The sequence below is a fragment of the Chionomys nivalis genome, chromosome 8, assembly GCF_950005125.1.
Source record: "Chionomys nivalis chromosome 8, mChiNiv1.1, whole genome shotgun sequence".
NCBI lineage: Eukaryota > Metazoa > Chordata > Mammalia > Rodentia > Cricetidae > Chionomys > Chionomys nivalis.
Genome location: NC_080093.1, coordinates 64,024,227 through 64,128,773, shown reverse-complemented (window position 1 = coordinate 64,128,773; position 104,547 = coordinate 64,024,227). Strand labels below are relative to the sequence as shown.

The 104,547-nt window shown below is 41.9% G+C and overlaps 2 protein-coding genes across 3 annotated transcripts; one reads left to right on the top strand and one right to left on the bottom strand.

Moving 5' to 3' along the window:
• Positions 1–6,148: 6,148 nt before the first annotated feature.
• Eef1akmt2 (EEF1A lysine methyltransferase 2) lies at positions 6,149–39,732 on the bottom strand. 2 transcript variants are annotated; one of them, XM_057777017.1, is made up of 6 exons: positions 39,603–39,732; positions 38,312–38,377; positions 37,464–37,578; positions 20,438–20,545; positions 16,049–16,265; positions 6,149–10,731 (listed from the first exon to the last, which is right to left on the bottom strand). In XM_057777017.1, exons 1-6 carry the CDS (start codon positions 39,710–39,712, stop codon positions 10,613–10,615), a joined length of 735 nt encoding a protein of 244 aa, XP_057633000.1. In that variant the 5' UTR covers positions 39,713–39,732; the 3' UTR covers positions 6,149–10,612. The 2 variants fall into 2 exon arrangements, with proteins under 2 accessions (XP_057633000.1, XP_057633001.1); XM_057777018.1 differs by lacking the exons at positions 6,149–10,731; positions 16,049–16,265; positions 20,438–20,545 and adding an exon at positions 27,394–27,526 and having other exon boundaries at positions 37,460–37,578.
• A 6,618-nt stretch (positions 39,733–46,350) lies between these two features.
• On the top strand, positions 46,351–83,994 carry Abraxas2 (abraxas 2, BRISC complex subunit). The gene is made up of 9 exons (XM_057780070.1): positions 46,351–46,449; positions 52,327–52,417; positions 58,062–58,098; positions 60,583–60,649; positions 72,159–72,349; positions 73,917–74,036; positions 75,881–75,965; positions 79,417–79,531; positions 81,881–83,994. The coding sequence occupies exons 1-9, from the start codon at positions 46,351–46,353 to the stop codon at positions 82,348–82,350; spliced, it is 1,275 nt and encodes a 424-aa protein (XP_057636053.1). The 3' UTR covers positions 82,351–83,994.
• The last annotated feature ends 20,553 nt before the right edge of the window (positions 83,995–104,547 follow it).

The window sequence follows — 104,547 nt, the reverse complement described above, 5'->3', positions numbered from 1 at the left end:
GCAAAGCAGCCTTGACTAAGTATTACATGTCAGGTAATTTGTTAGCGCCTTTAGCAAAGTTCAGTTTCAGGGCTGAAATAGGGATTAGTAGTAGAATGCTTGCCTCACATGCAAAGCCCTAGAGTTTATGCCACGGCCCCACCAAAACAAAAAGAAAAAAGAAATTCTTTTTCATTAGCAGGATAAGCAGTTACAGGACAAAATGACAGGCTGCCAAGGCAGTGGGTACAAAAGGACAGACCCACAGATTAGACTCCAGAGTCTATGTGATGCAGAAGAGAAGCATCTCAAAGTCCAAGTGGGTCATCTGGGAGCATTCAGGTGCATATATTTGGGGCACAGAAGAATCAGGGGAAGATTCGTTAGAGTATCATGATTGTTCCTTGGACCTCAACTTAATCCTACCTTTCTACATGTACGATGGAAGCAGACTAAACAATAAGACGTAAATTTCTGAATTTATTGGTCAAGTCATCCCGATGATCAAATAAATATAAACTAAATAATCAAACACACATCAGAAAGAGTAACCAAGCGCAACTTTTTTTCAGATTAAAAAATATTCATTTGTTTCAAATATTTTATTACACATGCATACACATTTTTTTAAAATAGTCAGATACCTTGGTTTACGAGCCATCAAGTTACCCAACAACCGACACTTACTAAATGGAATGTGTTATGTCCTCACACATCCTAGAAATCTATTTTGTAGGCCTTGTTCATTTGCTCTCAATTTTCAGGGATCTTTGTTGGTTCCTTCCCCAAAATCATACATCAGTGCCCTAAGTACCAATGCAATAGTATTTGTAGGTGAAGTCATCATGAAATAACCAGGGTTAGGAGAGGTCACGAGATCAGTGCCCTCAGAAAGAGACCCTGAGAGGTTATTTGTTTGTTCTCTTTTACACACAGAGGTCATAGGAACACGCAGATAGCAGCCACCTAAGAGCCAAGAAATGAGACTTCAAAATAAAACAAACCTGGACACAGGAATGGCGATGCACAGTGGGTAAAGGTACCTGATACCAAGTCCAGCAATCTGAATGCAATCCCACTTGATGGAAGGAAAAAACTAAATCACACAAGTTGTCCTCTGAACTCCACATGTGTATGGCATTCACACACATACAAAATAAATAAATGCAAAAACTAATGGTGATGGTACCTTATCAGCACTTTGGTCTTGGATTTCCAGCTTCCAGAACTCTAAGAAATGTCTGCAGTTTATCGCACCCAGTTTATAGTATAATGGTATCTGAGCTGCATGAGTAGGAAGGAACTTAAAAGTTAAAATATTCACTACTAGCAAGACGCTTCAGTGGGAAAAGGTACCGGTAACCAACCCTGATGACCTGAATTTGATCTTGAGGCCCACATAGTAGAAAGACAGAACTGACTCCTGAAAGATGCCTGACCTCCACACACCTGCCACAGCCCACCCAAACCAACATGTACATAGACATATATGTACGTGCATGAACCAAATAAACAAACCATTTTTTTCTTAAAGCCTATCTTTCCTCCTCCCCCCTACCTTCGTGACAGGGTTTCTCTGTGTATCCCTGGCTGTCCTGGAACTAACTGTAGACCATGGTGGCCTTGAACTCACCACGTGCCTCTGCCTCCACAGTACTGGGATTAAAGGCTTGTGTCACAACCACCCAGCAAGTTTACTTATAGAATGCCCATGATTTACAGAGAGGAACATGGTTTCTCTAGCTCCCATCCTTTTGATTTGTACTCTACTCTACAAAAGATTCACAGATCGACTGAATCACTGAGTTTGTGCTGCTTGAGACAAAACCCAGGACCTTAAACATGCCAGGGAAGGACTCTTGCCAATAAGCTGTTCTCCTAGACCACTTAAACAGATTTTAAACACAAACTATTTGTAATTATTCAATGAAAGGAACCAGGACAAATCAACTAAATTTCAAATTCAAAAATAACCTATTGCATGTGCAAGTCCTTAGTCAAATAAAATTAACAAAATGTACTCTTCTGCTTATGTAGCATCTTTAGCATCGAAGCATCCCATAGGAAAGCTGCCTTTCCTTCTATGCCTGCTATGGTTTGCGGGGGTTATACACATCAAAACTGTGTCTTACTTAGAACTACTCAAAAATAGCAAACATCACTCTCATTCAAAACAACAGCATAAAAATACGTCCCTGAAACACCTCCAATGTTCCCCTTATAAAGGAAAGAGGTGTAAGTTATCCCTCACATCTCTAGGCTTTCCTCCCAAAGCTTTCATTTGGCTCTTTAACTCAGACAATGTGATAATCTATTAAACACCATACCTTAATTTTCCCCATACTCCAATGAGGTTCCTACAGAATGGTAATTGCTTCAGTGCATCTAAATTTATTTCCTCAGCAAATCAGCAGATTAAGGGCTAGATGCTGTCACAGAAAGGCAGGCGGATATGGATATAAACTGCTCTTTCCTCCACTCTTCCTCCTTGTGTCCTCGCTGCTCCAAGTTCCATGGTTAGAAATCATCCTAATTTTTTTTTAGCCAGGATGTACTAAAATTAGACAGGAACAAAGGCCTGACATTTTCATATTAGCAAGGGGTTAGGAAGCAAATCTGAACTTGAAGCACACACACTCATCTACATTTGGTCTCTTCTTCATCTTTCCTTTCTAAAGCAGCAAGAGAGGCAACAGCAGGAACTATGCGCATTCGGTTTCTACCCAGTTACCATCCCTAACAACAAACTACATCATCAAGGCATCAGTGAAGACCCCTAGTAAACCGGAGTAGTTCATACTTCTTTCTAAAGTACTCTGGTATTCTCCAAGATATATAATTGCTGGATCGTGTGTCAATGCTTATAGCTTTGGGGAAATGGAGAGATTATACTCACTTTTTTAAGAGTAGCTTCAAGACACCATACACAATAAGAAACCAAACACTGAAATGTTTATAGTTTTCTGTTACAGTAATAACCATGTAAAATTTTAACACAGGGGCTAGAAAAGTGGCTCAGCAGTTAAGAGCACTTACTGCTCTTCTGGAGATTTGGTTCCAAGCACCTACATAGGCAGCTCTCAACTGCCTGTCAAGGTTTCAGGAGATAAAAACACCCTCTTTTAATCTACATGGGCACTCCCCAAAATGGCGGGTTTTTTTTGGTTTTTTTTTTTTTTTTTTTTGGTTTTTTCGAGACAGGGTTTCTCTGTGGCTTTGGAGCCTGTCCTGGAACTAGCTCTGTAGACCAGGCTGGTCTCGAACTCACAGAGATCCACCTGCCTCTGCCTCCCAAGTGCTGGGATTAAAGGCGTGCGCCACCATCGCCCGGCAAAATGGCGTATTTTTACAGAGATAAATAAGTAAATTTAAAAATTGTTTTTAAAAATGTGCCATTTCTTCAGGAAAACAAGAAAATAGTTTCTTCTAAAGAAAAAAAAAAAGGAAAACTAGATCTGAGGGTTCTACGGCTTGCTCCAGGAAAGCCAGGCAATAATTGATAACACTTTTAAGATACAATGGATTGCTAGGTCTTCAGTCTTTCTCACAACAGTATCAGCATGACGAAAGTAAATTCTATCAGCTCATACTTGCCCATTTTTTGAGTTCTACTCCACAAAAGCAGAATACTGATACATTCGCGTTTTAAGAATTTTTCTTATCTTTTTAATTTGGCTTCTCTGGGCCTAAACTACAAGTCCACATCAATAGCTTAGAATGCCGCTAGAGAAGCCCTTTTAATGATTCTTCTAACTCACTGTGCTATAAGATTTTTAAACTCAGTAAGTACCCACTCAAGCTCTTTTTCTTTTTTTTTTCCTGGCTACTAGAGCCCATTTTGACATCTAAGCTGGAAATGAATGATCTTTCAACAACACCCCAGGGATTTTGGTAAGGTCATATTCAATCATTCATTAGTCTTGGTACCCGGTGCTTTTTAGAGTTCCATTGTAGAGCTGGTTTTATTCAGCATTTATGCAGCCTGTGGGCTAGGGTATTTGTCTGCTTAATGTTGAGCTTCATTTCTATGCCCCTAACATAAGAATCCATCAACTGACCAAAGAATTTCAAACTATTCCTCCACTTTCTAACAAATTGCATGGTGTGTATGAAGAATAAATTAGCATTAATTTTCTTCTATTAACTGTTAATAAGACATGTTCCTGCATTCTCCCTTCATCTAAGGACATCTCTGTTTCCTGCCTAACTAAAAGAAATGATAAGGATTTTCTCATTTTTTCCCCCCAAAATGTCTTTAAATCTACTGTGCTCCTTGTTTTCCACAGCCAAGCTCTAGGTTATGGCAGCCTTCTTTCAGCAGAATATACTGGACAGGTCCTTTCAGAGGCTATGCACACCCGCTGTAATTAGCTGGAGTGGTTACGACCGTGCAACACAAGACACTTGGTCTCCTACCCTGAAAACTGAGCGCTGCTTCTGCAGAAGATAGATCCTAGTTCACAGAAGCAAGCACAGGAAGTCAAAATTCACTCTCTCCCATGGAGACAAACTAATTGATTGTATTTGTTCTTATTTTCAATGTAGAACACCAGACAGTAAAACATCAGACAAATTCATACTATGTATATACAGATACAAATCTATAAACTGGGGAAATTGCATAGGTTTGGGCAGGGTGTGGTGACAAACTCCTATAATGCCAACACAGGAGACAGAGACAGAAAGATCAAGGATCAGAGCTCAGGGCTATCCATAGCTGCAAAGAAAGGTCAAAGCATTCTTAGATTATTTGGAAGACCTTGTCTCGAAAAAAAAAAAAGAAAAAAAAAAACTAGAGGAAAGAAAGAAAACAAACATAAAATCAAACAATTATATATGTGCCTCAAAACTGAGGTTTTTACTGTCATCTGGATGAGAATGAACCCTGTCAGCATGCAGTGGTACACTGCAGAGGTACAGAAATTCTAAAAATTTATAAAAGATATTACGGTCTTTTACATATGTTTGGCTCCCTTCTTTTCTCAAACAGAAGATTCCATGCACATCGGAGAGGAACAAGAAGAAAAACAAGCTTATTACTACAAGGTGGGGGGGGGGGAGAAGAGCAACTAAATTTGTACTTATTTTAAAATGGCTCAATGGCTCTAGTCAAGCTGCCAAGACATGGTATCAGGTTTGAATCACAGACCGAAGTGTCAGTCCCCAAAAGAAACTTGTATACCTGGTTAAAACAACATGTCCTCAATACTTTCTATTTTCTCATGGAGCCTGACCACCTGCCTGCAGCACTCACGCCTGATTCCCCATGGACCAGCAGGTTCTCTGGGGACCTGTGTTTCCCCACAACATGGCCTGTTGTGCTGCAGTAGCCCCAGTTCTTGCTTGCATTTCAAACAAGTTTCCTCAAAACGTCTTTTGATTAAATAAAACTACAATTCCAGTTTCTCTTTTTGTTTCTGTGTTTTGTTTGTTTGTTTTGAGGCAGGGTTTCTCTGTGGTACAGCTCTGTCTACCTGGAAACTTACTTTTTTTTTTTTTTTGGTTTTTCGAGACAGGGTTTCTCTGTAGCTTTGGTGCCTGTCCCGGAACTAGCTCTTGAAGACCAGGCTGGCCTCGAACTCCCAGAGATCCTCCTGCCTCTGCCTCCCGAGTGCTGGGATTAAAGGCGTGCGTGCGTCACCACCGCCCGGCCAGGAACTTACTTTGTAGACCAGGCTGGCCTTGAATTCACAGAGATCCACCTGCCTCTGCCTCCCAAGTGCTGGGATCAAAGGCATGCGCCACCACTGCCCGGCCAATTCCAATTTCTTATCCACAGAACACAGGCATCATTCCATCCCGTGCTACCCTTCTCTGTACATGCATCACTTCATTCACGTACCCACATACTTAAGAGGTAACAATATTAAACTTTAAAATAAAGTGTTTATAGTTTATTTCATAAACTTTAGAGATATTTAATGACTAGGTTTCTAACAGTTTGGTACTATCTGAAAATACTAATTTCTTGTTAGCATTTTCAAACCTTCTATGTGTTATGATTTCAACCATTAAATGTCTGGCTTCTAGTAAGATTAAAGTGCTAAGAAGAAATAGCAAGTCCTTTCTTTTTTCCTTTAAACCTTATCAACAGCTTCACAGTGAAAAAAGAAAAAACCTTGGGCTGGAGAGATGGCTCAGTGGTTAAGAGCATTGCCTGCTCTTTTTTTTTTTTTTTTTTGGTTTTTTGAGACAGGGTTTCTCTGTGGTTTTGGAGTCTGTCCTGGAACTAGCTCTTGTAGACCAGGCTGGTCTCGAACTCACAGAGATCCGCCTGTCTCTGCCTCCCGAGTGCTGGGATTAAAGGCGTGCGCCACCACCGCCCGGCCATTGCCTGCTCTTTCAAAGGTCCTGAGTTGAATTCCCAGCAACCACATGGAGGCTCACAACCATCTGTAATGAGGTCTGGTGCCCTCTTCTGGCCGTCAGGCATACACGCAGAAAGAATATTGTATACATAATAAATAAATAAATAAATATTTAAAAAAAAGAAAAAAAAGAAAAAACCTCTACCTTTGCAAACAGAACAAACATGCCCCACAAAGGGACTCAATCAACAACAACAGACACATCCCACGCTAACTGTGAGCCAAGGTGCTCAAACAGAAAGTGATCTACTGGACTGATACTTAGTATATGCTTCAGATTTACCCTCTTAAAATTCTAAGAGTACTTACTTCTATGTATTTAATTATTTATTTTAGACAAGTTCTCACTAAATAGTCCCAGCTCGATTGGAACTTACCATGTAGAGTAATGTTATTTTTTAAACCAAAGGCAATTTTGGAATACCTTTTATTTATAAAAAAATAAAACCCATCTCAATAAATTATAAAACAATACAACTCTACAGTTTAAAGACCTCTGCCTAGGGAAGGCATGCTGTGCAAGCGTGAACTTGAATCCCCAACACCTATGGAAAAGTTAGCCATGGGTGTATGCTCCAGAGCTGGCAGACGCAAACAAGCATGTCCTTGGAGGTTGCTGGCCAGCTACCTAGTTCAAACACTGAGCTTCAGGTTCAGTAGGAGACCCTGCCCCAAGGAAATAAGGAAGACAATATAAAGCAGCAATATAAGAAGATACTTGGGCTGGGTGTGGTGGCGCTCGCCTTTAATCCCAGCACCTGATCAGGAGGCAGGGGCAAGTGGATCTGAGCTCAAAGCCTGGTCTACAAAGTGAGTTCTAAGACAGCCAGGACTAAGTAGAGAGATCTTGTCCCAAAAAAATAACAACAAAAAGATACTCAAAGTCTTCCTTTGGCTTCCACATGTGTAGCCTATGTACTTGCATGTGTGTGTTAGTGCACACTAAAAAGATCCCATATCTCATAAAAAAAAATTTCTAAAAGCTTAAATTGTACATATTTTAAAGTAATTTCTCACATTTTGCATTCTAAAATAAAAGCTATTCCAAAATCAATATTTTTTATTCAAAGTCTATATAATTGTCTCCAAATATTGAAAAGAGAACTCATAGCCTTAATGGTCAAGCTGACAGAAGTTACAGGCTTGTCCTCCTCCTCTACCCCTCAGAACAAAAACCATATAATGCTGAACTAGGTAGGCTAAATACTAAAAGAATATTTACCATTTAAAAAAATGTTTTGAAATCCAATATTCCCAAAAAGCTGAAAATCATCAAAAGTTATATAACTTTTAAAAATTTATTTTACATATGCATATTTTGTCTACATGAATGCTTGCACACTACATGCCTGTCTGGTGTGCAAGGAGGCCAGAAGAGAAGATATTGGACCCCTACAAACTGGAGTAACAGATGGTGTGAACCACGTGAGTTTTGGGTAAAAACCCAGGTACTCAACCGGGCGTTGGTGGCGCATGCCTTTAATCCCAGCACTCGGGAGGCAAAGGCAGGCGGATCTCTGTGAGTTCGAGACCAGCCTGGTCTAGAAGAGCTAGTTCCAGGACAGGAACCAAAAGAGCTACAGAGAAACCCTGTCTCGAAAATCCAAAAAAAAAAAAAAAACCCAGGTACTCTGCAGGAGCAACAAGTGCTCTTAACTGCTTTCCAGTACTCCCAAAATTACATAATTAAAAAAAAAAATACTAAGACTCAATACTAAAATATTATCCCAAATACCGTTTCCTTAAATACTAGATATATAGACGATACATACACTTTATCTTTTTCAATATATAAATGCCCTCCAGATAAACCAGCTCTTAGAAAGAGTACCTCGTCTCTATCTCCCTCTTAGTTCACACAACTGACAATCCCCTTGCACAGAAAGATAAATGACAAAACTCAGTTTTCATTTTTCTTTTGTGTGTGGATGCTTGCACGTGTGCACTGCACACGGGTATGTATGTTGTGGAATATCAGTTATAAAGGTGTGTTATATTTGCTTCTGCCTTTGTAAACGATGCACAGATATGTCACATTTGTTTGATTAAATAAAATTAACCTGGTTAACTAAGTGTAGTGAGGGTTCTTTGGTGGGGGCTGAGCAGAAGGATGGCCCTTTATCAGGAGACCTGAAGAAGGAGAGGAGTTTAGCTACTTGCTACTCAGTCTCTCTGAGCTAGCAGGACTTCTCCACAAACTGAATCCTGAGTTCTTTAGAACAGAGATTTAGATCAAGAGTTTAGATCAAGCCATAAGAGAGCCGGTGCCTGAGGAATGGATATCCCAGCTGGCTGTGAGGCATCAGAACTGCTGCTGGTAGGTGCGGAGTTGCAATGCCAGTCGGGACAGCAGTTGCTTTAGGTGCCGGCACTACCCTGAATGCGAAACAAGGAATCTTTCTCAGTTGTCCTCAACTTTATTTTTTGTGAACTTATTTTATTAATTTATGATTTATGACTTATTTTATGAATTTATTTTATTGTCAGTGAACCTGGAGCCAACGGATTCACTTAGGCTGCCTGGCCATCACGCCTCAGGGTCTCTGGTCTCTGCTCAGCAGCACTGAGATCATAAGCAATACTGCGCACACAGCACTTTACACAGGTGCAAGGGGTCTGAACTCAGGGCTTCATGTTGACATGGCAATTTTTTTTTTTTTGAGAAGGGGTTTCACTGTGTAGTCCAGCCTTTTAACTCCAGTTTCTCCTCCTACCTTAGCCTCTTGAGTGCTAAGACTACAGGTGTGTCATGCCTTGCATAAAATTCAGTTCCTGGGAAAGGACAGTCCCTCAAAAACAAATAGAGATAGTAAAGAGTAATAATGGATGTCATGAGACTCAGGTGACTAACTCACTATTCTCAAAGTCCACAGTCCAGTACTAGTCAGTCAGTTGTTAGTGATCAACACTAACAAAGGGCTACACAGCTCCTAAAAGAGTCCACCTGAATTTTGTATGTAGCACTGACTTAGATACTATAAAGACAAAGATTTAGCACCTGGGAGTAGACTATGTTAGAAAAAGAATTCTAAAGTCAGCCAAACCCAACTATGAATCTTGGCTTCACCAGGTACTATCTGGCCTCGCAAAAGTGTCTTCACTTAGGGGCTGGAGAGATGGCTCAACAGTTAAGAACACTGGCCCTCATCCAGAGGACTTGGGTTCAATTCCCAGCACCCACATGGAAACTCACAACTGTCTATAACTCCAAGACCTGATACCCTCATACATATATGCAGGCAAAACCACCAATGCACATTAAATAATTCTTTTTAAATTAAGAATATGGGGGGTGGCTGAAAAGATGGTTCAGAGGTAAAGAACACTAGCTGCTCTTCCAGAGGATCCTAGTTCAATTCCAAGCATTCACATGGTAGCTCACAACTGTCTGCAACTCCAGTTCCTGGGGATCTGACACTCTCACACAGACATACATGCAAGCAAAACACCAATGGATGTAAAAAAAATAAAAAGGAATCATTAAAAGTGTCTTCACTCTTGGCTGCAGCTCTCCTATGCATAAACAAGTAAAACCTTGGGAAAATACCTGGAGGACTCAATGATTTAATAAAACATCATTAGTTAACATGGAACTATTCTATCTCCTTAAACTACCCATCTCTCCTCCACAGGGTAAAGTTACCAGTGTGGTGACTCACACCTTTAATCTCAGCACTGGGGAGGGAGAGGCTGGTGGATCTCTGAGTTCTAGGACAACCAGAGCTACACCGCGAGACACTGTCTCAAAAATAAATAAGTAAATAAAAATATTTCATCAATTTCTCTGATTTTGCTTAATAACATGACAATCAGGGAGCTCTCCAAGTTATCATCACAAAATGGCATTGCTTAACATACTTCATAGTCTATTACACATAAGAAAATTCTTAACTATTCTGGTCTTGAAAGAGCTTGGTCGAATCTTCATAAAAGTCATTTTCAATTCTACTTTTATAAACACACAAAAAAACAAGAATATATGCTTCCTGTAAATTCATACTGCCTTGAGGCTTTCAACTGTTTAATAGTTACAGAAAACTGCTATAAAATACAAGAAAAATATTTATATGTCAAATACAAAATACAATTTTAAGTTATTCTTAGTTGATATCTGAATAGTGATTCCCATGCTTGTGGTTTCCCACCACCCCATTACCTGTACTCAATCTGCGCAGCCCTGGTGCTTCCTAAGTACTTACTAAGCACTACTCGTACTTGCCCCTTCTCTATCGGGTTCACTGTGCTGTACAGTTTCTTCTAGAAAGCTAACTGACTTTGTCCAAGGAAGTCTCACTTTTTTGAAAAACCAAAGCTGCTACAGTGTTTCCAGATCTACCTCCAAAGCTGAACTTGGGTGTTGGTAGCTCTTCAAAAAGCTCAAATCCTGTAAGACAAAATTAAAATATCTGTGTTAGAAATATCTGTACCAACAACATTCTTTCAAATCATTTCTAAAAGTGATTTCAAACTGGTAACTGAGCCTAATTTTGCAATTGTTTTTCCAGTTCATCCCCCATTTTTTCTTTTTTAAATGATCAGGGACAAAAAGGACCAAAACCAATCAGCACGGAAGTCTTACCCCCGTTTTCTCTGGTCCTGCTTACACTACCTCCCCGCCACCTCCTTTAGTCTATCTCTCTCTCCTTGGTAGGAAGCAGCTGTGATGCACTGAATTCTTGCCGTGTGCCAGCACTGCTTCTTATGTGGCTTTTTATGTAGGAACTCAACCACATCACCAATACAAAGGTATGTAATACAGAAAGGTTAAAAAACTTAAAAGAAAAAATGAATTTGTAAATGATGAGAAAGTTTTGAGAACAGACCTCTCGTGGTTACATAACATGGATGAAGTTACCGAACTGCACACTTAATTCATTACCTATGATCTATGGATTTAGTTGTATTTGGTTTTTCTGAGACAGGGCCTCATATAGCAGTGGTTGGTCCTATAGTTTCTATATACCCACAGATGACCTTCAAACTCCTGATCCTCCCGCCTCCACCTAACAAATACTAGGATTAAAGGTATACACTGCCATACTCAGTCTGAATCATTCACTTAAAAACAGTTAAAATAGTAAAAATCTTATGGGTGTTTTATCACAAATTTTAGAAGAAGATTATATGAAAATACCCAAACCAAATTACTACTGTCTTGGAAGAAATTATAACTTTCAGAGCACAGAATGCTTTTAAAAGAAACACTTATTTAAAACCCAATGTCCTAGGTTCAAGTCTGTTTTCCCACCTCTAACTAAGAGATATATTTGCTCAAGGAATCTTTGCCATGAGCCTGAATTTTATTCATAGATGGTACACAGCAAAACCTCCATGTGACTTTGTAAAGATTCAAATAAAATAACTAGTGTTTCCCTAAACTATAAAATGAGCTGTAAATGTATATTTTATGGGAGTTGTTTGAGTTTTTTGCTTTGTTTTGTTTTTTGAAACAGGTTCTCACTATGTAGCTCTGGTTGTTCTGGAACTTGCTTTATACACCAGGCTGGCCTCAAACTCAGAGACCCACCTGCTTCTGCCTCCCGAGTGCTGGGATTAAAGACGTGCACCACTACTGCCTAAGGCCAGTTTAGTCATCATAGTGAGTACTAGCCAGGGCTACAGAGAGAAACTCTGTCTCAAAATAAACAAACAAAAAACCACCAGGGTATTTCAGTGGTAGAATACTGGCCTCTTATGTGTAAGGCTTGGGTCTGGAATTGAAGCCTATAAAAATAATAGTAAAACAAAGCAGAAAGGTCACTAAACAACTAAACAAATACATTGGGCTGCAGAGATGGCATAGCAGGTAACAGCACTTGCCACCAAACCTGGGGACCTGAGTTCAATCCCCAGGATCCACATAATGAAAGAAGAGAACTGATTCCCAGGGGTTATCTTCTGACACATACCCTACCAGCAGCTAAATAAACTGTAATAAAAATGTTGAGAAAAACATTTACACTGTACGAACAGTAATACTGAGGAAAACTGCACAATTCATTTCAAATATGGAAAAAAAAAAAAGAACCTTTAAGGACTGGTGAGGCACATGAGCTGACAGAGGCAGCTCACACAGGCCTCAAAAGGTTCAGGCCAGAGGGGGTCTCAGCACTGAGAGGGAAGTAGACACAGGCTCCCACTCAAGAATCTACCTGTAGTTGATATATATCCACTAGCAAAGAAAAATTCAGTTTTCTCCAATGGACTCTCATTGTATCAGCCATACTTCAGGACAAGTCCCATGTACAGGCGTAGTGGGCCAACACAAAGCACACTGAATGGTGGGCTGGTTTTTCTGTTCTGTTTTGTTTTTCGAGACAGGGTTTCTCTGTAGCTTTGGAGCCTGTACTGGAACTCGCTCTGTAGACCAGGCTGGCCTCAATTTCACAGAGATCTGCTTGTCTCTGCCTCCCGAGTGCTGGGATTAAAGGTGTGTGCTACCACCGCCAGGCTCAATAGTGTTTTGTAGATTGTCTCATTACATTGGGCTTTACTGCTTATTTATTTTTATTTCCATTTTTATGAGATTTTTGGAGTTTTTGTTTGTTTGTTTGGGGGGGATTTGTGTGTGTTTCTTGATCTTTTTTACTTTTAGGTTTTATTTGCTTTTAAAGAGAAAATGAACATAAAGTTAGGTAGAGAGGTAGGAAGGGTCTGGGAGGAATTGGGAGAGGGATGGAACATGATCAAAGTACATTGTATGAGAAAAAAAGACTGGTGAAGAAAGCTTCATTCTAAGCCAATGGATTGTGGCAGCCAATCTAGACAGCTCACAGGGAGGCCTTCAGCAGTGACATGGGGCAGAGTACTCTGGTGCTGTCTTGCTTCTAAGTTCAAGCATCATTTTCTAAGCAATACAATCATAAAAGTCTCTAATGCTATGTAATTGTTTTTAACACATCCTATTAGAACATTTTCCTTGTTTTAATTCTCCATTTAGTTCTAAAACTGAAATTAAAGAGTTTACTCAACAGTTCTCAGACACACTAACATTTTAAAGCACAGTATTTCAGGCTAAAGTCTGTTCCTCATTACCAGAGACAGCCAAAGTGTTTATGTCTGTTGGTTCCAGGGTAAAAGAGAACACCTGTATCTAAGAACCAGGGGAAAACGTGCTCCACACAGCAGAACTGAGCATTTATTAAAACTGTTGAGCTTTGGAAAGACAGGCTATCGATAGAACACAACTGTTCTTTGGGGGTTTTGTTTGCTTGTTTGTTTTTTGGGGTTTGGTTGTTTGTTTGTTTTTTTTCTTTTTCTTTTATTTTTTTTTTTTTTTTTGGAGACAGGATTTCTCTATGTAGCCCCTTGCTATCCTGGAACTCATTCTGTAGACCAGGCTATCCTCGAACTCAGAGATCCACCTGCTTCCATCTCCCAAATGCTGGGACCAAAGGGGTGTACCACAACTGCAGGGCTAGAACCCAACAGTTCTAAGAGAAATAAATGTAACATGGAAGATACTAAAATTGATGACATAAAATACAGTAAATCACATCTTAGTTGCTGGAAGTAACAGTTATGAAGCCCAAAGCTCACATTTTCAGTAATAAATGCTTCAGGTTTTTCATTATAAAACCTGCCAAAGCCATTGAATGTACAAGAGAAGACACAGGGCATGTTCTCTCTGCCTAACCCTTTAATACTAAAAAGAAAACAAAATCTAAGATAGGTGCACGTAATATGATGCAACACAGTTACAGAAAACTGGGCAGTAAGCTCTCTTAAGGGAGATAATTTCTCATTAACTTGTGAGAGGGGGTCAAAATGTAACCAAATATTTAGTCTAGAATCATTTACTTAATACTTCATCCTGAAAATTCCTTCCATTCCTCTATAAAATAATTAGTACTAACCCTGAAAAAGACTCCAAGGAAAAGGTAAACAAATACCAAAAAGTTTTCAAAGTACTTTCCCAGGAATGTCTCTATGCTGCATAGATAAACTGGATGTGGGATGCCCTTCCATATGCTGTGAATGTCTTATTACAATTCGTTAATAAAGAAGCTAATTTGGCCAATAACCAGGCAGAACAGAGCCAAGTAAAAAATCCAAACAGATACAGAGAGAAAAAGAGTCGAGTCAGGGAGATAATAGCAGTGGCAGAGAAACAAGATATAAGTTAACAAACCACAAGCCTTGTGGTAAAATATAAACCAACAGAAATGGGTTAATTTAGGTTGTGAGAGCTAGTTAATTATGAGCCTGAGCTAATAGACCAAATAGTATGTAAGCCTCAGAGTGGTTACTTGGGAACTGGCGGGCAGGACAGATATTTCCAGTTAAACTAGAAGGTAAAATACTTCTTGAAGTGTTTAAGAAAGAGTCTGAGAAAATTCCAAATGTTCTATGTATAGAGATAGTTGATTCTTAAGGCTCACAAAACTCCCTTTCAGTAGACAGTACGAGTATTACCTTTGGCTAATGGGGCAGGAAAAAAATCCTGCCTGGCATAAAAAAAGGCAGAAGGAGTCAGGCAGTGATGACATACACCTTTAATCCCAGAATTTAGGAAGCAGAGGCAGGTGGATCTCTGTGAGTTAGAGGCCAGCCTGGTCTACAGATCAAGTTCCAGGACAGTCAGGGCTACAGAGAGAAGCCCAAAAACACACACACACACACACACACACACACAAAAGGCAGAAAGGAACTTCCTCAAGAATCAGTATGCAGAACGATTAATGATTCCCCATTTCATTCTTCTGCAATGTTAAAAATAATTGCTCTATATATATTAGAAATAGACAAATGCAGAGGCAGGTGGATCTCTGTGAGTTCGAGGCCAGCCTGGTTTACAAAAGCTAGTTCCAGGACAGGCTCCAAAGCCACAGAGAAACCCTGTCTTGAAAAACCAAAAAAAAAAAAAAAAAAAAAGAAACAGAAAAATCTTAATACTTAAATGACCCCTAACACAAACCATAAAAACTACATATAATTAAAACATTCACCGGGCTGGGCGGTGGTGGTGCACACCTTTAATCCCAGCACTTGGGAGGCAGAGGCAGGCAGATCTCTGTGAGTTCGAGACCAGCCTGGTCTACAAGAGCTAGTTCCAGGACAGGCTCCAAAACCACAGAGAAACCCTGTCTCGAAAAACCAAAAAAAAAAAAAAAACCATTCACCGGGCAGTGGTGGTGCACACCTTTAATCCCAGCATTCAGAAGGCAGAGGCAGGTAAATTTCTGTGAGTCTGAAGCCAGCCTGGTCTACAGAGAGTTCCAAGATGGCCAGGGCTACACAGAGAAACCCTGTCTCAGAAAACCAAAAAAAAAAAAAAGGAAAAGAAAACTAAAACATTCCTCATGTACTTCCATTTACATGAGTGTAGATTCACAAATTAGTTCACTGAAGTCAAAAGCACAGCACATGTGCTCTGAATCTCAGGATCTCAGGATAGATCATACAGCTTAAATAAAAGATTGCATTGCTTAAATAAAGAGCTTGGTCTTTACAAGCTCATAAATTTTAGTACTTAACTGCCAGGATTTCTGGGAAAAAGGTTAAAAAGGCCTTTGGATCCCAACCAATTTACTTCTCTGTGCTTTGTATACACAGTTCAAAGTTATTACCAAGGTCATTAACACAGAAGAAAAGCAGGCAATTCCCACAACCAGAAATGTAAAATACTGAACCCAACAGGGGAGCCAAGCAGAGGTATAAAGCCCAAGAAAGTAAACATTCAAACCCATGCAGCCAGTTACCTTCACTGAACACATCTAGCAACTCTGCCTTGGTCCAATTACAGGAGGTTATTAGAAAAAAGCCTTTTACTTCCAACACCCTGGAGAGAGACATCACATATTGCTTCCTCTTCTCAACTGCATTGTCAGGATTAAGACTTATGGCATCGAAAGTCCCTTTGTCAACACAAACATGAAATCCAGACAGCTTTGTGGAAAGATTCAAAAAGTCTTCTACCTATATTAGAAATGAATGTTCATATGAGAACAACTAACACAATCTTTATAGAACTTAAGTGACAACATGTAAAGGTTAGAGATAAAAGAGTCCATTATGATGGCATTTTACATATAATAAACATATTTTCAACTTTATAGCTAACTTTTATGTGCTTTATTTCCGAGATCATTAAAGTCAAAATTAGAAGAGAGTTTGATAGTGTTTCCTGGACATTTCAAATCTCTACAAATTTGGAAACAAATCAAAGCCAGGAATACTGGTTCAAAACCCCAGTATACAAAAAGTTGATTCTTATGAAAATATTTAACATATTTATCAAAATGATAAAATTTATTTGGAACCCAGGCCACTGCAAATAAAACTTATGACTTACACTCCCATCGAGTGGCCTAAAGTAAATAAAGAATTACCAAATTTTCCTTTGTTTTGATTCAGCAGCTCACAAAGCTTCTAATGGATATTACAACAGGCATGAAGCTTAAGAAATTAAGGGACTATTTAAACTATGATTACTCTACTTGCTAAATATCCTGTACTTTAGCTTTTAATAATTCATCAGCATCCTGCTTTTAACCACCTAATAGGATTTCAGTATTTGAAATAGTGATGTGCCCTAATTTTGTAATACAAAAATTTACTAATGAATTTAATTCTAAAATTTGGGGGAGGGGGTTCAAGACATGGTTTCTCTGTGTACCAGCTCTGGCTATCCTAGAACTCACTTTGCAGAACAGGCTGGCCTTGAACTCACAGAAATCTCATCATTAATACAATTTTAGTAATGAAAGTAAATATCTAAATCAACCCTTAAAATGTATACTATGTATTGGCATGTGTGCTTTTGTGTGTGTGGGGGGGTCTCACACACACATACACAGAGATAGAAAGAGAGAGAAAAGAGAGAGAGGGAGAGAGGGTCTCACACATGTAGCCCAGGCTCTCCCAGATCTGCTACAGTGCTGAATGAAATTGCAGATATACACCAGCACAGTACACTCAGCATGTCCTTCTATTTGAGGATGGGAACCTTTCCTGCTCTCATAGCCAACGCACAGAACTCATTACATCTAAATCAAAATAAAGACTACAAGAAGAGCTCACTCTGGGGACATCCTCAAGCTAAACACCTGTACAAAACATTCTTGGATTCCAAAGGTATTTCATGACATTCCTACTCATTAGATACAGGATATAACAGTAAGTAGAAGAGTAAAGAAACCTGTGTTAGAATATAGTAGCTTTGTGTTTTATAAAGGGAGAGATAAACAATAAATAAGCTGCCATTGTTTAAGAGCATCTTCCAGAATACACACATTGGAAATCTAAACACAATCATATATTAACAGTATTTGGAAGAGGCCCCTGGAAGGTGATTACATCATAAGGGCTCTTTCCTCATGAACAGACTAATGAATTAATGAGGGATTAGCATTGTTATAAAGCAAGCTTTCTCTGGCTCACTGGTCTGCTATGATGCAGAAGGCCCCTCACCACATCATCTAAGAATCATCCTGAACTCTCGTGCACTCACAATCACATACTCACAGAGACCTATAATTTTTTAAAACTTTATAGTATTTTAAGGTTCAGACTCAATGGGTAAAGTCTGTCACCAAACTAGACAATCTGAGTGGATCTTCAGGACTGGCAAGACAGCGAGAACCAACTCCCACAAGTGTCTATTGACCTACACAAGTATGCTGTAGTGCATTTACACACCACACAAAATAAATAAAAAAATAAATGTAATAAGATAGATAATGATACTATTTCAGATAGTGCCAGCAAGATGGTTCAGCAGGTAAAGCCTTGCCACCAAACCTAAGCTTGAGCCCGAGGATTCACATGATGAAAGGCAAAAACCAACTCCAGCAAGTTGTGCTCTATCTCAATTCATGAACACATGAATGTCCACACAAGTACATATACAAAAATAAATAAATGCAATTTAAATTTTAAAAAACAAATTACAAATGCTTAATAATATTATACCATAAAATATCTCTTAAAACACGTTCTAAATAAAGTACTATTAGGAAAACAAAAACTGGGACTGGAGAGATGGCTCACCAATTAAGAGCACTGGCTGCTTCTCAGTGACTCTAGGTTCGGTTATCAGCACCCACATGGCAGCCTATGGTCACCTTTAACTCAAGATGTAGAGTGTCTGCAGCTCTCTTTTGGCCTTCTCAGGCAAAACACCAATACACATAAAAATAAGTGAATCTTAAACAAAATAAAAATAGGGCCTGAGCTCAGTAGATAAAGGCACTTGCCACCAAATCCAACAAACTAAAAGGTTCAATCCCTGGAGGACACATGGTGGAAGGAGACCCACCACTATCACAATGGAACATGTATCTGCCCACCACACACACAATAAATACATGAGTATAATTTTAAAGAGAAAAAGCTCAGCATGGTAAACTAGGAAGACAAATCTTTTGTATAAAAAAAAAAAAAAAAAAAAGGGTAGCCTGAGTTGGCCTTGATTGCATATGCCTTTAATCCTGGCACTCAGGATTTCTGAACTTGAGGCCAGCCTGGGTCCACAAAGAGAGTTCCAGGACAGCCAGAGCTACACAGAGAAACCATGTCGAGAAAAAAAAAGGGGGGGGGAGGGCTGAAGATGGAGTTCAGTGGCAGAGTTCTTATCTAACACGTTAAAAGGAATACATTGGACTCCAGCACAAGGAAGAGGCTTTCTAAAGCCAGCTGTGCCATCTAGGTTCCGTGCTGAATACAAAGGGGAGCCAATGGAGGTCTGTAAGCAAAACAGTAATGAAAGCCAGGTGGTGGTGGCACACACTTTTGATCCCAGCACTCAGTAGGCAGAGGCCAATCTGGTGTACAGAGTGAGTTCCAGGACAGCTAGGGCTACACAGAGAAATCCTGTCTCAAAAAACAAAAACAAACAAATAACCAGAGATGTAAGCCAATCTTCATTTAATTCACTCTATTTTGTAGCATGGGAGTGGTGAGGCGAAGAAACAAGGTTGACTCCTGGATTTTAAGTGTTCTAATTTCCTTCTGTTGCTGTGAGAAAACACTCAGACGAAAAGCAACTCTAGAGAGGAAAGGACTTATTTTATCTTCTAGTTCCAGGTCATATGCCAGGAAGGAAGTCAGGACAGGAACTCAAGGCAGGAACCTGAAGCTTTCTGACTTTCTCACAGGCTGAAGCTTGGCTAGTAGCTTCCTTATATAGTCCAGCTATGCTAGGAATGGTGCCACTCATAGTGGGCCGGGCCTTCCTATATCAATTAATAATCAAGACAATCCTCAAAGATATGCCCACAGGCCAATCTGATCAAGACAATTCTTCAATTGAGGTTTTCATCTCTGATGACTTTAAGTTGACAATTAAAGCCAAGTGGGACAAAGAATTAAATAAAAATGTCTGAATTTACATTAATAACATCCTATGCATTTACAAGTCTTTTTTAAAATATAAGTCATTTTCTTTGAGAAATAAAACAACCAAATCCTGCCATAGTCACAGCTGAAGTGGCTGTAGCCTCCAGTTCTAACAGAATCTGAGTCAGAGAACAGCACTGCAGAAAGGACGCCCAACACTTACAACTTTTGATATGATTAATCCAAAGTCAGGTACTGTATGTTTTTGCAAACATGGATGGTATTGTATGAACACACAAATATATATACATACACAATGAAGAAGATACTTTCCCACAAAGCACAGTGGTACATGCCTATAATCCAGCTAGATTGAGACTGGCCTGGGTTATACAGTAGGACTCTTGTCACACACACACAAAATAAAAAAGTAATTTCTGTAAACTAAATTAATTTTTTAAAAGATTTATTTATGTATTTTATGTATGAGTGTTCTATCTGCATGTTTACCTGTATTCCAGAAGAGGGCATTAATTAGAACTATAGATGGCTGTGAGCCACCATGTGGTTGCTAGGAATTGAACTCAGGACCTCTCGAAGAACAGCTGGTACTCTTAACCAATGAGCCATCTTTCTACCCCTAGATTAAATTTTTAATGATTACTTTTAAATGTTTCAGTTTAGATTATTTATGATTGATCTTAATTTACAAATTCAAAAAGGTCACAGATTAACATGCTTTAAAAATATTTAAACATTATAGCTTATTTTAAAATATTACTTAAAATAGTATAGTAATAAGTAATAGTTACCTTCAAGTTAATGTTAGATAGTCCTTCCTTCTCTAGAATGCTTGAAGAAAGCTTAATTGCAGAAGGAGAATAATCAATCCCAGTTACATTAGAGAAACCATGTTTCACCTAGAGACAGAGAAATAATTTTATAATTTACTTTAAAACTTTTAATATATCTTGGTTATGAATTATAATATTCTTTGAATCTAGAATTATTTTAACTTTGTCATAGAGCAAATGTCATAGAATATCCAATTATCCATATTTAAATTTTATTGTACTCTAAACAGAAACCAAAAGCTTAAATTCATGACATTTTTGTTTTTGTAATATCTGATTTCTCTTCAAAAAATTCATTTCTCAAAAATAGTGTATAAGCCCTTGGGCTGAAAATGTAGTATTAATTTCTGATGCTGCTATACTCAATTTCACACGTGAATTAGCTCACATTTTACTTAACCCAGTAAGTTATAAGAATAAATTAAATGCATGTCGTGACTTGGTTTTCCTTCAGCAAATTATAAATTATTTAATTCTCTACCAGTCACATAATTAAATCACCTTATATTTGTATAGTACTTTTCCACTTTTTCAACTATTTCACACATTCTATGAAAGGCCTGTGAGGTAGTCTGGGCAGGAACTGCAGAGGGATCACTGAGCTTGAGGGTTTACTACCTGCTGGGCATGGACCCTACTCACATGTATGTACCTGTGGCAGAAGCATAGTAACTGCCATTCCCCCCACCCCCTGATTATGCTGCTCATTATACTACAGGAATTTCAAAGAAAAACAACAAAGGCTGTAAACTGTGGTGTGGTCTGAAATTCTCGGTGGGCATCACTATTTACGAAATGGCTACGTCCTTCAAAACTTAACCTAGGGGGCTGGAGAGATGGCTCAGTGGTTAAGAGCATTGCCTGCTCTTCCAAAGGTCCTGAGTTCAATTCCCAGCAGTGGCTCACAACCATCTGAAATGAGATCTGATGCCCTCTTCTGGCCTGCAAGCAGACACACAGGCAGAATATTGTATACGTAATAAAGAAATAAATATTTTTAAAAAAATTAACCTAATGTCAATCATGTGGTGCACATCTTTAATCCCAGAACACAGGGGCAGAGGCAGGAAGATCTCTGTGAGTCTGAGGCCAGCCAGAAGCTCCAAGCAGTCAAAGATACATAGGGAGACTCTGAGGTCTCAAATAAAACAAACAGAAACACTAACAAAAAAAGGCAGCCTACATTTAGACTTTTAAAAATAACTATTTTGAAAACACTTTTCAACCCTAAGAGACTGAGTTATCCTCTAAACTCAGCAGCCACACAACACCAGCTATTTTCCACAAATCATTTGCATTCCCTGGTGTTTTGAGACAGCCTCTCTCATTGTAGTCTAGGCCAACTTTCAACTTTCTATATAGCCTAAGCTTACCTCCTACTTAGGAGGTTCCTTCCTGTACCTCTGGAGTACAGGGCCTACAGATGAGCACCACCACACCCACCTCTATTCTGTTTCTGACGGAAGGTCTACTATCCTATCCTCTCAGCTGCCTCTACCTTTACCATTGGAAACGTTCATTTTCTTCTCATTTCTCACAATTTCTTCCCTGAGAAGACTAAAAACCTAAGATGATTGATTCTATGGACTTTTGACAGTTCCTTCTCCCATGCCTGTGGACTATTCAGTACAACTTATAAAACTTATACTGATGTTTTTGGGTTCCATAACAATCACTCAGAGCCAGAAACTATCACCAATGCTTTTCACATTCAGTTCCTGCACGGAATATTTTCCCCAAGCTGAAAAATGAACGGACATTCTAAGAAACAATAAACAATCAGAAAAAACAAGGAGGAAATTGAAGATAGAAACAGGTCCCAACCAGATGGTGATGGTACATGACTTCAATTCAGGCACTCGGGACAAGGCAGGTGGATCTCTGGGTTTAAGGCAACTGAGTCTACAGAGTGAGTTCCAGGTCAGTCATGTCTACACAGAAAAACCCTGTCTCAAAAACAAAAAAGGAAGGAAGGAGGGAGGGAAGGAAGGAGGGGGGGAACAGGCCCCAAAGAAAAAAATAAAAGAAATACTAGAGGCAGATTTTAAAACAACCAAAACAAATGAAAATGACTAATCAAAGAATTTTGGCCAAGAACTGTGAATGTTAATTACAAACCAAACAATAAAAACAGAACTGAAACGTATAATAATTAAGACAAAAAACTCAAGTGTGGGTGCACCTATGTATGTACACACACACACACACACACACACACACACACAACTTTTTAAAGACAGGGCCTCACTATGTAGCTCTGACTGGCCTGGAACTCATTATGTAGAACAGGGTGGCACTGAACTCAAAGATTCATCTGCTGTGCCTCTGAAGTGCGAAAAGACATGTACCACCATGCCCAGCTTGTGCATTGCTGTGGGACAATGGTCTTATACTTTGTAAAGATTTGTCACTTGTATTAATTTAATAAAATGCTGATTGGCCAGTAGCCAGGCGGGAAGTATTAAGCAGGGTGACCAAGTAGGAAGTGTAGACGGAGCAACGAGAACAGGAGAATTCTGGGAAGAGGAAAGAGTCAGTCTGCAGTCAACACAGAGGAAGCAAGGTGAGAATGCCTCGCTGATAAAAGGTACCAAGCCACATGGCTAACAGAGACAATTATGGGTTAATGTAGGGTGTAAGAGTTAATAAGAAACCTGAGCTACTACAATCTGGCTCTTATGAGAAAGAACCCTAAAGAGCTGGGTGTGGTTGTACACATCTTAAACCCAAGCACTTGGGAGGCAGAGGCAGGTGGATCTCTTTGAGTCTGAGACAAGCCTAGTCTACAGAACTAGTTCTAGAACAGGCTTCAAAGCTACACAGAGAAATCCTGTCTCGAAAAACCAGAAAAGAAACATAATGATCTAACATGAAAACTAAAATATTTACAGATATAAGATATCAGAGGAGAAGAAGAAACCAGAATGGGCACGAATAAGAAATAGAAATGACTGAGATTTTTCCAATACTGAATAAAGGGCCCAAAGCACTGTAAACGCAAACTGAGATGATAACAAACAAAACCACACACATTACAGTTTTTCTGATGAAAACCAAAAAGAGAAAATCCTGAAAGTACCAGGGAATAAGAATAGAGGAACAAGAAGACAGATTACTCCCAAAGACCAACAAGGGTGCTATGCAGATGACAGTGAGTCACGAAGAATAGGAGAGAAAACAAGCAAATAAAAATACCAATCTAAGCAGGGCGGTGGTGGCGCACGCCTTTAATCCCAGCACTCGGGAGGCAGAGGCAGGCAGATCTCTGTGAGTTCGAGGCCAGCCTGGTCTACAAAGGGAGTTCCAGGACAGGCTCCAAAGCTACAAAGAAACCCTGTCTCGAAAAACCAAAAAAAAAAAAAAAAATACCAATCTAAAATTAGTAGCAGATAAACACAAGCAAAGATCAGCAATGGCTGTTAACAAAAAGATATCACATAACACATAGGAAAATACATACCAAGCCAGGCAGTGGTGGCTTTTAATCCCAACACTTGGAGACAAAGCAGGTGGATCTCTGATAAGTTCGAGGTTGGCCTGGTCTACAGAGTGAGTTCCAGGACAGCCAGGGCTACATGGATAAATATTGTGTTGAAAACCAAAAAAAAAGCCGGGCAGTGGTGGCGCACGCCTTTAATCCCAGCACTCGGGAGGCAGAGGCAGGCGGATCTCTGTGAGTTCGAGGCCAGCCTGGTCTACAAGAGCTAGTTCCAGGACAGGAACCAAAAGCTACAGAGAAACCCTGACTCGAAAATCAAAAAAAAAAAAAAATATGCTTCAGTAGGTAAAGTGCTTGCTACACAAGGGTTGAAGACCTGAGTTCAAACCTCAAAGCACCCATGAATCTCTTTTTTTTTTTTTTTTTTTTTGGTTATTCAAGACAGGGTTTCTCTGTGGTTTGGAGCCTGTCCTGGAACTAGCTCTGTAGACCAGGCTGGTCTCGAACTCACAGAGATTCACCTGCCTCTGCCTCCCGAGTGCTGGGATTAAAGGCGTGCACCACCACCGCCCGGCAGCACCCATGAATCTCAAATAGCCAGATGGGATAGGATGCATCTGTAATCCGTGTATTCCAAGAGCAATGGTTCTCAACCTGTGGGTTGTAACCCCTTTAGGGGGTCACATATCAGATATCCTGCATATCAGATATTTACATTACAATTCATAACAGTAGCAAAATTAGTTATAAAGCAGCAATGAAATAATGTTATGGTTGGGGTCACCACAATACAAGGAACTGTATTAAAGGGTCACAGTATTAGGAAGGGTGAGAACCACTACAGAGGAAGATGAAAAGTAAAAACAAGAGAATCCCCAGAGTATGCAGCGGAGAACAAGAGACCTTTTCTCAATCAAGGTGAAGAGTTGAGAATGAACTCTCAAAGCTGTTCCAACCTGGACACAAGTACCTTGACACACACATGCACACACACACACACACACAAGCAGGTTTAAAATATAAGACAAAAAACACTGGTGAGCCACATGTGCTGGTGCACATCTTTGATCCCAGCACTCAGCAGGCAGAGAAAGGCACAGCTCTATGATTTTTTTTACAAAAACAGCTGACAATTTTATTTTCATATTTCACAATGAAAACTGTACTTTTTTATCTCACTTTTCTACTTCAAAACTATTCTGTCAGGAAAGGGGAAGCCTCCCTCGTAACATAGCTAGAAGACACTCAGGCTCAGCACTGTGATCTCCTGGAGAAACAGAACAAGAAATACAAAACTGATGAAGAGACCTACTCTTATACATCTGGCCAAGTCATACCAAGCCAAGTGGGTACCATCATATGGAGAACATCCATATCATTGGAGGCCCAGAAATCATGGGCATGTGGCCTCCCATGGGTGGCCTCATTCCAGGAGCAGGTCCTTCAGGCATCATCCCAGGAGGAGAAGGGCCCACCATTGGCATCATGGGAATACCTATTGCTTCCAAGCAACCAGGAAATGATTCATACATTCAGGCTGACAAGGATGGGCAAAGAACAAAAACCAGTGCAATGATGGGCCAGATATCTATGATTTTGAGGTCAGCCAAGACTGCATAGTGAGAAAGTGTCTCATAATGCATAAATAAATAAAAATACTGGTGAGACTATGGAGAACTTTAAACTCATATTGACTGCTGGTAGAAATATAAGAAAGCAGCCAATGAAGAAAATACTCTAATGGTATTAATATAGTAATTTGACTCTGCAATTCCAGTCCTATGTAAATACTCAAAGGAATGAGAATGTATCTCCACACAAACTTACACACACATTTTTACAATAGTAAAGCAAAAAGAAAAAAACCTAAAATTCATCAATAAATGGATAAACAAGCAATGGTATAGCCGTACAATGGAATATTATTCAGTCACATAAATAAACAAAGTCATGACAAGCTATAATGTAGATGGGTCTTTTTGAAAATTATGCAAGTGAAAAAAGCCAGACACAAAGGCCACATATGAAATATCCAACTTGGGAGGCAGAGGCAGGCGGATCTCTGTGAGTTCGAGACCAGCCTGGTCTACAGAGCTAGTTCCAGGACAGGCTCCAAAACCACAGAGAAACCCTGTCTCGAAAAACCAAAAAAAAAAAAAAAAAAAAAAAAAAAAAAGAAATATCCAAAACAGACAAACCAGCTGACATGGTTGCACACATCTGCAATTTCAACCCTTAGGAGGCTAAGGCAGGAAGATCACAGCAAGTTCAAGAATGCTTGGGTTACATAGTAAGTGCACCAGGTCAGCAAGAATATATAAGACTCTATCTCTAAAAACAACAAAATAGAGTTGACTTCCTGTTTCCTGCAAGATATAGGACACTTGGGTATTTCTCCAGCACCATGCCTGCCTGCATGCCACCATGCTCCCAACCATGACAGACTGAACCTCTGAACCAAGCAATCCAGTGAGCTTCCTTAGGAGACAATTTTTCATGGAATGAACCAAGAAGAAACCTGCAAAACCATCCGGCACAGCTCTCCTACAAGTGCTCAAGTTCGAGACAATCTCAGCAGATCTAGGAGACAAGACTATGGCAATACCTGTGAAGGATTCTCTTGGTTAGGTTAGTTGATGTGTGAAGACCCACACTGAAAGTGTGATTTGATCAGTGACGTTCTCTCCTGGACTGAAGTCCTGAACTGCATGAAGAGGAGGAAGCTAGTGTGCAGTGGTGTTTCCTCTCTGCTCCCTGACAACATATTCAACAAAAGATGAGCAGCTGCCTTACACTCCTGTGACTAGGACCTCCCCATCATGATGGATGTACCTTGGAACTGAGAGCCAAAATGAGCCTTTTCTCTTTCTAAAAATAAAACCAACCAAACAAACAAAACATAACAACAAAACAGGAAAGACAGCCGGGCGTTGGTGGCGCACGCCTTTAATCCCAGCACTCGGGAGGCAGAGGCAGGCGGATCTCTGTGAGTTCGAGACCAGCCTGGTCTACAGAGCTAGTTCCAGGACAGGCTCTAAAACCACAGAGAAACCCTATCTCGAAAAACCAAAAAAAAAAAAAAAAAAAAAAAAAACAAAAACAGGAAAGACAAATTCTCAAAGCAGATTAGTGATTTCCAGAGATTAAAGAAAAAGGGGAGCATGCAGAAATCAACGCTGTTGGGCACAGGACTCCTTTCTGAAGTGACAATTTTTAAATTTAAAACACTGATGATGGCTACACAACTGAGACTACACAAAAGTGCACAGAACTACATACTTTATTTAAAGGTTGAGTTTTCTAGTACATGAGTTATATCCCAATTTAAATAAATCAGCTGAAATGAACTTATTATTAACACCAAAATAAAACTCAAAGCAAACTAAACTACAAAAACTAAAAAGGTACATTATGCCAGGCATGGTGGTGCAGACCTTTAGTCCCAGCGCTCAGGTGGCAGAGGCAGGCAGATCCTTGGGTTCAAAATCCAGTCTGGTCTATAGTGCTAGTTCCAGGACAGGCAGGGCTACACAGGAAAACCTTGTGTAGCATCTGATGGAGGCAGATGCAGAGATGCACAACCAAACATTAGGTGGAGTTTGGGAACCCTGCAGAGGAGAAAGGAGTGTAAGAGCCAGAGGGATCAAAAACACCGTGGGAAGGGTCACACAATCTACTAACCTGGGCTCATAGGGGCTCACAGAGACTGAACCAACAACCAAGGAGCCTGAGGAGACTGACCTAGGCACTGTGCGTATATGTTACAGGTGTGTAGCTTGGTCCTCATGTGGGACTCCTAACAGCAGGAACAGGGGCTGTCTCTGATCCTTTTACTGGGTTTGGGAACCCTACTTCTCATATTGGGTCACCTTGCCCAGCCTTAACATTCAGGAAGGTGTTAAGTCTTTCTGAAATTTGATATGCCATGTTTTATTGATACCCATAAGAGACCTGCCCTTTCCTGTATGAAGACAGAAGAGGAAGGGACTGGGGGGTGAGGAGTAGGGAATGGAGGACAGGAGCTAGGAAAGGAGGATGGGGGTAGGCTGCGGCCAGGATGTAAAATAAATAGATGAATTTGGAAAAAAAAAGGGGGGGGGAGCAAAACAAGATGGAGAATGATTTTAAAAAAGACACCCAATGTTAACTTTTGGCCTCCACATATATCCACATGTATTCACATCCACATGAACACATATGCACACAAGAGAGTAGAGAAGCAATAAAAATTTAAAAAGGGAAAACTAAAATTACCACATACCGCAAAGCACATAATTATAGCAGAGAAGGCCGGGCGGTGGTGGCGCACGCCTTTAATCCCAGCACTTGGGAGGCAGAGGCAGGTGGATCTCTGTGAGTTCGAGACCAGCCTGGTCTACAGAGCTAGTTCCAGGACAGGCTTCAAAACCACAGAGAAACCCTGTCTCGAAAAACCAAAAAAAAAAAAAAAAAAAAAAATTATAGCAGAGAAAACCTAAAAGAACCTATAATCTCAAGGCTAAACCATTAGCATCTACAAGTAAGCTATTACAATCTAAAAGGCTTGGACAATGATTCAGTGATAAGAGTGCCCAGCGTGCACAAGACCTTGGGTTTAATCCCTGAAACACAAAACTGAATAAGTAAAAACCCAAAAGAATCTACAGGTAAAATGAACAGGTGAATAACTGTGTGTGTGAGATGGCTATAAAAGCAGCCCTACATAGTCACACAGCAATCTCAGCATCAGCAGATCTCAAGAACAACGCACAGAGACCTGAGCTCTACTGGCATACTTAAGAACAGGCTAACCAATCTAGAAAGTGAAGACCCATTTGGCTAACCAGCAGAGGACAGTGGTTACTTTCAGAGAAGAGGAAACTTGACCACTGTGACCAGCATATGGTATTCACTTCATGATAATCCACTGAGATGCAGACATTCATCCCTTAACTTTAAAGAACATATGTTCTGTGTTGTTATTTCAAACTGTTTCAAGAAAGTTCACTCTGTCTCTCTCCTCACTACCCCTAAAAAGCAAAAACTGGCCAGGCTGTGGTGGCTTATGCCTTTAGGTCTAGCACTTGGGAGGCAGAGGCAGGCAGATCTCTGATTTTGAGGTCAGCCTCATCTACAGAGTGAGTTCCAGAACAGCCAGGGTTGTTGTTACACAGAGAAACTCTGGGGTAGGGGGAGGAGAAATGACAGTAAACCATCTAAGATGAAAACTCAATCTTTTATTTATTTATTTATTTATTTATTTTGAGACAGGTCTTCTCTGTGTAATAATCCTAGCTGTCCTAAAACTAGCTCTTGTAAACCAGGTTTTTCTCAAACTCACTAAGTCTGCCTCTGCCTCCAGAGCGCTGGGATTAAAGGTGTGCACCACCACCCCCCAGCTTTGAAGATTCCATCTTACACTTCCTACATAACAGCTACAAACACAGGACAAAAACTGATAAAGGAACTTGTATCAAAACATAGGTGCATGAACAATATATTTTTGTTAAATCATATGATTACCTAAGATAAGGAATACATGCTCTATTAGAATTGCAAATATCTTTCTAAACTATATTTAAAATTTCACATACATAGGTATTTTGCTTGTATTTATGTGCACTACAAATGTGCCTGGTGCCTGCGGAGGTCAGAAGACTTGAATGACGCCTTGGAACTGGAGTTGCAGGTGTTAGTGAGTGAGTCCCATGCTAGAACTAAACCTGGGTCCCCTGAAAGAACAGCAAGTATTCTTTTTTTTTTTAAATATTTATTTATTATTTATTATGTATACAATAGTATATCTGTGTGTATGCCGAAGGCCAGAAGAGGGCACCAGACCTCATTACAGATGGTTGTGAGCCACCATGCGGTTGCCGGGAATTGAACTCAGGACCTTTGGAAGAGCAGGCAATGCTCTCAACCACTGAGCCATCTCTCCAGCCCACAGCAAGTATTCTTAATCAATGAGTCACCTCTCCATCCCCATCTCTTTTTAATATACATATATTTCTAAAGTTTTGACCTAAAAAGAAGCTAATATAGATTACCCAGCCTACACCCTCAGGAGAAACTGAATCCCAGAAAAATTATGTGGGCTTGCTTCAGGTAAAGACTGTAACCAAAGGGAACTGGAAAAATGGCTCAATCATTAAAGAGTTCTGGTTCTTCTTCCAGGGGACCTGGGTTCAATTTCCAGCACCCACAAGGTGGTTCACAACTGTCTGTAACCCAATACCCTCACATAAACAAACAGGGAAAACACTAATGTAAAATTAAATAAATTATATACATACACACACACACACACACTTATGAGATTGTGATCAAAAGAACCAAGACTAGGACTCAGATCCCTGGGCCTTTACATCCTAATCCCTCAAAAACACAGTCTTAAACACCACACTCCCAAATGATGAAACCCCAAAAGACAAAAATACAAAATCTGCAAGATCAAGAGTCTCAAAGTCAGGCAGTGGTGGTGCACACCATTAATCCCAGCAGTCAGGAGGCAAAGGCAGGTAAACCTCTAAGTTTGTGGTCAGTCTGCCTACACAGAGAAACTCTGTCTTGAAAAAACAGACAAGAAAAACACCCCCCCCCCAAAAAAAGAATGAACAAACAAAAAAAGAAGAATTTCAGAATAACTCTGGGAGAAAATAATTTAAAAAAAAAAAACCTTAAGTTACAGTGCTGCATATCTGTAATCTCAGTTCTTAAGGAAGGAAGGACTATCACAAGTTCTGAACATCCTCAGCTGCACAATAACTTAGAGACAGTCTGAGCTACATGAGACCCTATTTCAAAAAAATAAATAAATAAATAAATAAATAAATAAATAAATAAATAAATAAAAATAAAATGTTTAAAAGACATTTACTTAAGGGCTGGATATATAACTTATGTTAGACAAACTATATCCATAGAAATACAGGTCATCTGGCATTGTGGCACACACATGGAATCCCAGCACTCAGGAAGCAAAAGCAGGATCTGAGTTAAACAGCAACCTGGATAGCACAGCAAGATTCTACTTCAAAAACAAAATAAAACAATACAGGTGCAAGGCATTATGGTACAGTCTTCTGATCCCAGAACTTGGGAGACAGAGGCAGGTGGTTCTCTGTGAGTTCAAGACCAGCCTCGTCTACAAATCAAGATTCATGCCAGCCAGGGCTCTCCAATGACTCTGTCTCAAAGGACAAAAAAATAAGTAAACACAGGCTCAGCAGAGGATGGAGGTCAAGTTCCCAGCACCCACATGATGGTTCCTAGCCATCTATAACTCCACATAAATTCATTGTAGATAAAACAATCATACACATAAAACAAATAAAAATTAAGAACTTTTTGTTTTGTTTTTCAAGACTCTGTGTTGCCCTGACTGTCCTAGAACTCACTCTGTGGCCCAGGTTAGCCTCTAACTCAGAGATCCACACCTGCCTCTACCTCCTGAGTGCTGGAACTAAAGGTACACACCACCACCACCCAACAAAACTAAAGTTAAAAAAAGATATTTTCTTTCTTTTTCTAAAAAAAAAATATTTATTTAATTTATTTATTATGTATACAGTGTTTTGTCTGCATGTAAGTCTGCAGGCCAGAAGAGGGCACCAGATCTTATTACAGATGGTTGTGAGCCACCATGTGGTTGCTGGGAATTGAACTCAGGACCTCTGGAAGAGCAGCCAGTGCTCTTAACCTCTGAGCCATCTCCAGCCCAAGATATTTTCTTAATAATTTGAAAACAAAGAAAAAGAAAGTTTCTGAAATTTTCACAGATGCCAAAAAACCCCACCTATTCATCATTTGCTAATCAGAATCTCTAGGTACAAGCCTATTTTACTGCTATATACCAATAACACTGTGATAATTCAAATTTGCAAAAAGGTATAGAAGCAACTATTATTCTGGTTTTGTTGTTGTTTTTGAGACAGGTTTTTACTATATATCCTTGGCTGGCCTGGAATTCTCTACATAGACCAGAATAGCCTTTGAACTCACAAAGATCCTCCTGACTCTAAATGTTGAGATTAAGGGTGTGTGCCATTCACACTTGGCCCAAATCACAATTCTTAAGTCTTTACACATTTTATATAAAATGATGTAAAAGATAAGATATATAGCAGTGCAAAAAAGGATAGATTTATGGGCAGTAGTGGCGCCACCTTTAATTCCAGCACTTGGGAGGCAGAGGCAGGAGGATCTCTATGAGTTCAAGGCCTGATCTACAGAGCGAGCTCCAGGACAAGCTCCAAAGTTACACAGAGAAACCCTGTCTTGAAAACAAAAAAACTAAATAAATAAAAAAGGATCGATTATGGGCAATACAGGAAAATAGTCTCACATCAAGAAGAGAATTGGCCTTGCTTGAGTTTATCTTCTTGGGTGCTATTCTTCTGAAATTCTATGACTCATATAAAGCAATGTGATCACTCCCTGTCTATCAAAAAGCTCTACCTTGGACTGAATTCTCGGCTAAGATGTTAAGAGTGCTTGCTGTTCTTCCAGAGGACCTGAATTTAGCTCCCAGCAACCATGTAAGGAGGCTCACAACTGCCTGCAACTCCAGTTCCAGGGGATCTAACAACTTCTTGTGGCCTCTGTGGGCATCCACACACACAAAGCAGCACTCACACAGACACACAACACAATAAAAAAAAAAATTTTTTTTTTTTTGAAACAGGGTTTATCTATCTAGCTCTGGCTGCCTTGGAACTTGCACTATAGACAAAGCTTGGCCTCAAACTTGAGACCCACCTGTTTCTGCCTTCTGAGTGTTGGGACTAAAATTGTGCACCACAACCACCTGGCTAAAAAATAAATCTTAAAAAATAATACTAAAATTATAAGTTCCACCATCAGAATCATGCCTGTGCTGTTTTGGGCATTTAGCAATTTCTTTCCCCGTGCATTCAGACATGGGCCACAAATTCAACACACTAAACTGATGAGTAAACAACACCATGACCAGGCCCTTAATTATCTTCAAACCACCCAGTAATATCACTGGCTTCATCATGCAAATATGCTTCAGTTCATCAAAAGCTCCTAGAACTACACTAGCTAGAAGTAATGCCAACAAAGACAAATGACACTTTTCGTGTGCACATATGTGGGTACAGGTACACATGTGTTCTTATGTGTACATTCATGAGTGTAAAGGCCAAAAGTCAACACTGGGAACACTAGGTATGTTCAAAAAAAAATTTTTTTTGTTTTGTTTTTTTTTTGTTTTTTTGTTCTTCAGGACAGGGCTTCTCTGTGTAGCCCTGACTGTCCTGGAACTGAGAGATCCACCTGCCTCTGCCTTCCAAGTACTGGGATTAAAGATGTGCACTACCACCACCTGACTAAAATAACACATTTTCAGTGGAAATTTTCTGTTGTCTATGGCTTTACCACTGGCAGCACTTGATCACAACTGAAGTAAGTCTCCAACGTACTGGCTGAAAACAGCACAACACTTCACTGATCACACTGTAAAATCCACCTGCTGGAGGGAAGGTGACCTAAAGCCTCACTCATCTGTTGTTACTGCTTTGGGATGCAATGTAAGCTCATTTTCTAAAACCTCTCTCCAATTTTCAAAGTCTTTTCAAAGTTTCACTTTCCCAGTTATTAATGTACAAAAAGTTTTAAAATGTTCAGGCCTAACAGAGGCATGAATTTTGTATCTTTTTAAAATGGAGATAGTTTCAAAATAGTTTGGGCCATGCATTAGCCCAACAGGTGTTCTGCTGCTAAGACTTTATAGTAAGTATGCCTGCCTGTCTTCTTCAGTAGTCAAACTGAGCTCTCTGTCTGTCACAGAGTGTTTACCATGTGCTACTGTGGGTCACGACACAATTACAACTTACAGCAATTGATAATTTAGATGTCAGCCCACCAGAGAAGAGTTCCCTGAAGAGCTACCTGTCAGCAAGGCTTGCAGACCACTGACTCTGAAAACTGTTGTTTTCATCTGCAATTTCACTTGTGTTATGATATCTCCCCACTACCATGCATTTTCATGTAATGTGTAATCTCGTGATTGCACCTCAGTCTCTCTCTCTCTCTCTCTCTTTTTGGTTTTTCAAGACAGGATTTCTCAATAGCTATGGAGCCAGTCCTGGAACTCGCTATGTAGACCAGGCTGCTCTCAAACTCACAAAGATCTGCCTGTCTCTGCCTCCTGGAGTGCTAGGATTAAAAGTATAAGCCACCATCGCCCAGCTACGCCTCAATCTTATGGACACATATATGTGTGGATGGTCAGGAAAATGACTTTTCATTTATTTATATAATTTTCATATAAACTATATAGTGGGACGTGCTTCATAACTAGATCTATTTGTCCATGAGAACTATAGACACTTAAAAGGCTGCTTTGTTCCTTTTTACTCAGGCTAACTGCACATAATTTGCTCGGTTTCACCTGAAAGCAAGTTCAAACTAGACTAAAGGCATTTTATAAATGGATCATAAGTTTAAAACTTTACAGCTATGCACAAGGTCAGAGGTGCAGATGTCTAACCAGGTTGCTACACAAAGCATGCAAAGAAAAGCTTGCCAATTCTTCACCTGCCAAGTCTGGGGACAATAGACCTGTCTCGGAGCTTATCTCACTGGATACTGTACCCCTGCCCTCTACTCACAGTCTCACTCCTGTAACCTTGGAACTTTATGTTGCCATGGCAATGGCTTAGCTCCCTATCACTGACCTAGGGATGTGCTTTTGACCAATGAGAAGTAACTCTTGTAATTGTTTTTTATCGTTTCAAGGCTCCTCCAAAGAGAGAAATTTTTAGACTAGAGGAGAAGAAAAGAAGCTAAAAAGAAATTAGAAGTAGGACAAGAGAATAAGAATAGGAGTAAAACAATAAAGAGACGGATTTGGAAAAGCATGTGTGAGAGTTCGTTCACCCTTACAAAAAGTCCTTTTTGCACCAAGGACTGGTGACTGCATGGGTTTCATCCCAGCATTCAGGAGGCAGAGGCAGGCAGATCTCTGTGAGTTCAAGGTCAGCCTGGTCTACAGAGCTAGTTCCAAGACAGCTAGGGCTATCACGCAGAGAAAGCCTGTCTCAAAAAAAAAAAAAAAAAAATCAAAACTGATGTGGGATTCCCCTCTGTATGCTATAAATACATTTTATTACCATTGGTTAACAAAGAAGCTGCTTTGGCCTATATTATAGCCAGGCAGGAAAACTAAACTGAATGCAGAAAAAAAAAGAGTGTGGAGTCAAGCAGATGCCGTGTAACTGCCCAAGAACAAAGATGTGAGGTAACAGGGCTGGAGAGATGGCTCAGTGGTTAAGAGCATTGCCTGCTCTTCCAAAGGTCCTGAGTTCAATTCCCAGCAACCACATGGTGGCTCACAACCATCTGTAAAGAGGTCTGGCGCCCTCTTCTGGCCTTCAGGCATACACATAGACAGAATATTGTATACATAATAAATAAATATTTAAAAAAAAAAAAAGATGTGAGGTAACAAACCATGAGCCTCATGGTAAATATAAGGTAATAAAATGGTTTAATTTAAAATATAAGAGCTAGCTAGGAATATACCTGAGCCATTGGCCAAATAGTATTATAATTAACATAGTCTTTGTGATTATTCAGGACTGGGTGTCAAGGAAACTAAAGCGCACTCTCCAATACACAAAACAGAACAAAAATCTGTTTTGCTTACTGTTGCATCCATTCTGAACTCTGAAAAGAGTCGTGGGCTGGACTCCAAAGGCTCTCGTTAGATGTTCATGTGCTTTTGTTCAGGTCACTAAACTTTTCAAGCTCCTTCTGACAGGCATTATTTGCAAGGAGCACAGTGCTGTGTAGAAGTGGCAGCAGCACACAACAGATTAATTCTGGATTAATTTGCATTTAAAGCCAACATTTTCACTGCAATATTGGTTACACTGCATTGTCATCTGAAGAGTATTTCAGCTGTCAAATTCTGGTAAGCATAAGTGTCCCTTTGAAGGTATGATTATTGTTTAATTGTTGCAAATAAGAAGTAATCACAGCACCAATAATTAGCTTTCTATTTTTAACTTGATCTCTGTGCATTAAAGGACCTCTTTCCAAGGTCCTGAGTTCAATTCCCAGCAACCACATGATGGCTCACAACCATTTATAAAGAGATCTGGCATCCTCTTCTGGCCTGTAGGCATATATGCAGACAGAACACTGTATATATAAGTAAATAAATCTTTAAAAACAACAAAAAAAAAAACCCTCAACTTAAAAGTTTTTATACTTATTTTGTTTGTTTGTGCATGGAGGGCAGAGGGTAAGTAGCATTGCTGAAGTAGTTCTCTCCTTCCACACATGAATTTCAAGAATCAAACTCAGGTGGGCAGGCTTGGGGCAAGCACCCTCACACACTGGGCTGTCTCGCTGACCCTAGCTTTAAAATGGTTATCTTTAACCATTAAGTAGCCCTGTACAATCAAATAACCAAAGCCTCTGTGACAATGAGATGGTGCAGCAGGTAAAGGTACTTGGCCACCAAGTCTAATACACATATATACAAATAAACAAATGTAAAAGTTAAAATACTGCAAAACCTTTTTGTGAGGGAACAATTTTGCAGATTTCTTTCATTATGTTCTAGGGAAAACAGTTAAGAAGGAATGATGCTGTTTCCCAATACCAAATCTGTATCAGTAAAAATATACACAGACAAAAACCATTTATGAGATACAGATATAGAGATACAGAAATAAGAAGGGTCTATTGGAGGAACTGGTTCACACAATTATTGTGATTGAGAAGTCTCATAGGCTGTCTGCAAGGGAATGCCAGTAGCATGACTCAGATAAAGCCCAAAGACCTAAGAACCAGTAAAGCTAATGAGATAACTCTCAGTCTGTGGCTCAAAGCCTAAGGATCCAGGAGCACTGGTGTAAGCCCTAAGATCCTAAGGCCAAGAGTTTGGAAGTGCACTACAGCAAGAGATAACTGTCCTAACTTTTAGAAAGACCAACTTAGCTTCTGTGTTTGTCTTTGACAGGCCTCAACCTACTGGATGATGTATACCCATACTGAGGCAGCTCTTCCCTTACTCTATCTACACTCAGACATTAATCTCCTCTGAAAACCTCACATAGACATCTTAAATAATAATCGACCCAGATTTTTGGTATTGCTATACCTAATATGTTACAACCACCAAGCACAGGACCACCAATGTTCTAATCCTCTCCTCATTATTATTCTCATAAACCCTTTGCTTTCTGCCATAAGAATACAAGGATTTAGGTTTTCAGAATTCTGGCTTCTCAGAATTTCACATTCAAGATTTTACTCTTTGAGGACTATGACTTTTGAGATTTTGCACTTCTAGGACTTCACCATTCAATAGCATCTGAGAGTCCAGCTTCCAGGACCATGCCTGAAACCATATCTTTACTACATTCCTAACATCCATGCAGTCTCCCTTTCCTCCCATGTGAACATGCAGAATTTCCCCAACTGTTTTGCTATTTCACATTTAGATGGCAATCTTTTAACTGTAACATTTTTTTAAAAAACTTTCATTTTAAAAATTGGCTCAAATACATGAATACTAAAAGTACCAACAAGTTCAACCAGGAAAACACCATTTCCAGTTCCAATATCAAGCACTGAGGCATCCAATGGGATCTTGTGTTTCTGCATCCACCTTATAAGTCGGTTCATACTCTCTTCCCCAAACCTGTCAGGAACAGAATACAAAGAGCAGAGATACAGCAAAAGTTACAACTATATTCCACTTCACCTGTTTATACCATATACTCAAGTCTTTTTTGAAAAATGAGACGTAATATTGACTATAACTAGTTTAAGCTTCATCTTTATTGGTATTTAGAAGAACACGCCTCTAAAAATGGAATACCCAGGGTATGTATTATACATAATATGTACATAAATAATAAGTATAGAGGTATGAGCATTTATAAACACACATGTACACATACACACATACTCTATCTACATTAACATTAATCCTTTAAAACATCCTAATACTTGCCTTCTTGGACATCAGCAAATATTGGTACTTAAAAGTTTCATTACTTAGCTGAAAAATTACAACTATGGAATGAAAATAACTTCCTAGTACTGTGATCAATTTAAATCTGGGTCACTAAAAAAAGAAAAGAGACATCTTAAAGCTGTCATTGAAGCAAAAGTCAGGCAGAGGCAGGTGGATCTCTGAGTTTGAGGCCATCCTGCCCTACAGAGCAAGTTCCAGGGTAATGCTGTCTGTAGGAAAAAACAAAAACAACAAAAAACAAAAGCGAAAGAAAGAAAGAAAGAAAGAAAGAAAGAAAGAAAGAAAGAAAGAAAGAAAAGAGATCCTTTAAAGCTACTGAAGCCAGGCGTCTAGACTGTCTTTGTTGTAAGCATACTCTCTCATACCCAGAAAAACCATCCTTGGCTTCACTCACCAGATTTCTCCTGTATCTCCATATTCTTGGAATGTTCTCAGTTCTCTCTCATAAACAGCATCCCAACTATGTAAACAATGAAATGTGAAGCAAGATTCCCAAATTAAACTGTATTTTGTGGATTAAACAAATAATTTCCAATGCATTACATGGCTACTCATAATCGCCTTAAAACATTATTAGTGTTATCAATAAGTGCATACAACCCATTTTTTAAAAAATATCCTTGGGCTAAAAGAATGAGAATGATGAGCAAGCAAAATAAACAAGTACTTGTATTCATGCGATGCATAATCCTATATACATTTTAGTTTAAAGAATAAAAACAGGCACCTGCACAAAAATCTCTTAAGTCCCAGACCCAAGTTCAAAACTGGACTGCACAAGCTGAGCCTGTGGCTCCAAATTTGCTCATCAATGTGCAGATACAGGATTTTCTAACCAGTAAGTTAGTGATTTGCTCACAATGAACACAGCGAAGATAAAAATTTAAATTAAGTGCTAAAACAGTCTTTGCCTCTCCCTGTATTCTAGCTTTCCCATTAAATCTCTTAATCCTTCTTTAATCCCAGCACTCGGGAGGCAGAGGCAGGCGGATCTCTGTGAGTTCGAGACCAGCCTGGTCTACAAGAGCTAGTTCCAGGACAGGCTCCAAAACCACAGAGAAACCCTGTCTCGAAAAACAAACAAAAAAACAAACAAACAAAAAAAAATCTCTTAATCCTTACAGCGGCAACTCCCCACCCCCCACCCCGCTCCTTACCATCTGTTTTCTCTTCCTATTTCATCTCTACAACCCCTGCTCCCTCCCCCAAATTTCTTCCCATCCTAATTCCTGTTCCCTACATTCATTCACGTATATTCCGATCCATTAATTTCTTAGCCTTAACTTTAGGTCAGGACACTTCCTCTCTGGTTCTCCCAGAACCCCTGCTATCTCACTAGCTCACAGTTCACAGCATCCTCCACTCCGACCTCCTCCAGCAGCCTGATCCCACAGCTCTCCCGGGACCTCCCCGGGACCTCGTCCGGTTCGTTGCCCAGCCCTCTACTCTTTTTTCCCCAAGCCAGATTCCAGACCCCTACACCGGCTCCCCAAGGACCTCGGGTGGTCTTGAATCCCTAGGAAGAGGGTTAACCGCTCCCCGGGGCGCGCTTGGGGTCTCGCCCCTTAAGTCCTCACAGGTGGCTTCCACCCTCCTCCCTCGGGCCCCCAAGTCGGGGTGGGGGTGAGGGGTCCCCATCTCCTTTTGGGCCTCAGGCTCCCGCTTACCCTCCCCGCCACACTCACTGCTCTCGCGTCCCCAGCACCGATGGGACGAAGTCACACGCCACGGGACTGCCCTCTCGAGACTGCGCAGGGAGCACAGCGCCGCCTTGACCGTCGGCATCCGCGTTCATGTCGCTCTGCGCCTTGTGGGCTGTCGCGGCCGCCATAGAGACGCGGTTCGAGCAGAGGGGACGCGCCAGCCTGGCCTCTCTAGGCAATGGAAGACCTTCTCTCTCTAATGCTCCAGAACAGGCCTTTGGAAGCCGACCCACAGTCAAGAGCCTAAGCTACCTGTAAGCCATCTTCCTCCAGCCAACTTTCCTTGCACCTCTTACTCTCTTGTTCTCAAAGTGACCATATCTGGGGACTGCTGTTTGTAAGACATGGTTCAAAGTACTGCACTTTGGGAAACACGTTGTCAGAAGCCACAAAAATGAAACACACACCACTCCGTCCTAATACATGTCCTCTTATCTCTCTAGTGAGGCAGATCTGGAAAGTAGGTAGGTAGGTCAGCCCATCGCATTACTGGCTTCCAGACCAAAAGACTAATTTTATGTGTGTCTAGAATTCTGGAAAGTGACTTGATATAACCTGATGACCCTTTAAGAACTTATGGTCCAGGAAATCAATGCCTTTGGGGCCACCCACAGTACGCCAGCCTTGGAGTTACGATAAAATGAGTAGGGGAATGAATGGTATGGAGCCTCGGTGGGTCTTCCTCTGCCCCAGCTAGGCATCTGAACCCATGCAAGTCTCTACCTCTGCATTTGTTTGTTCACTGGAGTTTGCTGAAAATAAAATGTGGCTTCTTCCTCAAGACTTCATGAGTCTGAGGTTTCTTCTGCCTTCTGCTGACTGCACCCAGCAGTTCTGTAATACAATGAAAGAGATCTATGTGTGGGCACCTAGGATATTTTCTGTAGTAGCCATGAAATTGTCAAAGCACTCGTGGTCGAATGTCCTCGGCAAGGATCTCAGAGTCCCCTAACAAGCCGCCTTCCAACAAGAACTTGTTTCCAAGGCTACATTTCTGTTGACTCCACAGACAGAAGCCCAATAACAAGTCCCTTGAGGTAAATGGCAGCAACGGTTGCCCTCCCGGTTTGCAGTTCATCTTCTTCTACAAATGGTGTTCCAAGATCTTCTGGCAATAAAGAATAAAGGAAAGGGCATATGGAAATCCATGTACATAGTGATTAAAGAACTCAAGAAAGAGAGTAAGTAACCTTATTACAGAGCAATAAAACCACCGGATACCACAGCCAATTACTGCTGCCCGGGGCAAGTAGCTGTTTTGATCTTTTCTAGACTGTAGATGCTACAGAAAGCAAGTCTAAATGTGAGGGACTGGTTCTTTAAAAGTTTTCAGTCTTAATTAAGAAGCAGCCATGAAAGATAAGCCTGCCTTCAGCCCAGTGTCTTGTCAACACTTGAAATGCTTCCGCTGTGTGTGCGATGAGAGCTGTAAACAGTTTTTGGTATGGAGCCCCGGGAAAAACCATGGTTTATACCAAATCCCTTCCCTGACTCCAGGAAGGATTATTCTGACTGCTTAGTCCCCAGGGCTGTGGGAGCACCACCTCTGATTACCCAGGGAAGGGGGAGTCATGGCAGTGGGGGGAGAAGTTCCATTGGGTAAACTGCCTAGCACAAGGTAAAAGCAAAACTATATAAGGAACACGGCCCCTCCCACTGAGTACCAGTTTCACGAGACCAAAGGCAGACCTGCAAAACCTGAGATTGCCAGCCTTGGTTTTGGTTTTTGGTTGTTTGGTTGGTTGGTTGGTTTTTGGTTTTGTTTTGTTTTTTGATCCCTGCTGACTGGCAAAGTGCCTACTCACAGTTCCTTAGGAACTATGCTTCCCAGAATCCTCAAGCACTTCCCATTTGACAAATGCAAGATGAAGGGCAGAGCTTTTCTTTCTTTGACCATGCAACAGCCAGTACCAGAGAACACACTTCCAGAAAAGCCTCCTTACCTCCCCCACTCCTTTTCCCCCTCTGCTTTGATGTGAGCTTCTTATGTTTGGTTTGGTTTGCTTTGCTTTGGTTAAATTGGTTGGTCGGTTGGTTTTTTGAGACAGGGTTTCTATAGCCTTGGAAGACCTGGAACTCACTCTGTACACCAGGCTGGCCTGGAATTCACAGAGATTCGTCTGCCTCTGCCCCCAAGTGCTATGATTAAAGGCGTGTGCCACCACTGCCCGGCTCAGCTACCTTCTTAAATAGCTCAGACCCACAAGCCCAAGGATGGCCCTGCTCACATTCAGTTGAATCCTTCTCACTCAGTTAGCAATCAGGAAAATGTGCCATAGACATGTTCAGAGGCTGATCTGATGGAGGCAATTCCTCCATTGTGATTCCCTTTTCCCCAGGTATGTCTAGATTTGTGTCAAGTTGACAAAAAGCAACCATCATGATCACTAATCCAAACATCTGGAATCCGAACAACTCCAAAATCTGAAATAACTCTGGTCTTAAGTATATCAGGTAAAGGACCTGCTAGCTCAGCGGCTCTCAACCTTCCCAACGCTGTGATTAACACAGTTCCTTGTGTTGTGGTGACCTCCAACTGTAAAATTATTTCATTGATTCTTCATAACTGTAATTTTGCTACTGTTATAAACCATAATGTAAATATCTGATATGCTAAAACCCAGTTCTTTCCTTCAACCTTGTGGGGCCCGGGGACTGGACTCTGTGCTGAGCTAGTGGTACCTGCCTCTGCCTCCCAAGTATTAAGATTAAAGGCAGGCACTGCCAGCCCAGGACATCTCCATTCCCCTACAACACCTGCTGTTAGAGTAGAAACCATCTTTCTTTGGACTTTTTTACGCAATATTTACTCAACAATTACTATAGTGTTGAGTAAATATTATATATTATTCATGTTTTAATAAATAAAGCTTGTCTGAAGATAAGAGGGCAAAGCAGCTGTACTAGTCAGCCATACAGGCAAGGGAGTGGTGGCCCACACTTTTAATTCCAGGACCCGGGAAACTGAGGCAGACAGATCTCTGTGAGATCAAGGCTACCCTGGGCTACACAAGATTGAATCTATATAATAGAGAAACAGAGCCCACACAAAGGTGACCCCAGCACATGGGATCACACGCCTTTAATCCCAGCACTAAGGAGGTGGAGACAGGAATGATATGACCGGACAGAGAGAGGAATATGTAGGGGAAGAGACAAGAACTCTGTGGAGTGTGGAGTCTGAGGTTGGTGGAGAGCATTGCAGGATCGCTCCTTTGCCTGAGCCTTGGCAGAGGTAAGGTCTCTTTAGAGGTTGACTGCTTTGCTTTTCTGCTCATCAGCTTGAACCCAAATATCTGTCTCTGGGTTTTGATGGGGAAGCTCAGTCAATCACATTTGGTTAGGGTGTGGCTGCCGGAGGCCAGGGAAGAAAACCTGGGAATCCAGGTGCTCTCGCTCTCTTAGCTCAGTATTCGCTGGACCCGTTTTGCACATCAGAACTTTTATCTCGGTTGGGTGAGTTTCCACGTTTTCAATTATTAAATTATAGCTGTTGTTTTGAGCTGGTCTGGTTAATTCTAGCGTACCGATTGAATACACCTTCACTGGGCACCCAACGTGGCGCCCAAACCCATGCCCCTGAGATTAGGAGTCTCATACTCTACCGACTGAGCTTCAGGGTTTGTATTATTTGTACTACAAGCAACGAGTTGGGCAGTAACTACATGCCTGGCATTACTCCATAGGATGTAAATACAACAGCAAACAAAGAAAACATGAAGCCTTGTCTTGACGAATTTCAGAATAGGCTAGCAGGGGGAAAAGACAATAATCCAGGAAAATGGAATAAACTTAGAGATAAAGCTAGATAGTGATGGGAGTTTGTCTTGGTTAGGTTTGTCAGCTCGACACACCCTAGAATCCTCTGAGAAGAGACCCTCAATTGAGAGATTGCCTAAGTCAGATTGGCTTGTTGGGCACAATTGTAGGGGATTGTCTTGAGAGTGTCAGAAGAAGTAGTGACGTTATAATAAGAGTACTGGAGACTCAGCAAAGAAAATGAAGCAGCCAGGCGGTCATGATGCACACTCGGGATGCAGAGGCAGGTGGATCTCTGTGAGTTCAAGGCCAGCCTGTTCTACAAGACCTAGTTCCAGGACAGACTCCAAAGCTACAGAGAAACCCTGTCTCAAAAAAAAAAAAAAAAAAGAAAGAAAGAAAAAGAAAAAAAAAAGAAAAAAAGAAAGAAAAGAAAGAAAGGAAAAGAAAAGAAAAAAGAAATAAGAAAGAAAGTGAAGCAGTTTATTTGGCAACCTTGGAAACTCTTATGTGAGCCTAGAAGCAGCTTTGTAGGGAAACCGGGAGCCACCTTAGAGCACTGAAGATTCAACAAGTTGCAAGCCTACAAACTGAGTGCATAACTCAGTTATACACCCTAACAAATGATCTTTCTTTCCTTTTTTGAATAATTAGAAGGGTACAATCCTAACAACAAAAACCATGTATGGGTCTATCTCCATGATTTACATTCTGCTTATTTTATTTTTGTTTTTCTAGACAAGGTTTCTCTCATAACCCTGGCTGTCCTGGAACTCTATTCATAGACCAGGCTGGCCTCGAACTCACAGAGTCTCACCCTACTTCTGCCTCCTGAGTGCTGGAATCAAAAGGATGTGTCACCATCACCCCACATCCTGCTTATTTTAAAGCTTATCAAACACATGACCTTGTAGGCAAACTTGAATGTTTGTGATTTCTACTCTAAATTTACATTTGGGGAGGGTAGCTTATTAAAGTTTAGGGGTAGGAGGACTAGACAGACTAGCAGGTTCACATCTAGCTGGATCTGAGCTGGCTGGAGGAAACTTTGAAAAGTGAACCATCAGATTTAATGTCTAGCAATTGTTCATGGATATAGGAAGGCCCAGCCCTTTGTGGGTGGCACTTAGGCATGCAGTCTTTTTTTTTTTTTTTTTTTGGTTTTTCGAGACAGGGTTTCTCTGTGGTTTTGGAGCCTGTCCTGGAACTAGCTCTTGTAGACCAGGCTGGTCTCGAACTCACAGAGATCCACCTGCCTCTGCCTCCTGAGTGCTGGGATTAAAGGCGTGCGCCACCACCGCCCAGCTAGGCATGCAGTCTTAAACCGAGAGAAGTAGCTGAGCTGAAGAGGACAGCTGCTGGAAAATGAGGCCATCTTTCTCAGGGAATAGTTTCAGGAGATGTATGTTGGGAGCTGTTAATGGAAAACTTCCCCAGTAGCCAGGCTAAGCCAATCACGCCAGCAAGCTGGAAGGCCTTTCAAGACACCTAGAGCAGGCATAAAACAGGGAGTCACGCAGTTAGTTGTCCAGGAGATCAGCATCCTAGGCAGAGGAAACAACAAAAGTCAAGGCACTGTTGCCTGAATGAAATTTCAGTGCTTCCAGAAAGCAAAAGGGCCACTACCATAGCTGAAGTCAAGCCAGCCAAGATAGCAGAAGCAGAAAATACAAGCATAAATTAGGGGCAGGGGGGCGGGTGGGCGGGTCTGTCAGTGTGAGGTTTGGAGGCAGGCCAAGTGTGATTGACACCTTATATTTAAACATTAACATGAGCACGTATTTGACAGGGTAACAGCATCACTTCATTACCTTGACATTCTGAAGAAGTTAATTCTGTTGTGAGGTCTTTGCTGAGTTTAGCTCCTTCCCCAGAGTTTGGCATTGGAAAATAAATGCTAACAATATCAAGTGCCCTTTAGGGGCAAAATTGCCACCAACTGGGACTCTGTTACTGTAATGAAGAGAGAGATGATGGTGTTTGGCTCAGGGTAGCAGGTGTGCTGGTAGTGAATTGTAAGACTGTGTATTTTGAAGATTGCTTTAGCTGATCTGATGTGGGCAACAAGAGCAAAGAATTGTCAAGGTTCACTGCGAGGGTTTTGCCTTGAGCAATTGTCAGAAACAGTTTAATTTGCTGAACTTGAAAGGAGAAGCAGCTTTATAGGGAAACCAGGAGCCACCTTAGAACGCTGGAGATTCAACAAGTTGCAAAAAAATTAGTTCCTTCCCTGAGCTTTTTCCTTCCTCCCTCCCTCCCTCCCTCCCTCCCTCCCTCCCTCCCTCCCTCCCTCCCTCCTTCCCTTCCTTCCTTCCTTCTTGTCTGTCTGTCTTTCTTCCTTTTGGGGGAGAAGGGTGAGTTTCTTTTTTCTAACTTTGATAGTTTAGTTTTCCCAGTTACTTGCTTTTATCTTCTATGACTTTTCCTAAATTTGTAGGTTTTGTTTGTTTGTTGAAACAAGTCTATGTAGCTTTGACTGGCCTCAAATTTGCAACCCTCTTGCCACTACACAGCTCATAGTTGAATTAGTTTTCAATACAGAATTCTATCGTTTTATCAGCTCCACTACTTCTGACCAAAGTCCTCCTGTTATTACAGCAGTCAGGATTACTGTAGACCTCCCTTCCTTTCCACATCTCCTAGACATTAGTCTCAACCAGGCAGGCAGAGTGGTCTGTTCAGAATAAAATTACATCATGCTTTTCCTGTGTCAAATCTCAAACTGTTCAATTGCTTGAATCATCTCCGGTCCTTTCATCCTTCAGTCTCATTTGCAGAATGGACAAACTGGGTTATAACAAGGCTGTACAGACAGGCAGCCGTCTGAGGGACACGTAAACAGAAAGTGCTGGGTCTCTGTGATCTGGCATTCTTAATTTCCCCAGTCCTCGCTTGGAGCAGCTTGGAAGACTCCATTTCCCAGAATACTCAGCACCGGGGCGTCCAGAATACTCTGCGCCCTCCGCGGGGCATGATGGGGGAGGTGGAGATTTCCATCATGGCGGCTTCCATTTCGGGCTACACCTTCAGCGCTGTGTGTTTCCACAGCGCCAACAGCAACGCCGACCACGTAGGTGCCGGGCCCCCTGCCGTGGCCACTGGGGGCCTTCGGCCTCCTCCTCGAGCCGGCGCCTGCGGCCTAGAGGGGACCGCTGGAGGCTTGGCCCTCGGTACCGGGGCCAAGCCGAGAAACTGGTGGCCCAGGCGGCTCCCGCCCCCCTCCAGCTCCTGCTCCCCGCGGGCGCTTCCCTTGGCGCTCTCGGCCTCGGGCGGGTCCGGGCACAGCTGTTGTCAGTCCGGCGGACCTCTAGTGCCCGGCCCCGCCGGTGTCAGGAGTGCCTACCGGTCGCTGAGAGTCGGGTCGGGAAGGAGTAAGAGATCAGGCTTGTAGTCTATAAGAAGAGGAACCAAGTCCTGCCTGCCGGCCTCCCGGGTTGTCTTAGCTGTCACCGTTCATCCTTATCAGTCGTGCGTGTGTTTTTTCACCCTAGTGGAAAATGGAGAATGTGAACTGGCGTCTGCAGAGTCTGTTTGCACTTCCTTGAAGTTGCTTGTTTAGTTCCTCAGCGAACATTCTAATCCACGGAACTAGTCTTCTAGGGAAGTGACAGGCCCACATATGAGAGATGAGAAACGACAGACCTTGGCGTCCATGGGAGCATAGCCTCTCTTTATTTTACACTGACCTCCGATCGGAAGTTCTTTGTGATATAGATGCTTTTGCAGGACATAATTAATTTGTCCACAATTGGGGGATTTTTTTTTAGTGATATTATTGGTGAACGATTCAAATTCATTAAATAAGAGAGTGGGCTTTTGTGGTTGTCATTACAAAACAACGATGGCTGGAGGAGGATTGGATTTGTTTTGATGTCAGCAATCTTCGCTTCCATTAATACGAACTAATTGTGAGAAATGATGCCATTAGCAAATTGAGTGGAATGAATTCCCTCGTCTTTTCAGCTCTGTAGTGTTGATGACAGAGATTACTGATAGGAATATATTCAGCATAGTTTCTTTCTTTTTTTCAGTAACAGCTCTGAACAGTGGTAGTCTTTGGTATTTCAGCCAGCCACTTAGTAACGTAAGTGGTTGTGATCTCCCTAGTATCCACGGACTATAGTTAGGAGTTCAGGGGTGCTACTTTACTCTGCTCTTTTATGGAGTGCCTAGGAATATCTTAGTCTATGTATAAGGCAAGATTATTGTAAGGATAAGAAGCTTCAACAGTATTTCTAGAAACTGCTGTAGTCCTGTTTGCAATTGTTCTTTTTTTTTTTCTGTTTTGAGGTAATGTCACATGGTCAAGGCTGGCCTTGAACTCCTGACCCTATCTCCAACCTCCTAGTGCTGGAATTTTAGGGGTATGCCATTATACCCAGCTTTAGATTACTTGTCATTTAATTGTGATCTTCTTAATATTTATTTCATACCAGGCATAAGGCTAGAAATTTTATATAAAGTACATAGTTAGCATTGTGTTTTATGCAATTATACTAGTTTCTATTAACCTTATCACAGTTATGAGTGTGGAATGCTTAAAAGTATGTCATTTTTAAAGTTGAAGAACCAAGAATTTGTTCTACACATTTGTTTGGTCTACAAAAATTAGTTGAAAACCAAAATTATTCTATAGTGCTAAGGTTAGCAAACAATTAAGAATTTTTTTCCTTTTTTGAGATTTTAATATAAGTACATCATTTCTTTCCTCCAAACCCTCCTATGGTCTTTTTTTTTAAAATTAATCGTTATTACATGCTTATTTTTTATATATGTATGCATATCTATTCCTAAATATAACCTGCTCAGTCTGTATAATGTTACTCATACATGTTTTTTCAAGCTGGCCATTTGTTTTGAATAGCCAATTGGTGTGTTTTTCCCTAGGGAACACTGTTTCACCCCCTCTTATCATTCCTTAGTGACCTGTAGTTCTTTGCGTAGGGCTGAGGCCTTCTGGGCTTCCACCCTCCCACTTGATCTGTCTATTGGTGTCATTTTTGTTCAGCTCATGTTTAGCCAGTCTTGTTTGTGAGTGTAGCTTCTAACTCTCACAGCAAACTCCATGATCCTCCTTTGCTTAGTCTTTTTGCCCGCTTTCCACAATGTTCTGAGCCTTGGGTGTGGGAATAGAGTGGAACTGGGCTCCAGGGTTGATGTAGTTTTCTCTAATGATGTGCGTCTGTTGCAAAGAGGTATTTCCTTCATGGGGTGAGGACTACTTCTCTGTGAGTTAGGGACAGACGTTTAGATTATTGTTAGGGATCATGCTGGTGTAGTTAAGTGGTTGTAGCTTCTCGAAGATCCATGGCTGCACTAGCACTGAGTAGTTGTATGGTACCAGGCATGACTTTCCATTTTTCGTAGATCTTAATTAAGTCCAACTAGAGAGCTGTTGGTTACTGCCAAGGTGTGTGTGTGTGTCACTAATGCACCCACAGGGCTGTTGGGACATTCTGGTCGTTGATGTGTTACAGCTGGGTAGGCCTGTTGGTTGCCTTCCTTTGGAAGCTTGCATGGTGCCTTCTGGTACCATGAAAGCTATTCCTCAGGGCATGGGGGTGGGATTGTTCAGGTCTGTCTCAGCTCAGGGCCTCTGGGCTCAATTTCTTAAGTGTAAAGTGTGTGTCTTCAGCAACAGGAACTTTTTCCACCTCTTGGGGGCGACCAAGGGCAATAGCAATAGACTGCATGTCTTGGAAGTCTGACCAACAACTCAAAAGAGTTTCTTACGCCTGATGTTGGGTTTTTGTTAAGTGGGTTTTTGACTCGTGGAGGAAAGTGGACATTTTCTGAAAAGGACCAGAAAATAAAAGATAATACTTTCTCTCTATTTAAAAAGTTTTGGAACCACATGGTCTGTTTAGCAACTCTTCAATTCTGCTGTTATAAGGGGAAACCAAGTGCAGACCGTGAACAAATGAGGTGACTATGTTCTAATAAGAGCTTATTTATAGCACTGAAACTTGAGTGGCTAATGATTCTAACAGTTTATGGAACATCTGTTTTAATTTTTTTTTTCTTTTTTTTTTTTTGGTTTTTTGAGACAGGGTTTCTCTGTGGTTTTGGAGCCTGTCCTGGAACTAGCTCTTGTAGACCAGGCTGGTCTCGAACTCACAGAGATCCGCCTGTCTCTGCCTCCCGAGTGCATCTGTTTTAATTTTTGCAACCATTTGAACATGTAGAAACCGTTCTTAGCTTGCAGGCCATCTATCAACAGAGTGGGGCCTGTGGTTTGCCTCTTCCTGCTATAATGTAATGCAGTGGTTCTCAACCTTCCTAATGTCACAACCCTTTAATACAGTTCCTCCTATTTGTGGTGACCCCCCAACCATAAAATTATTTTCATTGCTACTTTATAACTATGATTTTCTGCCATTATGAATCATAATGTAAATATCTAATATGCAGGATATCTGATATGAAACCCTTGTGAAAGGGTCATTTGACCTGAAGGGGTCATGACCCACAGGTTGAGAAATGTTGATGTAATAGTGACTTAGATAATCCAGACCAGTGATAAATAAACAGTCCTAGTTAACTTTAGAATGTTAATGTCATGTGAGTTTTTTGTTTGTTTTGGGGTCTCTCTATGTGGCCTTGGCTGTCCTAGAACTCCTTAAGTAGACCAGACTGACCTAGAACTCAGAGAGCCACCTACCTTTGCCTCACCAGTGCTGGAATTAAAAGTGTATGCAGCCATGCCCAGCTTCATATGAGTTTTAGCGTTGTTTCTCATGTTGAAGGACTATTATGGCTAATAGGGAAATACAGAACATAGTTAAATTTGGATTTCAGGTAAATAATTTTATGTAACATTTAAGATATATTAAAAGCTTGTTTACAGCCAGGCATAGTGGTATATACCTTGTAATGAAACTCAGAATTGATAAGACAGGTTTATTAGTGTTTCTCATAGTCCTCCTACATCAACCTCTTCAACATATCCTACTGGCTTGGACCACCATAACCAGTTAGTTGGTGTCTCTCAAGCTAATAGTCATAGACATCTGTTTGAGTATAAGGAGATTCTTCTGTCTTTTTCTCTGCAGTGTGGGTATTGAACCTTGGTATTCTACTACTGAGCCACATGCATCCCCAACCCAAGATTTGTTTTTGTAAATGAAACCTGTACATTAGTTAGAGTTAAATGTAGGTGGAGTTTTTCGTCAGGTCTGTGAACAGCTCTGTTCTGCCAGCACTTCCCAAATAACCACTCAGAGACTTATTATTAGTTATATATAAATGCTCAGCCAGTAACTCAGGCTTATTACTAACCAGCTCATACAACTTAAATTCACCCATTTCTATTAATCTATTTGCTGCCCCGGGGCTCATGACTTTTACCTCCTGCATGGTCTTTTTCCTTTCTGTCTGCCTGGTGTCTCCTCTGACTCTGTTCTCCTCCTTTGTAGCATTTTCTCTACCCCCAAAATTCTGCCTACCCATCAGCCAATCAGCTTTTTATTAACAATGAGAACAATACATATTTACAGTGTACAAAGATTGTTCCACAGTATTTAAAGAATGCCCTGAGTGTTGTATTTGGGAAATTGAGACACTTCTTCATCTCTTTTGGGGTTGCTGGCAGTGCTCTGGGTTGAACTCAGGGCCTCACATCTCCCAGCAAGTTTTCATAGCAGACACTTCCCCAAGTCAAATACAAAAGTGAGGCCCCAAAGCATCTGTCTTGCTCCTTTCACCCATATATGTGCATTTGCAACTGAAAATGATTTTAAATTGGGGAGCTTCTGTGGCTGGTATGGTGGATCAGCATAGAATGGAGGATTATGTAGAACAAGGTCTTGTTGCAGCAAAATTTATGCAATTGGTATTTGGTGAACTCTAAGGTTGGGCATGACATAAGTATAGTAGTCTAACAGTAAACAAGCACAGATGCCTGCTCCTTAGCTTACATTTTAACCAGAGTGGGCATTGCTTATGTCTGTAAATCTATAACATGTAGATAATGAGAAGACAATGAAGGTGGGGTTCAAGGGACAGAGTGCCTGGTAGATGTGATTTCCGATGTTATTCGGGCAAAGCTTCCTAGCTGAGGTGCCATTTGAACAAAGGGAAGGAGTAAGCCTTGGGTTATCCAGGAGAGAGATTACAAGACAATGTAATCTCTCTGCAATTCATCTTCTCTGCAGGAGGGTTATTTTGACTTTTAGGGTATATTCTTACCAGCCATGTTTATACTGAGCATAGCAGCAAGTGCTCAAACTGGTAATTTGCAAAGGAATTCCATGTTGACTGTGTTGATAGATGTTCTCCACAGGTGTAAATAAAGTTCTGCGTTTATTAGATGGGAGCGAGTGTGTTGTGTGAAATCCTGATTTCTCATTCCAACTCTATCCTGTCATTGTTTTTATTTTTTCATCATTAGTGGTATTTTTTAAACCAATTAAGTTATATAAAGTTTCAAGAAAGCAACTGTGGCATATTTTTGCTTCCTGAGAGTGTCTAGCATGCTATGGGACTTACTAGGATAAGTAATGAACTCATCTAAAAACAAGAAATGCTTGTTGGTTTACAATGATATGTCATTTGGGAACATTTTCTTCCATACAATCCAATTAACAGGCGTCCAAGCTTGCTGTGGTTGTGTCGCTGGTTTATAAAACAGCACTTCACATGCTACATGCCTTATTTGGATTATCGCTAAAATTGATATAAAATAGTAGTCCTCATTTCCTTTTAATTTTAGTAAAAATTGGCCGGGCGGTGGTGGTACATGCCTTTAATCCCAGCACTTGGGAGGCAGAGGCAGGCGGATCTCTGTGAGTTCGAGGCCAGCCTGGTCTACAAGAGCTAGTTCCAGGACAGGCTCCAAAACCACAGAGAAACCCTGTCTCAAAAAAACCAAAAAAAAAAAAAAAAAAAAAAAAAAAATTAGTAAAAATTATCTTTAAGTTTAACCAGTTATTTTCTCCTGTTGTTTTAGGAAGGGTTTTTGCTAGGCGAGGTAAGACAAGAGGAGACGTTCAGCATCAGTGACTCACAGATCAGCAATACAGAGTTTCTGCAAGTAATTGGTAAGCTTGTCATTGTCCTTAGAAATATCTTTTTTACATAATTTTTATTTTAATTGTTTGGGCATTTTGCCTGTACCCATGTTTGTGTATTATGTGTGTGGCTGGTGCCCTTGGAAACCTGAAGATGTAGAGGCCAGAGAAAGGCTTCTGTTACCTTGGAATTGGAGTTACAGACAGTTGTGAGCCAGTATGTGGGTCCTGGGAATCAAACCCAGGTCCTCTAGAATCAAGCCTAACTCTGCAGGTAGAGGCAGGAGGTTCAGGAGCCCTTGCTACCTAGCCAGTTGGAAACCAGCCTGGGTAATTTGAGCCCTTATCTCAAGGTTAAATAAGTAAATAAAACATTGAAAGGACACGCAGGGGGCTGGAGAGATGAGTCAACAGTTAAGAGCACTGGCTGCTCTTCCAGCGGACCTGGGTTCAGTTCCCAGCACCCACATGGCAGAGAATATGCACAGAAACTAAAATTAGATCCACTAGGGCTGAAGAGATGGCTCAGAGGTTAAGAGCACTGGCTGCTCTTCCAGAGGTCCTGAGTTCAATTCCCAGCAACCACATGGTGGCTCACAACCATCCGTAAGGAGATGTGGTGCCCTCTTCTGACCTGCAGTGATACATGCTGGCAGAACACTGTATACATAATAAATAAATAAATAAATAAATAAATAAAGAAAGAAAGAAAGAAAGAAAAAGCTTAAAAAACATTAGATCCACTAATTTTATGATTAATGATATAATGTCTTGTGAAACAATAGATAACCCAAGTTCAATCCACAGGACCCACATGGTAGAAGGAGAGAATTGATTTCCACAGATTGTCTTCTGATTTCCATATGCAAGCTGTAGGATACCTATCCCACCCACAAAAATAAACAAATTGAGTAGAGAACTTGTTACTCTTCTAGTGCCTATGTCAAGTGGCTTGCAACTGCCTGCAGCTGCAGCTCCATGGGATCTGATGTCCTCTTCTGGCCTCCACAGGCACCTGTACTCAAGTGTACTTATACACACAGATATACATAAAAACAATTAATTTTTTTGAGACAATTTCTCTGTATAGCTTTGACTATTCTGGAACTCGCTCTGTAGACTAGGCTGGCCTTGGGAGATCTGACTACTCCTGCTTCCTGAACACTGGAATTAAAGGCCTACACCACTATGCCTGACCTTAAGTAAATCTTTTAAATTTTGTTTTTATTTATTTATTTTAGTTTTTATGTGTATGGGTGGCTTTCCTGAAAGTATGTCTGTGAACCACATGTATGCCTAGTGTCCCCAAAGACCAGAAGAGAGTGTTGGATCCCCTAGAACTAAAGTTATAGATGGTTGCAACCTGCCATGTGGGTGCTGGGAATTGAACCCAGGCCCTGGAAAAACGACCATGCTCTTAACTGCCAAGCAAGCACTCCAGTTCCTAAAGTAAATCTTTTTTAAAAAATAGAAATAAGGCCGGGCGATGGTGGCGCACGCCTTTAATCCCAGCACTCGGGAGGCAGAGGCAGGCAGATCTCTGTGAGTTCGAGACCAACCTGGTCTATAGAGCTAGTTCTAGGACTTCTAGGTTCGGCCAGTAGCTTAGGGTTGTTTCTAATGAGCTCTTATAACTTAAGTTAACCCATTTCTATTCATCTACCTGTTGCCACGTGACTTGTGGCTTTTACCTTTTCTCCTGTATGTCTGTTCCCTCTGCATCTGCTGACAACTCTGTCTTTCTTCTTCCCAGCATCCTCTCTGCCCCCCAATCCTGCGTAGCTATTTCTATTAAGCCAATCAGAGTGACACATCTTTACATTGTACAAAGATTATTTTACAACAGTGTTTTATCACTTACAGTGCACAGCTGAAAACATGGGTCTTTTCTAAAGCTATTTCTTACTTAGCGACCAGTCTGACTTTTACTGAATTGGTATGTGACTACTTGATAGTCTGTCCAAGACCACAGTAAACCTAAAACTTGTGGATCAGTCTGTCCCCACTGCTTGTTTCACCCCTAGAGGGGTTTGGCAAAGATAGTTCCACATGCTCTTAAGACGCTTGCTAGACCTACACGGGAGTCCAAAGGATACACTCACCAGTCTCTCTGGGGAAGATTGCTGAGAAAGAGGAAGGAGGGTTTATGGATATAGCCCTTCCCTTTTAATCAGTTTCTTTTTGATAAATAGCATAGTCTTTTCAGGAATACCTTAGACACATCACCAAGTGGCAGTCTTGATAAACTAAATAGAGCAAGGGATGCTTCATTTATTTATATAGCAAATGTGTTAAAGGGCTCTCTCTCTTTTTCTCTTTTTAAATTATGTGTGTGTGTGTGTGTGCGTACAATTGCAGGTGCCTGCATCAACTTCCCCTGGAGCTAGAGGTACAGATAGTTGTGAGTTGTCTGATGTGGGTGCTGGGATCTGAACTAGGGTCCTCTATGAGAGCAGCTCATGCTCTTAACCATTGGGTCTTCTCTCTAGACCCTTTTAATAAAATTGTGTTTGCATGATGGAGGAGATATGCCAAGGCAGAGGTCAACTATATGGAGTCACTTCTCTGCCTCCTTTAGATGGGTTCCAGGGATCATACTTAGATTGTCAGGTTTACATGGTGAAGCACCTTTACCCACTGAACCATCTTGCTAACACTATTGAAGACTTGGTATGATGGAGGCCTAAGGTAGGTAGAGAAATCATGGGAAGGATATGACAAACAGAGAAATACCACACAGCACAAGGAAAAGCTATATAAAAAAAGAAACAAATCCCTGTAAGTGTCTGAGTCAAGGGACAAATTGGTAGAGGAAAACCAGACATCACAAAGGAAGAAACATAGGGTTAGAGGGGAGCACTGAATAAAGGCTGTCTAAAGCGTCAGAGAATCTGCCCTGTTTCTGTGTAACTGAAACACTGGATTCAAAGTGAAGCTGAGTGCAGGATGAGTTGTCACATTGGGACCAAACCATCAACTTAAAGTCTGTTCTAATGGCCTTCAGTACAGAGAGTAGGGGCAAGAGTGAGAGTCGAGGTGGAGTTAGACTTGAGGGAGAACAGGCGATTCATCTGCAAGAGTAAAGACTATAACAGCGTTTGCACAGCTCCTCCTGCAATGCAAAGGCATGTTTTATGTACAGTGCCTCTCATTTCGAAGTTTGGGTTTCATTTTGCTTAACTCTCTAAAATTCTAAAAAACGAGCTGTCGCCGGGCGATGGTGGCGCACGCCTTTAATCCCAGCACTCGGGAGGCAGAGGCAGGCGGATCTCTGTGAGTTCGAGACCAGCCTGGTCTACAGAGCTAGTTCCAGGACAGGCTCCAAAGCCACAGAGAAACCCTGTCTCGAAAAACAAAAAAACAAAAACAAAAACAAAAACAAGCTGTCAGGATGGCTCACTGAGTAAAAAGACTTGCTGTTAAGCCCAACATCTTGAGTTTGAGCCTTGGAATCCACGTGATAGAAGGAGAGAACCAGCTCCTGAAAGTTGTCCTTTGACCTCCACACCTATGTCATGGCACACACAGGTGCACACACAGACACAAATGTATATTAAAATTCTGAGTAGTAGAATTTTACTTCATAAGGTGTCTTTGTATGTAGTTATTTATTATTTGCACCTAGGTTCTCAAAATACATGTAGTAAATAAAGTTTAAATTGATAGATGCAAGGCCAGTGAAATAACTCAGTAGGAAAAGGCACTTCCTACCATAATATCTTGAGATTGAGCCATTGGACCCATGTAGTGATAGGAAATACTAAATTGTTCTCTGACCTCCACACGCATACCATGATGTTAAAACTATCTAAATTCCCAGATGCAGTTAAGTAAGTGCAAAAGTTGCACTTCCAGTATATATTCTAGCTATTTGTTTATTTAAGTATTGGGTATGAAATCCCAGGCCTCCACATATATTAGACAAGCTTTCTGCCATGAACTACATGCCTAGAGCATGTCTGTATGCCGCTGATCCAGTGGTTCTCAACCTGTGGGTGACAACTTGGAATTCAAACAGTCCTTTCATAGGGGTTGCATATCCAATATCCTGCATACCAGATAACTACAATGCGAGTCAGAACAGCAAAATTATGGTTATTAAGTAGCAATGAAAATAATTTTATGGTTGAGGGTCACCACAGATGAACTGTTTTTTTTTTTTTTTTTTCGAGACAGTTTCTCTGTAGCTTTGGAGCTTGTCCTGTCACTCGCTCTGTAGGCCATGCTGACCTTGAACTCACAGATATCTACCTGTCTCTGCTGAGTGCTGGGATTAAAGACGTGCACCACCACCGCCCAGCAAAGAGCTGTCTTTTTTTTTTTTTTTTGGTTTTTTGAGACAGGGTTTCTCTGTGGCTTTGGAGCCTGTCCTGGAACTAGCTCTTGTAGACCAGGCTGGTCTCGAACTCACAGAGATTCACCTGCCTCTGCCTCCCAAGTGCTGGGATTAAAGGCGTGCGCCACCACCGCCCGGCTCAAAGAGCTGTCTTAAAGGGTCATCGCATTAGGAAGGTTGAGAACCACTGCTGTAATCTGACTTGTAGATTAAAAAGGACACTGTTGGACAATTAGCTTGAGGACTCCTTGTTCAGATTTCAGAATTTCCTCCAGGACTTTCAGTAAACAAAATAGTGTTATCTTTAAAGTAAAAGATAAGTTTTCTTTTTCCTAAATCCTAAGTAGTATTTTTGCTAACCATGTTCCAGATCTCAGTGACTAACAGTGTCTAAAATAACTTAAGGTAGTGTAATGTATCATTTTAAGCATCAAAAGAAGGGAATTTTATAGATGAGGCTTTCTTGTTTGCATTGTGTATTGATGCCATAGTGAAGTGAATGAACTCTTCTTTTTGGTGACAGTTCTGCATTTTACATGTGTTGTGGGAGCCTTAACTAGTAAGAATGGCGTGACCTTGAAGGCTTTGGTTTTATTTTAATTGAGGTAAAATTATTGCCTAAAATCCCAAGGCTGTGTCTTTTTTAAACAGCAGGTGATGAGTCACTCTCTAGGAGAATGTGGTAAATAGAATTGAATAGTCAGTTAGTCTCATGCTCTCCTAAAAAACCAGCTTGTGGACCCCTGATGTGGCTGAAGAAATTGTTCATTCTGTTTAATCCCAGCATCTTTTTAGAAGCTGTTAGGATCTATCTTATAAATGACTGTTTCCCTTAATACCAACCAGCTTTGAAAGAGTTAATAGACATTCAGCATTCCAAACACCTGGCCCAAGTGTCAGGCATCATTAGAGGATTATTAATGGTAGGGAAATTGAGGCCCTTCTCTTCCAGAGCTGTCCCCACAGCTTTTATCCAGTTTGATTAAATGCTTCCAGTCAGTGGCTACTTTTTCCTGTGATGCTTTGTTTAAATAGGTAAGATTGAGTAAGTTGTACAATAGCTTCGTGTTCCTGAATAAAAGCTGTCAGATGTGCACTCATCACACAGAGAAGCGGAGGCGGAGCTCTCACTCTCTGGTCTGCTTTGTTCCGAGACTCTGTCTCTTGCCATAGTGGGAAGCAGTCAACTGCCTTCATGGCATATACATGGCACTGTTTACAAGAAGAAAATGGTCTTGGTTATCCTAAATTTGGGCTTTGAAAAAAATCCTGAGCTATTTTATAATTGCCTGTGCCTTACATGATTAACTGATTTTCCCCCCTTTTGTCTGATTACAGAAATTCATAACCATCAGCCCTGCTCAAAACTTTTTAGGTAAGCCACATGTGGTTTTGTAGTTTTGGATCGTCATTGAAAAAGTTGTTTGAAACCAGTAGATTTAGGCCTGTAATTGATTATAAGTATAATTAAGGGTATTCAAAATCTATTTAAAGCTTTTTTTCTGTGTTTTGTTTTGTGTGTGAGTGCGCGCGCATGTATTGTTGTTTGTTGCTTCACAAAAGATCTTGGGGGGGGTGGAAAGGGTAAAAAAAAAAAGATCTTGCCGTGTATCCCAGGCTAGCCTTGCATTCATGATCTTCCTTCTCAAGTGCACTACCACAACTAGTTCCAAAATCATATTTATTGGATAGTAACTGTGTTTGAGGGACTATGCTTGAGTGGGAAAAGGGAAGCAGGGATGTGGCAAATTATTGTATCAGTGGTTTAGATTGAGCTTTCCTCTCCCTCAGCATCCCTGTCAAGAGTTCTTTACTTAGAAAAGAAAGTTAATCAAAGATGACATATAGCTAAAATTATTTAGAGACATCACATATAGATGTAAATTTGATTTTGAGGAAAAAAATGTTCAGTGATCAGCTTTCATTTTAAGGAGCCAGTTAGTGGTAGTGCATGCCTTTAATTCCAGCACTTGAAAGGTAGAGGCAGGTGGATTTCTGTGAGTTCAAGGCTAACCAGGACTACACAGTGAGAGCTTATCTTTCAAACAACAACAAAAACCCATAAGTTTCGTTTTTGTATTTAAGTTAATATTCACCAGTTCTGTAATAGAGACTTTCTGAAGGAAAGAAGCAGGAGAGTGACACCTGTAGGGAAAAGCAGATGCTCCCAGACTAGCACCAGGCCTGTCATTGTGACTGGATGAATGCAGGGACCTGCACATGCCGAGCAAGCCCTCTACCACTGATGTGCATCCCTAGTCATCTGTCTCTTCTTTCTTAACCCATACCCTTCCACCTGAGGACTGGTGTGTGTATTTCAGAAAGCTCCGGGCTCTGCTTCTTCCCCCTTCCCTCCCTAAAGCCAGGCCCGTGTATTCCTTCCAGTGTGCCCACATAAACATTACTCATTGTTATTTGAGACAGGATCTCATTATGTAGCCCTGGCTGACTTAGAACTAACTGTAGACCAAATTGGTTTCAAACTCACAGAGATCCCCCAGCCTCTGCCTCCCAAATACTAGAATTAAAGATATGTGCCACCATGCCCATCTTGTCTTCGGTGTTCTTAATATTCATACACTTCTTTCATCCCTTCTAGTTACTTTGCCTGGTTCTTCCTATTGTTTGTCCCCTTCTGCCTTTACCCTCACCCCTCTACAAGCACCCAGCCTCTCTTGGGGACTTCTGTCACTCCTCACCCTACACACACACCCTTATTCCTCAGTTATTTCAGAGGAATGACATTAAGCATGGTGGCTGTATTCACATGAAGCCACAAAGTAGCCAAGGACCTCAACTCTTTCCATTTCTATTTAACTGAAAGAGCAGCCATGGGTTCATCTGAAAAGATGATGAGGTTTTGGTCCATATATTACCTCTGCCTGGCTGTGGATGTGTTCTGGCCTGACTGTCAGAGCTTCACTGGACATGCTCTGTCTCTCCCTCCTGAGTAATCCCACAAGCATTGCCGGTACAGAACATTCAGAACAGGGACTGACTCCTACTTAGAGCTGAAGGAAATCTTAGAAATCACCTATGTACTCCAAGCTTCTTACTTTGCAAAATGGGAGAAGACCAGGTAGGGTAAGTAGTCTGTCCCAGATCCAAGTGAGAAGTGCAGCTGGGCAGGAGCTGGCATCTCCTGATCTCCAAGTCAGTTCTTTCCCTGTGTCCTGGAAGCCTTCCTGCCTTTGGGATCTGGGTATGTGGTGGAGGAGGATGGCATTTCTAAGACCATAACCAGGGACAAGGACCCTTGTATCAGTACATCTGACTGGTCTCGTTGGTTTGTTTTGGAGGTGAGCACATTGTTTGAAGCTTGCCAGACTTGGCTTCCGGTTCTGTTGTTCTGTTCCCACTAGCTCTGCAGTTTGGACCAGTTGGTTAGCTTTGCTGTCTCTTCCTACAAAAATAGCAGAAAACCTGGTTGAATTGGGATGAACTTATGCTCAGCGCTGTGGCTAGAACATGTAATAAAAAAGCATCCAGTGGAGGGTCTGTTAAACATTCCACAAATGTTCATTTCTCAGAAAATGAGTTGCTGTTATCTTTTTTTCATAAGTAATTGATACGTAGAAACAAAGTAGTGGAGCCATTTGAAGCCACACATTTTGTAATTACTTGATTACTTCCCACACATGAAAGGAATGTCTTTTGAATGTAGCAATTTCTTGAGTAGTATTTGTTACAAAGTGTAGCTTCCTATCAAGAAAGCACTTAAGCTGATTTCTGTTTACGGACCTTTGAGAAGGAGCAGTTGCATCTAGTAGGGTTAGATGATCTGTAGGACCCTGTGGGTATGCCTATGTCACAGTACTATAGCATTTTAATTAATTTTTTTCCTTCTTTAAAACAACAGTTTTTATGATTATGCAAGCAAAGTGAATGAAGAGAGTTTGGACAGAATCCTTAAAGATCGGAGAAAGGTATGTTTTATGTATTGTTTGATCTGTTTTGGAAGTCATACCTTAGCACACAAAAGGAAGAGCAATTAGAGCTCGTGATAACCAGTATGTATCAAGTATTTTCTCTTGGTGCTGGAAATCAGACCCAGGACTTTGGGCACATTAGGCAAGTGCTCTGCCACTGAGCTACACCTCTGACCTTGCAAGTACATTTGGGGTTTTTTTGTTGTTGTTGTTTTGAGACAGGGTCAGGGTTTCTCTATAGCTTTGGTGCCTGTCCTGGAACTAGCTCTTGTAGACCAGGCTGGCATCGAACTCACAGAGATCCACCTGCCTCTGCCTCCCGAGTGCTGGGATTAAAGGCATGCACCACCACTGCCTAGCATTGCAAGTAGATTTTACAGGTAAATTACAGATTTGAAACATTACAGTGTATTGGGAGGGGAGTATTTATAATGTGATCTCATTTAGGAAAATTTGGAAGCTAGAAAATTAGCTTTAAACCAGGCAGTGGTGGCATACACCTTTATGCTAGCTCTCAGGAGGCAGAGGCAAGCAGATCTTTGTGACCTTGAGGCAAGCCTGGTCTGCAGACTGAGTTTCAGGATAGCCAGGACACAGAGAACCCTGTCTCAGAGGGAAAAAAAGAAACTTTAATATAGAAAGTTAACAGTAGTCCAAATGACTCTAGATGGTTCATTCCTTTTAGTTTATAATCTGAAAAGTAATTTTGTAGAATATTTTTAGTTTTAGAAATATTTTAAACTAACAATTTCATACATTTGTAGTGTGTATCTTGATCATGTCTAACTCTAACCTCCCCTATTCCACTTAGACCTCTCCCTAGCATTTGTCCCTTTCATCATGTCCTGTTTTTGTTTGGTTGTTTTGGTTTGGTTTGGTTTTGGTTCTTTGAGACTAGGTTTTCCTGTGTAGTTCTGGCTGTCCTGGAACTCACTCTATAGACCAAGCTGGTCTCTAACTTAGAGATCCACCTGCCTCTGCCTCCCAAGCACTGGGATTCCTCTTTGGTTTTTTAACTCACTGAGTCCAGTTTATTCTGCCTAGATATACATGAGTAATCTACCAGTGTTTCACAGAGCCAAAGAAAAATGACTTCTTCTTCTGCTGCCTTCAGTTGCTATAGCTCCTCAGCTGTTCTTAAGGGACAGCTTAGGGTGAACCCTCATAAAGATATACTGATACTATATTCAAGACAATAATCTTGAAAAATGTAAATTATACTGGGCATGGTTGCATATGCCTATACTCCCAGAACTTGAGAAGCAGAGATTATAGGATCAGGAGTTGAAGGTCATCATTGGCTACATTTTAAATTGAAGGCCAGTCTGGGTTACTTGACACCCTGTCTCAAAACAACAACATCCACACCCCAACCCCCCAAAAATGTAGTGACTAGAGAGATGGCTCAGAGGCCAAGAGTACGTGCTGCTCTTCCATGCGTCCCACAGTCAGTTCCCAGCACCTGTGTTGGGCAACTCACAAGTGCCTGTGGCTTCTGTCCCAGGGTATCTGATGCTCACTTCTGGCCTTCAGTGGCATCTGCACACACAAGGCACACTCAGACATATACATCAGATTTTAAAAAATAAGTGGTGGGGTGAAAATGTGGCTCAGTGAGCATATTTACTCTTGTAGAGGACCTGAGTTCCATTCCCAGCACCTACATGCCAACTACTTAGAGTTTCTATTGGTGTGAGAAAATACCAGGACCAAAATAAGGATATATTTCATCTCACAGCTTGTAGTTCATTATCCAGAGAAATCAGCAACCTAGAGGCAGAAACTGACATAGAGGCCATGGAAGACTGCTGCTTCTTGGCTTACTCTTCATGGCTTACTCAACCTGTTTGTTTTTTGGTTTTGTTGTTGTTGTTGTTGTTTTTTTTTTTGGTTTTTCGAGACAGGGTTTCTCTGTGGTTTTGGAGCCTGTCCTGGAACTAGCTCTTGTAGACCAAGCTGGTCCCGAACTCACAGAGATCCGCCTGCCTCTGCCTCCCAAGTGCTGGCATTAAAGGCGTGCGCCACCACCGCCCGGCGTGTTTTTTGTTTTTTTATAGCACTCAAAACCACCAGCCCAGGGGTAGCACTGAGTTGGGCCCTTTCACATAAATCAAGAAAATGTACACAGGCTTGCCCACAGACCACAAGCTAATCTGGTGGGGGCATTTTCTCAATTGAGGTTCCCCTGTCTAAAATGACTACCTTATTTCAAATTGACATAAAACTGGCCAGCACAGCCAATTTAGTTTCAGGGGATCCAGTGCCATCTTTAGGCCTTCGAGGACAGTTGTATTCATGAGTATATACGTACATGCAGTAATATACTGTACACATAATTTAAAATAAAATAGGGGGCTGGAGAGACAGTGCAGCATTTAGGAGCACTTGCTGCTCTTCTGAAGAACCCAAGTTTAGTTCCTGCACCCATGTCAAGCAGTTCACAATCACTTGGTCCAGGCATCTGATGCCTTCTTCTGGCCTCTGTGAGCACCTACACTTACATAAACACAAATACATTCACATAAATGAAATCTTTAAAACAAAATTTTTTAAGTCTTAAAAAAAAGTAGTTAGTGAAGGGCTGGATAGGTGACTCAATGGGTAAAGGGCTTGGTGTATAAACATGAGAGCCTTGCCGGGCGGCAGTGGCACAAGCCTTTAATCCCAGCACTCAGGAGGCAGGATCAAGCGGATCTCTGTGAGTTCTAGGCTAGCCTGGTCTACAAGAGCTAATTCCAGGACAGGCTCCAAAGCTACAGAGAGACCCTGTCTCAAAAAACAAAACAAAATAATAATAATAATAAAAAAAAAAAACAGGCCGGGAGATGGTGGCGCACGCCTTTAATCCCAGCACTCGGGAGGCAGAGACAGGCGGATCTCTGTGAGTTCGAGACCAGCCTGGTCTACAGAGCTAGTTCCAGGACAGGCTCCAAAGCCACAGAGAAACCCTGTCTTGAAAAACCAAAAAAAAAAAAAAAAAAAAAAAAAAGCAGGGGCTGGAGAGATGGCTCAGAGGTTAAGAGCATTGTCTGATCTTCCAGAGGTCCTGAGTTCAATTCCCAGCAACCACATGGTGGCTCACAACCATCTGTAGAGGGTTCTAGTGCCCTCTTCTGGCCTGCAGTCATACACACAGATAGAATATTGTATACATAATAAATAAATAAATAAATAAATAAATAAATAAATAAATATTTAAAAAAAAAAAACAAAAAGCAAGAGAGCCTGAGTTTAGATCCTCAGTGCCCACATAAAAGCCAGATACAGGTATGCCTCCCACATGCATGCATGTACAAATGCATTTGCACACACAAAGGGATACAATATATTTAAAAACTTTGCAATTTTATTAGTATTTGTGTTTTGGCTTATGTGTGCATGATGTGTATGTCAGGAGTCATGTGGAGGTCAGAAGACAACTTTGTGGAGTCAGTTTTCATGTTCCACCTTTATGTGATATATTAGTTACTTTTGTATGGCTGTCACAGAACACCATGGACAGCCAACTTACAGAAGGGCTTATTTAGGGCTTGTTGTTCCAGAGGTCAAAGTCTGTGATGGCTGGACATCATGGCAGTAGGCAGGCATGGAAGCTGAAACAGCTGAGAATACATTTCAGACTCATACAGGAAACAGATAGGAGTGGGCTTGTGACTTTTGAAACCTCAAAGCCCCCAGTGATACACTTCCTTCAGCAAGACCATATATCCACTAAACCTCCCCAAAGAGCACCAACAACTAGGGACTAAGTGTTCAAATGCATGAGATCTATGGGGGACATCTCATTCAGACCACCACATATGGGTTCTAGGGTTTGGGATTTAAGGCTTGCCCCATGAGCACCTTGCCTACTATGCCATTTCACCAGTCCTCCACACTATTTTTTTATTTTTAAGAAAGGAGGGAAGAAAGAAACAGAAAAGAACAGGCAAGTTGCAAGATGTAAAAGAAAGTCTATTATAGCCAAGACACACATGAAAGGAATTCTACCCCAACCAAAAACACACATTGAAATTAATGAGATGCCATTTTGGCATATCACCCTGGCACAAGAATTAGAAGACAACACTGGCAACATGGTGGGAGTGAGGAGGGAGAGGTTGGTGAATGGAAGTTAATGCTGGAGTTTGGCAGGTAGATTTTGTTTGTTTGCTTTTTGAGACAGGGTGTGCAATAGTCCAAAGCAGGGTTTGAACTTGGTGTGTAGCTAAAGATGACCCTGAACTTCTTTTTTCAACTTTTTATTTATGAGCTTTGAACTTGTAATCCTCCTGTGTCAATCTCGTGCTGGCATGAGCCACAGCACCTCACTTATATCATTCTGAGCTCACCCAGAATTTGGTGCGTGCTAGACAAGCTTTTACCAGCTGAGCTACATAGAAGAGTGTTTATAGTAACAGTTTTAAGTATGCAGCCCTGCCTTTAGAAATGTGACCCAAGGCAGGGCAATGGTGGAGCACACCTTTAATCACAGCACTTGAGAGGCAGAGGCAAGTGGATCTCTTTGTGTTCGAGGCCAGCCGGGTCTGCAAGAGCGAGTTCCACAACAGCTTGGGCTGTTACTCAGAGAAACCCTGTCTTGAAAAAAACAAAAAACCACAACCCCCCCCAAAAAAAACCAAAAAAAAAAAAAAAAGAAGAAGAAAAGAAATGTGACCCAAGAAAAGAATTATACTAACAATACTAACAGCTGAATTATTGAACATGTATTTAAGCCCTTGCCATGTATTGACACACTCCTGCTGTAGCCCGTGAGACAGATCATGCACTTGATACTTTAAGCTACTCAAGTAATTTGTTAAGACTCTAGTGATTAAGCCGGGCGATGGTGGCGCACGCCTTTAATCCCAGCACTCGGGAGGCAGAGGCAGGCAGATCTCTGTGAGTTCGAGACCAGCCTGGTCTACAGAGCTAGTTCCAGGACAGGCTCCAAAACCACAGAGAAACCCTGTCTCGAATAACCAAAAAAAAAAAAAAAAAAAGACTCTAGTGATTAATGATTGAACAAAGGCTTATACCAAAGTCTACTGTCATGATCCTATGTACAAGGAAATTTGTTGTTTCATTCTTTTTTTTTTTTTCTGTATTTTTTGTTTATTCGAGACAGGGTCTCTCTGTAGCTTTGGTGCCTGTCCCGGAACTAGATCTTGTAGACCAGGCTGGCCTCGAACTCCCAGAGATCCGCCTGCCTCTGCCTCCCGAGTGCTGGGATTAAAGGCGTGCGCCACCACCGCCCGGCTTGTTGTTTCATTCTTAAAAGTCACCGGCAGGGAATGATTAGATCAAGTTGATTACATTCATGCATCATACTATGGAACTTGAAGCAGCCATTAAAAAGAATGGGGGAGGAACTGGAGAGATGGCTCAGAAATCAAGAGCACTGGCTACTTTTGTAGAAAACCTGGATTCTATTCCTAGCACACACATAATGGTTCACAACCATTTATAACTTCAGTTCTAGGGAATCCATTGACCTCTGAGCACACCAGATACATACATGATGCACAAACACATATGTAGGCAAAACACCCATATCAAAAATATTTAATAAATATTTTAAGAAAAAAGAATGGGAGGTCTTCAAACAATAACAGGTCTCTAAGTTACATAAGTGAAAACAGTGGGTTTGTTTTTGTATGTTTGTCTTATTACATTTGTTTTTGCGTGGTTGTGTGCATGCACATGACATACATACATGTTGTAGGAGAGAGGCTGCTTGTTTGTCCCAGCCGTCTGGCTAGCTTAGCCCTGCTATAACCACACAGAAATTGTATTAATTAAAACACTGCTTGGTCCATTTGCTCTAGCCTCTTATTGGCAAACTCTCACATCATGATTTAACCCATTTCTATTAATCTCTGTATCGCCACATGGCAGTGGCTTACCAGGAAAGATTCAGCATGTCTGATTCTGGCGGCTCCACGGTGTGTGTGTGTGTGTGTGTGTGTGTGTGTGTGTGTGTCTCTCTCTCTCTCTCTACTTTCTTCCTCCCAGCATTCAGTTCTGTTTTTCCTGCCTACCTAAGTTCTGCCCTATCAAAAGGGCAAGGCGGTTTCTTTATTCATTAACCAATGAAAGCAACACATGAACAGAAGGACCTCCTATACCACATACATATGCATGTACCATGTGTAGGTCAGAGGACAACTTGTGAGAGCAGTTCTCTCGATCATATGCATTCCAGGAATCAAGCTCAGGTCCTCAAATTTGGTGCCTTTTCCTTGTTTTTTGAGTGTAAAGTTAAACTTGAACCTCATACATTCTAGCACCCTCCTACTGAAGTAGTCCCAGGAGAAAGCAGTATTATATGTAGCTTGATAGAGTTTGAGCGAAGAGTTCAAATGCACAGAAAATCATCTTGAAGGAACTTCGTAAAGGCTTTTTAGTTTATTCTTTTTGGGTTCACACCCTCTCAGGAAAGGCACGAAATTAAACCTTTGCCTCAAAAGAGCGTGCTACCTACAATGCACTTACAGTGTTAATATTCTCATATGGGGAAGGGAGAAGGCTCAGTGGATAAAGTGTGTGCCTTGCAAGCATAAGGGTAGGAGTTCAGGTTCCCAGAACCCACATAAAAGGATAGGAGTTCAGGTTCCCAGAACCCACATACAAGCTGGGTATGCTGGGGAGATAGCTTAGCAGTTTAGAGTGCTTGCCTCTTTTGCAGAGGACTAAAGTTTGGTTTCCAGCACCCACAATGATGGTTCTCAATTTGTAGTTCAAGTTCTGGGATCTGATGCTCTCTCTCTCTTCTGGTCTCCATTCGCACTGCACACTTGTAGTACACTTAAATCTTTGCATAGGCAAAATACTCATTAAAAAATAGTAAGGGAGAGGCTGAAGAGATGGCACAGGTTAAGAGCACTGGCTGCTGGCTGCTTTTCCAGAGGTCCTGAGTTCAAGTCCCAGAAACCACGTGGTAGCTCGTAACCATCTATAATGAGATCTAGCGCCCTCTTCTGGCAAGTAGCCGTACATGCGGACAGAATATTGTATACAAAGTAAATAAATAATCTTAAAAAAAAAAAAAAGCAGTTCAAGGCAAGTCTGGTCTACAGAGCAAGCTCCAGGACAGCCAGTACTACATAGAAAAACCATTTCTCAAAAAATAAAAAAATAATAAGGACTGGAAAAATAGCTCCACAATTAAAAGCATTGTTTGGTTGCTCCTCCCAGAGGACCTGGATTTTGTTCCCATGGTAGCTCACAACTGTCTGTAGTTACAGTTCCAGATGACCCAGTGCCCTCTTCTGGCCTCGTTGGTACTGTAACACACATGCTTACACACAGGTACCTGCAGGCAAACACTCAGATACATAGAAAATCTTTAAAAAACAGTAATAAATCTTAACACACACACACACAAAGCATGTTGGGAATGGCAGCTACCTGTAATTCCAATTGGAAAGTAGAGATAAACTCTACAGAGCAAGCTGGCTAGCTAGGCTAGAGTTTCTAGTCCAGTGAAAGACTGCACTTCAATATAGAAAGATACATGGATTCATTTTCAGATAGTCATATATATAAAATCATATATACAATCATATATATGCACGTATGTGCACATTCACTTGTACACATATGCACCCACATATATATGTAAAAATCTCTAGTAGTGTACAATTCTAGTAGAATACATACTGTGCTTGCAAAGTTGTTTTTTTTTTTTTTGGATTTTTCGAGACAGGGTTTCTCCGTAGCTTTTGGTTCCTGTCCTGGAACTAGCTCTTGAAGACCAGGCTGGACTCGAACTCACAGAGATCCGCCTGCCTCTGCCTCCCGAGTGCTGGGATTAAAGGCGTGCGCCACCAGCGCCCGGCTGCTTACAAAGTTTTGTAGGCCTCAGGTTTTAGGTTAAGACAAGCATGTGGGCGAGATTTTGAGTCTTCTAAAATCAGAGCATCCTTTATGAAATAGACAATAACAGACATAACAGCTTTTCGGTAGCATTGTAAGGACCAGGAGAACACTAGAGCAAGTTGGTCAGTGTGCCCAAATGTCAGTGGATACTGAGGCATGAGAGGAAAGTCTGTGAAAACTCAACTATGAAAGGGTACAGACAAGGTTTAGGGAGAGGTCCCTGATTCTTCGTCCTGGCCTAGATGCAACCATCCAAAATGTGCTTTTTAGTGCTGGTGACCTAGTTTCTCAGTGAGCTTCCAAGTAGCCTATCTACTAACCCAAAAATACAGAACTGTAGATATCGCCAGTATGAATTTGGCAACTTCACCTCCGCTTCTTAGAAGGGTGAGAGAAATTTGCTTAAAACTGCCAACAGATGTCAAATCACCTTTTTTTTTTTTTTTTGGTATGGATTTTGAATTAAGGATTGCTTAATACTATAGAGGAAATCGACAAACAGAATAACTAGCAGTTAGCAAGCAGTGGATCTGAGGGGTTAGAGGGAGGAGTCGACACAGGTATGAAATTCTCAAGGAAGTGTTACAAATAGTATATTTTAAGAGAAGAACATGGTAAAACATAACAAACAACAGATCCAATGAAAGATAAAAGTCTTTAATCATCAAATCTGTGTATGGCTGTGTCTCTATGTGTGTCGTGTGCACATGTTTTTTTAATTAAAAAACAAAATATGTTTATTCATCAACAGTGGTATAATGTAGAATTATGACATGAAGTGAAAAACAAACAAATTTCTCGGTGTTTTCAAATTAGTGGCATGTTACTGTTGAGATTTAGGGACAGTAAATCAGTACTCCCAGGTCTTAGAGTTTTCAAAAGTATTGTATTTTAACATACTTCTAAGATTCTTCACACTCAGTAATTTGAATAGCTGGGATTCTTGTGTAGAGATGTTCTTGTGTGTTCAGCGGGCCACATTATGAGACGTATTTTGAAAGTCTAGCTCACCAGCCAGCTTGGCTGTGCTGTAGGCAGCACTAGTAATGCTGACCTTTAAACCCAGGCTGTACAGTGGGCATGTGACAAATGCACTTAATGTGTGCTTTCATAAGTTTGATCTTGTGCACACGCTCGACACCTTGACATGATAATGGACATTCCCACCACCTGCAAATCTCCCTTGATTCCACTTCCCACCCTTCTCCTCGCACCTTCTTTTCCTGTCTGTCAGCCTTTGAACTGCTTATGTCAGGACTTCTTGAATTTTTCCACTCACAAACCCTTTTTTTAAAAAACTGATTTACATGACTTTAGGTGTACAGATCAAGCATTTACTGATAATAGGTCACAAAGAAATTGATTTTAGGCCAGGCGGTGGTGGCACATACCTTTAATCCTAGCATTTGGGAAGCAGAGGCAGGCCTGGTCTACAGAGCGAGATCTAGGACAGGCTCCAAAGCTACACAGAAAAGCTCTGTTTCAACCTCTTCCTCCCCCCCCAAAAAAAAGAAGAGAGAAAAGAAATTGATTTTAAGACGATTCATTGTTGTACATATAATTTTATCATTTATTGACAATGAAGTGAAAGCAAACTTGCTTCCTACTGCGATGATGTTCTTACTTATTTTTTACATAAAGCATTAAACCTTTGCTAGACATTTGATACTGTGGGGCATAGGAATCTTCAATATATTTCAAATTGATCAATACTTAGATTTTATAATCTTTAAGGCTTGCACTTGACTAAGTGCAAAATAGCCTTACATAATATTTCAAATATTGCTGAAAATTCTGTCTTAATCCAAACCAAATTCATTCAATGATTTTTTTTTAAAATTAAGTCCATCGCCGGGCGGTGGTGGCGCACGCCTTTAATCCCAGCACTTGGGAGGCAGAGACAGGCGGATCTCTGTGAGTTCAAGACCAGCCTGGTCTACAGAGCTAGTTCCAGGACAGGCTCCAAAGCCACAGAGAAACCTTGTCTCGAAAAACCAAAAAAAAAAAAAAAAAAATTAAGTCCAAATCAGCAATTATAAAAACAACATTTTAACACAGTTCAATTCAAAGATACACTAATTTGATATTTAGGCACTGAGGGATGATAGCAGAAAATGTTGGTTTTATTTTCCATAATTAAACCATTGTGTTTCTACCAGTACTAAAAGCTTTGTCTGTTCAGATCATGCGAAACGCCAGTCTGCAATCAGAGCTGAGATGCTTCTGGCAGCATCCGCTGACATGGCATGCTGTGCTGCATGTGCAGTGTCTGTGCTGTGCTGTGCTGCATGTGCAGTGCCTGTGCTGTGCTGCATGTGCAGCATCTGTGCAGTGCCGCATTGCAGTGCCTGTGTTGTGCTGTACTGTGCTGCATGTGCAGTGTCTATGCTGTGCTGTGTTGCATGTGCAGTGTCTGTGCAGTGCTGCATGTGCAGTGTCTGTGCTGTGCTGCCTGTGCAGTGCCTGTGCTGTGCTGCATGTGCAGTGCCTGTGCTGTGCTGTGCTGCATGTGCAATGTCTGTGCAGTGCTGTGTGTGCAGTGTCTGCTGTGCTGGGTTGCATGTGCAGTGCCTGTGCTGTGTTGTGCTGCGTGTCAGTGCCTGTGCTCTGCTGTGTTGCATGTGCAGTGCCTGTGCTGGGTTGCATGTGCAGTGCCTGTGCTCTGCTGTGCTGCATGTGCAGTGTCTGTGCTCTGCTATGTTGTGCTGCATGTGCAGTGCCTGTGCTCTGCTGTGCTGCATGTGCAGTGTCTGTGCTGTGTTCAGAAGCCAGGCTGTGGTGAAACCTTGTAGTGTAGCATTGGAGAGTGATGCCACAGACATCTCAGATTCATCATGTGTGTGTGAGAGAGAGAGCCTGCGTGTGCACACACATTGTGTAATAATTTTGTGCCATACCACAGATGTAGAGGTCAGAGGGTAACCTGCTTGAGTCACTTTTTCCCTTCTACCATGTATATCAAACTCAGGTCATCAGCCTTGGTGACAAGCACATTTGCCTATTTGAGTCATCTTTCTAGCTTTATGTATTTGTTTTTTAATTAATTTTTGGCCATTTTACATTCAGAAACTTTTTACTGTTGCCAGTTTTTTTTTTTTTTAACCTCACATTTAGTTATGTTTTTTTAACCTCATATTCAGTTATGTGACCCTATCTGGGGTCATGACACAGTGTAAGAAGCTATGCTGTATGTGACTATAGATTCACTTTCTAGACTTTCATACTAATAAAATCATTTAGCATATACACTTGCATCTGGCTTTTTTTATTGAACATACTTATTATGAGATTTCTCCATGGTGATTTGTTCCTTTTTATTACTGCATATGATTCCAATATACCACAGATTACCCAGTTCATCCATTCATTTGTTCACTGGTGGTTGTTTTTAGTTCTGGACTCATCAATATAAAATTATCATGAACATTTGCTTATGGGTGTTCATTTGGAGGCATTCTGAATTAAATAAACTTTTTCCCCCCAAGACAGGGAATCTCCGTGTAACAATCCTGGCCATCCTCTAAGATCCACCTGCCTCTGCCTCCCAAGTGCTGGGGTTAAAGATATGCGCCACCACCACCCAGCCTTTTTTTTTTTCCAAGATAAATAAGCTCTAATACTTTCCTTTCTTCTGTTCTTATTGCAGAAAGTTATCGGGTGGTACAGATTCCGTCGAAACACCCAGCAACAGATGTCCTACAGAGAGCAGGTTATCCACAAGCAGCTCACCCGCATCCTCGGTGTGCCAGACCTCGTCTTCCTTCTCTTCAGCTTCATCTCTACCGCCAACAATTCTACTCATGCTTTAGAATATGTTCTCTTTAGACCAAATCGCAGGTAAAGAAAGCTTCCCACCACTGTACAAAAAAAAAAAGATGTGAGGCCTCAGAAAGGGGCTCGGTGGGCAGAGCAAGCCAAGCGTGAGGACCTGAGTTGGTTCCCTAGCACCTGTGTAAAAGTTGGGCATGGCAGCCTACATCTGTAACCCAGCACTTGGTGGGCAGAAACAAGTGGATCCTCAGGGGCTTGCTTACCAATTAAATGAATTAAAATAGTTTGGGGATCAATAAGCGTCATCTAGACATGTTTGTATTCTTACAGGTAGAAACTTCATTTGCTTCTTCATGACCCATTATGCAAAAATAGAGTTTTGCTACTTTTGGACTCTAATCGTAACTTTAGAATACATAATGCAAAGACAGAAATTGTAAAAATGATCCATTATTGGTGATGATGGTTTTGCATTGTGGCCTTGATAAAGAGAAAAAAAACAACATTATGTGACCATGTTTTCTGCTTGTGAGTTGCAGAAAGCTCTCACTCTGGAAATGTGCTAATAGCATCAGTAGTCACTGTCAGTGAAAATAGTTATTGTTAGGGAGCTATTTCTAGGGTTTGGTTCATCTTCTGCTAGATGTTTTCTTAGGATCTCTCAGTAACCGTGGGCATGCAAACAAGATATGAGCCATACCCACTACAGCCGAGTTTCTGCTATTAAGGAAACAGAAGATTGCTGACTATGCATCTTAGGTGGTTGTAGCCCTTTATGTGTTAATTTACCAGTGTTGGAGACACAGAAGCCTGCTGTCAGCCTTATCCTTTGTTCTGTTTTTGTTGTTGTTGTTTTGTTTTTGAGGCAGGGTCTTGTTCTGTAGTCCAGGTAACACTTTGCTATGTAAACAAGGTCAGCCTTTAAGTTCTGGTGATCGTCCTGGATTTCCAGGACCTCCCTGTGGATCCCTGACAGACCTAGCACTCACCCTAAGAATAACCTTGAACTTCTGATCGAAGTTCACCTCGAAAGGAATGCCAAGAATACAGATGTGTGCCACCACACCTGGTTTATGTGGTACTGGGTATTGAGGCCAGGGCTTTGGGCACTCTGCCAGCTGAGCCACATCCATAGCCTTTAATCCCAGTCCTTTAAATATTTTTTTTAATTTTATGTATGTGGGTATTTTGCCTGCTTGTATTTCTGTATTTATACCACATGCACATACATGCCTGATGCTGGCAGAGGCCAGAAGAAGCTATTGGATCCCTTGGAGCTGGAATTACAGATGACAGTGAGCCATCATGTGGGTGTTAAGAATCCGACCTGGACTTGTCAATCCCAATTCTTAAACAAATACTTTTAAAACTGGGGATGATGACACATACCTGTAAACCCAGCAATGAGGTACCGAGTTGAGCAGAGTGTTTGAACCCATGAGGTCAACACTTATTTAGGAGTAAAGTGGTAGAGCCAAGTATGGTGGCATATGTCTATAATCGCAGCACATGGGAGGCTGAAGCAGGCCAAATGTGCATTTGGAGCCAGCTTAGCCTATATAGTAAGACCCTGCCTCAGACAAACAAAGAAGTGTACTTAATTAAGTGCTGTTTTTCTCAATTCTCCCTACAGGTATAATCAAAGGATATCACTTGCTATTCCCAATCTAGGCAATACTAGCCAGCAAGAGTACAAAGTGTCTTCAGTGCCAAACACTTCTCAAAGTTATGCCAAAGTTATTAAAGAGCATGGGTAAGTTGAAAGGTAAAATGAGTGCTTTTGTCAACAGTATTTTCTTTGTTAATAGTTTTTTAAAGTGTAAGGAGAAATGTAAAATCAAGTTTATTTTAATTGAAATTAAAGAAAACAGACAGTTCTGTAGACCACCACCACTATCACTGCCATATATCAGAATCCGTTCTGAGTAAACTGTTGAAATGATCCCTGTAGCCAGGCGGTGGTGGTGCATGCCTTTAAGCCCAGCACTTTAGGAGGCAGGGGCAGGTCTACAGAGCTAGTTCCAGGACAGCCAGGGCTACACAGAAAAGCCCTGTCTCGAAAAACAAAACAAAGAAGAAGAAATGATCCCTGAAGCTGAGTATGGTGGCTCACACCTGCAGTCCCAGCACTGGAGAGGCTGAAGCAGCAGTCTGTCATAAGTTCAAGGCCAGCTTACAGAGTAAGACCCTTCCTCCAAAACAAACAAACAAACAAAAAACCCTGAAACAACCCATAACAAAACAAGGCTGCTCTGTAGGGCCTGGTAGCACATATTTCTCACCCCAGCACAAGAAAGCAGAGGCAGTGTACGTTTGTTGAGTTCCAGGCTAGTTTGGCCTACACAGTGAGACCCTGTTTCAAAAAGATAAAAATAAATCTAAACAACTGGAGAGATAGTTTAGTGGTGATTATTTGCTGTGCAAGCATGAGACCCGAATTTGTAGTCTCATCATGCAAAAAAAGCTTGGTAGGCTGGAGAGAGATGACTCAGCAGTTAAAGCACCTGTTGCTCTTGCAGAGAATCTGGGTTCTATTCCCAGCTCCTACATAGTGACTCACAATCACTGTAACTCCAGTCCTAGGAGATCCAGTGCCCACTTTTGAACCCCGCAGGTACCAGGCATACATTTGATTCACAGACATGCATGCAAATAAAGCATTCATATACATAAGATAATTAATTAAAAATGAAAAGCTGGGCTGGGCAGAGCACATTTGACTTCAGCACTTAGGAGCACTGAAATAGGCAGGTGCTTGGGACTTGCTGATCAGAACCCAAGTTCTGTGAGAGAATCTGTCTCACACAGTAAGGTGGAGAGAAATAGGAGAACCCCTGTCAGTGACCTCTGGCCCCAACACAAGCATGCACACTGAGTGCACTTTTACATATACATGAACAGACATGCATGTGCACCTTCACACAAACAAAAGAATCCCTGAAAGTATTAAGTTTTTTATTCTTATTGAGAAGATAATTTATCAAGATTGTATTTACTTTTTTAAAGATTTAAAAAAAATAATTATGTATGTGAATGTTTTCCTGGTTGTCTGCATGTACGCTGTGTGTGCAGTGCCTGAGGACACCAGAAGAGAACATTGACTCCTCTGGAACTAGAGTTATGGGTGCTGGGACTGAGCCCAGATCCTCTGCAAGTGCTTGTAACCTCTGAGCCATCTTTTCAGCTGCTTTTCTCAGGTTTCAAAAAGAAAAACAGCCGCCAGGTGTGGTTGCATGCACCTTTAAACCCAGGACTTGGGAGGCAGAGGCAGGTGGTTTATTTTTGAGTTCCAGGCCAACCAGGATTTCATAGCAAGTTTCAGGCCTGCCAGGGCTACATAGAATGACCCTGTCTAAAAATAAAAATAATTAAAAAAGGAGATAAACATAGTCACTGGAAAATGTTCTGTTTTTAATTATTGATGTGTTTTTTATTTCTCTTCTATAACTCTAGTAGGATTAGCACATCATTGCTTAGACATTGTCACCTTTGAGCCAGAGCAAATATTAATTAGTACTTGAGGTAGAAGGACAACAAAAATGCCTCCTATGTTCATGGTGATTTTAATAACTCTGACATCCTTTTCCTGTCTTCTAGTACTGACTTTTTTGACAAGGATGGAGTCATGAAGGACATCAGGGCAATTTATCAGGTTTATAATGCACTTCAGGAGAAAGTACAGGTAACTGGTGTTTCCATCTTGTTTATATTGCTCAAAGCCTACTTTTTTGTTTTTTAAGTATATATCTTTTAACTGACAAATGAATAGCTGTGGTTCTAAAGTCATAATGGGGGTCTGGAGACATGGCTCAGTGATTAAGGGCACTGGCTGCTCTTGAAGAGGAGCCAGGTTCAATTCCCAATACCCACAGGGCAGCTATCTGTGACTACGGTTTCAGGGATCCGACAACCACACACAGACAAATGTACACATAGGATTTTAAAAAAATAGCTGGGTGGTGGTGATGCATGCCTTTATTTTTAGTGCTTGGGAGGCAGAGGCCATCCTGGCTTACAAGAGCTAGTCCCATGATAGGCTCCAAAGCTACAGAGAAACCCGGTCTCGAAAACAAAACAAAAAAAATCAAAAGTCAGAATGGACTTTGCTAAGATGTCAGATGTCAGTCTACAAAGCCTGCCTTGTATACTGAGGTAGAGACGCTGAAGTAATTTATTAATGCTGCTTCTTAAAACACTTATAACCCCTTTGCAGTTGTGCCTTTTCTGGGAAGTGCATCCTCAAAAGTGAGTTTAAAGAGGGGTACTGAGAACACAGTTGTCCCTGTCAGTTATACTCTAAGTGGCGACAATGTCAAAAGCCTGCAGCCTGGTCTAGCTCTGCTTCCATCTAGTCGAGTCTTTGTCCCCAACTGCCACTGTGAAGTGGAATGTTTCTTACTAGTCGTTCATTTAACAAATATTTATGGCGCCACCTCGTGCTGACAGTGCTTCCCACTGTACTTACATTTGAGAGCTAGAAGAAAAGTGCGAAGTTGGAGCTCTCCGAGGCCTGGGAAAGACCCCAGAAAGTAGAGGGAGGAGTGAAGGTAGCATCTAAAATGGGGGGAAGCCTCGATGGCAAGAAGACAAAGCAGTACTGGGGAGTTTCCAGGGCTTGTGCTCACCATATACTTGGAAGTGGAGGGAATACTGTTCATGCTCCCTGGTGCCAGACTTGCCTTCTGGAAGTTTCTGCTATTTCTGCTATGGGAGGAATGTGCAGTAGAAAACAGCTCTTTGTCCGAAATTCATGACCATGGCCTTTCAGCCCATTAGCACTAGCCAAACGACTTCTAACTGGTATCACGCATTACCTTCCTGATTAGGAGGGCCAGCTCTCATAGTGGTTATTGGTAACTGAATTATATACATGCAAACTCAACTCTGAAACTTACATTCTTTTCCAGATTTCCCTTATAATTATTTTCAGTTAAATAAATCTGTCTTATCTGTTTTTTAACTTTATACATGTGGATATTTTTGCCTGCATGTATGGATGTTTCGCCTGTGTATCTGAATATGTGCCATATGCAAATAGTGCCCATGGCGGCGAGAAAAGGGCATCAGATTCCTGGAGCCTGAGTTACATCCATGATGTGGGTGCTGGTCATCAAACTTGAGTCCTTTGGAAGAGCAGACTGTGCTTCTAACCTCCAAGCCATCTTTCTAGCCCATCTTATCCGTCTTTAACTGTTGGTAGAAATGAATGGTGAAAACATTTTGTTCCAGCTTATCTTTTATTCTTAACTTCCTTTGTAAGCTAGACTGGTACCAAAACTTCCCTCTTTGTTCCAATAAAATTGATTAATCAAGGGAGGAAATTCAATTTTTCCCACCCTAGCCTTTTAAAAGACCTTTAAGCTGAATTGCACAATCATCTTTTTTAAAAAAAAATATTTTATTTACTTTTATTTCATTTACATTGGTATTTTGCCTGCATGTATGTCTGTGTGAGGGTGTCAGATATTAGAGTTAGAGACAATTGTAAACTGTCATGGGGGTGCTGGGAATTAAACTCAGGTACTCTGGAAGAGCAGTCAGTACTCTTAACCACTGAGCCATCTCTCCAGTCTGCACAATCATCTTAAAATGATTAAAATTAAGAAAGTGATTAATAACAGTCCAGTGGGGCTGGAAAGATGGCTCAGTCAGTAAAGTTCCTGCTACACAAGCATGAGGACCTGAGTTGAGCCCCAAAACCTGGGCATGGACTGGAGAGATGGTCATCAGTTCAGAGCACTTGGTGCTCTTGCAAAGGACCAGTCTTTAATTCTCAGCATCTTATTGGGTAGCTCACAACTATCCATAACTCCAGCTCCAGGATATCTAACACCCTCTTCTGACTTCCAGGGCACCCACACAAGAACACAGAAACACATAAATAAAAATAAATCTTGAAAAAGTTGGCCATGATAGCATACACCAGCATCAGAGAGGCAGAGACAAGAAAACCCCTGGGGCTACTTAATGAACCATTGCTGTCTATTCAGTGAACTCCAGGCTAATATGTCCTATAAATCTGGCAACCTGAGTTTGATCCCTGGAACACTCTCAAAGGTGGACTGACTCTATAAAGTTTCCCTCTGACCTCCACATGTGGTCATGGCATGAGTGTGCACACGGATACACACACAGAGTTATACACAACCAGTCACACACACACACACTAATTATGCACTTACTAATTTTTTTTTTTAAGTTTTTTGAGGTAGGGCTTGATTCTCTGTATAGCCCTGGCTGTCTTGGAACTTGCTCTGTAGACCAGGCTGGCCTCAAACCCAAAGAGATCCACCTGCTTCTGTCTACTGAGTGCTGGGTTTAAAGGTGTGCACCACCACCACCTAGCCAACACTTATTAATTTTTTTAACTTATTAAGTATGTGTGTGTGTGAGAGTATGTTGATGTGAATTCAAGTGCCCACAGAGGTCAGAGAATTCTTTTGAACTCAGTTATGAGTCACAGTGGGTACTAGGACCAAACTCAAGTCCTCTGCAGAGCAGTCCCACTTCTAACCACTGACCCATCTCTCTAGCCCCCTAATGATAGCAAGTTTTTAAAGATGTCTAAAACTGACTCCTCATGTGTTGATTAATATAATGTAGCTTCTAGGACACAGCCTTTAAAAAAATAAACCAACAAACTGGAGAAGTGGCTCGGTGGTTAGGGAGTGCTCGCTGCTCAAGTGTGAGGACTGGAGTTCAGATCCTAGTGTCCATGTAAGCTGGACATGGTGCTGTGCATGCATAGAACCCTAACACCTAGTGGGTGGAGACAGGATCACTAGCTTACTAGCTTCCAGTCTAGCCAGAAAAACTCAGGAGCTCCATATTAGGGAGAGACATAGGGAGGTCTTGTCTCATAAAGAAGAATGGGGGAACTCAACCCTGCTCTTGTCGGCACTCAAGACTGCTCTGCTTACCTTGGAGGCCAGAAGAAGGTGTGGATCCCTTGGGAGCGCAGGTACAGGTATTGTGAGCCTGCTGGGAATCGAACCTGGAAGAGTAGGAGCCAGTGCTCTTAACTGCAGAGCCATCTCTCCAGTCCTGTTTTTCCTGGGATTGTAATAAGGCTGAATTTATAGATTACCTCCTGCCTGGTTTGAAACTAACCTTCTTGTATTTTTTCCCCTCAGGCAGTATGTGCAGATGTAGAAAAGAGTGAGCGAGTTGTTGAATCTTGTCAGGCAGAAGTGAACAAATTAAGAAGACAAATCACTCAGAAGAAAAATGAAAAGGAACAAGAAAGAAGTAAGCTTCTGGCTGAGTCTACCATTCCATATCAGAGAAGTGGCTTTGTACATTGGGGTGGGATACTGTGGACTGAACATAGGCTTTCCCACATGCTAGGCAAGTACTTCACCACTGAGCTACATACACTCCAGCCCCCTTTTTTTTTTTTTGGTTTTTCGAGACAGAGTTTCTCTGTGGTTTTGCAGCCTGTCCTGGAACTAGCTCTTGTAGACCAGGCTGGCCTCGAACTCACAGAGATCCGCCTGCCTCTGCCTCCCAAGTGCTGGGATTAAAGGCGTGCGCCACCACCGCCCGGCTCCAGCCCCCTTTTTACATTCGTTTTATTTTATATTTATCTTATACACTGTCTCACTATGTATCCATGGTAGGCTTGAGACTCCCTTGAGATCTGCCCCACAAAGGCTCCCAGGTACTAGGGTTACAGGTATGGGCTTCCATGAGATCCACATGACTCTACGTCCTTAGTGTTAGGATTAAAGTCATGAGCCATGCCCAGCTTTACTTTTTGTTTATTTTCAGGTTTGTATTTATTTGTTTGTTGTGAGCACCAGTGGGAGGTCAGGTTGTAGGAGTTGGTTTTCTTCGCCAGTGTATGGGCACAGAGATTGAACTCAGGTTGTCAGGCTTGGAGATCAGGGCCTTAATCTGCTGCACCATCTCACTGGCCTTACTTTTTATTTTTGAGACCATAATCATAAGTTGCCCAGATAGGCTTTAAATTTACTGTATGGTCCAGGAGAGGATCAAACTTGTGATCTTCCTGCCTCAGTCTCCAAAGTACCTACAATTTTTGTTTTGGGGTTTTTGTTTATTTGTTTGTTTTTAGACACAGGGTTTCTCTATGTAATCCTTACTGTTCTGGAACTCTGCTCTGTAGACCAGGATAGCCTTAAACTCAGAGATCCTCTTGCCTCTACTGGGATTAAAGCCATGTGTCACCATGCCGAGCTCAAAGAAGCTAGAATTACAGGTCTTGCTACCTGGCTAAACTATTTACTACTTTAATTATCAAATCATCCTTTTAGTAACATGAGGCCATTCCTCAAGCCTTCCCTAATCCCCATGCTTGTGAGGAAGGGTCTCATACATCCCAGACTGGCCTTGAACTTTGTGGCTGAAGATGACATTGAATTTCTGATTCTCCTGATTTTTTTCTCCCAAGCACCAGCACCACCATACTTTTATATACTGGTGGCGACTGAATCCCAGGCATTGTGCATGTTAGGCAAGCCTCTGCCCACTGAGCCATATCTTCAGTTTGCCATAAATCCTTCTGTACTAAGCAAGTACCAGGTTCATGTGATGAAGGAAGGACATCTCCTTCTCATTAAGTATTTAATGAGAAGTGCTTTTTTTCATGGTATTCCTCAAGTCTCTGAAACTGAAACAAGAGGACCAAAGAGAAAAGCTGAAGCAGAAGTTAGTACAGGTCTAAAAAATTTGGTGCAGATTTTTGTATGTATTGACAATATTATCTATTTCTAGCAACTGTGATAATTGCTACCATACTAACTATGGCATACTGCACATATCAGGATGATGTCTTATGTTCATTATAGACTCATAGCTTGAGGCTGGGGGTGGTGGTGGCAACGTACATCTTTAATTCCAGGACTTGGGAGACAGTGAGTTTGAGGCCAGCCTGATCTATAAGAGCTAGTTTCAGGACAGGCTCCAAAGCTACAGAGAAACCCTTGTCTGAAAATCCCCCCCCCCCAAAAAAAAAACCTCTGGGGTTGAAAAGATGACTTAGCAGTTAAGAGATCTTGCTGCTCCTGCAAGAGGACTAAGTTGGTTCCCAGCACCCACAAAGGGCAGTTCACAACTACCTGTAACTCCAGTTCCAGAGGATCCAGCACAGACACAAATACACATTAAAAGAAAAGCAGTGTGGTATGTGAAAGGATCCTGTCTTAGGAATGTTCCATTTTCATGGGACTTGTAAAGACGGTGAGAATGGTTTTCAGTGCCAGCTGGTAGACCTAAATTTCTGAGCACAGTGGGAAACAGGTGGACAAATTAGCACATCATTTAGAGTGACAAACCTATGTTTTACATCTTGGGGCTACTACTGCATCCAATTGCCTGGATTTTCAACTATTTGGTTTCTGTTTTTATTTGTTTTGGTTTTTTGAGACAGGGTCTCACTGTGTAACCATGGTTGGCCTGGTACTTGATATACAAATAAATGGATGTACAGAGAGGAATCATCTATAAAACATTAGCAACAATCACTTCATAGTTGCTAGTCATTTCCAAAACACTCAGGTTAACCATTTACTGAGTGGAAGTAAAAAGCTGTGAAGATACAGAACTTGCTAAAACATTCTTCCTGTTTCCGTGCAGGATTGCAGCAGACCCTGTTAAGCAGACAGATGCCATCTGAGAATCTGGAGCCAGCATTCAGCCCTCGGATGCCCTATTCTGGGTTTGCAGCCAAAGGGAGAAGTACTCCAGCAGACACCGAGCCCTCTGATCCTCCCCCACCTTATTCTGATTTTCACCCAAACAATCAAGAAAGTACTCTGAGCCATTCTCGCATGGAAAGGAGTGTCTTCATGCCTCGGCCTCAAGCTGTGGGCTCTTCCAACTATGCTTCCACCAGTGCCGGACTGAAGTTCTCTGGAAGTGGAGCAGATCTTCTTCCTTCCCAGAGAGCAGCTGGAGACAGTGGGGAGGAGTCAGACGACAGTGATTATGAAAATTTGATTGACCCTGCAGAGTCCCCTCATAGTGAATACTCACATTCAAAGAATTCACGACCCGTGACACATCCCGATGAGGACCCCAGGAACACTCAGACCTCCCAGATTTAAGTAAACAAATGACACTCTCTCCTCTTGGCACTGCTTTTCTTAATGGCTTATTGAGAGTTTGTTGAGGACTTAATCTGTGGGGAGAACTGCTTTCTCAGATGCCGTGGCTCCCGAGTGGAGCACCCCATGCTCAGAACCCCCAGAATCCTCTGTCCACTGGTCCTCACCTCTGGGTGCAGTGCATGGGTTCACAGCAGAATCATTACGATAATCAAATTGTCCTAATTCTGGTGCGATTCATGGATGTACTAGTAAATTTAGGCAGAGTGAAACTCCTCAGTGTAGTCTGTTCTTTAAATTGGAGATCAGAGACTAAGCACAATTAGTCTATAAATACTCTGTAAGTCAGAAACTTACCTCTGCACTATCATGCCTTGAAATTTGCTTTTTCAAAGGGAAATGAGTTTAGCAGCAGCCTTCAAAGAACTTTCTATGATGAACCAAATTCATCTTTGCCAGAAAATAAATTTTGTTAATTCCAAGAAGCCTGATTGGAACAAGTCAGACACTGCTTCTCCTATCTGCATGACTTTGTAAGATGAGAGAGGGCTTTGTCTCAACCTTTTTCTACTAGCCTGATACATATTGTCACTTAAAATGGTTGCCTTTTTAAAAATGTAGAAACACTAATCCCCAGTGAGTACTCATCCAGATCAGTGTCACGAGGTCAGTTCATTTCTTTCTGGTGTTCGGCAGCGACTGCTGCCCTGCACCAGCACAGTTGGCCTCTGTTCTGGAGTCTTTGAGGAAAGCCACACGGTAGTGGATAGCAAAAAGGAGTGAGATGCCAGGCCTGGGTCTGTGGTGAACAGATCACAGACGCAGTGGATTTAGCTGAGTTCCTGTGTAAGACATGCAGTGCACTTAGGTCTGGCAGATCCGGGGCTGGATTTGTGGAGGAAGGACATTTTAAAGAACATATCCAGGAATCTTAGTGAATAAGATTTGCTTCAATGGTCTGAATAACCCTCCCTCCCCCTTTTTTTAAGTTGCCATTTTGGGAATAATTGCAGGTGTGTGGAGACCATTGGGATGCACTTACGTTTTTATTTAATTACTGCTTCTTTTCTAGTTCTGCCCAGAATGTGTGAAACCACTAAAATCATTTTAGAATATATTGGGCTACTAGATTGGAAATGGCAAGACCTACCATTCATGGTGGTCAATCAGCCCACGATGCTTGTTGAACTGCCTTTCCTTGGACTAGTTAAAACACGTAAGGATGAAGAGGTCGTTAAAAGGCTTAAAATCTGGTTCCAAAGGATTCGTTTCGTTTTATAGCGATGTTTACTCATAAGCTCCAGCTCCCAGGCTCAGACAGTAGATACAGTCTTAGAAATGAGATCCTGCTTTGGTTGTGCCCCAGGGTCTGCACTGTAACTGCTGTCCTGGTTTTGCTGGGCTTACACCACTGCCGTTTGATTTGAATGTCGAAGGTCACTTTATCTGCAGTGCGTTCCAGCTTTTATCAGCTACCTATTAGCGGCTTCAGCACGGTATGAATTCCAGTTTTTTAAAGTGCCATCGCCATCTCCTCTGTTCAGATTTTGACATTCAGGAAAATATTCTTATTTTTATGCCATACTGAAATATACAGTGTATATCTGACAAAGCAGTTAAATGTGACAATAAAAACTTATTTAATCATGATACATTATCTTAGTGTCTGTCTCAGCACCAGCATGTTCCTGCTTCAGTAGTTATTGTCTCTTGGACAGGTTTTATTTTTTTTAAGACTTTATTTTTGTTTATGTGTATGTGGGTGCATGTGGGTATGTGCATTTGTGGGTACAGCTGCTAATGAAGTCTAGAAGAGGACATCAGGTCCTCTGGAGCTGGACTTACAGATGATTGTGAGCCTTCGGTGTAGGCACTGGGAACTAAAGTGATTCACTTGTAAGAGCAACAAATACTCTTAACCACTGAGCCATCTCTCCAGCCCATTCTAGGTAGGTTTTTTGTTTTGTTTTGTTTTGTTTTGTTTTTCGAGACAGGGTTTCTCTGTAGCTTTAGAGCCTGTCCTGGAATTAGCTCTTATAGACCATGCTGGCCTCGAATTCACAGAGATCTGCCTGCCTCTGCCTTCCCAGTGCTGGGATTAAAGGTGTGCACCATCTAGGTAGAACTTTTAAAGGGCATTAAAACTTGTCCTCAGTCTACATAGAGACCTGTCAATCTGGCTTCAAGAGGAATCCAAGAACACAACTTTGTAGAATGTTCATGTTGATTTCAAGAAAATAAGAACCAAGCTGTCTAGAAAAGTACCCAAAGTGGGTAAGGCTGCAGTCTAGAGGTCTCCGATGGCATCTACCCAGAAGAGTTGCTCTTGTTTGAAGTGATTGTTCAACCCAGGTCACCAACAACTGAGAAACAGAACCTGGTGCTCTGAGAGTATTTTAGCTTATACAGGCTCTCATCAGAATAGGGCCAGCAAACGTGCTTTGGACTTTGGGGAGCTGTTGCAGTTGAGCTATGTGGTTTTCAAACCCAGGGTGTACAATTCTGGGTAAATGTGATTAAATGTTGTAATTGGTGTTTCTGAAGTAGTGCCAAAATATAAAATTGGAAATATCATCCCAAAATATTCAGGATATATATTTTTAAATGCCAGGCAGTAGATCAGGTGATACTAATTACTTTTTTGTTTCTCAAGACAGGGTTTCTCTGTCTTGGAACTCACTCTAGACCAGGCTGGCCTTGAACTCACAGAGTTCTGCCTGCCTCTGCCTCCCAAGTGCTGGGATTAAAGGCAAGCTCCATCACTGCCTGACTCAACACTAATTGCTTTAACCAACTAATTTTACTAAGGAGGTTAAAAAAGGCTAGTGAGGTGACCCAGTTGGTAAAGTGTTTACTTATACAGCTTATACAGCCTGAAGACCCAAGTTCAATCCCCAGAATCCATACAAAGGTGGACAGAGAGTGGTCTCCACAAAATTGTCATCTAGTCTCCACACATATGTCATGGCACTCGTGTCCACACATCATGCACACATGCAATAATAGTGTTTCATATTTTAAAAAATGGTCAAGACCGGGATGGGCGGTGGTGGTACACACCTTTCATCCCAGCACTTGGGAGGCAGAGGCAGGCCAACCTCTGTGAGTTCGAGGCCAGCCTGGTCTACAGAGCAAGTTCCAGGAGAAGATGGCTACACAGAGGAAACCTGTCTTTTGTTTTTTGAGATAAGTTTCTCTGTAGCTTTTGAAGCCTGTTCTGTAACTTGCTCTGTAGATCAGGCTGACCTCAAACTCAGAGATCCACCTGTCTCTGCCTCCTAAGTGCTGGGATTAAAGGTGTGTATCACCACTGCTCAGCAAGAAACCCTGTCTTAAAAAAAAAAAAAGAAAAAAAAAGTTATCAGTATGAAAAGGTGGTTTGGGTAATAATAATATAATAAGAAGAAGAAGAGGAAGAAGAAGAGGAGGAGGAGGAAGAGGAAGAAGAGGAAGAGGAGGAAGAAGAAGAAGAAGAAGAAGAAGAAGAAGAAGAAGAAGAAGAAGAAGAAGAAGAAGAAGAAGAAGAAGAAGAAGAAGAAGAAGAAGAAGAAGAAGAAGAAAAGGTGGTTTGGAAGTGCTAAATGAAGAAGCACAGGTTTTCAGATAAGTATGATCTGATTTTTATGGAGAGGAATTTATATGCTTGAGGGAAAAGTCTGAAAGGATGTTCTCTTAACAGCAGTGTTGTTGGTAGACTGTGAAAATAAGGGTGATCTTTCTCCTGTTTTTTTCTTATTAACTTTAAAATTATTTTATTATTATTAATTTGGTTTTTTGAGATGGTCTCACTTTTAGCCTGGCTGGCCTAAAACTCTTTGTGTGGACCAGGTTGGCTATGATAGAGATCCACCTGCCTCTGTTTCCCAAATGCTGGAGTTAAAGGCGTGAGCCACTGTGCCCAGCGTTTTTTTTTGTTTTGTTTTGTTTTGTTTTTGGTTTTTCGAGACAGGGTTTCTCTGTGGTTTTGGAGCCTGTCCTGGAACTAGCTCTGTAGACCAGGCTGGTCTCGAACTCACAGAGATCCACCTGCCTCTGCCTCCCAAGTGCTGGGATTAAAGGCGTGCGCCACCACCGCCCGGCTGTGCCCAGCGTTTTATTAGTTATGTGTGTTGGGTGGGTGAACATGTGCACCGGGTGCATATGAATGCAGTGCCTGCGGAGGCTAGAAGAGCATCTGTTCCCCTGGAGCCCAAGTGAGTGCTGGGAGCCAAACTGGGTCCTCTGCAAGAGCAGTGCATGTCCTTAACCTTGGGCCATCTCTCCATCCCCTTATTTACACTTTCTGAACTTTTCACAGTAACTGCTTTTATCATTAGTCTTCAGAAGTGGTGATCCTTTCGCACATGCCACCCTTAGGGTGACTCTAAGAACAGTGTGTGTGAGTCTCTGGTTTCCTTCTGCACAGGTCCTGTCAGCCTTCCGGGAGCAGCTAACTTCCTGGTGCTCAGCCTTTTGTCTCCCTCCTGGAGAAAAGCACCCGTTCACATTTTTTTTCACTTTCACTGATAATTTTTCCCTTAATAAATCTGAAACCAACTTAACTTTCCTTAGTTTAGAATTGTTTCTTACAGGTCCAAAGTTACAGAGAACAAAAGTGAGGAGGCCAGACAGGTTACGTTCCTCTAAGATACAAGCCAACATGGGTTTGGGGAGACTTAGAAAATAAGAATAATTTCCTTGATTTGTGTGTGTGTGTTCATTTGTATGGCACACATGCATGTCCTTGATCATGTGGATACTCTCTTTGCAAGACTGTCTTCTGCCTGCTGTTGTTCCTTAGTGCGCTGAACTTCAGTGTGTTAAGTATCAGGAGGTGCAGAGCGTTAGTCTCTTTAGTCTGGTCCCCATACAAACAAGTCTGGAAGGTGTTTGATTCCAAAACAAACATTTCCTTGTTAGGAACATTTGCTGCTGCCAGCTCACTGTGGTTGACAGAGCTGGGGGCATTAGGTCTCAGCGACAGACAGATGTGGTTTAGTTGTATTAAAACATGGGTCACCCAAAAGATCTTTCTGACAATTTCAAATCAGGTGTATGGGAGTAGAGAAACAGGAGCTGCTTCCAAGAAATAAGCACAGGGTTCTTGGCTCACAGGAGATGGGCAGTTAGGAGTCAGTTTATGCAACTTGACTCTTTAAAAGAGTTTCCAGTCTGGAACAAGGCTACCCATTGTTTGGGAGTCAGCTCAAATGTCTCCTTTAGAAAACCCTTCTGAGTCCCCGAGGGGACTGTGCAACCCAAGAGTCATGCATATGCCTTGACACTACCCAACACAGGGCAGACTGAGAATTAATATGTCTCACTCTGCGGTAGGTGGTGATGCCCCAGACAGCAGAATAGTGACCAAAGCACCTCAGAATCCCCAGGGCCTGGAGCAGACTGGGTGCCAGGAAACACAGGTTTCCTAAAGGAAGACAGTTCCTCTGTTTAAAAAGAGTCAAATAAAATCCCGCAGATACATACACTTGCTTAGAGAAATGAAGCGGTAAGACAGAGATTAGTTACCAGCTGGGAGATGCTGGTGAGAACTCTCTGGCCTGGCGAGATGGCTCAAGTGAATGTCACACAAACCTGGTGACCTGAGTGTGAGCCCCAGGACTCACATCAATGTGGAAGGAAAGAACTGACTCTACAGAGTTGTCCTCTGACCTCCACTGTGTGCTGTGCCACACACAGGTGTTTGAGCGCGCACACGAACATACGCCGTACACACTGTTCCTTCCCTCCTGCGTTATGTGCCCTGGTTGCACATGACAAGATAAACCGGTCTCTTCACGTAAGTTTTGTCAGGTATTTCACCACAACAAAGAGACAAGTAATATACCAGGTTTTAGTCAACTAATCCCTAAATATATACATCACCCCCACATGCAACTATTTCAGACCCATCCACCCAACTCACAGCTGTCCACAATTCAAACAGAGAGTTCAGCTGGTGTCTTCAACACCCCACCGTAGCAATGGAGGACTCCTTTTAGGCAGTACAAAGAACCCCAAACTGGACTGAGGAGAGCAGTCAGAAATACGCAATGATTCTGAGCAAAACACATCTTCCACAGGCACAGCTTCCCTCTGCAAAAGCAAGAGGTAGCCATCGATGGCTTGATAGGTCCTATTATTTTCCATGTAGAAAGTTCTAGATGATGGTGGTGTAGTATACCCAAAGAACTCAGAACCGAAAAAAATGGAGTGGAGATTCTGGTAGAGTACTTAATTTCCTTCTCCTTCAGCTCGATCCTGCAGCTAAGCTCTGGATTTTTGAATTCTGCATCAGGGGCCAGGACTAATCTGTCCTTCTAGACTGTGGTTTTGCCAACAAGCTGGTTCCACTCCCAGGATCCTTTTCAGCAGGTCCTGAGAGAGGCATTCATAGACTGACAAAGTCCCAGGCACAGTCTGGCATGGAGCAGAAAGATAGTTTGAGTCTACAGAGGGTGGCTTCGTGTGCCCACATATTAATTTATTCTCCGAGCCTTTACTTAAAGGCCTGTTGCATTTGGCACTGTAGAATGGATAAGATGTAGTCCTGCTTTAGACCTCTCCGTGTGTCTCTCAAAGACCACCCACTCTGGGCGGTGGTGGTGCACGCCTTTAATCGAAGCACTCCAGAAGCAGAGGCAGGCAGATCTCTCTCTGAGTTCGAGGACAGCCTTGTTTACAAAGGGAGTTCCAGGACAGCCAGGGCTGTTACACAGAGAAACCCTGTCTTGAAAACCAAAAACAAAGGTTTTCACTCCTCATTCAAGTGATAGATGCCTGACCCAAATTAAGCCAACCAGATTCTAGACATTTGTAAAGCTATATAAAATTTCAAGGTGGCTGGAGTTGAATCACAGGGGTGGGGGTGGGGCCCAAGGCCTAGAGGGAAGGCCCAAGAGGATCTGCTTCTGAGGTCTCTGGAGAGATCCTCTCTAACATGGCCCTGGTTCCCAGCACTTTCTCTGATAGAGGATGCTACTTAGTGTTCCTCCAGCGAACTCTTTTTATCCCTGCTGGTTTATGTTTCCTCTGATTCTACCAAGAGCACACTACCCAGAGTCTTCTAGAGAAAGTGACAGGAAGTTGCCATTCTCAGGCAGGCAGTCTCTTCATGCCTTGTTCACCTGAGGTGATGTACATGTGCCCAGAGCCTCCGAGGACAGTAACTCTCCAGCAGAGCCGTCATGCAGTCCTGCTGGCTTTCTGCTCCCAAAGCTGGTGACCCCATCCATTTCTCTGTATTTTTAGCAACTGTACATTGTTGATTGAAAGGTTTGGGAACTCTAAAATATTTGGGAATTTTTCTTTTTGTCATGACAGAGTCTCATATATTTTAGACTGGTCTTTTTTTTTTTAAAGATTTATTTATTAATTATGTATACAGTATTCTGTTTGCATGTCTGCTGCAGGCCAGAAGAAGGCACCGGATCTCATTACAGATGGTTGTGAGCCATCATGTGGTTACTGGGACTTGAACTCAGGACCTCTGGAAGAGCAGTCAGTGCTCTTAACCTCTGAGCCATGTCTCCAGCCCCCTAGGCTGGTCTTGAACTCAATTTATAACCAAGGATAACCTTGAACTGATCCTCCCAGCACCACTTCCAGAGTACTGGGATCACATATGTGCACCACCACACTCAACTAGAAATGGAACAATGGGTTCATTCCATGCATGCCCAGCAAGCACTCTGTCGACTGAGTCACGGATCCAGGCATCCTTACCCCCTTTTTAAAAATTTTTTTTTAAAAAATTATGCATATGGGTGTTTTGTCTGTATGAATGTCTGTGCACTGCTTGTATGTCTGTGTACCACATGTGTCCCTGGTACCTGTGGAGGTCAAAAGAAACTGTCAAATCCTCTAGGACTGGAGTTACAACGGGTTGTAAGCTGCTATGTGGGTGCTGGGAATCTAACCTGCGTCCTCTGTAAGAGCACAAAGGGTTTTTTTTGTTTATTTGTTTGTTTTGTTTTAAAGACAGGGTTTCTCTGTGTATCCCTGGCTGTCCTAGAACTCATTCTGTAGACCAGGCTGACCTCGAACTCAGAGATCCCTTTGCCTCTGCCTTGGGATGCACCACTACTGCCTGTCTGTAACAAGCGTTATTTAACAGGTGAGCCATCTGCCCAGCCCCAGCCCTATTTATTATTGTTGTTTTGAGACAGAAACAGTCTCACCACGTGGCTCAGGCTGGCTTTGAATTCCCAGTTCTCCAGCCGCTGCCTCTTAAGTGATGGGATTACAGGACTGCATCATCACACTCAACCCAAAGGCTTAGGTATTTCCATTCATGGCAATGATCTGGAAGTTTGTCTTGCCCTACCAGGCCACCATCAATGCAGATACAAGTCCCCAGGACTCAACCTCTCCTCTGGTAGTATCCATATAAATATCTTCAGTTTCTGATGTCCATGGATCAACATCATTTCGAAAACTATAATTCCTTAGATGGTAGCCACTCAGTAGAGTGACCAACCTCCTATCTCCCAGTCATACCAAGGACATCTCACTATAGCATTGCAAGCACCATGTCCTCAAGATGATTGGTCACATGACCAAAACTGAACTCAAAGAACCAGATGGCATGCATAGGATGGCTTTGTAGGAGGAAGTTGGTTAGCGCCCTTTAATAGCCCCTTCTTCCTTGGGAGAGGTTGGGAAAATGTTGGCACTCTGGGTCAATCGGAGCTAGGAAAACTATGCCAGATATATTCTTTCATAGGCTCCATTGATGAGAAGAAACAAAGGTGCATCCACAAGCAGTAACATCCAGTTAGAAAATATCTCAGGTGGGCAGTCTTACAGGAGTGGGCAGGAGGAGGGGAGAGAAGTTAGTATTTTCCTCCTTGGCAGTGTCCTAAGTCAATGGGCCCACCAGGTAATTCGGACCCTCTCACCTGCCCCAGGTCTCTTTCTGTTAACTATCATGCTGCGCCTCCTCCCCAGGCCATGAGCTATGGTCCAGCTTCCCTGCCTCCTGAGTACCCTGCTCTCTCACACACTAGCTGTCTCAGAGAGAACATCAAAATGTTCTATGATGACGAAGTACAGACCTCAGGGGCCATCTGGTCATCGGGTCACCTGGCCCAGGCCTGGGCAGTAGTATAAGAGAGCCTGCAGTAAGACTTGAGTTCAAACCCTAGTCCTGGGCTTCCCTTAATTACGTACCCTGGGGCACTCAGCTCCCTGTCTCTTAGCTCCATCTGTAGTCAGAGATGGGTGATAATATTTATTTCAGAAGGCTGTGTTAAGTGGCAGAGCATAAGAGCTTGAAGACAAAGCCTAGAGAACCGTAAATTGAGATTACTATTGTCCAGAATTAAGTTTTCCTCCATGGTGCCCGGTTTTACAGACCAGGACCAGCAGGAGGAGGTGCTGAGAGCCCTGTTCTCCCACAGAACGGGCCATGGAGGAGCATGGCGTAAGTGTGGGTGATGGCCAGCCACAAGCTCAGATGCCTTTCCTAAATTTTATCAGTTGGCTAGATTGCTCTCTCAGTGAGCTTCGTCAGAGTGAAAAAGGAAATGGGTCTAGATCCCCAGAACCCACAGTGGGAGGAGAAAACCAACCCTGAGAGCTGTATTCTGATTCCCACGAGCACACACTAATAGCAATAATAAATAAAGTAGGATAAAGGAAACAGAGACATAGATGGGGCTAAGCCAACACTGTCCAATAGAACCTTCTGTCCTAATGTTCCGCCTCTGCACTGTTTAATGCGATTTGCCCCAGGTCACATGGGCTACTGAACCTGCAAATGTGCCTGGCAATTCTATAAATTTTTTTTTTTTTTTTAAAAATGAGTTTTAGGGACTGGAGATAGAGTCCTTACATAGCCCACAGGAAGCCTGTGCTTTGTTCCCAGCACAGTGGTACATGCCTGTCATCCCAGCACTCAGGACGTGAAAGAAGCATCAGAAGTTTAAATTCACCTACACAGCAAATTGAAGGCTGGCCTGAAATAAGTAAGATACTGTGTTGAAATTTTTTTTTTAAAAAAAGGAGGCAGGGGGGGAGGGCAATATTTGGGAGGAGGGGAGGGAAATGGGAAATGGGGAGCAGGTGGAAATTTTAATTAAAAAAGAATAAAAATAAATAAATAAGTAAAAAAAAAAAAAAAGGAGGCAGGGGAGATGACTCAGTGAGTAAGGGTGCTTGCTGTGCGATCATGAAGACATTACTTCAGATCCCCAAAGCCGTGTAAAAAACACCCACGTAAGCCTGGATGCAGGGGGATCACTGGGACTTGCTGGCTACCAGCCTAGCCCCAAAGCAGGCTCCAGATTCAGTGAGAGACCTTGTCTCAAGGAGATAAAGTGGAAAGTGGGGAGCAGGATACCCAATGTCTTCCTCTGGCCTCAGTTTATACACTTGCCACTCTCTCACACACACCTTAAAATTTAATGCAATTTTCTTTAAGTAGCTGTGTGGCTAGTGGTTACAACACTGGACAGCCAAGGATGCTGAGCACCTGCCTCTTAAGAAGGGGACCAGAGAGGCTGCTGTGCATCATGATGTACCCAATGTCACAGAGCCGCTGAAAGATCCTGGAGGGAGCCTCAGTGAATGCTAGCTCAGGAAAGGACAGCTTCTGCCCCAGATAGGCAGAAACAAAAAGCAAACAGAAACATGCAAGTGTTCTGGAAGTCCCGCAGGGCTTGGCAGCCAGTTTAGGATGTACGGCTGTCTTCAACCAGCCTGAAATGCCCTTCACGGTGTCCTGGCACTTCCAGGGCATACAGGCAAGAGCCAGACAAGGACAAAGGGACCTCACTTGGGGCAGCTGCAACCTCTGGACCCTTCTTTCTGACCAACACACTTGCCCCATCCCTCATTAGTCCACCTTCAGTGACGGTCAAGACCATCTCAGCAGCTTAACACAGTTTCCACTTGCGCATTCCCTCAACCTGCCCACGCAAAGACACCCAGGTGGAGGATCAAATTAATCCAGCTCTGTATCCGGAGGCTGGCACTCAAATCTCCATGCACCGGTGAGGGTGGGCAGAGCTATGGGCAAGGCTGAGTGACATCCAAGCCCTCGGGAGCAGAGGTGGGTGGGAGAGAGTCCTGGCACCTCTTTCAAACCATCTGTTCCCAACCAAACCATGTGAGCACACCGCAGTGTTCCAGGTACACCGAGACCAGGCAGCACCGGTGTCCAGCCCCATTCCTTAGCCCTCTGTGTTTCCTACCCCTTCCTGCTCTCTTCTTTTTTTTTTCCCCTTCTCTTTTGTTCAAGTAAGTTTTCACTCGCGGTATATTCGCACAGAAAAAGATGTGAATCATAAACATAGGGAATTTTCCTAGTCACCTCAGCTAGGTTACTGACCTGAAGATCAAAAAATGGATCACAGGGCTGGAAAGAGGGCTCAAAAGTAAAAAGCACTTGTCCTTCCAGAAAATCTAGGTTTCCAACACCCACATAGTGGCTCACAATCATCTGATGCTCTCTTCTGATCTCCCTGTGCACTGTGCACATATATGCAGTGCCCTTAAAGACCAGACTAGGCTGTTAGATCCCCAGAGTTGGGGGGCTGGAGAGATGGCTCAGAGGTTAAGAGCACTGGCTGGTCTTCCAGAGGTCCTGAGTTCAATCCCAGCAACCACATGGTGGCTCACAACCATCTGTAATGAGATCTGGCACCATCTCCTGGCGAGTATATATATAATAAATAAATTTTATATATATAAAAAAAAGATCCCCAGAGTTGTAGCTGGTTGTAAGCTGCCATCTGGGTGCTGAGAATCAGACCTGGGTTCTCTGGAAGAGCAAGCAGCCAGTGCTCTTAAACACTGAGTCATCTCTCCAGCCCCTAAATTGTTATTTTTTATTTTTTAAATAATTTATTTTTAGAGCTAGTGACCTGGGTTGGAGCAGACCTGAGACAAAAATGGATATTGTATAGTAGTCACGGGAAAAATCCATCAAGAGGAAATCTCAATACTGAACATTTATTCCCCAAATACAAGGGCACCCTCATATACAAAAGAAACACTTCTAAAGCTTAAATCATACATTAAACCTCACACACTAATGGTAGAAAATTTCAACACTCCACTCTCACCACTGGACAGGTCAATCAGACAAAAAATTAACAGAGAAATAAAAGAACTAACAGATGTTATGACTCAAATGGACTTAACAGACATCTATAGAATATTCTATCCAAACAGAAAAGAATATACCTTTTTCTCAGCACCTCATGGAATCGTCTCAAAAATTGACCACATACTAGGTAACAAAACAAACCTCAACAGATACAAAAAATTATTAGAATAATCCCATGTATTTTATCAGATTACCATGGCTTAAAACTAGAATTCAACAATACTAATTCCAGAAAGCCCACAAACACATGGAAATTAAACAATGCTCACCTGAATCATCAATGGGTCAAGGGAAAAATAAAGGGAGAAATTAAAGACTTCCTAAAATTCAATGAAAATGATCATACAACATACCCACATTTATGGGACACAATGAAAGCAGAGAAAAGTTCATAGCACTAAATGCCTACATAAAGAAGCTGGAAATATCCCACACTAGTGAATTAACAGACCATTTGAAAACTTTAGAACAAAAAGAAGCAAACTCACCCAAGAGAATTAGAGGGCAGGAAATAATCAAATTGAGAGCTGAAATCAACAAAATAGAAACAAAGAAAACAATACAAAGAATCAATGAGACAAAGAGTTGGTTCTTCCAGAAAATCAACAAAATACACAAACCTTTATCCAAACTAACCAAAAGGCAGAGAGAATATCCAAATTAACAAAATCAGAAATTAAAAGGGGGACATAACAACAGACAGGGAAGAAATCCAGAGAATTATCAGGTCATATTTCGAAAACCTGTACTCCACATAATTGGAAAACTTAAAGAAAATGGACAACTTTATGGATAAATATCACTTACCAAAATTAAATAAAGACCAGATAAGCAAATTAAACAGACCTATACCTGATGAAGAAATAGAAACAGTCATCAAAAGTCTCACAACATAAAGAAAGCACAGGACCAGATGGTTACAGCTCAGAATGCTACAAGATTTTCAAAGAACTAATAGCAATACCTTCCGAATTGTTCCACACAATAGAAACAGAAGCAACATTGCCAAACTCTTTTTATGAGGCTACAATTACCCTGATACCCAAACCACATAAAGACATTACTAAGAAAGAGAATTACAGACCAATCTCACTCATGAACATTGATGTTAAAATACTGGCAAATCAAATCCAAGAAGACATCAGAACCATCATCCACCATGATTAAGTAGGCTTCATAATCAACATAATCCACCATATAAACAAACTGAAAAATAAAAACAACATGATCATCTCATTAGATGCTGAAAAAACTTTCGACAAAATACAACATCCCTTCATGATAAAGGTCTTGGAGAGAGCAGGAATACAAGGAACATGCCTAAACATAATTAAGGCAATATACAGCAAGCCAACAGTCAATATCAAACTAAATGGAGAGAATCTAATTATTTGCTGATGATATGATAGTTTACATAAGCGACCCCAAAAATTCTACCAAGGAACTTCTACAACTCATAAACACTTTCAGCAATGTAGGAGAATACAAGATTAACTAAAAAATAAATCAGTAGCCCTCCTTTCACATATGATAAATAGGCTGAGAAAGAGATCAGAGAAATATCACCCTTCACAATAGCCACAAATAGCATAAAATATCTCGGAGTAACTGAAACCAAACAAGTGGAAGACCTGCATGACAAGAACTTTAAATCTTTGAAGAAAGAAATTGAAGAAGACACCGGAAAGTAGAAAGATCTCCCATGCTCTTGGGTAGGTAGAATTAACATAGTAAAAGTGGTAATTTTACCAAAGCAATCTACAGTTTCAGTGCAACGCCCATTAAAATCCCAGCAAAATTCTTCACAGACATCGAAAGAATGGTACTCAACTTCATATGAAAAAGCAAAAAACCCAGGATAGCCAAAACAACTCTGCACAATAAAAGAATGTCTGGAGGCATCACAATCCCTGACTTTAAACTCTACTACAGGGCTACAGTACTGAAAATAGTCTGGTGTTGCATAAAAACAGACAGGAGGACCAATGGAATTGAAAACCTGGATATTAATCCACATGCTTTCAAACACCTGATTTTTGACAAAGAAGCAAAAAATATCAAAAAAATTAATAAATGGTGCTGGCATAACTGGATATCAACATATAGAAGAATGAAAATAGATCCATATCTATCATCGTGCACAAAACTCAAGTCCAAATGGATCAAAGACCTTAACATAAAGCCAGCCACACTGAACCTCATAGAAGAGAAAGTGGGAAGTACACTTGAACACATTGGTACAGGAGACCACTTCCTAAATATAACCCCAGCACCACAGACACTGAGAGAAACAATTAATAAATGGGACCTCCTAAAACTGAGGTTCTGTAAAGCAAAGGACATGGTCAACAAGACAAAACGACAGCCTACAGAATGGGAAAAGATCTTCACCAACCCTACATCAGACAGAGGACTGATCTCCAAAATATACAAAAAATTCAAGAAATTGGTCATCAATAGAACAAATAATCCAATAAAAAATGGAGTACAGCCCTGAACAGAGAACTCTCAACAGAGTAATCTAAAATGGCTGAAAGACACTTAAGGAACATCCTTAGTCATCAGAGAAATGCAAATCCGAACAACTCTGAGATTTCATCTTACACCTGTAAGAATGGCCAAGGTCAAAAACACTGATGGCAACTTATGCTGGAGAGGATGTGGGGAAAAGGGAACACTTCTGCATTGCTGGTGGGAGTGCAAGCTGGTACAGCCCTTTTGGATTTCAGTGTAGTGATTTCTCAGAAAATTAGAAAGCAACCTTTCTCAAGACCCAGTAATACCAAAGGATGCTCAATCATGCCACAAGGACATGTGCTCAACTATGTTCATAGCAGCATTGTTTGTCATAGACAGAACCTGGAAACAGCCTAAATGCCCCTCCAGGGAAGAATGGATAAGTACAATGTGGTACATTTACATGATGGAGTACTACACAGCAGAAAAAAATAACGATGTCTTGAAATTTGCAAGCAAATGGATGGAGCTAGAAAATATCATTTGGAGTGAGGTTACCCAGATCCAGAAAGACAATTATCATATGTACTCACTCATAAGTGGTTTTTAAACATAAACAAAGAAAACCAGCCTACAAATCACAATCCCAGAGAACCTAGACAACAATGAGGACTCTAAGAGAGGCATACATGGATCTAATCTAATGGGGATATAGTAAAAGTCAGGATCTCCTGAGTAAATTGGGAGCATGGAGAGGGTTAAAGGGGAGGGGAGAAGCAGGGAGGAGAGCAGAGAAAAATGTAGAACTCAATAAAAATAATTTATTTTTATTATTTTATGTGCATTGTTTTCCATGCATGTATGCCTGTGTGAGGGTGTCAGGTCCCCTGAAAGTGGAGTTCTAGACAGTTATGAGTTGTAATGTGGGTTCTGGGAATTGAACTAGGCCCTTTGATAGAGAAGCCAATGCTCTTAACTACTGAGTCATTGTTCCAGTCCCAGTTATTATTATCATCATCATCATTATTGTTATTAAATTATATTTGTATGAATGTTTTGGCTGTACATATGTCTGTTCACCATATGCATGCATGGTGTCCTCAAAAAGTCTTTAGAGGGCGTCAGATTCCCTGGAACTTCCATATGGGTGCTTAGACTTGAACCTGGGTTCTCTGGAAAAGCAGCTAGTGATCCTAACTGCTGAGCCATCTGTGGTGGTTTGAATGGCCCCCATAAACTCATACATTTGAATGCTTAGTCACCAGGGAGAGGCACTATTTGAAAGGATTAGATGACTAGGAGGTGTGGCCCTGTTGGAGGAACTATGTCACATTTTTTTTGAGGTTTCAAAAGCCCATTCCAGGCCCAGTCTCCCTCTTAACTACTTCTCCAGCACCATGTCTGCCTCCATGCTCCCCACCATGATGATAACGGACTAACCTCTGAAACTATAGGAAAGCCCACAATTAAATGCTTTCTCTCGTAAGAGCTTCCTTAGCCATTCTGCCTCTTCACAGCAACCAATGACTAAGACCCCATTTCTCTAGCCCCTCTCACACATCTTTCTGTGTGCATTCCACTAGTGTGCAGGGTCCCATGGAGGCCAGGAAGGACTTCAGATCCTCTGGAACTAGAGTTACAGGTGGTCGTAAGTTTCCCCTTCATGGGTGCTGGAGCCCAAACTCAGGACCACTGCCAGAGCAGATGTTCTTCTAACCATTAAGACATCTGTTCAGCTCTAGGATTTTTTTTTTTTTTTTTTTTTTTTTTTTTGGTTTTTCGAGACAGGGTTTCTCAGTGGCTTTGGAGCCTGTCCTGGAACTAGCTCTTGTAGACCAGGCTGGTCTCGAACTCACAGAGATTCACCTGTCTCTGCCTCCCAAGTGCTGGGATTAAAGGCGTGCGCCACCACCGCCCGGCTAGGATTTTTTTTTAATTGAAAAATTTCTTTTTTGCTGTATTTGGGGTGGGGTACAGAGAATATTCTTGTAACTGTCATGAGTGAGTGCTTTGGCTCGTTGGCTTTGTTTTCTGCTTTTGTTGAGATAAGGTCTCATGAATCCTGGCCTGGAGCTTTAGAGACGGTTTATGGTGTAAGAAAGCTTGCCAAGCAAGCCTGGTGACTTGAGGTTGATACCAGCCCGGCCATGGAATATATTCAGGAGTTCCTGGCCCACGCCATCCTTCCTAGTCCGCTAGGGAGCTTTAGCCAATACCTCCATCAAAGCCTCCCCTCCCCAGAACGCCTGATCTGATTGGTCTAAGCAAGCTGGGTCCCTCGTATAGTTTCAATGCTCACTAGGGAATCTTGGTGAGCAGGCAAGATTCAGATGGCCAATCTGTCTTCATGGTGATTTAAGGGCATCGTGTGGTGAGAGGGCTCGTGGCCTCTCAGTATTCCCATGTTGCCTCTGTCTTACCTGACCGAGGAGAGGGGAGGGAAGGGGCGGGATGTGGGTGGATGTGCATGGGAGGCTGAGACCTGAGAGAGCCTTCTGCTCCCTCTGTCGCTGGGGAGAAGGCCACGTACACCCAACCATCTAGCCAGTTTACAGGGGCCCTTCCATGGGGCCCCTTCCATACTCCTCTAGCCTCAGTGTCTTTGGAAACCCAAATGTCATTTGGTACTTGGTACAGAAGATATTTCTCTAAGGAATCCTACCCATCATGGCCCAGCTTCTGCAGCTTCACCTCCAGACACTTACATATTCACCGGCAAATGTCCGCCATGAAAAGAATGTTGTCGGGGCTGGAGAGATGGCTCAGAGGATAAGAGCACTGGCTGCTCTTCCAGAGGTCCTGAGTTCAATTCCCAGCAACCACATGGTAGCTCACAGCCATCTGTAATGAGATCTGGTGCCCTCTTCTGGCCCACAGGGATACATGCAGGCAGAATATTGTATATATAATAAATAAATAAATCTTTAAAAAAAAAAAAAGAATGTTGTCCTTTGACCCCTGTATGTTCTCTTTCTCGAGGACAGATGGATGCTTGCTCTGTTCCTGAAAAGCGTAAGCTTCATACACACCTTCCTGACTTGCAGGGACATAAGTTATTCTGAAAGGTCCCTGTTTCAGCTCCTGCTAGCAGGCTCTTTGTCCAGGCTCCGGCATCATGAAGTTTGCTTTCTCTCAAAGAGAACGTTTAATATGCCAGCAGGAAGGATATCTATCTATCTCTCTTATTCCTTCCCACCTCTCCACCCTGGACCCCTGAGAGACTCCTGCGGGAGATGCAACTCGGGTCCTTAACACTTGCTAAGCTAAATTCCCAGCCCTAGAAAATTTACATTTCTACCTTTGGAGTTTAAAGAATAAAAATCACTTGGAGCTAGGGGGATGCTCACTCGGGCAAATGCTTGCTGTGAGAATACGAGGACTTTAGTTAGAATCATCCAAATCTACATGGGAAAGCCAGGCATGCGAAAATGCACATGTAACCTCCATGCTGGAGACGAAAATAGGAAATGCCCTTCCCTAAAGCAGCCACGTATCCCCTGGCATGCGCATTTTCTTGCCTTCTCAAAAGTTCTGCAGGGAAGTTGGGTGGTGGTGGCCTATACTTTCAATCCCAGCACTTGGGAGGAGAGGCAGGAGGATTTCTGTGAGTTCCAGCCCAGCCTGGTCTACAGAGTAGGTTCTAGGATAGCTAGAGCTACACAGAGAAACCGCCATCTTGAAAAGCAAACAAACAAAAAAAGTAGTGCAGGGGCCTGACCTGATTGGGTCTCTGACAGGAGCAGCCATCACTAGTCACCTGTGACTTCCTTCTTCCTGTCTCTCTGGAAGACCTTGTTCTGGAAAACTCCTAGTGCCTGAGCAGGACTGTGAGAAGGCTTCCACATATCATGTGAACTGGCAGAGGCCACCTCTTGACAGTCATTACACCCCAACCTTGATACCTTTGGCGAGGGGGAGGGGCAAGGCAAGGCTCCTCCACCAATGGGAACCGCACAGGTCATCTGGCAGCCAAGGTGCCTTCAGCTCTTAGGAGTTTCAGAATGTTCAAGGACTCTTTGATTTCCACAGTATGATTGATTTTCTTTTTTGGCCTTTCCAAGCTGCAATCAGTTCAGCGTGGGTGTGGGAGTCCTTCCAATACCAACGTGTGTGGTGTGGATCCATGCGAGGTAGTGAAGAAATAATTAGCTAAGGAAATAGGCTTCATGTTGCTACTTCAGACTCATGGGGGGAAAAACAGCTTTAAGAAATATCAGGGGAAGCACAGGCACCAAAGCTACAGAGACACCCTGTCTTGAATAAACCAAAAAAAAAAAAAAAAAAAAAAAAAAAAGACAAGAAAAAATAAAATATCAGGGAAGGCAGGGCTTGGTGGGTCATCCCTTAAATTCCAGCAGAGGCACAGAGGCACAGAGGCAAAGGCAGAGGCAGAGGCAGGTGGATCTCTGTGAGTTTGAGACCAGCCTGGTCTATATAGAGATTTCTAGGACAGCCAGAGCTACACAATGAGACTTCATTAAAAATAAAAAAAGTAATAATAGCTTTGTATGGCAGTGGTGCTTTGGAACAAGGAGAGTCAACACTCTAAAAAAAGGTTCATTACTAATACGTTCACACATTTTTAGGGACACTCAGCCCCGTCCGAACTTTTTTTTTCTTCATGTAATTTGTTATGAATTGGCCAAATGCGAGTGTGTGTGTGGACCCTTCTGCAAGGGCTACCGCTCCCTAGAAGTGTGGTACAAGACATGGCAATACATTCAGTTGCAGGGCTATTTCCAAGGTCACTTTTTCTTTGCTGTGGGTTTTGCAGGATATTAAGAAAGAAAAAAAGAAAACAAAAACAAAATAAGCAAAATGGCTGAAGTGATGGCCCGACAATCAACAGCACTCACTGCTCTTCTAAAACCCACACCAGTTCCTAGCACCCACAGTGGGTGGCTTGGAAGTTAACTCGAGTGCCTCAGGGTCCGGTGCCCTCTTCTGCAACCATGAACACTAGCACAACACATTAATTAAAAACAAAGTAGGAAGAACATTTTATGTACACACATAGGGAACCTTTCTCTTCTTGCCAACCTAGTTTTCTGAGTGCTTCATTGAGAAGCAAGTCTCAGCTCCTGGGAACGATGATAATGGACTCCATGTGGTGAGGGGATAACACGTAGAGGAGGAAGGCTCAGCTGTCGACAGCACTTTCTGAGGATCAGGGTTCAATTCCCAGAATCCAGTTGGGAGCTTACAGCTGTCTATAAATTCAGTTTTAGGGGCCAAGACACCATTTCTGGCATCCCAAGGCGCAGCACAGATGTGATGAACACACAAGCAAGCAAAACACATATTTATAAAATAAAAGTAAACAGATTTCTTTTTTTAAGTTTTTTGAGACAGGGTTTCTCTGTAGCTTTGGAGCCTGTCCTGGAACTAGCTCTTGTAAACCAGGCTGGTCTCAAACTCACAGAGATCCACCTGCTTCTGCCTCCTGAGTGCTGGGATTAAAGGCGTGCGCCACCACCGCCTGGTTTAAGTAAACAAATCTTAAGAGGCAGAAGAAGTCCTCATTCAGGTTGGCCATCTGTATATGATGTGTGTCTCCATCACGTAAACACATTTTATCTGTGCATGATGACACACACTTGTAATCCCAAAAACTGAGGTAGGAGGACTGTGTGTTCAAGTCCAGTCTGTGTTACATAACAAGATCATGTTTTAAAAACACAAACAAGGGCTGGAGAAATAGCTCAGCAGTGAAGATAGTATAGTGAGTGCTCTTAAAGAAGACAGAGTTACATCAGGTGGCACACCCATTTCCTGAACCGCCAAATCCAGGGATGTAATACCCTCTTCTGGCCACTGGGGGCACTGCACACACTCACACAAATATACGTTTCGACCCACACAGGTACGATTTTTAAGAAGTAAATTAGCTGGGTGTGGTGCTGCAGGCCTTTAGTGCCAGCACTCGGAGGCAGAGGCAGGCAGATCTTTGTGACATTGAGGTCAGTCTCATTTGCATAATGAGTTCAAGGCCAACCCTGTCTCAAAATCAAAACAAAACCCTAAAATTAATTTAAAAAAACACAAAGCAAGCAAGCAAACCTACATAAGAAAACATCTCTCAGGCAGAATGTAGTAAATGAATTGTGATGCCTTCATCCTAGGACTATGATCCTGACTTCAACAAGTGATACCTATCTGATAATTACACACATAATGATAAGTAGAAAGATATGGCATCAAGTGAGAAAGAATACAGTACAGAAGATGTGTTTAGTATGTTTTAGTTTATGTAGAGAAAGCAAGCATGCTGGAGCATGCATACACTTCCATACATACACATGAAGACATTGCCAGGATTCCCTACTCCTGTGAGTTTGAGTTAGATGCACCAGTATTCCGGGAAGCCTCTTCCATTACATTTTATTGGCCATTTGACTGGATTTGGAATCGCCTAGGAGACACACCGCTGGTTGTATCTTGGAGGGGATTTCCAGAGAGCTACCACTGAGGAGGGAAGAACCACCCTGAATGTCGGTAGCACCACCCAATGGGCTGGGGTTCCAGGCTGGATGAAAAGGGCAAAGAGAAAGTAAATGGAACATTAGTGTTCCCTACTCTGCTTCCTGGCCAGTCCCATGGATTGCTATATTCCTGCTGCCACATCTCCCACCATGGTGACTGTCTTCCTTTGAATTGTAAGCCAGAATAGACACTTCTCCCCTCAAGACGCTTCTGATCCTATATTTGGTGACAGTAACGAGAAAACAAATACACTTCCTGTGATGGTTTATATTGATCTGTGATGGTTTATATTGATCTGTGATGGTTTATATTGATCTCTCTTTTTTTATTTTTAATTAATTAATTTATTTATTTATTAAAGATTTCTGCCTCCTCCCCGCCACCACCTCCCATTTCCCTCCCCCTTCCCCAATCAAGTCCCCCTCCCTCGTCAGCCCAAAGAGCAATCAGGGTTCCCTGCCCTGTGGGAAGTCCAAGGACCATCCACCTCCATCCGGTCTAGTAAGGTGAGCATCCAAACTGCCTAGGCTCCCACAAAGCCAGTACGTGCAGTAGGATCAAAAACTCATTGCCATTGTTCTTGAGTTCTCAGTAGTCCTCATTGTCCGCTATGTTCAGCGAGTCCGGTTTTATCCCATGCTTTTTCAGACCCAGGCCAGCTGGCCTTGGTGAGTTCCCGATAGACCATCCCCATTGTCTCAGTGTGTGGGTGCACCCCTCGCGGTCCTGAGTTTCTTGCTCATGCTCTCTCTCCTTCTGCTCCTGATTTGGACCTTGAGATTTCAGTCCGGTGCTCCAATGTGGGTCTCTGTCTCTGTCTCCTTTCATCGCCTGATGAAGTTTAATATTCAGGAGGATGCCTATATGTTTTTCTTTGGGTTCACCTTCTTATTTAGCTTCTCTAGGTTCACGAATTATAGGTTCAATGTCCTTTATTTATGGCTAGAAACCAAATATGAGTGAGTACATCCCATGTTCCTCTTTTTGGGTCTGGCTTACCTCACTCAGGATAGTGTTTTGATCTCTCTTTTTAAAAAGATTTATTTATTTATTATGTACACAGTGTTCAGCCTCCATGTATGCCTGCAAGCCAGAAGAGGGCACCAGATCTCATTACAGATGGTTGTGAGCCACCATGTGGTTGCTGGGAATTGAACTCAGGACCTCTG

Excerpts from the sequence above, each read along its gene's own strand:
- Eef1akmt2 (XM_057777017.1), bottom strand. The coding sequence starts at position 39,712 with ATGAACGCGGATGCCGACGGTCAAGGCGGCGCTGTGCTCCCTGCGCAG. Across the intron at positions 37,579-38,311 it reads GGAGATACAGGAGAAATCTG|GTTTGGGGAAGAGAGTATGA; the intron begins GTGAGTGAAGCC and ends TGTTCCTGACAG. Across the intron at positions 10,732-16,048 it reads GCTAGATGTGTTCAGTGAAG|GATTTGAGCTTTTTGAAGAG; the intron begins GTAACTGGCTGC and ends TTTGTCTTACAG.
- Abraxas2 (XM_057780070.1), top strand. The coding sequence starts at position 46,351 with ATGATGGGGGAGGTGGAGATTTCCATCATGGCGGCTTCCATTTCGGGC. Across the intron at positions 46,450-52,326 it reads CCAACAGCAACGCCGACCAC|GAAGGGTTTTTGCTAGGCGA; the intron begins GTAGGTGCCGGG and ends CTGTTGTTTTAG. Across the intron at positions 75,966-79,416 it reads CACTTCAGGAGAAAGTACAG|GCAGTATGTGCAGATGTAGA; the intron begins GTAACTGGTGTT and ends TTTTCCCCTCAG.